General features: G+C 43.9%; 7 protein-coding genes across 14 annotated transcripts; 5 read left to right on the top strand and 2 right to left on the bottom strand.

Moving 5' to 3' along the window:
• Positions 1 to 18233: 18233 nt before the first annotated feature.
• Positions 18234 to 18872, top strand: LOC139367808 (guanine nucleotide exchange factor subunit RIC1-like; the record flags this gene model as incomplete). Its single annotated transcript, XM_071106146.1, has 1 exon — positions 18234 to 18872. A coding segment is annotated over one exon (639 nt), but the record flags the coding sequence as incomplete, so codon positions are not given.
• A 19655-nt stretch (positions 18873 to 38527) lies between these two features.
• LOC139368859 (voltage-gated purine nucleotide uniporter SLC17A9-like) lies at positions 38528 to 59491 on the bottom strand. The gene is made up of 13 exons (XM_071108287.1): positions 58735 to 59491; positions 57640 to 57837; positions 53303 to 53442; positions 52583 to 52682; positions 52058 to 52188; positions 47981 to 48077; positions 46322 to 46418; positions 45803 to 45890; positions 45639 to 45673; positions 45394 to 45509; positions 43580 to 43635; positions 43432 to 43461; positions 38528 to 42994 (listed from the first exon to the last, which is right to left on the bottom strand). The coding sequence occupies exons 1-13, from the start codon at positions 58866 to 58868 to the stop codon at positions 42816 to 42818; spliced, it is 1401 nt and encodes a 466-aa protein (XP_070964388.1). The 5' UTR covers positions 58869 to 59491; the 3' UTR covers positions 38528 to 42815.
• Positions 59492 to 59758: 267 nt separating this feature from the next.
• Positions 59759 to 62503, bottom strand: LOC139368857 (glucose-induced degradation protein 8-B homolog). The gene is made up of 5 exons (XM_071108285.1): positions 62382 to 62503; positions 61728 to 61856; positions 61440 to 61636; positions 61056 to 61253; positions 59759 to 60690 (listed from the first exon to the last, which is right to left on the bottom strand). Exons 2-5 carry the CDS (start codon positions 61846 to 61848, stop codon positions 60517 to 60519), a joined length of 690 nt encoding a protein of 229 aa, XP_070964386.1. The 5' UTR covers positions 61849 to 61856; positions 62382 to 62503; the 3' UTR covers positions 59759 to 60516.
• On the top strand, positions 62498 to 64049 carry LOC139368858 (small ribosomal subunit protein uS12). The gene is made up of 4 exons (XM_071108286.1): positions 62498 to 62556; positions 63262 to 63421; positions 63516 to 63636; positions 63865 to 64049. The coding sequence occupies exons 1-4, from the start codon at positions 62553 to 62555 to the stop codon at positions 64009 to 64011; spliced, it is 432 nt and encodes a 143-aa protein (XP_070964387.1). The 5' UTR covers positions 62498 to 62552; the 3' UTR covers positions 64012 to 64049.
• A 900-nt stretch (positions 64050 to 64949) lies between these two features.
• LOC139367734 (dynein, axonemal, heavy chain 12) lies at positions 64950 to 100776 on the top strand. Its single transcript, XM_071106046.1, has 71 exons — positions 64950 to 65134; positions 65319 to 65406; positions 65561 to 65587; positions 65759 to 65948; positions 66997 to 67066; positions 67219 to 67377; positions 67490 to 67685; positions 67777 to 67965; positions 68118 to 68271; positions 68394 to 68485; positions 68588 to 68766; positions 68856 to 68991; positions 69390 to 69515; positions 69644 to 69778; positions 69863 to 70056; positions 70162 to 70396; positions 70930 to 71115; positions 71254 to 71454; positions 71639 to 71833; positions 71939 to 72060; positions 72316 to 72451; positions 72559 to 72705; positions 72884 to 73003; positions 74177 to 74333; positions 76818 to 76990; positions 77088 to 77240; positions 77361 to 77600; positions 77700 to 77945; positions 78588 to 78707; positions 78816 to 78925; positions 82449 to 82632; positions 82821 to 82961; positions 83075 to 83158; positions 83273 to 83461; positions 83685 to 83804; positions 83904 to 84092; positions 84183 to 84334; positions 84474 to 84612; positions 88233 to 88399; positions 88512 to 88767; positions 88960 to 89262; positions 89350 to 89528; positions 89638 to 89830; positions 89998 to 90159; positions 90346 to 90540; positions 90659 to 90792; positions 90984 to 91146; positions 91362 to 91619; positions 92733 to 92864; positions 92953 to 93042; positions 93145 to 93527; positions 93646 to 93793; positions 93878 to 94238; positions 94345 to 94537; positions 94761 to 94953; positions 95044 to 95216; positions 95344 to 95484; positions 95661 to 95819; positions 95945 to 96089; positions 96269 to 96419; positions 96521 to 96774; positions 96870 to 97010; positions 97228 to 97365; positions 97521 to 97754; positions 97973 to 98161; positions 98657 to 98760; positions 98871 to 99075; positions 99182 to 99319; positions 99457 to 99548; positions 99634 to 99701; positions 100519 to 100776. Exons 1-71 carry the CDS (start codon positions 64950 to 64952, stop codon positions 100710 to 100712), a joined length of 11895 nt encoding a protein of 3964 aa, XP_070962147.1. The 3' UTR covers positions 100713 to 100776.
• A 368-nt stretch (positions 100777 to 101144) lies between these two features.
• LOC139368856 (ankyrin repeat and SOCS box containing 14b) lies at positions 101145 to 105415 on the top strand. 2 transcript variants are annotated; one of them, XM_071108284.1, is made up of 11 exons: positions 101145 to 101289; positions 101943 to 102108; positions 102218 to 102273; positions 102689 to 102820; positions 102897 to 103055; positions 103160 to 103405; positions 103512 to 103677; positions 103783 to 104115; positions 104289 to 104487; positions 104600 to 104753; positions 104875 to 105415. In XM_071108284.1, the coding sequence occupies exons 2-11, from the start codon at positions 101990 to 101992 to the stop codon at positions 105042 to 105044; spliced, it is 1734 nt and encodes a 577-aa protein (XP_070964385.1). In that variant the 5' UTR covers positions 101145 to 101289; positions 101943 to 101989; the 3' UTR covers positions 105045 to 105415. The 2 variants fall into 2 exon arrangements, with proteins under 2 accessions (XP_070964385.1, XP_070964384.1); XM_071108283.1 differs by having other exon boundaries at positions 101184 to 101289; positions 104289 to 104490; positions 104875 to 105412.
• Positions 105416 to 106039: 624 nt separating this feature from the next.
• On the top strand, positions 106040 to 131774 carry LOC139368854 (transcription activation suppressor b). 7 transcript variants are annotated; one of them, XM_071108280.1, is made up of 20 exons: positions 106040 to 106458; positions 107938 to 108083; positions 108558 to 108650; positions 108866 to 108938; positions 109625 to 109716; positions 109890 to 110184; positions 110413 to 110518; positions 111490 to 111593; positions 122107 to 122216; positions 122621 to 122693; positions 122801 to 122875; positions 122998 to 123792; positions 124144 to 124430; positions 124510 to 125745; positions 126196 to 126318; positions 127830 to 127989; positions 128347 to 128455; positions 129230 to 129408; positions 129489 to 129590; positions 129848 to 131774. In XM_071108280.1, the coding sequence occupies exons 1-20, from the start codon at positions 106149 to 106151 to the stop codon at positions 131308 to 131310; spliced, it is 5931 nt and encodes a 1976-aa protein (XP_070964381.1). In that variant the 5' UTR covers positions 106040 to 106148; the 3' UTR covers positions 131311 to 131774. The 7 variants fall into 7 exon arrangements, with proteins under 7 accessions (XP_070964381.1, XP_070964376.1, XP_070964379.1 ...); XM_071108275.1 differs by having other exon boundaries at positions 129489 to 129623; positions 129848 to 131772; XM_071108278.1 differs by having other exon boundaries at positions 124141 to 124430; positions 129848 to 131772.
• Positions 131775 to 137992: the final 6218 nt, after the last annotated feature.

Below are 137992 nucleotides of genomic sequence, written 5' to 3'. Positions count from 1 at the left end.
TAAATAATTTTCACTCAGGCAACAGAGAGAGAGAGAGCGAAAGAGAGAGAGAGCGAGAAAGAAATAATTTTCACTCAGGCAACACGTGTGTTTAGTTGTCTTGGAGACACAGATACAGGTGAGCACAAATAGGACACAAAGTCATGAATCCCCCATCTCAAGGTGTTGCTATCCAGGCATACAGAGCCTGGGGCTGCAGTGTCCAACTACACACAGAAGACCTGGAGGATAAAACACCCCCGACACTCTCACAGGGAAATCAAATGAGGGCACAAGCAAGAGAAACACTTCCTTTGTACAGTATTGAACACTACGATGACTATGATGATGATGAGGATGACTATGATGATGATGAGGATAATTATGAGGTTGATAACGATGATGGTGATGGAAGTCTCAAACATCAGGCCAGACACAATAGCATCGCAAAGATTTGTTTTAAATAAATGAATTTGCTCTGTTAGAGTAGGGGCAATTCAAATCCACCCCCACTATTACTAGACACCCCAATACCCTGTTCACTGACAGTATTTAGAGGTTAAAGTAGTTAACACAGGAACAATATCACCCCCCAAACACACACACACGCACGCACGCACGCACACACGCACACACACACACACACACACACACACACACACACACACACATACTCATTAACCGCTTCACTCACTGGCATGTGGGTTTATTGCCATGTTTATTCACATATGTGTAAACTGGACGTGCCCCATTATGCTCTTGGGTAACAGTAAGAGATGGGGAAAAGATCAGAAGGGCAGACAAATGATTATGATACAAATGAGAGCACTTGGTGGATACAGACTACATCCATAATCCTGATGTTGCTATGGCTTCTGTATTATGCAGATGAGACACACACATGCACAGCAACCAGGTTGTGATTAAATTTGCCGGGGCGTATGATCCGTCGCTAAATCTTTGCAATTTTCATTTTATGCAGCTTTAATATGGATCATGGTTTCTCTCAGGGTGCCCCCGTCGCTTAATCTGGAGCAATCTGAACTGAACCCGGCTGGGTATGGCAGGAAGGCTAGCAGCTGACAGGCTACACCAGGAATACACAGCCCAGCCACTGGGATAACTGTGTATTTACACATCTGACCACCTGGAAGCCAATGAAAATACACTAACATCCAAACATACTCAGGGTGAAAATATAATTTTTTGTTTCAATAAAACAAATAAAAGTGTAAACACTTCATATTAACTGAAAGTGCCATGCGTTCATCCCTGGATAGAGAGGGCAAGGCCATCCTTAAACCACGTAAAATGTCTAACAGCAAGTCTGAAGACAAAACCACAAGTTGCTTTGATGTGAATACAGTAGCAGTCACATATATCTTATCAAATGAAGGTCTATATGTAATTGTATGATAGCAGGTGTAAGATTAGTCAGGTAAGTGTGTGGTGGACAGACGTTGTCACTGCCACAGCCACTGTAGCACCAGGAGAACATACACATACACATCTGCTATTTCTAACATCTGTTCCTGCTACTGCTGATAATCTGACACTCTAATTTACTGATTACTAATAATCAACATATATATACAGTACCAGTCAAAGGTTTGGACACACTCATTCCAGGGTTTTCCTGTATGTTTACTATTTTCTACATTGTACTATGAAAAAACACATATGGGATCATGTAGTAACCAAAAAATAGTTAATTAAATCAAAATATATCTTAGATTTTAGATTCTTCAAAGTAGCCACCCTATGCCTTGATGACTGCTTTGCACACTCTTGGCATTCTCTCAACCAGCATCACCTGGAATGCTTTTCCAACAGTCTTGAGGGAGTTCCCACATATTCTGAGCACTTTCCTTCACTCTGCGGCCCAACTCATCCCAAAACATCTAATTTGGGTTGAGTTCGGGTAATTGTGGAGGCCAGGTCATCTGATGCAGCGCTCCATCTTCTTGGTCAAATAGCCCTTACACAGCCTGGAGGTGTGTTGGGTCATTGTCCTGTTGAAATACAAATTATAGTCCCACTAAGCACAAACCAGATGGGATAGCGTATTGCTGCAGAATGCTGTGATAGCCATGTTGGTTAAGTGCGCCTTGAATTCTAAATAAATCACAGACAGTGTCACCAGCAAAGCACCCCCACACCATCACACCTCCTCCATGTTTCACAGTGGGAACCATACATGTGGAGATCATCCGTTCACCTACGCTGCGCCTCACAAAGACAAGGCGGTTTTTTGACCCAACCAATTCTCTTCTTTATTGGTGTCCTTTAGTAGGAGTTTCTTTGCAGCAATTCAACCATGAAGGCCTGATTCGCGCAGTCTTCTCTGAACAGTTGATGTTGAGATGTGTCTGTCACGAAAACTCTGTGAAGCATGAATTTGGGCTGCAATTTCTTAGGCTGGTAACTCTAATTAACTTATCCTCTGCAGCAGAGGTAACTCTGGGTCTTACTTTCCTGTGGCAGTCCTCATGAGAGCCAGTTTCATCCTAGCACTTGATGGTTTTTGTGACTGCACTTGAAGAAACTTTCAAAGTTCTTGAAATGTTCTGCATTGACTGACCTTCAGTCCTTCATCAAGTAATTATGGACTGTCCTTTCTATTTGATTATTTGAGCTGTTCTTGACATAATATGGACTTGGTCTTTTACCAAATAGGGTTATCTTCTGTATACCAACCCTACCTTGTCACAACACAACTGATTGGCTCAAAAACTTTGATCAAGAATATATTCCACAAATTAACTTTTAACAAGGCACACCTGTTAATTGAAAAGCATTCCAGGTGACTACCTCATGAAACTGGTTGAGAGAATGCCAAGAGTGTGCAAAGCTGTCATCAAGGCAAAGGCTGACTATTTGAAGAATCTAAAATATATTTGGATTTGTTTAACACTTTTTTGGTTACTACATGATTCCATATGTGTTATTTCATAGTTTAGATGTCTTCACTATTATTCTACAATGTATAAAATAGTAAAAATAAAGAAAAATCCTTGAATGAGTAGGTGTGTCCAAACTCTTGCTGGTACTGTATATATTTAAAACTATTTTAATAACAATACAAAACATGCACATACTGTACAAACGACAACATCATACAAACATCAACTACATCACACCTGCCCAGACCCACTAGCACACACCCCCATCTCCAGCGCCAGCTACACTTTCCGCCACATGCCTTCAAACTGCATCATTTTGTTTCTCTCCGGAGCCCACGCACTTTACATTTTTAGATAATGAAGCATTTGACCCGTACGTTGCGTTAACAACGGAGGATTGGTTGATTTCCAGTTTTTAAGTTTTTCATTAAGATGATTGACAAGAAAAGTATTGTCCAACCCATCAGGTATCTCACTGCACACTCATATGAAAAATGCAGACAAACGGATGAAAAGTACATTTACATTGTAATATTTCTGACAGTCAACTTTCTAACTCCACCCGAAACCTTTGGACTTCATAAGATTCCCAGAAGGCATGGATTATTGAGTCATTATTAGTTTTACACTTCAGACATGACTCTGACGTGATGTAGAATTTGTGAATTTTGTCTCTTGTACAATAAATTTCATACATGAATTTATACGGTTACCCATAATCTTACACGCATGAAATATGAGACCTATGATACCCTGGGTGTGTATGTCTGGGAGGGGGGAGGTGTGAGGGTGGAGGAATGGGGTTTGTGGGCATACTGCATGTAAGAGTGTATAGGGTCATGGTTAGCTTGGGTATTGTATCTAGTATCTACCCCCCCATCCCCCACCACCCCCCCACACACACACACACACACACACACACACACACACACACACACACACACCAGCACTTTCTAACCCAATAAGTGAAGGTAGAGGGGGGTTTGTTTGCTGGCCCCATTTTTCATTAAGAGTAAGCTGTTGAAATAAAAATTATATGAATGTCTAATGCACACATCGTTGAGGAATACCAAACATGCTTAATCTTTATCACTATCTCTCACTCTCTTTTTTACTCTTATCCCCCTCTCATCTTACCCCCCCCCCAACCTCCCTCTCTCTAACCCACCTCCCCTTCCCTTTCTCTCATTGTCTTTGTCATTGGCTGGACACACATTACATTGAGCAGATGGTGACCATATTCATTTTTTCCGACATTAACCATTCGTTATAGACTGCAGACTAAGCCAATACCCCCCCCCCCCCCCATCACCCACTAACCCCCAGTACACACACACACACACACACACACACACACACACACACACACACACACACACACACACACACACACACACACACACACACACACACACACACATGACCAACACCACCATTGTGTGTCATTCCTCCACTTTGCACAATAGAATGTAGTATCCTTTCCCTTTCTCTCTCTCTGTCTCTCTCTCTTTCTGTCTCTCTCTCTCTGTCTCTCTGTCTCTCTCTCTGTCTCGCTCTCTTTCTCTCTGTCTCTCTCTCTTTCTGTCTCTCTCTCTCTCTCTCTCTCTCTCTCTCCCTCTCTCTCTCTCTCTCTCTCTCTCTCTCTCTCTCTCTCTCTCTCTCTCTCTCTCTCTCTCCCTCCCTCCCTCTGTCTCTCTCTCCATCTTTATCACTCTGTCTCTCCACTCCCTCCCCCAATCCCTCCCTCTGTCTGTCTCTCTCTCCATCTCTATCTCTCTGTCTCTTCACTCCACCCACCACTCACTCCCTCCCTCCCTCCCTCTGTCTGTCTGTCTGTCTGTCTCTCTCTCTCTCCATCTCTATCTCTCTGTAATCAAAATGGTAAAAAAAACTAAAACCTGTTAGGCAGTAAATCACGTTTAATCTCTGGCTTGAAGAAAAGATGAACATTAATCCACATCTGTCCATACAAATGTTTACCGCTCATATTTCCGACCTCATCCAGCCCTGCTGGCTAAGCCGTGTGTGTGCGTGTGCGTGTGGTGTGTGTGTGAGCCTATGCACATGTGTGCTTGTGTGTGTTTTTGATCTGCGTGCTTGTGTGTTTCTATATTTGTGCATTTGGTGTATGTACATTATGTACAGTACCAGTCAAAAGTTTGGGCACACCTACTTATTCCAAGGTTTTCCTTTATTTTTACTATTTTCTACATTTGTAGAATAGTAGTGAAGACATCAAAACCATGAAATAACGATACACCATCACATCTGGTTTGCACTTAGTGGGACTATCATTTGTTGTTCAACTGGACAAGGACCCAACACACCTCCAGGCTGTGTAAGGGCTATTTGACCAAGAAGGAGAGTGATGGAGTGCTGCATCAGATGACCTGGCCTCCACAATCACCCGACCTCAACCCAATTGACATTGTTTGGGATGAGTTGGACCGCAGAGTGAAGTAAAAGCAGCCTATGTGGGAACTCCCTCAAGACTGTTGGAAAAGCATTCAAGGTGAAGCTGGTTGAGAGAATGCAAAGAGTGTGCAAAGCTGTCATCAAGGCAAAGGGTGGCTATGTTGAATAATCTCAAATATGAAATATATATTTATTTGTTTAATACTTTTTTGGTTACTACATGATTCCATATGTGTTATTTCATAGTTTTGATGTCTTCACTATTATTGTACAATGTAGAAAATAGTACAAATTAAGAAAAACCCTTTAATGAGTAGGTGTGTCCAAACTTTTGCCTGGTACTGTATGAAACGTTCTCTCATTGTCAACTGCGTTTATTTTCAGCTAACTTAATTAACATGTGTAAATATTTGTATGAACATAACAAGATTCAACAACTAAACTGAACAAGTTCCACAGACATGTGACTAACAGAAATTGAATAATGTGTCCCTGAACAAAGAGGGGGGTCAAAATCAAAAGCATTAGGTACTGCAGTGCATCTCCTCCTCATTGACTGCACCTTATTTGTCCGTTCTTGCTGTGAGATGGTACCCCATTTTCCACCAAGGCACCTGCAAGTTCCCGGACATTTCTGTGGGGAATGGCCCTAGCCCTCACCCTTCAATCCAACAGGTCCCAGACGTGCTCAATGGGATTGAGATCCGTCTCTTCGCTAGCCATGGCAGAACACTGACATTCCTGTCTTGCAGAAAATCACGCACAGAACGAGCAGTATGTCTGGTGGCATTGTCATGCTGGAGGGTCATGTCAGGATGAGCCTGCAGGAAGGGTACCACATGAGGGAGGAGGATTTCTTCCCTGTAACGCACAGCATTGAGATTGCCTACAATGACAACAAGCTCAGTCCGATGATGCTGTGACACCGCCCCAGACCATGACGGACCCTCCACCTCCAAATCGATCCCGCTCCAGAGTACAGGCATAGGTGTAATGCTCATTTCTTCGACGATAAATGCGAATCCGACCATGCCCCCGGTGAGACAAAACCGTGACTCGTCAGTGAAGAGCACTTTTTGCCAGTCCTGTCTGGACCAGCAACGATGGGTTTGTGCCCATAGCCGATGTTGTTTCCGGTGATGTCTGGTGAGGACCTGCCTTACAACAGGCCTGCGAGGACGATCAGCTGTCTGTCCTGTCTCCCTGTAGTGCTGTCTTAGTAGTCTCACAGTACGGACATTGCAATTTATTGCCCTGGCCACATCGGTAGTCCTCATGGCTCCTTGCAGCATGCCCAAGGAACGTTCACACAGATGAGCAGGGACCCTGGGCATCTTTCTTTTGGTGTTTTGCAGAGTCAGTAGAAAGGCCTCTTTAGTGTCCTAGGTTTCCATAACTGTGACCTTACTTGCCTACTGTAAGCTGTTAGTGTCTTAGCGACCGTTGCACAGGTGCATGATCATTCATTGTTTATGGTTCATTGAACAAGCATGGGAAACAGTGTTTAAACCCTTTACAATGAAGATCTGTGAAGTTATTTGGATTTTTACAAATTATCTTTGAAAGACAGGGTCCTGAAAAAGGGACGTTTCTTTTTTTGCTGAGTTGATGTATATATCAGTGGAGGCTCCTCAGAGGAGGAGAGGGAGACCATCCTCCTCAGTGAATTTCATTTTTAGATAAAACTTACCTAAATATTTTCATGTTACCAAATAATTGAAAAAAAACACACTGTTTTGCAATGGTCTACCGTAGCCTCAACAGGACTCTGTAGGGTAGCACCATGGTGTAGCCGGAGGTCAGCTAGTTTCCGTCCTCCCTTGGGTACATTGAATTTAATACAAAATCTAGGAGGCTCATGGTTCTCACCCCTTTCATAGACTTACACAGTAATTATGACAACTTTCGGAGGACGTCCTCCAACCTATCAGAGCTCTTGCAGCATGAACTAACATGTTGTATCAGAGAATGAATCCAGTACTGAAAGCATAAGCTACAACTAGCTAGCACTCTAGTGCATAACATGTGGTGAGTAGTTGACTCAAATCGAGAGAAAGACAATAATTAAACAGTTTTGCACAATTTAATTTCTCACAAAAATTAAGGAGAAGCAAGTGAGAAAGATAGTGAGAGAGAAAGAGAGAGATACTGTAGCTATATTTTGTTGTATCTTTTTTTCACATTCACTTACTTAGCTAGCCAATGCAGCTAGCTAGTTTAGCCTACTCAAACAGCCTGCTCAAATAGAGAGGGATGCTATGTTAGCTAGCTGGCTAAGGCTATGCAACACTGGAACTCTTCCAAGTCAAGGTAAGCTTTTGGTTTTATATATTTATTTACACCGGGGCCTGCCGGTGTAACTGCTAAACTGCTATCTGTCTGTACACCGTACTGCATGATTGTAGTGGGTTTACTAACGTGTTGGTTGTGGTAGCTATGTTGACAGTGACATTAATATGGTGACAACAATGTAGGCTGTGTGTAGCAGTTAGTGGAACTGAAGTCCACAACTGAAGGAAAACAGTGTTTGCATGTAATCAGGGGTTCTGATTCTGTTAGAAAACTGTTCTTAAACGGAAGTAAACGGAACAAAACGGGTATAAACGTATCTGAATATGTCCAATCGAAACTCTCGTTTGCAACTGTTGGACTTACAGTGGGGCAAAAAAGTATTTAGTCAGCCACCAATTGTGCATGTTCTCCCACTTAAAAAGATGAGAGAGGCCTGTAATTTTCATCATAGGTACACTTCAACTATGACAGACAAAATGAGAAGAAAAGAAATCCAGAAAATCACATTGTAGGATTTTTTATGAATTTATTTGCAAATTATTGTGGAAAATAAGTATTTGGTCAATAACAAAAGTTTATCTCAATTCTTTGTTATATACCCTTTGTTGGCAATGACTGAGGTCAAACGTTTTCTGTAAGTCTTCACAAGGTTTTCACACACTGTTGCTGGTATTTTGGCCCATTACTCCATGCAGATCTCCTCTAGAGCAGTGATGTTTTGGGGCTGTTGCTGGGCAACACGGACTTTCAACTCCCTCCAAAGACTTTCTATGGGGTTGAGATCTGGAGACTGGCTAGGCCACTCCAGGACCTTTAAATGCTTCTTACGAAGCCACTCCTTCGTTGCCCGGGCGGTGTGTTTAGGATCATTGTCATGCTGAAAGACCCAGCCACGTTTCATCTTCAATGACCTTGCTGATGGAAGCTGCTGAGGTTTTCACTCAAAATCTCACGATACATGGCCCCATTCATTCTTTCCTTTACACGGATCAGTCGCCCTGGTCCCTTTGCAGAAAAACAGCCCCAAAGCATGATGTTTCCACCCCCATGCTTCACAGTAGGTATGGTGTTCTTTGGATGCAACTCAGCATTCTTTGTCCTCCAAACACGACGAGTTGAGTTTTTACCAAAAAGTTATATTTTGGTTTCATCTGACCATATGACATTCTCCCAATCTTCTTCTGGATCATCCAAATGCTCTCGGGCCTGGACATGTACTGGCTTAAGCAGGGGGACACGTCTGGCACTGCAGGATTTGAGTCCCTGGCGGCGTAGTGTGTTACTGATGGTAGGCTTTGTTACTTTGGTCCCAGCTCTCTGCAGGTCATTCACTAGGTCTGGGTTCTGGGATTTTTGCTCACCGTTCTTGTGATCATTTTGACCCCATGGGCTGAGATCTTGCGTGGAGCCCCAGATCGAGGGAGATTATCAGTGGTCTTGTATGTCTTCCATTTCATAATAATTGCTCCCACAGTTGATTTCTTCAAACCAAGCTGCTTACCTATTGCAGATTCAGTCTTCCCAGCCTGGTGCAGGTCTACAATTTTGTTTCTGGTGTCCTTTGACAGCTCTTTGGTCTTGGCCATAGTGGAGTTTGGAGTGTGACTGTTTGAGGTTGTGGACAGGTGTCTTTTATACTGATAACAAGTTCAAACAGGTGTCAATACAAGTAACGAGTGGAGGACAGAGGAGCCTCTTAAAGAAGAAGTTACAGGTCTGTGAGAGCCAGAAATTGTGCTTGTTTGTAGGTGACCAAATACTTATTTTACACCATAATTTGCAAATAAATTCATTAAAAATCCTACAATGTGATTTTCTGGATTTTTTTTCTTCTAATTTTGTCTGTCATAGTTGAAGTGTACCTATGATGAAAATTACAGGCCTCTCTCATATTTTTAAGTGGGAGAACTTGCACAATTGGTGGCTGAATAAATACTTTTTTGCCCCACTGTATGATTACACCCTAGATCAGCTAGATGCAGGCAATATTGTGCAAGGAGGTATTGAATGTGTAAATGTCTGTCACCTTGATTACTCACATTTCTCTCGACCTGTGCACCGACGTTGTAAACTATATAGGCTAGATTGTAGCAGCCTCATGGGTAGAGTGGAAATTCCTCCCACCTGCATCAAGAGTCTCCTGTTTCTATAAGATCAGAGCAAGATGTGAAGGATGCTGATGTAGTTACCGTGGTTATTGAATGAACCCTCCGCCATTCTAGATCTAAAGTTAAGTCTGGGGCAAAGAGTGGAAAACATTTGAATAATATTTGGGACTCAGACACTGTGTAGTCTGGAGGTCAGACAGGCTGAGAACTCTCACACACTTAAACTAATGAACATTTTAGATGCAGTCTCAGAGTGGGAGTTACAGTCCCTTAGCCACACGGTAGACATCGATCGGCCTGTATGTGTGTATGTGTGTGGGTGTTTGCATGCGTGTGTGTGTGTGTATGTATGTGTGTGTGTGTGTGTACATGCACGGCTTGACGTCTTTACTTAGTTCCCCTTAGTGATATGAACCTTTTGGCCAAATTAATAATTAAAACTCAGTGGTGTTGCTTTCTTTCTAAATCTGTCCCAATCCAGAACCATCTCTTCTTCTACATCTCTCTATCTGTCTATCTCTCTCTCAACACACCTACAGAATGTCTGTCTCTCTATCCCTCTCTCCACACACCCCCACCCTCACACAAACCTACACACAGAGTGGTCAGCCACCTGGCTCCTATGGACAGGATATTTTTTTATTTTATTTAACAAGACAAGTCAGTTAAGAACAAATTCTTATTTTCAATGACGGCCTAGGAACAGTGGGTTAACTGGCCTAGGACCAGTGGGTTAACTGGTCTAGGAACAGTGGGTTAACTGGCCTAGGAACAGTGGGTTAACTGCCTTGTTCAGGGGTAGAACAACAGATGTTTTACCTTGTCAGCTCAGGGATTCGATCTTGCAACCTTTCAGTTACTAGTCCAACGCTCCAACCACTAGGCTACCTGCCGCCCCTGAACAGCAAGGATATGGTCGGTATGTGCAGCCAGGGGTGTCTGTCAGTAGTGGGCCGTCTCAGATGTTGCCAATCATAAACACATGTAAGTGTGTGTGTGTGTCTGCACTTACTGTATGTCCCCTCTGTCTCCTTCTCTTCTCATCTCCCTGATCCCTTCTCTCCCCCTCTCCCCTTCTCATACACACCCTGCAGTGCCCTCAAACTGTCCTAAATAACTGAATCTGTAAGGCGACCTCGCTTAGCGGACGACTGACTGAGAGTGCAGCCCGACTAGGGACGCTGCTGCCTGACTGCTGTGTGCTGTAAGGGGATTGCTGTAATTACTGGGATCTGTGCACCGTATGTATCTTTTCAGCCGACCAGTGATCCTGCCGTAAAAAGCCTAACATTTGGCTCTTAACTAATGCACACCATTAGATTGATTATGTTGGATTTGTGTCTCTCTGTCTCTCTCTCTCTCTCTGTATGTACTGTGTGTGTGCTTGTGTGTGTGTGTGTGTGTGTGTGTGTGTGTGTGTGTGTGTGTGTGTGTGTGTGTGTGTGCGCGTGTGTGTGTGTGTGTGTGTGTGTGTGTGTGTGTGTGTGTGTGTGTGTGTGTGCGTGCGTGCGTGCTTGTGTGTGTCCCATGTCCTCCCCTCCTCATCCTGGCATGCTGGTGTGTGATGCCTCTTAAATAATGGCTGTGTGCTGAGTGTAATCCTGATTAAATGGAGGTTAATGTCTGTTAGACTGTTTCACTGGAGCATCTCCATCACTGACCTTCTATGGCAACAGAGCTTACATAAATGAACCTGCCCATGAGACATGGAGTGACACAGAGACACAGGAGGGGTGGGAGGGTGGATGATGTTGGGTAGTGTATGTCCATCCTGAATGGCCGATGTGAGTATATGATGTGAGTATATGATGTGAATATATGATGTGAGTATCAGGTGTTAAAGTAACGAATTACAACTTCTCACATTCCTGTTATTGAGTAGCTTTTCTGTGCACTTGTACTTTTATGAGTACTTTTTAAAGGCTGTACTTTTACTTTTACATAAGTACATTTTGAATGAAATAAAGTACTTAAGTACATTTTCAAAACCATTCGTTTCAGAGTACAATCTAGAAAAGGGATACACATCATCATGGCAAGCACATAAAGTTTGCGCCTTTAGTAGCAGCTAGAACAGTTCAATTGTTTGTCAATGACAAGTAACGTGACCAGATGGACCAATACAATTCAATTTCACGCATCGCGCCAAAAAGGCCCAATCACAGCTGTGTATGCAAACCAAATGATGATCGGTAGCAGGATCTTCTAACAATTAAAAAAAGGTAGCTAACGTAAACTCACTCACTTTTGTACATCGCCTTGGTCCGTACAATTGACCTTATTTTAGCGCCCCAAAAACATAATACTTCCAGATCAACTGTAATGTCAATACCATTGTAAAGCACAATTTCTCCCCTTTCCAACAAAATCAATGACATGACCCCCACGTGGCCCGTTTCTGCATAATTCAAGAAGACAATGAGCCCCGTCGGGTCTTTTTAAAAATGGCGGGTGGGGAAGCGAAACTAAAGCGTGATAGTGAGAAGGAGAGATGTTGTGTGGGAAAATTGCTTTTTTCACTCGATCTGTCCAACTTATCACCTATCGCCTCTAAAATGTAAATAAAACACTATAAAGAGTTTATATAATGTGTCATTACATACCTATTTGAAGGTGAAATTAATAAACAATAATCATGTTTGGTAAAACTATAGTTCTTATAACTGGGGAAAGAAAGAACAATATTCCCCAACATCCGTATGTATTTGGACAGTGACATTATTCAAAATATGCTGTAATTTCAAAAATGTATGAATAAAAAACCTTCTTATAGCTGACAGTCTGCACTTTAACCCCATTGTCATTGTATATTTTAAAATCCAATGTGCTGGACTACAGAGCCAAAACAAAATGGTTGTCATTGCCCAAATACTTACAGATTGCACCTTGTGCTGGTTTAAGTTAATTTGTATAAAACCAAACTGGTCAGGCTATATACATTTTGCCCAGATTGATGCAGTCATTTTGTCCACAGAGGAAACATCCATTAGAGATGACAAACTACAATATGCTCACCTTTGCAACCACAAATCAATCAAGGAACTATCAAACACCTCTTCAACTTGTCTGAAATGATGGCAGTGGGAGGAGCCAGGTGCGTCTCACAGGCAACCGTTGACAAGCTTGTCATTAATCTGATCTGTGAGGGCCATCAGCCATTCTCTGGTCGAACAACCAGCTTTTAAAGAGTTGGTAACCACCCTGCATCCTCAATGCAGTCATCTCCAGACCTACTGTTCGTTCAAGAATACATGAAGCTGCCAATCACATGAAGACAGTTATGACACATCTTGGCAGGGTAAATGATGTTGCCACCACCACTGATTGTTGGACAGCTCATCAAATGAGTTACATAGGGGTCACAGGTCACTGGATAGTTGAAGAATCTCTGGTGAGACGTTCTGTTGCACTCGCTTGCAAGAGATTGAGAGGTTCCCACACATTTTATGTGCTTGCAGGTGCCCTCGATGACATCCATTGTGCATACAGGGCCAGGGGGAAAGTGGTAAGATCCACAACAGACTGTGGATCAAACTTCATCAAAGAATTCAGTGTTTTTGGTGAGCAGAGCCAGGCAGTCGAGTCAGCAGACCCGAGACTCAGATGCTGAAGAGCCAGCAGAGCAGGTTGAATACCAAGACATCTATTCCATCCTGGGAAATGACAGTGGCCTAGAATATCAACTCTCTCAGCATCAACGGTGTGCATGTCACCTGCTGAACCTCATTGCAACAACAGATTCTGTGTTGGTAGAAACAAATAGTGATAGCTACAAAAGGCTGTCCAGGTGGAATAAAACGGGACTGTCAACCTTAGCTGCTGAAGTTGTAGAGAATGAGTGCAAACAGTCCAAATCAAACATATTGGAACTGAACTTACCTGGCTGCGGAGAGGATCACACGTATCATACAAGAGAAGGGGGAGGATGCCATTAGAAATGTGTGTAAAGAATTCAAAGTGAGAATGTGAATAACAATTCTTTGAATCAATGTAATATTTTCATATTACAGTAATATTTATTGTCCATGAAATGTTAGTATTCTAAGAGGTATTACACTTACCTTGTCTTTCAGGCTGAGCCCAGCAGAAATGTCCTTCTTGAATGAGTACTGCAAAGTGATGAAGCCTTTGGTTTCTACAGTCTGAGACCAACACTGGCTGCTGCCAGTGATCTTACTAAAAGCAAAACTTCAAAGGCTGGAAGCATCTTGCCAAATGTGCCTACAACTATCAGAGCCATTCATAACAGTCTCCAAAAGCACTGGATAAATGATGGAGGAGCCACAGCCTATTGCTGCTGCAATCCTTCTGCCAAAGTTCAAGACGTCTTGGACTGACAAAACTGATGTCATCACAGCCGGTATGATTTCTTTACTCCAAAAGGTTTGAACCTCGTTGTCCATATGATGATATTTTTTAGTCTTTGAGTCTTGTCTTTAATTGTTTCATTTAAATATATATATATTTTTAATGGTTCTTTTTTTTTTTATTATTTCATTTGCATTACAGGTGCTGGACAATAACCTTTGCATATAACTATGTTTGAGTACAGCCAGACATGGACACAACTCAACATTAAAGAATTGATTAGGTCTGAATGTATTTGAACAACTCAAATCAATCTCAGTATCTGAGAATAACACGTGTGGAAGTATGTGTTAGAGCTATTGCAATGCCAGTAATATGATTGTGTTGCCAGCCAGAGTTTGCTGAAACGTGTGAATGTTCTGTTGTTTCCAATGTACAGGTTTGGCGTACCTGAAGAATCATCTTGACACAATCACACTGGATGAGACTGAGCATCTAAGGCAACATTCATCTGATGAAGAGGATTTATTTTCATCACTGACAACCAATCGGTCAGAAGGTACAGGAGAGCTGGATGGGTATCTTGCTAGTCCATCGGACAAAATAGATTTACTTCATTTGTTTCCGTACATAAAGAAATTGTCCCTCAAGCTCAACACAGGCCTGCATCTTCTGCCTGTGAGCGTCTTCTTAGCTGTGCTGGACTCTTCACTGCAAAGCGAGCCAGCATAGACTCAATTAACTTAGAAAATCAACTCCTACTGAAACTGTGGCAAATTCAACGAGAAGTGAAGTGAGTTAAGTGTTCGATAGGTCGTTTCATAAAAGATATGCCTTTTGAACATTCCTTTGAACATTTGTAGATGTGAAGTTGAAGATTTAATATTAAAATCAGCCGTGCTGGATCTTGTTGGTTATTTTCTGGTGTTTTATGGAACATTTGGCCTGTCAAGCGTTACATGTAAACAATATTACATATACAGTAGTATATAGAAAAGTACTTTTTTAAATATTAATTTGTTTGTGAAGCTGCATTCAATTGCTACACCCTTTTCACATGAACTTCCGTTATTGTAAAAGGAGAATAAAAATAACCATCAAAATTGAAATAGCTAATAATTTTAGCTTTTACTCTGAGTACTTTTTAAATGTGCTACCAGTACTTTTACTTCTACTTGATTACAATTTCATTAAATGAATTGTACTTCTACTTGAGTAGGATTTTACAGTACTCTTTCCACCCCTGGTGAGTATATGCTGGGAATATATGATGGGAGTATATGATGTCTATAGATGTGAATGAGTGCACATGTGTGTACATATTCAATGTATCAATATTTTTGAACAATAAGTCAGTTTGTTCATGCTCAAAATCCTTTTATTGAGCATCAATTTAAACTTCTGAAAGCCACTTGAAGCAAAAATGTGCAAATAATGAAATAAAAGGAGAAATATCACTTTCCTCTTGGATGTGGCAGAGGAACAAACAGATTGACCATACTCTCAATTCCAAAATCCTCCCCCGTCTAGCCAACACATTCGTCACGTCCATCTTGGCTGTGTGTGTGTGTGTGTGTGTGTGTGTGTGTGTGTGTGTGTGTGTGTGTGTGTGTGTGTGTGTGTGTGTGTGTGTGTGTGTGTGTGTGTGTGTGTGTGTGTGTGTGTGTGTGTGTGTGTGCGTGCGTGCGTGTGTGTGTGTGTGTGTGTGGGGTGTTGCAGGATGGAGGCTGTGCCAGGCTATTCGGCCCATACACAAACCGACCCATGGCCAACCTACGTTAAGACGTGTGTCTGTGTTACCCCAACCTACACACAGCTCATCTGGTAAGACATCCCACCAGTTAGAAATTGGACACCTGTCCTTCTGTCTGTCATTTCCCTGCATGCATTTCACTCTCTGCTTTTTCTCTTTTTCACACAACCCATCTTTCCACCACCCTCCTTCCCTCCCTCTCATTCCTTATTAAGTTTAATGTCTCTGACCCAGGGAGTCAGGATATACACAGATATATTACTGTAATTATCTAATTTTACTGTGCCTTTAAACGTCCCATAGAAGCAGAGTTATGGTATTAATACTATAAAGAGGGTTGGGGCAGAGGAGTGATGACTTAATACTGGCGTGTGTGAGAAGACCATTGATGAAACACTGCAACTTAATATCTGCAGTGAAGCTCTTCCTTGTCGTAGCGTATTATGAACTTGACAGTCATTGTAGAATAAAGTCAAATATTTAAGTTGGTTGTGGGCCTTTGCAAAAATGCAGGAAGTCACTAATTATATTTTGTCTATACTATGAAGATAGAGTAATGCAATTATACTTGCTTGCTGTTCGATTCATTCAGTTTTCCCACCTGAAAAGCAGACACGAGAACGAGAGAAGTCTTCCACAGTGTCAACGAGTTAGTAATTCTGCATGCCAATGGTAACCATGGAGGGAGTACGTAATCTGAACATTTTACATGTCTTCTCTCTTTTCATCTCATATCCTCAGTTTGTACCAGCAGAAATGTGAATAACCATATTTAGTTTCTCCACGTTGTGCAGAAACCAGGCTGCTGAATGTGTTATTTACTGAAGGACTGAATCACATTTGGGATCAGTTCAAATTCACAACTGTGCCAATCCACTTTTTCTTTCTCTCTCTCTCGCTCTCTCCATCCATTTATCTGTATCACTCCCTCCATCTATCTGTATCTCTCCCTCCATCTATCTGTATCTCTCCCTCCATCAATCTGTATCTCTCCCTCCATCTATCTGTATCTCTCCCTCCATCAATCTGTATCTCTCCCTCCATCTATCTGTATCTCTCCCTCCATCTATCTGTATCTCTCCTTCCATCTATCTGTATCTCTCCCTCCATTTATCTGTATCTCTCCCTCCATCTATCTGTATCTCTCCCTCCATCAATCTGTATCTCTCCCTCCATCTATCTGTATCTCTCCCTCCATCTATCTGTATCTCTCCCTCCATCAATCTGTATCTCTCCCTCCATCTATCTGTATCTCTCCCTCCATCTATCTGTATCTCTCCTTCCATCTATCTGTATCTCTCCCTCCATTTATCTGTATCAATCCCTCCATCTATCTGTATCTCTCCCTCAATCTATCTGTATCCCTCCCTCCATCTATCTGTATCTCTCCCTCCATCTATCTGTATCTCTCCCTCCATTTATCTGTATCTCTCCCTCCATTTATCTGTATCTCTCCCTCCATCTATCTGTATCTCTCCATCCATCAATCTGTATCTCTCCCTCCATCTATCTGTATCACTCCCTCCATCTATCTGTATCTCTCCCTCCATCTATCTGTATCTCTCCCTACATCAATCTGTATCTCTCCCTCCATCTATCTGTATCTCTCCCTACATCTATCTGTATCTCTCCCTCCATCTATCTGTATCTCTCCCTACATCTATCTGTATCTCTCCCTCCATCTATCTGTATCTCTCCCTCCATCTATCTGTATCTCACCCTCCATCTATCTGTATCTCACCCTCCATATATCTGTATCTCTCCCTCCATCTCTATGTATCTCTCCCTCCATCTATCTGTATCTCTCCATCCATCTCTCTCCCTCCATCTATCTGTATCTCTCCCTCCATCTCTCTCCCTCCATCTATCTGTATCTCTCCCTCCATCTATCTGTATCTCTCCCTCCATCTCTCTCCCTCCATCTTTCTGTATCTCTCCCTCCATCTATCTGTATCTCTCCATCCATCTATCTGTATCTCTCCCTCATCACTCTCCCTCCATCTATCTGTATCTCTCCCTCCATCGCTCTCCCTCAATCTTTCTGTATCTCTCCCTCCATCTCTCTCCCTCCATCTTTCTGCATCTCTCCCTCAATCTATCTGTATATCTCCCTCCATTTATCTGTATATCTCCCTCCATCGCTCTCCCTCCATCTTTCTGTATCTCTCCCTCCATCTATCTGTATCTCTCCCTCATCTCTCTCCCTCCATCTATCTGTATCTCTCCCTCATCTCTCTCCTTCCATCTATCTGTATCTCTCCCTCCATCTCTCTCCCTCCATCTATCTGTATCTCTCCCTCCATCTCTCTCCCTCCATCTATCTGTATCTCTCCTTCCATCTATCTGTATCTCTCCTTCCATCTATCTGTATCTCTCCCTCCATCTATCTGTATCTCTCCTTCCATCTCTCTCCCTCCATCTATCTGTATCTCTCCCTCCATCTCTCTCCTTCCATCTATCTGTTTCTCTCCCTCCATATATCTGTATCTCTCCCTCCATCTCTCTCCTTCCATCTATCTGTATCTCTCCCTCCATCTCTCTCCCTCCATCTATCTGTATCTCTCCCTCCATCTCTCTCCTTCCATCTATCTGTATCTCTCGCTCCATCTTTCTGTATCTCTCCCTCCATCTCTCTCCCTACATCTATCTGTATCTCTCCCTCCATCTATCTGTATCTCTCCCTCCATCTATCTGTATCTCTCCCTCCATTTATCTGTATCTCTCCCTCCATTTATCTGTATCTCTCCCTCCATCTATCTGTATCTCTCCATCCATCTATCTGTATCTCTCCCTCCATCTATCTGTATCACTCCCTCCATCTATCTGTATCTCTCCCTCCATCTATCTGTATCTCTCCCTACATCAATCTGTATCTCTCCCTCCATCTATCTGTATCTCTCCCTACATCTATCTGTATCTCTCCCTCCATCTATCTGTATCTCTCCCTCCATCTATCTGTATCTCACCCTCCATCTATCTGTATCTCACCCTCCATATATCTGTATCTCTCCCTCCATCTCTATGTATCTCTCCCTCCATCTATCTGTATCTCTCCATCCATCTCTCTCCCTCCATCTATCTGTATCTCTCCCTCCATCTCTCTCCCTCCATCTATCTGTATCTCTCCCTCCATCAATCTGTATCTCTCCCTCCATCTCTCTCCCTCCATCTTTCTGTATCTCTCCCTCCATCTATCTGTATCCATCGCTCTCCCTCAATCTTTCTGTATCTCTCCCTCCATCTCTCTCCCTCCATCTTTCTTCATCTCTCCCTCCATCTATCTGTATCTCTCCCTCCATCGCTCTCCCTCAATCTTTCTGTATCTCTCCCTCCATCTCTCTCCCTCCATCTTTCTGCATCTCTCCCTCAATCTATCTGTATATCTCCCTCCATTTATCTGTATATCTCCCTCCATCGCTCTCCCTCCATCTTTCTGTATCTCTCCCTCCATCTATCTGTATCTCTCCCTCATCTCTCTCCCTCCATCTATCTGTATCTCTCCCTCATCTCTCTCCTTCCATCTATCTGTATCTCTCCCTCCATCTCTCTCCCTCCATCTATCTGTATCTCTCCCTCCATCTCTCTCCCTCCATCTATCTGTATCTCTCCCTCCATCTATCTGTATCTCTCCCTCCATCTCTCTCCCTCCATCTATCTGTATCTCTCCCTCCATCTCTCTCCCTCCATCTATCTGTATCTCTCCTTCCATCTCTCTCCCTCCATCTATCTGTATCTCTCCCTCCATCTCTCTCCTTCCATCTATCTGTATCTCTCCCTCCATATATCTGTATCTCTCCCTCCATCTCTCTCCTTCCATCTATCTGTATCTCTCCCTCCATCTCTCTCCCTCCATCTATCTGTATCTCTTCCTCCATCTCTCTCCTTCCATCTATCTGTATCTCTCGCTCCATCTTTCTGTATCTCTCCCTCCATCTCTCTCCCTACATCTATCTGTATCTCTCCCTCCATCTCTCTCCCTCCATCTATCTGTATCTCTCCCTCCATCTATCTGTATCTCTCCCTCCATCCCTCCCAATAGACGGAGATGTGAAATATTTAGACACACTTTGTTGTTTGGGGACAATGCACTCCAACAGATGGGTAGGCCCCGCACAGACCCAATGTATGCAAATCTCCATCCAAAGCAGCCCAGGATGTTTTCAATATAACACGAGCGCCTCAGGCCCTGTTTTAATCCCTCTTTACCCACAGCCAGCAACGCCTTTCATCCAGTCAAACGCCTTAAGCGCTATGTCAACTTGGACATCTGGCCTCACGACTGAACCCCAAAAAGTGTTCTGGTCTGTGACTGTGTGTGTTGGTGTATGTGTGGGTGGGTGGGTGGGTGGGTGGGGAGGCTACATTACAAAATGTTTATATTCGGAGGATGACATCACACTATCTATCCTCTCTCTATATTTTGTCTCTTTCAATGTGTGTTGTGATTCCTGAAGTTCTTATTCCCACCCTCCAAGAACATATAGCAGACACACACACACACACACACACACACACACACACACACACACACACACACACACACACACATACACACACACACACACACACACACACACACACACACACACACACACACACACACACACACACACACATACACAGTCTACAGCCTACTCTGCCTGTTCAGATGCTTGATTTCCTTCGTTGTGACATCTGAAGGGTGCTACTGCCCAGCCAGACACCTGGATACTCATGCCACCTCAACACACGTGTGTATATGTGAGCTAGGTGTGAAGGAATGTGCCATCTCTCCTGACTGAGGCTATAGATCATCAGGTTTTCCAGGAACACAGGTTCAGTTGCTCTTGGCGACACTACATGTTCTCATTGGCAGTGGTTCCCAAACTTTTTATAGTCCCGTACCACTTCATACATTCAACTTCCAGCTGCGTACCCCTTCTAGCACCAGGGTCAGCGCATTCTCAAATGTTGTCATTGTAAGTCTGCCACACACACACTATACGACTGGCGCGTGGGAAGTGACAAGAGGACCAGGGCACAAATAATATAATAATTATCACAAATTTTGCTCTTTATTTAGCCATCTTACATATAAAACTTTATTTGTTCATTAAAAATTGTGAATAACTCACCACAAATTAATGAGAAGGGTGTGCTTGAAAGGATGCTCATAACTCTACAATGTTGAGTTGTATTGGAGAGAATCTCAGTCTTAAATAATTTTCCACACACAGTCTGTGCCTGTATTTAGTTTTCATGCTAGTGAGGGCCGATAATCCACTCTCACATAGGTACATGTTTGCAAAGGGCATCAGTGTCTTAACATCACGATTTGCCAAGGCAGGATACTCTGAGCGCAGCCTAATCCAGAAATGATGCAGTGGCTTTTGATTAAATTACATTTTCACAGAACCGCTTACTGCAATTTCGAAGAGGCTCTCGTTCAGATATCGGTAAGTGGACTGGAGGCAGGGCCAGTTGTTGGTGTCATCCGTTTTGGGAAAGTACCTGCATAATTGCGCACCCAACTCACTCAGATGCTTTGCCATATCACATTTGACATTGTCTGTGGCTTGAGTTCATTGGCACACAAAAAATCATACAATGATGGAAAGACCCGTGTCTTCTCCTTGTTAATGCAAACAGAGAAGCGCTCCAACTTCTTAATCATAGCCTCAATTTTGTCCTGCACAATGAATATAGTTGGAAGAAAAAACAATACTCAGATAGGCCAGTTGTGTGAGAAACTCGTCATCATGCAAGTGGTCAGAGAAGTGAAAATTATGGTCTGTAAAGAAAACTTTAAGCTCGTCTCTCAATTTTAAAAAACATGTCAATACTTTGCCCCTTGATAACCAGTGCACTTCTTTCTGTATGTTGTAAAAGCTTTACATGGTTGCTGCCAGTATCGTTGCATAGTGTAGAAAATACACAAGAGTTCAGAGGCCTTGCTTTAACAAAGTTAACCATTTTCACTGAAGTGTCCAAAATGTCTTTCAAGCTGTCAGGCATTCCTTTGGCAGCAAGAGCCTCTCAGTGGATGCTGCAGTGTACCCAAGTGGCGTCGGGAGCAACTGCTTGCACTCGCGTTACCACTCCACTATCTCTCCCTGTCATGGCTTTTCAGTACATCAGTACAGATACCAACACATCTTGACCACCAAAGTCCATTTGATGTCACAAAGCTGTCCAGTACTTTACAAATATCCTCTCCTGTTGTCCTGGTTTCCAGTGGTTTGCAGAAGAGGATGTCTTCCTTAATTGACTCCCCCATAAACGTAATGGACATATACCAGGTGCTGTGCCAGGCCCGCCATGTCTGTTGACTCATCCAGCTTTTATGCATATAATTCACTGGCAAAGCAGTAATTGTTTCATCTCCTGCCATGGCACTGCTGCGTCGTGAAACAGTGTTGTTTGATGAAGGCATTGTCTGTATAGTTTTTTTGGCCTTTTCCCCAGCATTGTCCCAGCCATATCCGCGGCAGCAGGAAGAATTAAGTCCTCTACAATAGTATGGGGCTTGCCTGTCCCAGCCACTCGGTAGCTCACCATATAAGACACTTCTAGCCCCTTCTTATTAATGGTATCTGTTGCTTTTATACATGTCTCACTACTCGAAAGTAGTCTTAATTCTCGCTCCAAAAACTCCCGTAGCTTATTTTTCAAATTGGCATGTTTTGTTTCTAAATGTCTACGCAAGAGTGGAGGTTTCATCGAGTTGTGAGATAGTATTTTTTCACATATAACACACAGTCGCTGAGGAAGGGCATTACTCCCAATATAAGTGAACCCCAAATCAAAGTAGTTCTCATCATATTTGCGCCTCTTCGATGGTCCAACGACCCTGTCTGTTGTTCGGTTCTTTCCCGGGTAAGGGGGCAGTATCTCTTCAGCTGCATCAGATTCACAACTGGCATTGTCCATGCTAGCTGGGCTAACAACAAATGTAAAATTACTGATACTAGCATTGGATGTGCTCGTGGAAGAACAACAACTTGTGTCGTCGACATGTGCAGGTGTAGTACTGCTGATAGTAGTAGTACAATCAGTAGAGCTGGTATGTGTTTCTATGGACATGGGCCTTACTTTTTATATCCATTTATCCATTTTGGAGCAAACTGAATGAGCAGCAGCTACGTTTGGCTACATACGTAGTGGAATACGTAGTGGAATTCCTGCGAGAGAGATTGGATGTTAATTATTTGACTAGGCTACCTGTATTTGACATGTATTTGAACACTAGATGGTTTAATTTTATTTTTAGCAGTAAAACGAGGCTACTCAGGCAAGAAAAAAACCTCACCCAAATGTATAGCCCCGTTGGAAAATATAAATGGACTGTTTGAAAATATGCTGATATTTTTTGGTGTGTACCCCTCTTACCCCAGTTTGGGAATACCTGGCCTAGATGATATGGGAACAGACATGGAAACATGGGCAAATGTGATCATGTATGTCATACTGATACTCTACACTCCTGCCATGATCATTACCTTGTTTAATAATTATTTATCAAATATCTCAATGTATCTACAAATATCTACAATGTGGAAAATAGTAAAAATAAAGAAAAACCCTTGAATGAGAAGTTCTAAAACTTTTCACCGGTAGTGTATACATATAAATATATGGATGAGCAATGACAGAGCGGCATAGGCAAGATGCAATAGATGGTATAAAATACAGTATATACATATGAGATGAGTCATGGAAGATATGTAAACATTATTAAAGTGATTAGTGATCCATTTATTAAAGTGGCCAGCAGCCTCTCTGTGTTAGTGATGGCTATTTAACAGTCCGATGGCCTTGAGATAGAAGCAGTTTTTTATTCTCTCGGTCCCAGCTTTGATGCACCTGTGCTGACCTCCGCTTCTGGATGGTAGCAGGGTGAACAGGCATTGGCTTTGGTGGTTGTTGTCCTTGATGATTTTTTTGGCCTTCCAGTGACATCGGATGCTGTAGGTGTCCTAGAGGGCAGGTAGTTTGCCCCCGGTGATGCGTTGTGCAGACCGCATCACCCTCTGGAGAGCCTTGTGGTTGTGTGCGGTGCAGTTGCTGTACCACGCGGTGATACAGCCCGACAGGATGCTCTCAATCTGTAAAAGTTTGTGAGTGTTTTAGGTGACAAGCCAAATTTATTCAGCATCCTGAGGTTGAAGAGGCACTGTGTGGGTGGACCATTTCAGTTTGTCCGTGATGTGTACACCAATGAACTTAAAACTTTCCACCTTCTCCACTGCTGTCCCGTCGATGTGGATAGGGGGGTGCTCCCTATGCTGTTTCCTGAAGTCCACGATCATCTCCTTTGTTTTGTTGACGTTGGGTGAGAGGTTGTTTTCCCGACACCACACTCCGAGTGCCCTCACCTTCTTCCTGTAGGCTGTCTTGTCGTTGTTGGTAATCAATCCCACTACTGTCGTAACCGGCCACGACCGGGAGGTCCGTGGGGCGACGCACAATTGGCCTAGCGTCGCCCGGGTTAGGGAGGGCTTGGTCGGTAGGGGAGTCCTTGTCTCATCGCGCACCAGCGACTCCTGTGGCGGGCTGGGTGCAGTGTGCGCTAACCAAGGTGGCCAGGTGCACGGTGTTTCCTCCGGCGCATTGGTGCGGCTGGCTTCCGGGTTGGATGCACGCTGTGTTAAGAAGCAGTGCGGCTTGGTTGGGTTGTGTATCGGAGGACGCATTACTTTCAACCTTCGTCTCTCCCGAGCCCGTACGGGAGTTGTAGCGATGAGACAAGATAGTAGCTACTACAACTATTGGAAAATTGGGGTAAAATAAAAAATATATACTTTTTTTAAATAGCTTACTATAAGGATTTTTTCCACAGTTCCTCTCCTGATTTTCTATGAACAAGGTGGGATTACGTTGTGACCAGCCACTCACCAGCACCTCTCAGAAAAACATCCCTCTCACTTTGTGTTTGTTGTTGGCCGGAGAGAGAGAGACTGCCTGCAGGTTAGTGTGTGTGTGTGTGTGTGTGTGTGTGTGTGTGAGAGAGAGAGAGAGAGAGAGAGAGAGAGAGAGAGTGAGTGTGGCAGACATACCTGTCAGTGTCACAGCTGGTTCTCTCTGTGGCTGCAGGGCTCTGGCTGGAGCAGTGTGACACCCAGAGTCACAGCATCACACCACAGGGCCTGGGGTCCCAACACACACAGACATACACACAGATGTATGCAAAAATAGAGCGCATTGGCCTGAGGTCCAAAGACACCTTCTCCTGGCCCTATCCCTGTCCACCTATCACAGTGAGGCACCACTACGTCCCCTCCCTTCTCCACACTGACCCCCCACTCTCCCCACAAAATGAAGACATAACACACCCATGACAACATTGGTAGCTAAGGCCCTTCCCTTTCTCTTTACACACACCTGGATCGTCCCCCTTCCCTAGGCATTGTCACATCCTGATCTGTTTCACCTGTCCTTGTGCTTGTCTCCGCCCCCTCCAGGTGTCACCCATCTTCCCAATTATTCCATGGGTATTTAAACCTGTGTTTTCTGTCTGTCTGTGCCAGTTCGTCTTGTATGTTCCAAGTCAACCAGCTTGTTTTTCCCGTGCGCCTTCCTTTTCTATTCTCTTTTGCTAGTCCTCCCGGTTTTGACCCTCGTCTGTTTTCTGGACTTTGTACCCGCCTGCCTGACCATTCTGTCTGCCCTGACCTCGAGGCTGCCTGCCACACTGTACCTCCTAGACTCTGAACTGGTTTTGACCTTTTGCCTTCCATGACCATTATCTTGCCTACCCCTTTAGGATTATTAATAAATATCTCAGACTCAAACCATCTGCCTCCCGTGTCTGCATCTGGGTCTCGCCTTGTAGGCTGAAACCCAGCCTCCATAACCCCCTGCCATCCTTGTGACTGTCACCTCTCCTCTATGGATGCTACATGGCCCCTGTCACCGCCCACTCACTCTGCTGGCACGGACAGCTTATGTGCACACACACACACACCAACACACACATACTTTACATAAAACCCATTGCACCTACTAGAGAGGTAGTAGACATGGAGGTCTGGATTACCATGGTTCTTGTCAGAAAACCAAAAACATCCACCAAGATATGTGGGTAAACACACATGTGAACAGGACAGAACAGATGGCATGGCAATGGAAGGACTATCATCTTGAAGAAGAGAGTGAGAAACACAAGAAGAGTGAGAAACACAAGAAGAGTGAGAAACACAAGAGTGAGCAAAGGAGAAATATGAAACATAAATAAAGGTTATATTATTATACAGTGCATTTAGAATGTATACATTACATCCTTATTCTAAAATTGATCAAATTAAATGTTTTCTTCCTCAATCTACACACAATACCCCATAATGAAAAAGCGAAACAGGTTTTTAGACATTTTTGCAAATAAAAAACAGAAACCTTATTTACATAAGTATTCAGACCCTTTGCTATGAGACACGAAATTCAGCTCAGGTGCATCCTGTTTCCATTGATCATCCTTGAGATGTTTCTACAATTTGATTGGAGTCCACCTGCGGTAAATTCAATTGATTGGACATGATTTGGAAATGCACACAGGTTTATAGAAGATCCCACAGTTGACAGTGCATGTCAGTGCAAAAACCAAGCCATGAGGTTGAAGGAATTGTCCGTAGAGCTCCAAGACAGGATTGTGTTGAAGAAACAGATCCAAAACATTTCTGCATCATTGAAGGTCCCCAAGAACACAGTTGCCTCCATCATTCTTAAAAGGAAGATGTTTGGAACCACCGAGACTCCCAGAGAACTGTCCGCCTGGCCAAACTGAGCAATCGGGGGAGAAGGACATTGGTCAGGGAGGTGACCAAGAACCCGATGGTCACTCTGACAGAGCTCCAGAGTTCCTTTGTGGAGATGGGAGAAACTTCCAGAAGAACAACCATCTCCACAGCACCCTACCAATCAGGCCTTAATGGTAGAGTGGCCAGACGGAAGCCATTCCTCAGTAAAAGGCACATGACAGGCACTTAAAGACTCTCGGACCATGAGAAACAAGATTCTCTGCTCTGATGTAACCAAGTTTGAACTCTTTGGCCTGAATGCCAAGCGTCACGTATGGAGGAAACCTGGCACTATCACTATGGTGAAGCATGGTGGTGGCAGCATCATGCCGTGGGGGTGTTCAGCGGCAGGGACTGGGAGACTAGTCAGGATCGAGGGAAAGATGAGCATAGCAAAGTACAGAAAGATCCTTGATGAAAACCTGTTCCAGAGCGACCTCAAACTGGGGTGAAGGTTTGCCTTCCAACAGGACAACGACCCTAAGCACACAGCTAAGACAACACAGGAGTGGCTTCGGGACAAGTCTCTGAATGTCCTTGAGTGGCCCAGCCAGAGCCCGGACTTGAACCCGATCTAACATCTCTGGAGAAACCTGAAATAGCTGTGCAGTGATGCTCCTCCATCCAACCTGACAGAGCATGAGAGGATCTGCAGAGAAGAATGGGAGAAACTCCCCAAATACAGGGCTGCCAAGCTTGTAGTGTCATACCCAAAAAGACTTGAGGCTGTAATCACTGCCAATGGTGCTTAAACAAAGTACTGAGTAAAGGGTCTGAATACTTGTAAATGTGATATTTCAGTTTTGCTGCACAAATTTGCAACAATTTCTAAAAACTTCTAAATTTAAAAAAAAAAATCCTCACGAAACTACACACAATATCCCATAATGACAAAGCATTATGGGATATTGTGTGTAGTTTCGTGAGGAATAAAAAATAAAAAATAATTAGAAGAAGGCGTAACAAAATGTGAAATGTCAAGGCGTCTGAATACTTTCTGAATGCACTGTGTATGTTGACTTTTATTGCATTCATTTTGGGTATTCAGAAGAAAAGAGCATTGATACACACACACACCGACTATGAATGTGAGGACTGATCGGTACTATTAAATGGATTCTCGCTGTCTCTATAGTCTGTACCTTCATCTCGTCAAGGGAGATCCTCAGTGTTTGTGCCCAAGCAGGGTGAACTCTCTGTGGAGAGAATGCCTCAGGCAGTGCCGCTCCCCATCCCCACGCGCTTCCCTTCCTTTGAGATGGCAGAGCCAGGGAATAAAGGTGATGTGGGCCTATTGGAGAAAGAGACATTCACTGCTGTAATGATGATCGCTACAGAGTGATTCATTTGTATCTCAGATGCAAAGCAGCATCCACTGACAGTTAGTTCAGTCATAGTTCTCCCAGTCCCATTTATTTAAGCTTGAAAGATTCACATTGTTCTTACTTTCATTAATTTCTGTCATATTAACATATATTTACAACCTTTTCTTTTAAGACTAATAAGAGAGTATTGTGTCTATAATAAGAGTATTATTTAGACGTCTGTACTTATTATCTCCAAGTGCAAAGGGTCAGCTAATAGATAAGTATTTCATTAATAATGTGCTATATTGATAGTCTAGTTTTTTATGAGCTAGATAACTAAGTGTTGGTGAAAATGGAACAACACTATCATGTATTATGCTGACATTTCCACAAACATTAGAAACTGGAGTCAATTAAAAAAATGAAGTAAACAGGAGAAATGAAACTGTGTTTTGACTGTGGCTGTCAGGGGAGGTTGACTTCTCCATCTCTTTAACGTTTTAAGAGTAAGTAACTGGTTGCCCTGTTGGCCCTGCCTAGTATGTGTGTGCGTGTGTATGTGTACGTGTGTGCGTTTACTGGAGTGATCAACTTCTGCTAAATATTAATTACTAGTGCGGATGCCCTTTCTATTGAGTCCCTTTAGTATAAACATTCATTATGGCTCGTTTCCTCCTTTGTAGCTTCATCATCATTATTCCACCACATCCCCTTGAGGAGAGGGGGAGCTGAGGCCGGGACTGGGGCTGCACCGGGATGGAAAACACACACACACACACACACTTGGAAGCGGAGCACCCAGACATGGGAATACACACACAAGTAATATTTGTGCGCAGAGATCAAAAAGCATTTACCTTTAGATGTTTCCTGATATAAATATTCAATGTCCTTATTTAAATCTAATTTGGGTCTCCTTGTCTCAGGGGTCTTTTCAACAGTACCTGTTGCCTGAGGCCACTGCTGGTTGACAGCCAAACGTTAGTAAAGAGAGAGTAGGGAAAAGAGGGGAGTCTGGGGCTGCTGGAGATGTGAGCTGAGTGGGTTGCTGTGTGAAGCCAGGGAGGGCTGAAAAAGACATGAGTGGAGGGGTGGAAGAGAGGAATGGAGGGGTGGAACAGGGATGGAGTGGGCTGTTTAACCTCCTCGTGTGCATATGCAAACAGAATCAGTGAGTTCATTAGTAACTCTGGAAACAATAAACAAATGGAAGCAAGAGTTAATAAACTATTCATAATAAGTGTACATACTATTGATAAATGATTGTTTCAGCATTTATAAACCTTCATGAGCTTTATAAGCAAACATGTCTAATCAGTAGTGGCAGTATGAACACATGAACAATCACTTGAGTGTGACTGACAGTGGTCTAATACTTTCACTATTTAAACATTGTTCCGTGAGTTTCTGATTTTCTGTCATTGCTAAACTGAGCATATGACAACCCACTGCACAAGGCAACACACCATATTGTTTTATAAAATTAGATTTCATCAACATTTGTTATGATGCTTTTCACTCCGTTACAGAACAAAGACTTTGACCATTCACTTGGCAAAAATGAGAAAAGCTGCTCTCTCTATCACCCCCTTCTCTCTCTAGCTCTATCTCTCTACCTCTCCATCTCCCCATCCCCCCTCTCCCCCCCTTTCTCTTCCCCTCTCTTGCTCCCCCCCATCTCTCTCTCTCTCTCTTTCTGCAGGGAATGTGGTGATGATAGGGTGTGTTTCTGTCTTTGTTGTTCCATCTCAGACAAAGCCCATTGAATAGTGAGTGAACAATAACCTGAAGTCTTGTAGCCTCTGGCTGGTTGGATGACCAAACAGACAGATACAGTGAAAGAGACATATATATATATATATATATATATATATATATATATATATATATATATATGAACAATACACATTGCATATACAGTATCATCATTAATATTAAAATACATTTATCCATTTTCATTCACCTATATTTCAGCCCCATTTACATCCTGGCATTTGAACAGTTGAGTCGGGGCCATAAACTCTAGCCACTAGGCAGGTGGGTAGATGATAATAGGTGATGATAATGATGGTAGCAAGAAACCAACCCCTGGGTGGGAAGGCTTTCACTGAAATGTAAAGAGTTAGAGCAGGGTAGATTATCTCACACACGCACACACACAGGCACGCACACACACACACACTGTCCTCATCTGGCCACAGAGCTGACAGTGGTGTATGTTATTAATGGGCAGGTGTGGGACCTGTCCCGAAGGGCTCCATTAAAATGGTGCCCCTCTCAATGCCAGTACCATTTGCTCTTTATATTTAACAGAGGCCATATGTCTAGCAGGATGCAAACAGCTGACAGGGTTTAATTGAAAGAAATATACATATCTGGCGGCGTGTGTGTAAGAGAGAAAGAGAAGGGATGAGGGAGAGAGAAGGGATGAGGGAGAGAGAAGGGATGAGGGAGAGAGAAGGGATGAGGGAGAGAGAGGGGCAAAGGGATTTTGTTTGGGCATCAGGGAATCACTCTGAGGGGTCAAGTATGAATTAGAGAGGGAGAGAGAGAAAGACAAAGAGAGACAGAGTTGGACAAAGGGACAGGGACAGGGACACTGTGTTCAGAGCAGTGGAGGCTCCTCAGAGGAGGAAGGGGAGGACCATCCTCCTCAGTGAATTTCAGAAAAATGTAAATCGTGAAACATAAAAAAAGGTATCCTTTTTAAATAAAACTGTAATAAATATATTCACGTCCCCAAATAATTGATTAAAACACACTGTTTTGCAATGAAGGTCTGCAGTAGCCTCAACAGCACTCTTGGGTAGCAAGCACCATTGTGTAGCCAGAGGTCAGCTAGTTTCCGTCCTCCTCTGGGTACATTGACGTCAATACAGAACCTAGGAGGCTCATGGTTGTCACCCCCTTTCATAGACTTACACAGTAATTATGATGACTTTCAGAGGACACCCTCCAACCTATCAGAGCTCTTGCAGCATGAACTGAGATGTTGTTCACCCAATCAAAGCATCAGAGAAGGAATCTAGTTCTGAAAGCATAAGCTACAGCTAGCTAGCACTGCAGTGCATAACATGTGGTGAGTAGTTGACTCAAAGAGAGAGAAAGACAACAATTGAATAAAAAATGAAGGAGAAGCAAGAGAGAGAGAAAGCTATATTTTGTTGCATTTTCTTCACTTTTACTTAGCTAGCTAATGCAGCTAGCTTAGCTAGCTAGTTTAGCCTACTCAAACAGAGAGGGATGCTATGTTAGCTAGCTGGCTAAGGCTATCCAACACTGGAACTCTTCCAAGTCAAGCTTTTGGTTTTATTACTTTATTGCCACCCTGGCCCGCCGGTGTAACAGTTAAGATGCTTGCTGTATACTGTACTGCATGAATGTAGCGGATTTACTAATTAGTTAGTTCTAGTAGCTATGTTGACTATGACGTTAGCTAATATGGTGACAACGATGTAGGCTGTGTGTAGCGGTTAGCGGTTAGCGGTTATGATTGTAGCTGTTGTAGGGAAAAGGGAAAAGGTGAGAAGAAGAGTGCACGTAGATACGAGAGGGAATTATACAACGAGCAAAGTGATCATGCTGTTTCGTATGTAGCTGCTTTGAAAGTGAACTGTGTGTGCGCGTGATCAGGGGTGTATTCATTTAGCCGATTCTGTTAAAAACATTTCTCAAGCGGAACGAAATGGGGCTAAACATACATTAATTTGTCAAATAGAAACTCTCGTTTGCAACTGTTTGAACTAATGATTAGATCCTAAATCAGGGAAAAGTGTGCAAGGCGGTATTGAATGTGTCACTGTCTGTCACCGTGATTACATCAATTTGTCTCTCGAACCTGTGTACATACGTTGTAGCAACCTTATGATGGGTATAGGGAAAATGTGAATATCATGTAGTAGCCTAAACCTATCAATGTTACATTGAGCTGGATGAATGGCATTTGAATGACAGTCATCCAATATGCTGTTATAGAATAAGGCAATGCTCATACAAATTAATTGTCCTCCCTAATCTTAAACAACATCGACCACCACTGAGAGGGAGAGAGAGAGAGAGAGGGGGGGAGAGAGAGAGAGAGAGAGAGAGAGAGAGAGAGAGAGAGAGAGAGAGAGGGGGAGAGAAAGGGACAGGGACACCCCTGTGTTCAGAGAGCGAGAGCGTTTGAGAGAGAGAGAGAGCGAGAGAGAGGGACACCACTGTGTTCAGAGCGAGAGAGAGGGACACAACTGTGTTCAGAGAGAGAGCGAGAGAGCGAGAGAGCGAGAGAGATGGACACCACTGTGTTCAGAGCGAGAGAGAGAGAGGGACACAACTGTGTTCAGAGAGAGAGCGAGAGAAAGAGAGAGCGAGAGAGAGAGAGGGACACCACTGTGTTCAGAGAGCGAGAGATAGAGAGCGAGCGAGAGAGAGAGAGGGACACAACTGTGTTCAGAGAGAGAGCGAGAGAAAGAGAGAGAGCAAGAGAGAGAGGGACACCACTGTGTTCAGAGAGCGAGCGAGAGAGAGAGAGGGACACAACTGTGTTCAGAGAGAGAGCGAGAGAAAGAGAGAGAGCAAGAGAGCGGGAGAGAGGGACACCACTGTGTTCAGAGCGAAAGAGAGAGAGGGACACAACTGTGTTCAGAGAGCGAGAGATAGAGAGCGAGCGAGAGAGAGAGAGGGACACCACTGTGTTCAGAGTAAGAGAGAGAGAGGGACACAACTGTGTTCAGAGAGCGAGAGATAGAGAGCGAGCGAGAGAGAGGGAGACCACTGTGTTCAGAGCGAGAGAGAGAGAGGGACACCACTGTGTTTAGAGAGCGAGCAATAGAGAGCAAGCGAGAGAGAGAGAGGGACACCACTGTGTTTAGAGTGTGAACTTCATGTTTCATCTCCCTTCACAGGGACAGTAGAGACGCTGTCATCCACATTGCCAAATTACAACAAATCACAAGCGGCAGTGGGCTGATTTAGACAGGAGGCGACTAAGATCAACTGAGAGAGAGCATGGGGCAGGCTAGGCACATAAATTAAAGGCCTTATTCAATCAAATAACCCAGTAACGAGATCAAGAGGATACGTAAAACATCTTGCTGTGCATCTTTGTAGCCTATTCATGTACTCACCAACACAATGCATAGCCTACTGTGCCAACCAAGAAGACATTTGACTAGGTATCATTTCATAAACCCTTTCTCGCTGTGCTGAAACCATATTATTTCTGACATAGGCTATCCCGGTAGTGTTTTCATTCTATCAGGCTGCAAAGTCTAAAATGATGGAAATCCCTAACTCCAGGCTAACAGGCGCAACGCAATTAGTGTTTAAACCATGTCAATGGCCTTCCAATACAAAGAGTCTCAGAGGACTTCTGGACGTCGAAGACCTTCTGCTCTATTACCAGTGAATGATTAATCCTCCACAACACAGTGCTCGGTCGTTAACTAGGTCTTTATGTCATTAGTTAGTGCTAATATACTCCCTATTCCTTTCAAAGATGCTAACTGGCGTTCTGCTAATTAGCATTCCAAACAGGGGATCAAGAGAGGGAGTGAGAGACTGAGAGAGATTGGTAGAGATAGAGGGGGATACAGTAGAATAGGCTCTCCGCACGAAGGCAGGACATCCGATGAAACGGCGACACGGGGACATTGTCATTAATTTGATGTTACTTACGAATTAATGGGGCTATTTCATTTACAAGTATCTCTGGCTCTGTGATGAGGCCTTCTTATAGTAGGTTACTCTAGTGAGGCCCTCCTATAATAGGTTACTCTAGCGAGACCCTCCTATAATTGGTTACTCTAGCGAGACCCTCCTATAATAGGTTACTCTAGCGAGACCCTCCTATAATAGGTTACTCTAGCGAGACCCTCCTATAGTAGGTTACTCTAGCGAGGCCCTCCTATAATAGGTTACTCTAGCGAGACCCTCCAATAATAGGTTACACTAGCGAGACCCTCCTATAATACTGTAGGTTACTCTAGCGAGACCCTCCAATAATAGGTTACTCTAGCGAGACCCTCCTATTATAGGTTACTCTAGCGAGACCCTCCTATAATAGGTTACTCTAGCGAGACCCTCCTATAATAGGTTACTCTAGCGAAGCCCTCCAATAATAGGTTACTCTAGCGAGACCCTCCTATAATAGGTTACTCTAGCGAGACCCTCCTATAATAGGTTACTCTAGCGAGACCCTCCCATAATATGTTACTCTAGAGAGAACCTCCTATAATAGGTTACTCAAGCGAGGCCCTCCTATTTTAGGTTACTCTAGCGAGACCCTCCTATAATAGGTTACTATAGCGAGGCCCTCCTATAGTAGCTTACTCTAGCGAGGCCCTCCTATAATGGGTTACTCTAGCGAGACCCTCCTATAATAGGTTACTCTAGCGAGACCCTCCTATAATAGGTTACTCTAGCGAGACCCTCCCAAAATAGGTTACTATAGCGAGGTCCTCCTATAGTAGGTTACTCTAGCGAGGCCCTCCTATAATGGGTTACTCTAGCGAGACCCTCCTATAATAGGTTACTATAGCGAGGCCCTCCTATAGTAGGTTACTCTAGCGAGATCCTCCTATAATAGGATACTCTAGCGAGACCCTCCTATAATAGGTTACTATAGCGAGACCCTCCTATAATAGGTTACTCTAGCGAGACCCTCCAATAATAGGTTACACTAGCGAGACCCTCCTATAATACTGTAGGTTACTCTAGCAAGACCCTCCAATAATAGGTTACTCTAGCGAGACCCTCCTATAATGGGTTACTCTAGCGAGACCCTCCAATAATAGGTTACTCTAGCGAAGCCCTCCAATAATAGGTTACTCTAGCGAGACCCTCCTATAATAGGTTACTCTAGCGAGACCCTCCTAAAAAAAGGTTACTCAGCGAGGCCCTCCCATAATATGTTACTCTAGAGAGAACCTCCTATAATAGGTTACTCTAGCGAGACCCTCCTATAATAGGTTACTCTAGCGAGACCCTCCAATAATAGGTTACACTAGCGAGACCCTCCTATAATACTGTAGGTTACTCTAGCAAGACCCTCCTATATTAGGTTACTCTAGCGAGACCCTCCTATAATGGGTTACTCTAGCGAGACCCTCCTATAATAGGTTACTCTAGCGAGACCCTCCTATAATAGGTTACTCTAGCGAGACCCTCCAATAATAGGTTACACTAGCGAGACCCTCCTATAATACTGTAGGTTACTCTAGCAAGACCCTCCAATAATAGGTTACTCTAGCGAGACCCTCCTATAATAGGTTACTCTAGCGAGACCCTCCTATAATGGGTTACTCTAGCGAGACCCTCCAATAATAGGTTACTCTAGCGAAGCCCTCCAATAATAGGTTACTCTAGCGAGACCCTCCTATAATAGGTTACTCTAGCGAGACCCTCCTAAAAAAAGGTTACTCAGCGAGGCCCTCCCATAATATGTTACTCTAGAGAGAACCTCCTATAATAGGTTACTCTAGCGAGACCCTTCTATAATAGGTTACTATAGCGAGGTCCTCCTATAGTAGGTTACTCTGGCGAGACCCTCCTATAATAGGTTACTCAGCGAGGCCCTCCTATATTAGGTTACTCTAGCGAGACCCTCATATAATGGGTTACTCTAGCGAGACCCTCCTATAATAGGTTACTATGGCGAGGCCCTCCTATAGTAGGTTACTCTAGCGAGACCCTCCTATAATAGGTTACTATAGCGAGGCCCTCCAATAGCAGGTTACTCTAGCAAGACCCTCCTATAATAGGTTACTATAGCGAGGCCCTCCTATAATAGGTTACTCTAGCGAGACCCTCCTATAATGGGTTACTCTAGCGAGACCCTCCTATAATAGGTTACTCTAGCGAGACCCTCCTATAATGGGTTACTCTAGCGAGACCCTCCTATAATAGGTTACTCTAGCGAGACCCTCCTATAATGGGTTACTCTAGCGAGACCCTCCTATAATAGGTTACTCTAGCGAGACCCTCCTATAATGGGTTACTCTAGCGAGACCCTCCTATAATAGGTTACTATAGCGAGGCCCTCCTATAGTAGGTTACTCTAGCGAGAACCTCCTATAATAGGTTACTCTAGCGAGGCCCTCCTATAATAGGTTACTCTAGCGAGACCCTCCTATAATGGGTTACTCTAGCGAGACCCTCCTATAATGGGTTACTATAGCGAGGCCCTCCTATAGTAGGTTACTCTAGCGAGACCCTCCTATAATAGGTTACTATAGCGAGGCCCTCCAATAGCAGGTTACCCTAGCAAGACCCTCCTATAATAGGTTACTATAGCGAGGCCCTCCTATAGTAGGTTACTCTAGCGAGACCCTCCTATAATATGTTACTCTAGCGAGACCCTCCTATAATAGGTTACTATAGCGAGACCCTCCTATAATAGGTTACTCTAGCGAGACCCTCCTTTAGTAGGTTACTCTAGCGAGACCCTCCTATAATAGGTTACTATAGCGAGACCCTCCTACAATAGGTTACTATAGCAAGGCCCTCCTATAGTAGGTTACTCTAGCAAGACCCTCCTATAATAGGTTACTATAGCGAGGCCCTCCTATAATAGGTTACTCTAGCGAGACCCTCCTATAATAGGTTACTCTAGCGAGACCCTCCTATAATAGGTTACTCTAGCGAGACCCTCCTATAATAGGTTACTATAGCGAGGCCCTCCTATAGTAGGTTACTCTAGCGAGACCCTCCTATAATAGGTTACTCTAGAGAGAACCTCCCATAATATGTTACTCTAGCGAGACCCTCCTATAATAGGTTACTATAGCGAGACCCTCCCATAATATGTTACTCTAGCGAGACCCTCCCATAATATATTCCTCTAGTGAGACCCTCCTTTGATAGGTTACTCTAGCGAGACTCTCCTATAATAGGTTACACTAGCGAGACCCTCCTATAATAGGTGACTAGCGAGACCCTCCTATAATAGGTTACTCTAGAGACAACCTCATATAATACGTTACTCTAGCGAGGCCCTCCTAAAAAAAGGTTACTCAGCGAGGCCCTCCTATAGTAGGTTCTTCTAGCGAGACCCTCCCACAATATGTTACTCTAGAGAGAACCTCCTATAATAGGTTACTCTAGCGAGACCCTCCTATATTAGGTTACTCAAGCGAGGCCCTCCTATAATAGGTTACTCTAGCGAGACCCTCCTATAATGGGTTACTCTAGCGAGACCCTCTTATAATAGGTTACTCTAGCGAGACCCTCGTATAATGGGTTACTCTAGCGAGACCCTCCTATAATAGGTTACACTAGCGAGACCCTCCTATAATAGGTTACTCTAGCGAGACCCTCCTATAATAGGTTACTCTAGCGAGGTCCTCCTATAATAGGTTACTCTAGCGAGGCCCTCCTATAATAGGTTACTCTAGCGAGACCCTCCTATAATATGTTACTCTAGCGAGACCCTCCTATATTAAGTTACTCTAGCGAGGCCTTCCTATATGCTAGTAAGTACTCTAACAGGGCCCACTGAAGGCCAGAAGATGTGGGGGAGGTTCCTCTTGTGGACCACTCATCATGATTATGAGTAAGCTGCTTGACCTCTGCCATTTCGAGACAATTTGATTCTACCCATCTTAAAATGACGACTTTGTTCCGCCCTTCCCTGTCCCCACCCTTCATAACTACAGACTGTCAAGTCCAGTTAGATCAGAGGTCTCAGAGGAAAGGAGATAAGAAAAGGTATCTGTGTTCAGACTACTTGAGGCATCATGGTGTAAAGTGCATTTCCTGTTTGCTTTCCGTATGGGACCTGTAGTCTACAGTCTTCAGATTGTGTTGTAGGTGTAAAAGAAAAGAAAATCATCAACAGTGTCAGACTTTTATACATTTATAACAACTACATTGCTTAAAAACCCGCAACTCCCTGCTCCAACCATCATAATATTTTGAATTCTATGTTGCCTATCGACTAACTACAGAACTCAATGGCTTCAACCACAACCATCCAATCCTTGGTCTCTGACTCCTCCCCCCCACACCACCTCACCATCCATTGCCCCTGTGACGGCCACAAGCCACCGGTCTCCATAGTAACCTGAGCCTTTGGTCCCTTGAGAGTGGTGTTGGGTTGGGTTGACTGGCGTCTGGCCGTTCACACGTGGGGCTGTGCCAGCTAACCAACATGGCACACAGCGTCCTGCCATATGGTGCCACCCCATACATACCGCCAGCCTGGCTGAGGCTGGGCCTGAAGAGAGGGAAGGGGAGTGTGAATGGGAGAGACCTGCCTGCACCAGTTGCCACTCCACAGCTGAGACATGGAAAGATCTGGTGATGGTTGTTTGAGAGCACATGGTGCCCACTATAAGGTGCATGTTGCTTTTCTGTTGTTTTACTATTGCTCATCAGTTATCACAACGTTGTGTGTATGTACAGTTTCTATAACACGTATGGTAAGTAAGAAAGTACAAAAAACAGAAAAGAAGTGGCCATGATACAACAAAAAGGAAAGAAAAATCTGATTGCACAGACTTGTTCCTCCCCAATCTTAAAGAAATACATAAACACACACTGGTATTTCTTTTTTCTAAAGTAAAGCAAAACAATAACTGTGCTGCCTTTTTCCAATGAGCTACTTTGTGTCTGATTAAAAGCACAGTGCTGCCCCTTTGTGGTAGGAGGTGAAAGTACATGTCAAACAAACCACATCACTCAACTTAAAGAATGGTCAAACAACTCACTACAGATGACAAAATAGTTATTTATTTCAAGTTCAATAAAATAAGCTTACAAATACAACAGATTTTTGAAGCAATAGAATACTGCATTTCTTTTGCATAAACGTGTTGCAATCTTTTATTTTATATATAATTAAAATACATATCTCACATTATCTTATCAAAAATAATCATTAGTAAGCTTTAGCAGGAAGCCATACAGCTTGGTGACATGGTGGGCGGAAGCATAAAGTCAGAAATCTATGGTTCTAAGTCTCTGGGCAGAACTACACAGCTGCGTTGTGTTACTGTGTTTTAGAAAATGACACAGAAGCAAAACAAAGGACGGCATATGAGAGTGGGTTGGGATCAATTCACTATCTAAAATCCATTTCAAGAAAATAAAAAATCCTGATTGAGATGCCATTTTTCTATTAGAATTTCAATTCACACACTGATTTTACTGAATTCCTACTGGATGGACATCAATGCTGATTTTTACAAAAATCAGACAAGCAATGAAGGCATTTCAAAACAATCAGCTAAGGCAAGTTAAATGAAAAGAGCTTTAGAATAAAGTTATCTCAGTCAGCTTATGTACTCTAAAATGTTGGGTATTTAGTTTACAAAAAAGTAAACAAACAGACCACAAATTGGTCAGAGAAAGAATGTCAGCGCTTTTGTACAGTAACCTGTCACTAATATGTGCGTTACCTCTTGTATGCTAGGCCCTAAGGTATAAAGCAGTTATATATGTGAGTTTACTTCATATATGCATCTACAGGTAAACACTGATTATGCTTTCAGTAACAAGAACATTTCTATCAAAAGTTCAAAAACAGAACTCTGATTCGACGCCATCCTGTTTGACCTTATCGTGACCGGACCGTAATCAAGGCCGTAGTTTCCCAGAATTCAGCTGCCCAGGAGCCTTTATTCTAGCATCAGTGGACTTTACTGATCGGTTCTCCAAGTATACCCCAAACTCCAAATCCCACAATACCACTGAGGTCAATGCCAACATCATCCAGGCGTTGTTTGTACACATGACTTTTTAAAGACATTCTGCCTTCAGACAACTTTCTATGGGTTTAGCTTAAGAGCCTATGTGCCCACTCGTAATCAACTAGAATAATAAGAAAGCAGATGATTCAAATGATTATACTGGATAGGGTAAGAAAAGAGTACATGAACTTAAGACTCTTTCTTATTCAGCGAGCGATCAGCAATTGGTAAAGCATTTGGTGACATGAAACAATATCAGTGAAATAATTGCCTTCACTTACATTACAACAACTGATAAATAGTGACTTTGAAACAAATGTGAAGGTGAATAAAGATGGTCCCCATGTACTAACAACAAATTCCACCATCTTGAATCATAAATACAGTTGAAGTCAGAAGTTTACATACAATTAGGTTGGAGTCATTAAAACTTGTTTTTCAACCACTCCACAAATGTCTTGTTAACAAACTATAGTTTTGGCAAGTCGGTTAGGACATCTACTTTGTGAATGACACAAGTAATTTTTCCAACAATTGTTTACAGACAGATTATTTCACTTATAATTCACTGTACCACAATTCCAGTGGGTCAAAAGTTTACATACACTAAGTTGACTGTGCCTTTAAACAGCTTGGAAAATTCCAGAAAATGTCATAGCTTTAGAAGCTTCTGATTCTGAGTCAATTGGAGGTGTAGCTGTGGGTGTATTTCAAGACCTACATTCAAACTCAGTGCCTCTTTGCTTGACATCATCGGAAAATCAAAAGAAATCAGCCAAGACCTCAGAATATAAATTGTAGACCTCCACAAGTCTGGTTCAAGCAATTTCCAAACGCCTGAAGGTACCACATTCATCTGTACAAACAATAGTACACAAGTATAAACACCATGGGACCACGCAGCCATCATTCCGCTCAGGAAGTAGACGCGTTCGGTCTCCTACAGATGAACGTACTTTGGCGTGAAAAGTGCAAATCAATCCCAGAACAACAGCAAAGGACCTTGTGGAGATGCTGGTTTGAAACAGTTACAAAAGTATCTATATCCACAGTAAAACAAGTCCTATATCGACATAACCTGAAAGGCCACTCAGCAAGGAAGAAGCCACTGCTCCAAAACCACCATAAAAAAGCCAGACTACGGTTTGCAACTGCACATGGGGGGCAAAGATCGTACTTTTTGGAGAAATGTCCTCTGGTCTGATGAAACAAAAATAGAACTGTTTGGCCATAATGACCATCATTATGTTTGGAGGAAAAGGGGGAGGCTTGCAAGCCGAGGAACACCATCCCAACCGTGAAGCACGGGGGTGGCAGCATCATGTTGTGGGGGTGCTTTGCTGCAGGAGGGACTGGTGCACTTCACAAAATAGATGGCATCATGAGGAAAGGAAAATTATGTGGATATATTGAAGCAACATCAAGACATCAGTTAAAGCCAAGTTAAGGCTTGGTCACAAATAGGTCTTCCAAATGGACAATGACCCCAAGCATACTTCCAAAGTTGTGGCAAAATGGCTTAAGGTCAAAGAAGTCAAAGTTTTGGAGTGGCCATACAAAGCCCTGACCTCAATCATATAGAACATTTGTGGGCATAACTGAAAAAGTGTGTGTGAGCAAGGAGGCCTACAAACCTGACTCCGTTACACCAGCTCTGTCAGGAGGAATGGGACAAAATTCACCCAAACTATTGTGGGAAGCTTGGGGAAGGCTACCCAAAACATTTGACCCAAATTAAACAATTAAAAGGCAATGCTACCAAATACTAATTGAGTGTATGTAAACTTCTGACCCACTGGGAATGTGATGAAATAAATAATAGCTGAAATAAATCATTCTCTCTACTATTATTCTGACATTTCACATTCTTAAAATAAAGTGGTGATCCTAACTGACCTAAGAAGGGACATTTTTACTCAGATTAAATGTCAGGAATTGTGAAAAACTGAGTTTAAATGTATTTGGCTAAGTGTATGTAGACTTCCGACTTCAACTGCACATGTATTTTGATTCAGACGGAGTAGCTACTAGAAGCCTACTGTGTCAGTATCCCACTGTGGCTGATAAAGCTATACACCGTAATACATTCACTTCTTGTCACAGTTGGATTTCCTCACCAATGACGTCACATCCTGCCCAGACTGTGAATTAACCATAACAAACAGGGAACCGTCTACTACATGACAGTTGGTTGCCTCATCAGCTGTGGGGAACTGCAACAACCAAGTCTCCTTTAAGTGCCCAAACTCACAGCAAATATGACAGAATCTCAACTGAGTCTCTTTCTACATACATTCTGGATTGACAACATAATTGATATATACTGTAAGTCATAATATAAATTAAAGAAATGTAAAAAATCTATATGATTGAGGTATCCGTATTTGAATATGTCATGCAATTATGTTCATAAAAATAAGAATAATAACCTTAGGTCTTCTTAATTTAATACAAAACAAATCCTTCTAGCTAAGTGTATGTTGAGGCTACAGTCTCTCCGTAAAAGCTTGAGATTAAACACAATGCAGTGAGGCACACTGACAAGATGATGAGCATGTAACCATGGATATGAAGACGATGGCAGATCAATTGTATAGAACATCAGAGTGGGTTTATGGGTGATTAGTCCCCTTCTAATTAGAAGTCACTCACTGTCATGTCTGAGGCTGGAGGAGGGACTGAGTCTCACCTACTAGTGCCCCCCCCCCCCCCCCCCCTCCCCAAACAACCCTTTCTTGTTCAGTCTACATTCCCCATAGTCTCACCAGAGAAACGCCTCTCTCCTCAACCACAAACACACATCCTGCTCCGTCTACAACTGTCAAACTGACTAAATCAACTCAAACATCTGTCATTCTCCTTGTGTTCCTCCAACTTAGACACAGACCTGGGTGTGAAACCAGTTTCCATGACTACCTCTCCACAATCCCAGCCCAACGACGGCTGACGATCAAACATTCAAACACTTGACTAGAAAGATGAATTAAACAATATAAATAATATGTTGTAGCACGATGACCTGACATGCTGCCTTTCAAACAGCTCTGGGGCTGACTCATTCACTTCTGTTATCGCTTCCTCAAATTCTGATGTGGATGTTTTGATACGTTTAACAGGCCAAGGTTCTCTCTCTTCTCATCCCATAGTTAAGACTCCGGTGTGCATTCTGTGGTAGACAGATGTGGTTTCTGGTCCTATTTTAGGGACTCAGATATGGATAGTGCTGACCCTGGTCCCGTTTTGGCCCCTCAGTTTCATAGGTGGATGTTGTGGTAGCAAGCTGTGGTTCCCATATCCCAACGTGTGAACTTAGATGTGGATGTTGTGGTAGCGGCCCTTGGAAGAGTCGATGTCGACCCGGCGAGCCTCGGCGAAGGCCAGGAAGGTGACTAGGCCCACCAGGTTCACCACAGTGATGAGGGCAAAGACAGATGCCCACGACCCTGTAGCCTCGATCAGATACCCCGAGAAATAAACCATCAGCACACCTGGAGAAACAGATACGCAGGGAAAATACAACAAACACAATACACACAGACACACTGAACAATTTCTGACAAAGGCATACCAATTTAGCACATGAAACAAACGCAGTCAGGCACAAAGAGTTCAGCCTCCCATTCCCAGCTGTGTGAGGTATAAGTAAATCGATTGAAATGTCAAAAACCTAACTGAAGCCATAACTGTCATGCTCTATTCCCTCAATGAGTTCTGACAAACTCTTTTCATTCCAGTATGAAATATGCATAGAGGCAATGCGACTGGTTAGAGACACAACCCAAAGTTTTGCCTTCAGAACATCCAGATGAATTATTTGTATCAGAAGTTAATGAAAGGGTAAACCAACTAGTTCTGTAACTGCTGGGGAAAGATTCATCACAGAGGCTTCAGCTTTAGTTTATAGTCCCTCGGTACAGATGCTTACCTGAAAAAGCTCCGCAGGTATTCATAACACCTGCAATAAAAAATAGACACATTTGTAATATCTGACAGGACTGTAATATTCATTAGAAGGAATACACAAATGTGAAATCTGTTGAGAGGTTGATGAAGTAGTTATTGGTGTATCATACCAAACAGAGCCCCAGCACAGGACGGAGCCAGGTCCTGAACGTTCACAGACACACCACTGGAGTACAGACACAACAGTATATAAGGGGCTATACAGACTCCCAATCTGAATGTTACATGAATTGCTTCAGGTATTGCTTCATATTGAGTCATAACTTATAAATGGGACAGGCCAGAGTCATAAAAAGATAAGTGGACCTACATAGCGGCTGTTTATGTTCACATGATCTATTCCATGTTATTATCTACATCCTACATTTATCAGTCACATCCTTAAAACTGCATTGTGTCACTTTTTGGGCAACCTGACCAAATTCACATAGAAATGTGAGTTATAGATCTGTCATTCGCATTGAATGCAAGTATAAGAAGCAGTAGATATGTTCTATGCGCGCTATTTCTATGCTGCCCTTTCTGAAGTATCATTTTTGTGTCTTTTACATTTGGTTTTGTACACCAGCTTCAAACAGCTGAAAATACCATATTTTACGTTAGTATTCAGACCCTTTGCTGTGAGACTCGAAAATGAGCTCAGGTGCATCCTGTTTCCATTCATTATCCTTGAGATATTTCTACAACTTGAATGGAGTCCACCTGTGGTAAATTCAATTGAATGGACATGATTTGGAAAGACACATCTGTCTATATAAGGTTTCACAGTCGACAGTGCATGCCAGAGCAAAAACCAAGCCATGAGGTCGAATGAATTGTCCATAGAGCTCTGAGACAGGATTGTGTCGAGGCACTGATCTAGGAAAGTGTAGCAACACATTTCTGCAACATTGAAGATCCCCAAAAACACAGTCATTCTTAAATGGAAGATGTTCGGAACCATCAAGACTCTTCCTAGAGCTGGGGTCCCGGCCAAACTGAGCAATCAGGGGAGAAAGGTCTTTGTCAGGGAGGTGACCAAGAACCTGATGGTCACTCTGACAGACCTCCAGAGTTGCTGATGGGAGAACCTTCCAGAAGGACAACCATCTCTGCAGCACTCCACCAATCAGGGCTTTATGGTAGAGTGGCCAGACAGAAGCCACTCCTTAGTAAAAGGCACATGACAGCCCACTTGAAGTTAGCAAAAAAGGCACCTAAAGACTGTCTGAAACTGTCTGGAACTGTCTGGAGGAAACCTGGCACCATCCCTGTTTTTCAGCGGCAGGGACCGGGAGACTAGTCAGGCTCGAGGGAAAGATGAACAGAGCAAAGTACAGAAAGATCTTTGATGAAAACCTGCTCCAGAACGCTCAGGACCTCAGACTGGGGCGAAGGTTCACCTTCCAACAGGACAACGACCCTAAGCACACAGCGAAGACAACACAGGAGTGGCTTCGGGGCAAGTCTTTGAAAGTCCTTGAGTGGACAAGCCAGAGCCCAGACTTGAAACCGATCACACATCTCTGGAGAGACCTGAAAATAGCTGTGCAGCGACACTCCCCATCCAACCTGCCAGAGCTTGAGAGGATCTGCAGAGAAGAATGGGAGAAACTCCCCAAATACAGCTGTGCCAAGCTTGTAGCATCATACCCAAGAAAACTTGAGGCTGTAATCGCTGCCAAAGGTGCTTCAACAAAGTACTGAGTAAAGGGTCTGAATACATATGTAAATGGGATATTTCCATTTTTTATTTTTAACTTAAAATGTCTCTAAATCTGTTTTTGCTTTATCATTATGGGTTATTGTGTGTAGATTGATGAATATAAGGCTGTGGAAAAAGTCAAGGGGTCTTAACACTTTTCAAATTCACTGTGGTCAGAACCTAGGCCTAGGGGATAGTGGTCTAGAGGCTAGGGGTGTAATTGGGGACCTGCATTAGTACCTGTGGCTGAAGGTGGTGAGACCCATTGTGACAGAGACAAAGGCCACAGCCAAGGGGAAGGTGGTGGTGCCACACAGTAGGAGGGTAAAAACACTGGACACACCCATTGAGAAGAACTGAAGAGGACACACAGAGGAACAGACACACACAAACACCAATTTCATTAAATGGGTCCTTCAGGCAAATCCAAAGTTAACTTGCAATGGTAATTTGTGGACTGAATCTGGAACAAACTACTACAGTACCTGCATAAGCTTCCTCACAGCAGCTGTGTCATGACCTAGAGAGAGACAGAATCAATGACGTGGGACAAAGATCGAGATAAAACCCTTGACCATCATATAGGGGTACCAAAACAATGAAGCTTTTACTTAGTTTCCTGATGTCAGACCAGCATTCCGATCTGTACCTTTGCTGATGAGGTGGTCAGAGAGACAGCCACTGAAGAGTGAAGAGGGGATGGACACAAACCACGGGATAACGTTAAACACCCAACCCTGAGGGGAGAACACCATCACATTTAACACCAAGAACATTGATAACAGCTCAGAGAATGACATTAATACAATTGGTTTAAGTGATTATAGGAATATCATTAATATGTAGAGACAAAAGGCCCAACTTGATTTACATATTTTTTTTCTACAACTTCTTTTGAAATGTTTTTTTTGTAATTACTTTATGTCGTTGATGACATGAGGGAATATCTCAGTTCCTTAGCTAGCAGGGTTTCACATCTGCACCATGTCTACAGCACCCTCTATTGGTGTTACACAGGTCTGTCAGATGCAGGGTCTGACTAGCTTTGAGTCCATTTCTATGAACACTTGAACTGAAATACGGAATTTCACGTTTTGTTTTGTCTTCTGAGGGGTTGGATTGGGAGAGGAGTGAGAGGGGTAGGATAGTGGGGGGGTTGTTAAGTTACCTTGGCGTCAGGGAAGGTGTCCTTGAAGTACGTTGGTAGCCATGATAACAATGTGAAGAAGGTGCTTGCCGTGCAAAGGTGCGTAATAATCACAGCACTGAAGGGAGGATAATCACAAAAGAGAGAGAGAACAAAAATATATAAATAAGTTAGTGTACTACTTCTATGACTCATAGGCTACACCATTTTAAAGCCCCAAAATACAAGGTGCTACATTGAGTGTACAAACTTTCCATGACATAAACTGACTTGGTGAATCCAGGTGAAAGATATGATCCCTTATTGATGTCTCTTGTTAAATACACTTCAATCAGTGTAGATGAAGGGGAGGAGACAGGTTAAAGAATGATTTTTAAGCCTTGAGACAATTGAGACATGGATTGTGTATGTGTGCCATTCAGAGGGTGAATGGGCAAGACAAAATATTGAAGTGCCTTTGAACGGGGTATGGTAGTAGGTACCAGGTGCATCCGGTTTGTGTCAAGAACTGCAATGCTGCTGGATTTTTCACACTGAACAGTTTCCTGTGTGTATCAAGAATGGTCAACCACCCAAAGGACATCCAGCCAACTTGATACAATTGCAGGAAGCATTGGAGTCAACATGGGCTAGCATCCCTGTGGAACACCTTGTAGAGTCCATACCCCGACGAATTGAGGCTGTTCTGAGGGCAAAAGGGGCTGTAACTCATTAGGAAGGTGTTCCTAATGTTTTGTAAACTCAGTGTATACACGAGTCATTACTGGCTATAATGACTCATGTATAGGCCCCCACCACAGTTTAATTAATGTGTCTGTTCAACATAAAATCAAGCAATATCAGACTGTTGATTTGATATTATATATTTTATCAGACTGTTTAAATGGGATCCTGAGTGGCGCAGCGGTATAAGGCACTGCATTGTAGTGATAGAGGCATCACTACAGACCCGGGTTCGATCCCAGGCTGTATCACAACCGGCCGTGATCGGAAGTCCCATAGGGCGGCGCACAATTGGCAGAGCGTTGTCTGGGTTAAAGGAGGGTTTGGCCGGGGAAGGCAGTCATTGTAAATAAGAATTTGTTCTTAACTGACTTGCCTAGCTAAATAAAGGTTAAATAAAATAAAAAAATAAATTAAATGGCTCTCTCCACTGACCTTTACTCATTCATGAACTTAACAGTGTCGGTCCGTGATATTAATCCACGCTCACACCAACCCTCACCCACATAATTGGCGACATTTGCTCTTCTGTTTAGTTGTTAGTTTAACTATGAGCCATTACAGGAAATGAAACCAATGAGCCTGACAAGTCCTGTCATTGTACACAGGGCGGATCAGTTGCATGGTCTGCTATATGGTTCTATAAATAACAGCCAATAGAGAGGCACAGAGGATATGAATGAAGCCTTTGAGACGGGAATCATCTGCAGGGAACTGAGCTGATCAGAAAGGAGAGAGACTACAGAACTGAATCAATGTACTAGACCTCTATTTCAGTCAGTTAGGTACAGGCTAGGATGTTATTATATCTCCACCTCATTCAAGACTGCAGGCAGTCAGCTGTTTAGACTGTCCATTCACTCACACACACACACACACACACACACACACACACACACACACACACACACACACACACACACACACACACACAATTGAGTGTGGGCCATATCTCACCAGACAGCAGGTTGTTTGAAGAGGCGCAGCCAGTGTCTCCTGGACAGTTTGGACTGGGGCCCTCCACTACCCAGTGACTCCAATGTGATGATAGGACCTGGAACAAACAAACAGACAGACAGACAGACAGAGCAAGAGAGAAAGAAAGAGAGAGCGAGAGAGAGAGACGCAAAGAGAGAGCGAGGAAGAGGCAATTCTGAGCTCAATGTGGTGCTTAGAGGTAGTTCATAACAGCGATAAGGTCAGATGGCTAACCCTGTACATAGCATCTTTATTCATTGTGTATTTATTCCATGTGTTATGATTTTTTTCTATATTTTTCTCAGGCATTGTTGGGAAGGGCCCATATGCATTTCAGTGTTGTTCTACATATGTTGTTTACAAAGCATGTGACAAATATAATTAGATTTGAGTGACATCAAATATCACCACTTGCAGAAAATAGTCTAGCTGTGAAATTGAACATTTGTTAACTTTCAGTTAGATATGCATATTCTCATCACCACACAGATTCATAAACACACACCCAGAACACACGCCATCCTGGTTAATCCAAGATGGCGTAAATCCAAGATGGCGTAGCAAAGCAGAAGTGTTTTGTCATTGTCCCGTGTAAATTATTATTTTTCGGTCTTTTTTGTATATATTTCAATATTTTTCTCTCTCTTTTTCCATTTTAAAATGTAACATACCTTCCGGCAACCCACCTCACCCAACTGTGATACGGATCTGCTATTTTTAGACCTCATAGCTAGAACCTCCATCAGAAGCTAGCCATCAGATGCTAACCAGCTAATTAGCTACTAGCTATTTAGTCATTGTTAGCCACTGCTAGCGGCCTTTACCTTTAGCTCAGACACCAGCCTTCTGAGCTGGTCACGGGTGCACCTCAGCCACGCTCAAGGTACTAAACGATATCATAACCGCCATCGATAAAAGACAGTACTGTGCAGCAGTCTTCATCAACCTTGCCAAGGCTTTCGACTCCGTCAATCACCACATTCTTATCAGAAGACTCAACAGCCTCAAATGACTGCCTCGCCTGGTTCAACAACTACTTCTCAGACAGAGTTCAGTATGTCAAATCGGAGGGCCTGTTGTCCGGACCTCTGGCAGTCTCTATGGGGGTACCACAGGGTTCAATTCTCGGGCCGACTCTTTTCTCTGTATATATCAATGTCGCTCTTGCTGCGGGTGATTACTTGATCCACCTCTACTCAGACGACACCATTCTGTATACATCTGGCCCTTCTTTGGACACTGGGTTTACAAACCTCCAAACGAGCTTCAATCCCATACAACTCTCCTTCTGTGGCCTCCAAATGCTCTTAAAACGCTAGTAAAACTAAATGCAACCAATTGCTGCCCACACCTGCATCACTACTCTTGTCGGTTCTGACTTAGAATATGTGGAAAACTACAAATACATGTGTCTGGCTAGACTGTAACCTTTCCTTCCAGACTCATATTAAGCATCTCCAATCCAAAATTAAATCTAGAATCGGCTTCCTATTTCGCAACAAAGCCTCCTTCACTCACTCTGCCAAACATACCCTCATAAAACTGACTATCCTACCGATCCTTGACTTCGGCGATGTCATTTACAAAATAGCCTCCAACACTCTACTCAGCAAACTGGATGCAGTCTATGCCATCCGTTTTGTCACCAAAGTCCCATATACCACCCATCACTGCGACCTGCATGCTCTCGTCGGCTGGCCCTCGCTACATGTTAGTCGCCAGGCCCACTGGCTCCAGGTCATCTACAGCCTTGGCCAAAAGTTTTGAGAATGACAAATATGAATTTTCACAGTCTGCTGCCTTAGTGTCTTTAGATATTTTTGTCAGATGTTACTATGAAATACTGAAGTATAATTACAAGCATTTCATAAGTGTCAAAGGCTTTTATTGACAATTACATGAAGTTGATGCAAAGAGTCAGTGTTGACCCTTCTTTTTCAAGACCTCTGCAATCCACCTTGGCATGCTGTCCATTAACTTCTGGGCCACATCCTGACTGATGGCAGTCCATTCTTGCATAATCAATGCTTGGAGTTTGTCAGAATTTGTCTGACAAATTTTTGTTTGTCCACCCGCCTCTTGAGGATTGACCACAAGTTCTCACTGGGATTAAGGTCTGGGGAGTTTCCTTGCCATGGACCCAAAATATCAACGTTTTGTTCCCCGAGCCACTTAGTTATCACTTTTGCCTTATGGCAAGGTGCTCCATCATGCTGGAAAAGGTTGGTTCCTGGATCGTTGGGAGAAGTTGCTCTCAGAGGATGTGTTGGTGCCATTCTTTATTCATGGCTGTGTTCTTAGGCAAAATTGTGAGTGAGCCCAATCCCTTGGCTGAGAAGCAACCCCACACATGAATGGTCTCAGGATGCTTTACTGTTGGCATGACACAGGACTGATGGTAGCGCTCACCTTGTCTTCTCCGGACATGCTTTTATCCGGATGCCACAAACAATCAGAAAGGTGATTCAAAGAAATTACTTTACCCCAGTCCTCAGCAGTCCAATCCCTGTATCTTTTGCAGAATATCAGTCTGTCCCTGGTGTTTTTCCTGGAGAGATATGGCTTCTTTGCTGCCCTTCTTGACACCAGGCCATTCTCCAAAAGTCTCACTGTGCGTGCAGATGCACTCACACCTGCTTGCTGCCATTCCTGAGCAAGCTCTGTACTGGTGGTGCCACGATCCCGCAGCCGAATCAACTTTAGGAGACGGTCCTGGCGCTTGCTGGACTTTCTTGGGCGCCCTGAAGCCTTCTTCATAACAATTTAACCACTCTCCTTGAAGTCCTTGATGATCCGATAAATGGTTGGTGCAATATTACTGGCAGCAATATCCTTGCCTGTGAAGCCCTTTTTGTGCAAAGCAATGATGACTGCACGTGTTTCCTTGCAGGTAACCATGGTTGACAGAGGAAGAACAATGATTCAAGCACCACCCTCCTTCCAGTCTTATTTTATTTTATTTATTTTACCTTGGCAAGTCAGTTAACAGTGAACAAATTCTTATTTTCAATGACGGCCTAGGAACAGTGGGTTAACTGCCTGTTCAGGGGCATAACGACAGATTTGTACCTTGTCAGCTCGGGGTTTGAACCTTCCGGTTACTAGTCCAACGCTCTAACCACTAGGCTACCCTGCCGCCCCAGTTATTCGAACTCAATCAGCATGACAGAGTGATCTCCAGCCTTGTCCTCGTCAACACTCTGTGTTAACGAGAGAATCACTGACATGATGTCAGCTGGTCCTTTTGTCGCAGGGCTGAAATGCAGTGGCAATGTTTTTGGGGGAATTAAGTTCATTTGAATGGCAAAGAGGGACTTTGCAATTAATTGCAATTCATCTGATCACTCTTCATAATATTCTGGATTATATGCAAATTGCCATCATACAAACTGAGGCAGCAGACTTTGTGAAAATGAATGTGTCATTCTCAAAACTTTTGGCCACGACTGTATAAGTCTCTGCCTTATCTCAGCTCACTGGTCACCATAACAACACCCACCCGTAGCACGCGCTCCAGCAGGTATATCTCACTGGTCATCCCCAAAGCCAACACCTTCTTTGGCTGCCTTTTCTTACAGTTCTCTGCTGCCAATGACTGGAACGAATTGCAAAAATTGCTGAAGTTGGAGATTTATATCTCCCTCACTAACTTTAACTATCTGAGCAGCTTAACGATCGCTGCAGCTGTACACAGCCCATCTGTAGATAGCCCATCCAACTACCTACCTCATCCCCATATTGTTTTTATTTACTTTTTTGCACACCAGTATTTTTACCCGCACATCATCATCTGCACATCTATCACTCCAGTGTTAATTTGCTAAATTGTAATTACTTCACTACAATTGACCTATTTATTGCTTTACCTCCTTACTCCATTTGCACACACTGTACATAGATTTTTCTATTGTGTTATTGACTGTACGTTTGTTTATGTGCAAGTCTGTGTTGTTGTTTTTTGTCGCACTGCTTTGCTTTATCTTAGCCAGGTCGCAGTTGTAAATGAGAACTTGTTCTCAACTGGCTTACCTGGTCAAACAAACACAAACACCTTACCTTCCCCTTTGAGCAGGTATTTCCACATGCAGTACGCCCAGAGGACAGAGAGCATGCCTGAAACATAGAACACGCTCTCCCAACCATACAGGTCCAGCATGAGGGAACCAGCCCCCCCAATCACCAGTGTTCTGCAGGAGACAACAGCATGGTCACACACACACAGACGGTAGTTCAAAGAGCTTTAGCTGCGCACCTCATTGCGTATTTATGGTTTACTACTAAAATGGCAAAACAAGAACATCTGTGGAGAGCTCCTGACTGGAGACGTCTGTGGCCCCCTGATGAGCTGTTTATGACCAGCCCAAAATGACATGTTGTCATCCCTCCCCAACTCCATTGATAAATGTCTGACCCTGGCTTCCATAGCACATGACCTTAACAACAGCAGTAGAATCTGCCCAAAGGCACAGATCTAGGACTAGTTTACCTTCACCCAAACCTATCCTAAACCCTTAGTGGGGGAAATGCAAAACAGACCTTAGATCAGCGTCTAAACAGGAAGTGCTGCAGAGCTAGACTCACCCCAGGTAGGAGCCACTGCCCACAGTGCTCATGAGGAATCCTCTCTCACTCTCCACCACCTTCTGAGAACACAGGCTGGCCAGAGACGGGTAGTGGACACCTAGAGGTACACATACACACATTCAATGCCTCTGTTCACCAGTTACAATCCCAGTTTCCCTATGTGTTCCTAGTCATAATCCCAGTTTCCCTAGTCATAATCCCAGTTTCCCCAGTCATAATCCCAGTTTCCCTATGTGTTCCTAGTCATAATCCCAGTTTCCCTATGTGTCCCTAGTCATAATGCCAGTTTCAAATCAAATCAAAGTTTATTTGTCATGTGCGCCGAATACAACAGGTGTAGATGCTTACTTACAGTGAAATGCTTACTCACAGGCTCTAACCAATAGTGCAAAAAAGGTGTTAGGTGAACAATAGGTAAGTAAAGAAATAAAACAACAGTAAAAACACAGGCTATATACAGTAGCGAGGCTATAAAAGTAGTGAGGCTACATACAGACACCGGTTAGTCAGGCTTTCCCTATGTGTCTCTAGTCATAATCTCAGTTTACCTATGTGTCTCTAGTCATAATCCCAGTTTCCCTATGCATCTCTGGTCATAATCCCAGTTTCCCTATGTGTCTCTAGTCATAATTAGTGCGCTATTTAGGAATACATAAAGGAGTGATTTGAGATGCAGCCAAGCTTTTCATTAGCCCCCAGTGCCCAGTGACCCCTGACCTTGCAGCAGCCCCATAAGGAAGCGGGCCAGCGTCATGGAGAAGATGGGCTGAGAGCAGAAGTGGGCCAGGACGGGCGTGAAGGCTGTCATCGCCCCCCAGGCCGCCGCAGAGAGGAGGAGCACCTTCTCACCTCCAACCCTGAGGGACACAGATGGAAATAATACTGTTACTATAACTACAGACACTCTCCAGTAAAATAACACTATTGTTACTGTTACAATTATACAGTCTCACCTCTAGCCCTGAAAGAAAGTCATAACATGGTTATTACTACAGTATTACAATACACGTCCAACCTTGAGGGGAAGAGATGGAGTTATATAACATTATCATTACTACTGCACTACTAACCCCCTCCTTCAACCCTGAGGGGAAGTGATGGAGTTATATAACATTATCATTACTACTGCACTACTAACCCCTTCCTTCAACCCTGAGGGGAAGAGATGGAGTTATATAACATTATCATTACTACTACACTACTAACCCCCTCCCCTCCAAGAGAGTGATGAAACAAAGATAATGTTGACAGTTACTCTTGATATACAACCTAAGGGACAGTACTATAGTACTATAACAGTACTATAACCCCATGATAACAATTCAACCTTGAGGGAAGATATGTTTAGGCCTATGCATCTCAACAGTGCAACATGTATTTCCTCATCTACCTTTCTTCATTTGAACTATTCTTAAAAACATGGACATACACTAAACAAAAATATAAAACACAACATGCAAAAATGTCATTTATTTGATTGAGTTACAGTTCATTAAAGGAAATCAGTCAATTGAAATAAATGAATTAGGCCCTAATCTATGGATTTCACATGACTGGGAATACAGATATGCATCTGTTGGTCACAGATACCTGAAAAAAAAATGGGCCTCAGGATCTCTTTACGGTATTTTTGAGCATTCAAATTGCCATAGATAAAATTTAATTGTGTTCCTTGTCCGTAGCTTATGCCTGCCCATAACATAACCTCACTGCCACCATAGGGCACTCTTTTCAAAACGTTGACATCAACGAACCGCTCACCCATACGGCACCATACACGTGGTCTGCGGTTGTGAGGCCAGTTGGACGTACTGCCAAATTCTCTAAAACGACGTTGGAGGTGGCTTATGGTAGAGAAATGTACTTCCCTTGCAACAGCTCTGGTGAACCTTCCTGCAGTCAGCATGCCAATTGCACACTCCCTCAAAACTTGAGACATCTGTGGCATCTGTGGTATGTTAAAACGGCACGTTTTAGAGTAGCCTTTTATTGTCACCAGCACAATTGTTTTATTGTCACCAGCACAAGGTGCACCTGTGTAATGATCATGCTGTTTAAATCAGCTTCTTGATATGCCACACCTGTCAGATGGATGGATTATCTTGGCAACGGAGAAATGCTCACTGACAGGGATATAAACAAATTTGTGCACAAAATATGAGAGAAATAAGCTTTTTGTGCGTATTGAAAATTTCTGGAATGTTTTATTTCAGCTCATGAAACATGGGAACAACACTTTACATGTTGCATTTATATTTTGGTTTAGTGTATATGAAACCAGGTTATCCAGTTGTTTCCAACAAGAGGCTTTCACCTCTCCTGTGTTGTCAGAACAATGCAATTGAAGAAAAGAAGACAAGAAAAAGGAGGCTACTTTTAAGCAACAAGGCAAAGGGGAGTGGTATATGACCAATATACCACAAACCCCTGAGAGGCTTTACTGCTATTACAAACTGGTTACCAACGTAATTAGAGCAGTAAAAATAAACATTTTGTCATACCCGGTCTGATATACCATGGCTTTCAGCCAATCAGAATTCAGGCCTCAAACCACCCAGTTCATAATTCCAATGAATAGCTCCATATTTCCTGGTTCCTTCCTCTAACATCTGAAAGGACTGAACAGATATCAGTAGTGATATGATAATAGCTTCAGGTTTCTGCCAAAGGTGTTTAGACCAAATATGCACTGCTCTAGTAGAGTTTAGTCAAAATACTGTTTCACTTCATTGATTTTGGGGGGTGGAGTTGAAAGCAGAGGCTTCTGAACTTGGAACTCTCCGATTACTTATTTCTGTTGACATGTGACATGACCCTGAGCTTCTCCTGCCATGTGAAGAGATGGAGAGAATGATTTTCCGAACACGTTTTACACTATTTCACTCTATAGGCCATTTACATGTCTTGGTACTAATATTTCTAACCAGGAAACAACTGTTAGGCAGGGTAATTAAGAAAGTACTGGCTGGATGATTTGATCCGCTTTGAATGGGAGCAGCATACAAAGAAAACACAACTAACCAGTAACGTCATTCCTGTAACCAAGAGAACCGCAACCTTTTCAACACCTAGACACCGGCACAAGTGCTGGGTCCTCCTCAAACAACAGAGACATTATCATACAAACAGTCACATACTGCCCTTCAAATTCCACTCATGACTCTTAGCCTCTCAACCTCAAATATCCCCAAACGACATTCCATTCATACTCTACAGCAGGGGTATTCAACTCTTACCCTACGAGGTCAGGAGCCTGCTGGTTCTGTTCTACCTGATAATGAATTGCACATACCTGGTGTCTCGGGTCTAAATCAGTCCCTTATTAGGAGAGGAACAATGAAAATGAAGAGTTTGAGGGCCTTACAGCTTGTGCAGTAGAATCTCTCTACCATGACATTATCACCATCCCTCGGTTCTTTTGCTTTTAGGGCCAATGGGTAATAGCATTGTAATAGGATGTTTTTAAAGTGAATATGATTCATATAAAATGCCTTGTTTTATAGGCTGTATTGTCCTGATGGAGCAGCTGTAAGATGTAAATTGTAATAGGAATATTTAAAGGAGCTACATCACACACACACACACAGAAAGTATTCAGACTCCTTCCCTTTTTCCACTTTACGTTACAGCCTTATTCTAAAATGAATTAAATAAAAATTCTCAATCTACACACAATACCACATAATGAAATCAAAAAAGGTTTTGAAATTTTTGCAAATGTATTTTTAAAAACAAAAATACCTTATTTACATAAGTATTCAGACCCTGTGTTATGAGGTGCATCCTGTTTGCATTGATCATCCTTGAGATGTTTCTACAACTTGAATGGAGTCCACCTGCGGTAAATTCAATTGATTGGACATGATTTGGAAAGGTGTCAATATAAAAGGTCCCACAGCTGAAAATGCATGTTAGAGAAAACACCAAGCCATGAGGTCGAAGGAATTGTCCTTAGAGCTCTAAGACAGGATTGTGTTGAGGCACAGATATGGGGAAGTGTACCAAAAAATGTCTGCAGCATTGAAGGTCCCCAAGAACACAGTGGCCTCCTTCCATTTAAGAATGATGCTCTTTCTACTCTTTCTTGAACTGGCCGCCCGGCCAAACTGAGCAATCGGGGGAGAGGGGCCTAGGTCAGGGATGTGACCAAGCACCAGATGGTCACAGACAGAGCTCCAGAGCTCCTCTGTGGAGATGGGAGAACATTCCAGAAGGACAACCATCTCTGCAGCACTCCACCAATCAGGCCTTTATGGTAGAATAGCCAGACGGAAGCCATTCCTCAGTAAAAGGCACATGACAGCCCAATTGAAGTTTGCCAAAAGGTACAAAAAGAATCTCATAACCATGAAAAACAAGATTTGTCTGGTCTGATGAAACCAAGATTGAACTCATTGGTCTGAATGCCAAGCATCACGTGTGGATGAAGCATGGTGGTGGCAGCATCATGCTGTGGGGATGTTTTTCAGCGGCAGGGACTGGGAGACTAGTCAGGTTCGAGAGAAAGATGAACTGAGCAAAGTACAGAGATCCTTGATGAAAACCTGCTCCAGAGCACTCAGTACCTCAGACTACTAGGAGCCAGGACACACTGATTATTATTGTATTGATGACATTATGAACACTGTGACTATGTAGCAGATGGCAAAGTCACTGTATATTGCTTTCACTTTGTACCAGCCTCTTAGCTTGATGTTTAGCGAACATTTGGTACCGTCTGATTAGAATATAAAGGGCCTGTCTCCAAGAGGCCCGCTACATTATTTTTGGGTTGCTTCTGCTCTGGAGGGGTTCTCCCTGAATTATTGTAATGAAGCAGATAGATTTTTAATTGATATTACCAACAACTGCTCTTATTTTTGTTCACTTAAATCCCAAACAGACGTGTAAAACAGACAAAGTTTTAGGCTATTTAATTCTCAGATTTCAGGGCCCCATTGTCCATCTGTGTTTAAAAGTGAATAAATGTAATGCAATGGATACTTTTTATTCTAGATATTGTATGTAATGAGAGCAGCTGCAGGTTGTGCAAATCATCTCCTCTTGTTGCCCACCTGTCGCTGACGTAGCCTCCGAGGACCTGTGTGAAGCAGTAACCCCAGAAGAAGCTACCCAGCACCATGCCCTGATCCCTCTTGGTCCAGTTGAACTTCTCCGCCATGCTAACGGCACAGATGGGCATGGCCACGCGGGCACAGTACAGCAGACAGGTCCCCAGCAGTAGCACCACCGTCCATACCCGCGCCAGGGGTCTGCATAGCGGGGACAGAGGACATAAGTGTGACCAGCAGAAAACAGGAATGTGTGTGAGAGGTACATTAATGTGTTCGGTGTGTGTAATTGACAATATGTGTGGGTGTGAGTAAGAGTAGGTGTGATATTCTCAGTAAAACCAACATCTGTGCATGTATTCTGATTGTTTCTTGTAAATGGCAAATTGGAACTTAAACTAAACCAACTACGCATATTCACAGAACTTGAAACGTCTAAATTTGACTATGCTAAATTGTGTTAAATAGGTTAGGCCCAAATCTCATTATATGATAATTATTTGAGTGAATCTGACTAAATTCTTAGTTGGCAAGTCAAAGCAAAGATTAGGCTATCATGCCTTTAATAAAATTCTATGAATGCCTGACTATCAGACTTCCTAGACCTAGAAGCTTTTAAATTCCCCAAAGCTATGTGTGTGCAGCTTAGTAAAGTTAGCTTTAAAATAATATTGAGACCACCAGTTGACAGGCATCTGATTAATAAGAAAGTCGAGTATTTATTTGGGAATGTCCCTCGTAGCAGTGTTACATTTGGACTCAAAAGTAGCAACAAAGTATCAAAAACAAAGCTACATGTGTATGAGTGGTAGATTTTATGTTTGCTGAAATCAAGGAAGAGAAACATTTTCTGAAAATATAATTTGCTAATGCCAACACATTACAGTAAACTATAGAGGAGCCGGAATCATTGCAAACCTGTATGGCATTTGCTAAATAAGGAACTAACAATCTCTCATATATTATTATATTATGTGTGGTTAAAAACATATAACGAAAGGGTGTGTCATTTCATTATGGTAGTTTTACGTTGAAATGAACACTTCTAGACTGTGGGAAAAACGTGAGATTGGCTAGTGAAAATCGTCGTAAATGTACCTTGGCCAATACGTATTCGGTTCACTCCACTTCTTCTGATGACCTCCAGCGACCCCGGTTTTGTCTGTGGTTTTTTCTTTGAGGCAGACCAAATCTGGACTAGAGTTCTTTCCATGTTTTTGCAGAATTGCCATTCAACGAAAGAGGTATACGATTTGATTCGCTGTCTCCTGCACTTTACAATTCAGCGCAGTAGGCTATGAAATGAGTGAAGAAAGTCGACAAAAATAAACGCTTGTTCGATGTTCGCGATGATACCGATGTATCATTTCCTTTCGATTATCGTGTAGGCCAATCCATAATGTTACTGCCGTGTGATAAAAAGTGCACGGGTGATTAGAGACTTGAGTTTGACGATAAATCCACGTGTCAGTATTTTTTTCAGCCACGCAGTTCTTCCTGCCAACAGTAGGTTACATCGGAAGCAGCATTAAAGAAGCGACTCAGTCCTTTTCAAAAAACAGCATGAATTTGGTCAGAGTGAAAATTCCCAGTCTTCTTTACCCGCGGCATGGCTATCCGGTTCTAGCGCTTCACCATGACTGTGCAATATTCTAGACATTATATTCTTCCCTGAATGATACCCGATCGGATTGCACAGCAAAAAGAGAGAAAAAACAACTAATGTCCCAGGCATAGGATACCACAGAATGTTAGTCTATAATGGCCAAATCATCCTGAATGTCTCAACTCATGTTTGACGTTGCCCTGCTGCGACGTGATTGGCGTTGTCATCCTTGCTCACAGGACGGCCAGTGATGCTGCATAGCGTATTCACAGAGTTGGTTCATCTGCCCTAGGCTGGATGAGGTATCAACTACCAATAATCGGCAGTCGGCACCGTTATATAATAACCTGCAATCAGATTAAAAAAGTAAGATTCCTGCACACGTTGGTGTCTAAACTACATTTTCCACCCTCCGAGAAAGTAAGCTATCGGTTAAATGGCATACTGACGAGACTGAAAAACACAATATCATCACGTATTTTTTGGTGCAAATATAATGAACAACCTAAGCATATCAAGTGTTCCAAAATAGTATTTTATTCCATAATGTAAATAATCCAGTTGCAAAACTGTCAACATGAACTAAATGTATGTCTCTGTATGTATTCACATTATTATCTTGTTGGTTCAAGATAACACAGGATGAAAGCTAAGGTTGCAACAAAACCCTGACAACATTACAGGGTACTGGCAGCTTAGAAGCATTCCGTCAGTACCCAGCTTTGGCCCCTACACTAGAATTTATGAGAAACTGAAATGTGCATGTTTTTTGTTGTTGAGAAAAACAAAATGTACTGTAATTGAGACAGAGGACCACAGCAATGGGAACCAATTGTTCTACCCCAACCTCATTAATTTCTGTTTATTGGTTAACACGTTATAGTCCCAAGAGCCTAATTTAGGCTTTAACACACCATCCATATGCAAAGATGGCTAACTTTCCCTGCCAGTAGACAGAAAAAAAATAGTGTAACTGTGAAATCTGCAAAAAGGAAATGTTCATATACAACTATCTATTGCAGACATGAAACAAAAGTCTTATAATTTTACTTCATTAAAATACAAGGGTTTATATTTCAGATATTGAAGTTTCAGGCAGCAAGTCACTAAAATACAAACTGGATAGTTTGTACAGTCCATGTTATCAAAGTCTCCCAAAAAGCAACCCACACAAAGAAAGAAAACATATTGTTTCAGTCAGTCTCTGTCAGAGTATAAATAGGTAGGAGGGGAGTCCAATTAGTTTCCACCAGCATACACAGCCTGGTGTCCTCTCACTTTGGGTCTTCGATCGTGCCCTTGCTGAGGTCTGTCATTTTGGGGTACTTGACTTTCTTTTGGTCAAGTTCGTTCTGAGCCCACAGGAGCAGTTTGAGGAGCTTGGCCAGTTTGGGCGTTGACTCTCTGTTTTCATAGTCCAGCACTGACTGGTTCACTTCACTCCACACCTTCAGGAAGCACACAGTGGACAGGAGGTATATTAAATCAGCATCAGTTATTAGGTCAAAAGTTATGGCTAGAAGGGATACAGCTTTTGTCAAAGTAATGTCAAATGTTGAATTTTTGTGCATTTTAGCTAACCCTAACTCTTTTCCTAACCTTAACTTAATTCTCCTAACCTGCTACATTAATTATCCTAACCTGCAGAATAAATTCTCCTAAACTACTACGAAAAGTCAAATCTGCCAAACCCCTATCCCATCTAGTCAAAACCAAAGTTTGTGTACTGACAAAATACTGAAATAGTAGTAGAAACTTGCAATATGCACGTTATTATCTATTTCTGGATTATGATAAGTGAGAATAAACACACCTTCTGCCTCTGCATTGTGTTGAGGAGGTCTCCGAAGGGTGACTCCTCAGGGTTGTCGAAGGCCAGCAGGGCCAAGGTTCTCTCCATCTCTGTCAGACACTCTCTACTCTCCTCCCCTTGCTCTGCCAGCTGGGACTGAGCAAACTCTAGTGCTGCCTCAGTCTCCCTCAGACGGATCAACTCAATCAGGTGCTGCTGCTGCAGAGGGTAAGAGCAGTATACAGGGACGGTCAGGGGAGGAAAAGGAATATGGACAAAAAACAGTGGAGGGAATAAGGAGACAAAAAGGATAGAGAGAGGAACAGATGGCAATGAATGAAGAAAACGGCAAACAAAATAAGACTGACAGAAGAATTATAACGGGAGAGGCAATCTGCTTTTTACCTGTAGGTGAAAGTACAGGTAGCGGTTAGTGTCAAGCAGTTCTGGGTGCATGCTGTTGATGAGTGCGATGGCCTCCTGTATCTGTCCCTTCAGGATCATCTCCCGGATCTTTATCCTCTCGTCCAGAGAATCCAGGTCCACACTGGGCTCAATCCCAGACTCCATACGGAACTTCTCAGCTGCCTCCTTAAACCCCTCTGTTCAAACCAAAGATATACAATTCTCTGTTTAGATCAGGAAAACTAACATCTACCTGTTACCAGGTTTTTCATTGTATGGTTACTATACCTGTCACCAAGTAGTTCATGATGAGCCTGTTCATGTCGGCCCTCTGAATGTGGACATTGTTGAGCTTCTCCATCCACTCTTCTCTTGTTATGTCCTCCGGCTTTTCACTATAACTCATCATGAATTGTTCTACAAAAAACATGCCCCCCCCATCATTGCCATGTTCATTGTAATTTGGCTAAAACTAAGGCTGAATGTTCAACACTGCAGTTAACTACTATGGATTGAAATAGTGGATGTGTCAGCTGTACAGTACACTTAATTATTATAGGTTTAACATGCCTTATCATATAGCACATGAAAGCATTGTTAGAAAATGTAGAATAACGACCATGCTGTAAAATTGTTGTATGAGATTGCCATGGACGTCATCTTAACGCCAATAAAGTATTCGTAAATAACGTAGGGGAAAGCTAAGTGAGTGTCATTTGGTATAAGCCGGAAGCTCAATAACGTTACTGCGGCCTTCAATGAAAACCACAACATTGAAGCCTTAAACTCAGCCGCTATCAAGCAAAACAACGCCATCTATTTGCCCTCACAGAATTTGTACAAGGCATAAATATGTACAGGGTCAGTTTAGTAACGTGAATATCTATTCGTATGAGTCAACTGTATTTTGGAAAAGCAAATATATTATTTTAAATACTGTACCTGATATTTTGCTGCTACTATTCAGCGGTAGCAATCAAGAGCGTCACACAGGAAAACTCACGGGATTTCATTGATTCCCCCAAAATGATTGGTTAGAGACTGCGATGACGCCTGGGTCATGTGGTAAGAATCGTGCGTGTGGCTTTTTTTCAGTACCCGGACACTGAAGCAATGGGTGAGTCCCCAATATTCACATTGAAATAATACGTTTATTTGATTGATCTAACACACAAAAACTGTCTTGACAGTAGTCACAATATGATATTATGTCATCACACCATGTAGAAATGATTGTCGTGTATTATACGTACGAAAAGTCGGCAGCACCAGCCACATGTGAGAAAGACATTTCTGATATGAACATGGATATCTAGTGGGTTAGAGATGTCAACTAGCTAGCTACCTTAACAAAACTCACCTTCAATGTCCATGTAGGATACATCATGTTGTAGGGTGTTCGTTGGCTTATCTGGCTTCTTCTTGGCAGCTGCTTTCCCTCCTCGTCTCTGCGATGCTGTGCGCACGCCAGATAATGATGCAGTCCTTACATTCACAGACCACTAGATATTCCCGTCCTTACTTATTGTACATGACGGAGGAAATATGGTTCAAATGTTTACTTGTGGTGTATTATATTGATACAAGCACCTGCTATCTTTAAACTCAATCCGATTGTTTTCTTCTAGCCACATAGCCATGAAATCCATAACCATTCTAGTCACTACCTACCACTGCTGTTCAACATAACCAATTTCCACATTGGCGCTGACATGACCTGTAGAAGAAGCATGCATTGATCATTGTATTAGCTGTCAGTCAGTCTAGGGCAGTCATTTGGCCTAATCCTTCATACTGTCCATTTTGCCTCTCCTTTCTCCAGGCAAGTGCCGGGGTTTGCGTACAGCCAGGAAGCTGCGTAATCATCGCAGGGAGCAGAGATGGCATGACAAGCAGTATAAGAAGGCTCACCTGGGCACTGCCCTGAAGGCCAACCCATTCGGAGGGGCATCTCATGCCAAAGGCATTGTACTTGAGAAAGTGTAAGACAACACTGTAATTTAGCCTATTACTTCATACTGTATGTTTTGGCCTCCACAATTTAGCTAGCTCAAAAACATCTCTCCTTCTGTCTAGGGGTGTTGAAGCTAAGCAGCCCAACTCTGCCATCAGGAAGTGTGTCAGGGTGCAACTCATCAAAAATGGCAAGAAGATCACAGCTTTCGTCCCCAATGATGGCTGTTTGAACTTCATTGAGGTAAGAAGTTATTTTCTATTTCTCATCACAGCTCTCTATTTCACATTACTCATCAAAGGTACATTTTATTTACTCAAGATCATCCATATATGCTTTTGATTTTGTTTTATTATAAATTGGCCATCTGATCTTTGGATTCTGTCATCTTTGGACAACCTGCACATAATTGTTAATTGTCAGGCATTTCATCACAACCACTGTTTTCAAATCCTCTTCCTCTCCCATCAGGAAAACGATGAGGTGTTGGTGGCAGGATTTGGTCGGAAGGGGCACGCCGTTGGTGATATTCCTGGTGTCCGCTTCAAGGTGGTCAAAGTAGCTAATGTCTCACTACTAGCCCTTTACAAAGGCAAGAAAGAAAGACCTCGATCATAGAATGTATACACTCAAACAATAAAAAGTGGAAAATAATTTTTGATTTGTCTGTCCATTTTTCTAGGTGTTTATGGGGATATCTTTTATTTTTTTTAAATGATATGCCTTAGACTTGAATATTTTCTTTAGGCTTTGTAGTTTTGCATTAAATTGAGTAGACACACGTATAAAGGAAGCTGAACTGGATAGACACTTTTTTTATTGAACCTTTATTTTATCGGAGTCATAATGAGACCAAGGTATTTTACACGTGAGCCCAGAATTACAGAAATGCACACATCAAAAAGAAAATAGTCATACCAAACAAACACATGGTGGGATAATGGTATTGTTGCAAAGTATTCATTATGCACCTAAATGTCTCCACATGCATAAATTGAAATGCATGATAGATAATGCCACACATTGAGAAAATGTGCATTCTGCAATAAGCAGCAGTGTGCTGTGCCTCCAGCAGGGGTATCCATATGGTTGTTTACAGTTTCTATAGCAACAGACTTGTTTTTCCTCCACTTTCAAGCAACTGAATTCTGCATAGACAGGAGTTACAAACAAGTATTAACAAAAGAGAGCAGGGGTAAGTTATACACATTGCATGCAAACCTTGCAACTTTTTTTTACATTTTACTTGAATAAACTCGACTATAGTTATGAATGTACATTTAATGAATAACTCATAGATACTTCAAACTAGCATGGCTAGCTAGCCACACCAACGATTTTAACTGCGAAGGCACACTGTTAACATTAGCATAAGCAAGCAAGGCAAGTGCTTATTGATTTAATAAATTACTTTAGACTTTTTTTTAAAATATAAAACAATTATGGCAGAGGAAATGCATTGGCTGTGTTTGCAACTAAAATGCAATATTAACTGATGGTTCAACAGGCTAAGGATTTTGCAATGTTGTTAGTGTCTTCCTTCAGTAGTCCCTGAGATGCCTTCCTCCGCAGGGGTGTTCAAGCCACCCATGGGAGATGGCCTGAACCAGTACTCTGTCCTGCCACCCATCCCAAGCACACATTTGCAGGAGGGGGCTGCAGAGGACGAGATGACTGTGCAGAGGAAGCTGCTGAGGCACAGGAGAAGTAAACAGCAGCAACAGCAGTTACATAAGATCCTGTATGTCCCTTGAACTTTTTGTTATTAAATGTCAAGCCATACATTCACTTAACTGGTATAGTACGGAGATATTTAGGATGACAATACACATGATGATTGTCATCCCCTGTTTCAATTACATTGAGTCAAATGCAAGTCGTTTTTGGTTGCTGTAGTATTCACATTGTGCTCTTTACTCTTGTAGGGTTGCTAGTGCAATGCAGGCATACAAGAACGCTAAGGATTTAAGACCAGTGGCTCCCACGTCCCCTGAGCCAGAGTTCCCCCCTTCTGTGAGATATAATGCTTTCTTATTGTGTTTCTCAGGCGGATCTCTGTTATCTCTGTTATGCTAATGCATGTCAATTTACTGCATACATTTTGAGTTTCGCTGCAGGTAATTCTCGTGTCAGAATTTCTCAAAGTTGTCACCTTTTTATTTCACAGATGAGCAGTGAAGACCGAAGGCGTAGAGTAAGTTGGCTGCTTTTTGTTTTGTTAAGTCCCTTCTGGTCTCTGACAATTGTGTCTTTTTTGTTTGTTTGTGAGATGCCAACAAAACACTATGTTCCTAGTTATTTGTGTTCAAAATGATAAGTATCAACCTATTTCCGCACTGTCGCTCCATTGTGGCCACACCTGCAGTTAAACTACATGTTCCTGAAGGAGTGTGTGGAGGGCAGTCCTGTGGTGCCCATCCAGCAGCAGTGGCTAGATGCCATGCTGACCCGCATTCCTCCCCAGCTGCGTGTGGGCCCTGGGAGAGACGAGCTGCTGCAGGAGCTATGTAGGGAGGTCAGCGAAAACTTCCTCAGCGGGATGGTCAAACACACAGGTGCGTGTATTCATGTCTACCTCTATCTCCACAATTATATACTAATTCCAAATACAGATTTTTTTAAACCACATTGTGGATCACTAATTGAGTTTTGAGACACTAAAAGACAATCATTGTCAAACATGGTACAGGCGTAATCTATGTTACATTACATCATCTATACATACACATGTATGCATAAACAAAACAAACAAAAACAGTATAATAAAGGGACAGGTAGACACTTATAAAGAAACATCTCAGTTGAAAGATAAGGTTGCAGGCTTTGCCGCAGGCATTTACATTGTTACCTGATAAAAGTTGACACAATTTATTATTTTCATCCAGACTGTTAAAATGATAATTTTGTCTGGAAAGCTGACATAACATATCATTCCTAATGTCACTGTATAGCCCACAGTAAAGCAAGACATGAACTTCTGTTTCAATGGAACCATGGTTACAAAAAGTACATACTATACACATTTATCTAAGGGAGTGTTTGTGTCTCAATATTGAGAGGGGCCACACTCCACATCTACATCTACATTTTGCAAAAGAGCTTTGATATTGGAATTGCAGGCAATTAGCTTTATAACTGCAAAAATGTATTTCCACTCAATGGCAAAATGTGTAGAATTGCAGGAAATTTGCTTTAAAATAGCAAAGAATTCTAGGTACGCAGTTTGTTCCTTTCGGGTTTGTTTATCAGTTGGTACCATTTTAGTTCATTGCTCTCTAAAAGTGTTGATTTAAAAGCATTTTGGTCATTTCTAGAATACACTCTGTCTGTATCAGTGAGCTGAGTCATATGGATGAAGATGAAAGAAGGCTTTGACATGAAAAACATTTCTTTGCAATTGCAAGATCGCTAGCCCTCAAAAAATATGTTTACATTCATTTGGTGTGATCTCTGCCATTGTTTTACAAACACATAGCCACTGGTGAAGCCATAGAGTTTTGTAGACCGTATCGCCTTGAATAGCAGCATTATATTATTTTGTTTTTAGCCATATAATGTCGTAGATTGTGTCTCACATTAGTATTTACAATCTGTCCCCTTTAGTGAGTACTGTGCTCCAGAAACCACAGATGAAAGGGACAGTTCTGGCAAGACAGAGAACTCCATCAGCAAAGTGAGTGTCTCAACAATACACACCCAGCATGTTCATAACTAATCAATACACCACAGAGACGGATTGGCATATTGTGGCAAATAATGTGCCATTTATTGATTGAATTTTTGATGAATCATATTTTGTCAATTATACTTCATATTTATTTGCAGGGCTCTCGATTTCTCCAGACCATGGCATGACAGCTTTGTGAGAAGTCGCAAGGAGATAAAGGAGAAATTACACATTCTTCATCCAGTGATGAGGATAATCCTGGACATCGGCTATGGTGCATTTTCACATCTGCTATTGGTTGATCTTACTGACTGCAGGTAAAATTGTTCTATCACAGCACCACAAGTATAAGAATAAACACCTGATTATCTTCAATTTCTGTCTTCACATATGTTTTTATTATGTATTATTATTTTGTGTTGTGGTAAGGTCCACGGGACCTGTAGCCTGCGAGAGCCTGAAGCACAAATTGGCAGTGGAGTGTGAGAGGATCGAGGAGCGCATCATGAACACCTGGTTTCCCAAGGTCATCCACCTGCTGACCAGCAAGGACATGCTGCAGGGGGTCAGAGCCGAGAAACTGGACTCTTTCTACAACTGTGTCTCCACACTTATCTCCAACCAGGTGAGAAGGTGAGGTTTTGATCAGTACTGGTGTTTTTAGGAGCAAGTCCAGCTTATCTTGATGTTCTGTTTTTGGTTGCGATTTTCCACAGTTAAGATCCTTAGTGGAGAGAAGCGTGGAAGACTTTGTCAGCTTATTCGATCCGCTCAATGTCTACCAGTTGCCTCTCTTCCGCATGGATTTGACTTTTGATGATGAGAAGATGGAATTCTATCCCAGCTTCCAGGACCTTGAGGAATCTGTTTTAGAAATTCTGAACCTGATCACCAACACCATGCAGGTATGAATCTCACGAGTGTGTCAGGATATTCTTTGTCACACAAATTAATATGCTTCATAATCAGTGTGAATAAATACATATTTGATCATAGTCCATATTTGGCTTTTCATCTTGTTGGTGACAAATCACTCCTATCTGATGTGGCTTCACAGAAAGTCCAGACGGTCCAGTCTTGGCTGGCTGAGGCCAACAGCTCTGTAATTGATGCCAGACTGGCGGACCATGTCCTGCTATGGGCTCAGACCACCATAAGGTCTGCCGTACGTAAGAACCTGGAGGAGCCTTATAAACACTTCCAGAACTATGGTGAGAAACTAACATTCTAATGTATATCAATTCAAGAGAATCGAATAGCCCAGCTATTTGGTTGAATGAAAGTGAATATTGTAAAGGTTTATCTGTCCTAAACCCTCGTTGCTTCTTTACAGTTGACAACTATGATTGGCTGGTCAATGGGACAGCACAGGGTATAGTGGACAGGTTCGTTGAGGAGGAACACTCTTTTGATGATTATACTGAGGTAAGGGAGAGCAAGACAGGTCAGGTTTGATAGCTACACATTTTGTATCTGGAGTAGTATATGGTAGGAATGTAATATGTGTGTCTGTGTCTTGTTCCACAGAAAGTGGAAGAGTTCTGTGTCCTGTCTAAGGAGATTGTCAGTCTGCCGGCGATAGCCCACTTTGCCATGGTGCGTCTGGACTGTGAAGAGCTGAAACAAGGGCTGGCCAAGACGGCTAAGACCTTTGCTCAGATACTCCTGGAGAAACTAATCACCAATCACAGAGAGCACAGTCTGCAGTAAGATCACAGATTGATCCACCATTTATAAATACAGTAAATAATTGTCATATTCAGTGCAAATCTTCCTCCTCTGTGCCTCTGCCAAGGATCTGCCAGGAGTTTGAGAACATCAAGGAGAAAGCCCTGAAGGTTCCTGAGACCACGGACGACATGTCTGACATGATAGCTTACATTGGTCATGCCAAGACAAAGGGCATTGAGGAGCTCAATGCCAAAATAATGGTAAGTAGCTGATGAACAAGGGCCTAATCCTGTCTTAATACTCATGTAGTGCATAATTGGGAAAGGGAAATTTGCCCAACTGAATGCATTCAACTGAAATGTGTCTTCTGCATTTAACCCAACCCCTCTGAATCAGAGAAGTGTGCGGGGCTGCCTTAATCGACATCCATGTCTTCGTCGCCTGGGGAACAGTGGGTTAACTGCCTTGCTCGGGCAGAACAAAAGATTTTTACCTTGTCAGCTCTGGGATTCGATCCAGCAACCTTCCGGTTACTAGGTCCAACGCTCTAACCACTAGGCTAATTGACTTGCAGTAACTACTGTGTAACTACTGTGCAACTACTGTGTAACAGTGTGAGACTCATCATGAGCCTTTGTACCCTTTTATCGTCCGGCAGGAGACCCACCACAGACTGAACTACCTGTTGGACGTCCACATCTTTGACCCAGAAGACCTTGAGTTGAACTCTACAGTCCTCATCTGGCCACAAAATATATACCCTGTGTTCGATCTCAATGATGAGGTAACATACTCCTTCATTCTGGATAAAGTAAAAACATTTTGCATGTCAGTGAAGGGGGTAATTAAGCCCTTCCACTACCATTATTGCTTTATGAAGAAAAAACAATCTTGTGCTGCATCCTTCCCCAGGTGATGTTGAAGGCCAAGCAGAAAGGAGAGCAGGAGCTGCTGTGCCGTAGAGAGAGGCTGATGCTGGAGCTAGAGAAGCTAGGACGCAGAATGGAGGAGTTTGCAGAGTGCTCCGAGCTGGACATGATGCAGCAGGTAACAGCACAAGCGCTCTGGAATGTGTCTGTTAAGTTGATTAACATATCAGCCCATTTAGACTGATGTTTACCTTTTGATCAGTATGTGACTGATGTAAGGACAGTCCAGAAAAGGCTTCAGGATGCCGAGGAGGCCATCGACTTCATCAACAAAGAAGAGACTCTGTACAAATGGGACCTGTCGTCCTATCCCGTGGTGGAAGTCATCAAGGAGAGCATCGAGCCCTACCAGAAGCTCTTTGGCCTGGTGCTGAAGTGGCAGCGCACTGAGAAGAGGTCTGTGGGCTGTTTAGGTTGTTGTCATTCGCTCCATGTCATATCATATGCCGTAGGTCCGAAAACAATGTATAGTTGCTTCATGTCCCTGTCTGAAATGTTCAGGTGGATGGACGGCTCCTTCTTGGACCTGAATGGAGAGAGCATGGAGGTGGAGGTGGACGAGTTCTTCAGGGAGATATACAAGATGCTCAAGTTCTTCCAGCAGAAGCAGAAGAAGGCAGAGCAGATGGCGGGAGGAGGGGTGAAGAGGAGGCCCGGGGAGGAGGACCCGGGGAAGCAGGAGCGCCCCACTGCACTCATCTGTTCCACAGTCATGGAGCAGGTCAAGGACTTCAAGGTAACTACGTGGAAACAATTACAGTGTGGAAACTTTTGTTTAGTGTTGGTTGGTTGTTTGTGGGGTTATAATGGATGTTTAAACTATAGACCAGTGGTATTCAAAGTCGACATCACTGCAGTGGGGTCGCCAAAATTAAAACAACATTTTCTAGGAACAAAAATTAAGAGTATAGATTATTGTATGAGACAATGTACAAATGTTGTTGAGAATGATCATTTGAAGAAGGAAAAAAAATGTTGAGTAAATGTATTTATTGGTTTCTTTTCATTTTGATGAGATATAAGTGCAATGAATTTAAGGTTATTTATTGATGTAAAATAGACATTTACAGATTTTTAAGGTTGTGTCATTAGATTTGGGGTGGTGTCGCAAGAAATTATTTGGCAAAAAATGAGGTCTCCAGAAATTCTGCCGGAAAAAATTGGGTCCCTGCTGAAAAAGTTTGAATACCACTGTTATAGACCATAGATATACCATATATGTAGATGTATGACCTAATGACTTGACTTCTACTGCGTTTTTGTTCCCAGGAGCACATCCCCATGGTGTCCATTCTGTGTAACCCAGGTATCAGGGCTCGCCACTGGGTTCAGATATCTGACATTGTGGACTATGACCTCACGCCTGACTCTGGCACCACCCTGCGGAAAGTGCTCAAGCAGAACCTCACCCCGTACCTCGAGCAGTTTGAGACCATAAGTGCTGCTGCCAGCAAGGTGGGAAAATGGGGATTATTTAATGAGAGAGACTTGTGTGACATGGGATAGCCCACAGCTAAGGATGCTCTGAACTGAAAAGCTCTAGTGTGAAAAGCCAACTTAAAGGGCTGATGAATATCTTCATTTCTCCGACAGGAATTCTCTCTGGAGAAGGCCATGCAGACCATGGTGGAGGTTTGGGATGGAGTCTCCTTCCACCACCACCCCTACAGGGAGTCTGGGGTGTCCATCCTCACCGCCGTGGATGAGATCCAGACCATGCTGGACGACCAGATTGTGAAGACCCAGACCATGAGGGGCTCACCCTTCATCAAGCCCTTCGAGAGTGAGATCAAGGTGGGCTTTATGTCAATGCAACATTTCTTGTCCTCGCTCTCTCTTTCTCACCCTGGATAAATGCTTCCTGTAGGTGCTCTTCCCCAAAGCCTAACCTTAACCGTTATTGGAGAAAACGCTAAGCTGACCCTAGAACAGCATCCAGGGGCGATTTGATCCTACTCTGATCCTCTTTGTGTGTCAGGTGTGGGAGGAGCGTCTGATTCGTATCCAGGAGACCATAGACGAGTGGCTGAAGGTGCAGGCCCAGTGGCTCTATCTGGAGCCCATCTTCTCCTCCGAGGACATCATGCAACAGATGCCTGAGGAGGGGCGGCTCTTCCAGACCGTCGACAAGCACTGGAAGGAGGTCATGAGGCACTGCGTCAAGGACCCCAAGGTAGGACAGCTTTTAGGTGGCCTCACAGGTGCCAGTATGGGGAGGATAAAGGGGTCTTTAGAAGGGATGTCTTTGCGTGTACATAGCTATTTTGAATTTGTGCAGATATTGTCAGCGACCTCATTGGCTGGCCTGCTTGAACGACTTCAAGATTCCAACAACCTTCTGGATAAAATCATGAAGGGACTGAATGCCTACCTGGAGAAGAAACGACTCTTCTTCCCTCGGTAATGAAATGTACAGTGTTTTGAAATATTTGTCTCTAGTTGTGCAAGAATTCAGATTTAATTCCTATCCCTCTCTCCCATTCCTTCACCTCCCTCCCATTCCTCCACCTCTCTCCCATTCCTCCACCTCTCTCCCATTCCTCCACCTCCCTCCCATTCCTCCACCTCCCTCCCATTCCTCCCATTCCTCCACCTCTCTCCCATTCGTCCACCTCTCTCCATTCCTCCATCTCCCTCCCATTCCTCCACCTCCAGCTTTTTCTTCCTGTCCAATGATGAGATGCTGGAGATTCTGTCAGAGACCAAGGACCCGTTGCGCGTCCAGCCCCATCTGAAGAAGTGCTTTGAGGGCATCGCCAAGCTGGACTTCCTCCCTAACCTGGACATCCAGGCAAGTAGATCAATCAGTGGTAGCAGATCATGTTAACTTAATTTACTAGAAAATCAAGTGAAGTTTTTCCTCCATCCATTTATCTATCCATCCACCCATCCCTCCAGGCCATGTACAGCAGTGAGGCGGAGCGTGTGCAGCTCATCCAACTGATCTCCACTTCAGAGGCACGGGGAGCCGTGGAGAAGTGGCTGGTGCAGGTGGAGGACATCATGCTGCGCTCCGTCAGGGACGTGGTTGCCCGCTCCAGAGTGGTGAGATTACTCCACCACTACCATATGAATATAAAGTATGGTATGATGGGACACAGTACAAAAGCATATAGTGTTATCGGACATTCTACTATTACCGTATATATGCTAGAAAACAATATGATGCCAAACTAAGATGTTCTTACCAAGAGAGATTACATCCTCCCTCCTGTGTGTGTAGGCTTACGGTGAGACCCCTAGGAGTCAGTGGGTCAGGGAGTGGCCTGGCCAGGTGGTGCTCTGCACCTCTCAGATCTTCTGGACCCTGGAGGTCCATGAGGCCATCGGAGGAGGAGCTCAGGTAGGGGGACCAGAACACACATCACTGTCATCTCTACCATGATGACCATTACCAAATATACAGTTGAAGTCGGAATTTTACATATACTTAGGTTGGAGTCATTGAAACTCGTTTCTAGTTAACAAACTATAGTTTTGGTAAGTCGGTTAGGACACCTACTTTGTGCATGACACAAGTAATTTTTCCAACAATTGCTTACAGACAGATTATTTCACTTATAATTCACTGTATCACAATTCCAAGTTGACTGTGCCTTTAAACAGCTTGGAAAATTCCAGAAAATGATGTCATGGCTTTAGAAGCTTCTAATAGGCCAATTGACATAATTTGAGTCAATTGGAGGTGTACCTGTGGATGTATTTCAAGGCCTACCTTCAAACTCAGTGCCTCTTTGCTTTACATCATGGGTAAATCAAAAGGAGTCAGCCAAGACCTCAGAAAAAAAATTGTAGACCTCCACAAGTCTGGTTCATCCTTGGGAGCAATTTCCAAATGCCTGAAGGTACCACATTCATCTGTACAAACAATAGTACGCAAGTATAAACACCATGGGACAACATAGCCATCATACCGCTCAGGAACGAGACGCGTTCTGTCTCCCAGAGATGAACGTACTTTGGTGCGAAAAGTACATATCAATCCCAGAACAACAGCAAAGGACCTTGTGAAGATGCTAGAGGAAACAGGTACAAAAGTATCTATATCCACAGTAAAACAAGTCCTATATTGACATAACCTGAAACGCCGCTCAGCAAGGACGAAGCAACTGCTCCAAAACCACCATAAAAAGCCAGACTACGGTTTGCAACTGCACATGAGGACAAACATTTTACTTTTTGGAGAAATGTCCTCTGGTCTAATGAAACAAAAATAGAACTGTTTGGCCATAATGACCACTTATGTTTAGAGGAAAAATAGGGAGGCTTGCAAGCCGAAGAACATCATCCCAACCGTGAAGCAACCGTGAAGCACGGGGGTGGCAGCATCATGTTGTGGGGTTGCTTTGCTGCAGGAGTGATGACTGGAAGTGACTTGAAATCTATGGAATGCAACCTAACGCCTACCCCCCCGCTACCCTTGCCTTCACTGCTGAAAAAAATCCTAGGGAAACACTGCCACTTAGTTGAGGAGATTTGTATTAGTCAACACACTAAGAAATGCATTTCTCTTTAGGGTCTGAATAAATACTACCAGCAGTTACAGAGCCAGCTGAAGGACATAGTGGAGCTGGTGAGAGGCAAGCTGCCCAAGCAGACTCGCACCACGCTAGGGGCTCTGGTCACCATCGATGTCCACGCCAGGGATGTGGTGATGGACCTGATAGACAAAGGTAATGTTCAGTAGGCTTTAGTAAATTGTTATATGGTACAATGCTGTTCTAATATACACCAAGAAAGAAAATGGAATTGATATCAGAAATGTACAGTGCGGTGTCCCTCAGAGCAGTTGCCTTAGGTCGTTACTTTTATCATTGTTTTTACACAAAGCTAGAATGACTATGTATGCGTGTGATTCCACACTCTACATGTCAGCACACAAAGCCAGAGAGCTCACTGGAATTCTAAATAAGGTGTTACAGTCAGTGTCAGAATGGGTGATTATTAATAAACGGGTCTTAAATACATCTAAAACTAAAATCATTGTATTTGGTTCAAAACATTCTCTAAAACCTGAACCTCTACTGGTTGTTTCATGAAAGGTGTGACCATTGAGCATGTTGAGGAAGCGAAGTTGTTGTGAAGATTTTGTTCTGCGTTTTTGTCACAAAAATCAACTGTACTAGCTGTTCAGGCTCTGGTCTTTCCGATCTTGATTACTGTCCGGTAATAAGGTGCAGCAAATCCCCTATTCGGACGGGATTAGTTTTACTTTTACTTGGGGAGGTCGGGTAATGTAATTATGTGCAAGAGCACAAACCACCAAAACATTTTAGTCCCATCTGAATCTGCCGTGTCAGTCATTTTTACATGGCAGGAGAGTAACAATTCCAGCCAGAATAACCTACTGTTTTTTGCAAACTCCTCTGATAATACTAGTCCTGTGCTAATTGAAATCCCTGTGTTTTGAGAGAAATGTCTTGAGTTTGACAGGTGCTGCTCGCGGTTTGAGCAAGAAAAAGTGATTCGATAAATTTAACGAAGTGCCATGCATAGCCTATGTATGAAGGGCCTCCATGTATCAACTTTCACAGTGAATGCTTTTGTTTATACGCTTTGTGTGAATTACTTGAACATCACCAAATGCATAATTAAAAAATATTGCGACTATTTAATGTAACCCTTGCTGTTAATAGATCGCAAAGCAGCATATAACTGAGCTAATTGATTGGAAATGACAAATTAACTTTCTCATCCATAGCCTAAAAACGCAAATCAAGTGCAGGTGAGCTGTTTAGTTCGCATCGGAAGGCTGGGGGGCATTTAGGATTTATTCTACTGCAGATCGCTAAAATATCCTAATTATTATGATCACACTTCTTCAATTCAAATATTATGACAACACTACAGTATACCAAAGATCGTTTGGGATGGTTTAGAAACTTGGGAACCAAGCTCGAGTTATCAGCGTAGTCTCTAATCGCCTGAATTTGTTGAAGTACAGTATCTTCACGCAATTTATAGAAAATTTCAAAACGCCAAGCCCAAGTCCAAAACGAATTCACGGCAACACACAGTTTTATACAGAGTCATGATCGTATGAAACTCCCTTCCATCTCCAATTACTCAAGCAAACAGCTAAATTACCTTTACAAAATTAATTAAACAACAACTCATGAAACGTCGGGGACTGTGAGAGGGCACACACAGACACTCTAACACATATATATTTTTGTTGTATTGTTCGTTTCATTGTATTTTAAATGTGTGACTGTCTATCAGTGTTTTGTGTTTTTTGTTGACCCCAGGAAGAGTAGCTGCTTCTTCTGCTAAAGCTAATGGGGATCCAAATAAATAAACAAATATGTCATATTTTCCTTAGGGCTGTGAAGACAGATACCAATATCTTTGGTCCTTCAAAAACCTGCTGTATGTAAACATTTGTGTGATATAGCTTGGTAAATAAACACATGTGACTAGATGACAATGTTTGTTTCCTACATTAGGGCTGTTTCCAACATTAGGTCTGTTTCCAACATTAGGTCTGTTTCCAACATTAGGTCTGTTTCCAACATTAGGTCTGTTTCCAACATTAGGGCTGTTTCCAACATTAGGGCTGTTTCCGAAATTAGGGATGTTTCCAACATTAGGGCTGTTTCCAACATTAGGGCTATTTTCAACATTAGGGCTGTTTCCAACATTATGTCTGTTTCCAACATTAGGTCTGTTTCCAACATTAGGGCTGTTTCCAACATTAGGTCTGTTTCCAACATTAGGGCTGTTTTCAACATTAGGGCTGTTTCCAACATTAGGTCTGTTTCCAACATTAGGGCTGTTTCCAACATTAGGGCTGTTTCCAACATTAGGGCTGTTTCCAACATTAGGGCTGTTTTCAACATTAGGTCTGTTTCCAACATTAGGGCTGTTTCCAACATTAGGGCTGTTTCCAACATTAGGGCTGTTTCCAACATTAGGGCTGTTTTCAACATTAGGGCTGTTTCCAACATTAGGGCTGTTTCCAACATTAGGGCTGTTTCCAACATTAGGGCTGTTTCCAACATTAGGGCTGTTTCCAACATTAGCGCTGTTTCCAACATTAGGGCTGTTTTCCTAAAGAAATGAAATCGGCTAATATGTTTTGTTTCCTTGCCACGATACTAACGAGTGTTGCGATACTGGTGTTGTCCCGGCCCTAATTTCCTGTTATTCTATGACAGGTGTATCCCATGAAACAGACTTCCAGTGGTTGGCTCAACTGCGCTACTACTGGATGAACGAGAATGTGCGTGTACGCATCATCAACTGTGACGTCAAGTACGCCTACGAGTACCTGGGAAACTCCCCTCGACTGGTCATCACGCCACTGACAGACAGATGCTACCGCACACTGGTAAACCACCCCGAGAAACATGTAGTCTGAAAGATATCTCACTCAGGTCACTCCCAAACTTTAAACTAACATTTCATATTTTTACTTTATGTCTTAGATTGGGGCGTTCTACCTGAGTCTTGGGGGGGCACCCGAGGGGCCGGCAGGGACGGGGAAGACAGAGACCACCAAGGACTTGGCCAAAGCCCTGGCCGTGCAGTGTGTGGTCTTCAACTGCTCTGACGGCCTGGACTACCTGGCTATGGGGAAGGTAACTGAAACTGGGAATAACAGCGAATGTCAATCAATGTCCAATCCCTGTTTACTACACGTGTGGTCTTTATTATAGCTGGCGATAGTGCACCTTTATTTCTGTCTTCCTGTCTCTCAGTTCTTCAAAGGTCTTGCGTCGTCAGGTGCCTGGGCCTGTTTTGATGAATTTAACCGCATTGAGCTAGAGGTACTGTCTGTGGTGGCCCAGCAAGTCCTGTGCATCCAGAGGGCCATCGAGTTGAAGCTGGAGTACTTTGACTTTGAGGGCACCATGCTCAAACTCAACCCCAACTGTTTCGTGGCCATCACCATGAACCCGGGCTATGCTGGACGCTCAGAGCTCCCAGACAACCTCAAGGTACAGAGGAGGATACACTCTTTATCCTATGCAATAGATTGATTTAAAAAAAAATCCATGTTGATTCAACAGTACTTCACCCCTACTCATCCACAACAGGTGTTGTTCAGAACTGTGGCCATGATGGTGCCTAACTACGCCCTGATAGCAGAGATCTCACTGTACTCCTATGGCTTCCTGAATGCCAAGCCCCTGTCAGTAAAGATTGTGATGACCTACAGACTCTGCTCAGAGCAGCTTTCCTCCCAGTTCCACTACGACTACGGCATGAGGGCCGTCAAAGCTGTACTGGTGGCCGCAGGGAACCTCAAACTCAAGTTCCCAGACGAGAATGAGGACATACTGGTGTGTCTACAAAAGTTGGCTTACATTGATATGTTATTATGTATAAATGGTATATATATATATATATTTATAAACTGGGTGGTTGGAGCCCTGAATGCTGATTGGCTGACAGCCGTGGTTTATCAGACTATACCACGGGTATGACAAACATTTATTTTTACTGCTCTAATTACATTGCTAACCAGTTTATAATAGCAATAAGGCACCTCGGGGGTTTGTGGTATATGGCCTATATACTACGGCTAAGGGCTGTGTCCAGGCACTCCGCAATGCGTTGTGCCTAAGAACAGCCCTTAGCCGTGGTATATTGGCCATATACAACACCCTCTCGTGCCTTATTGCTTAAATATATATATATTTTAACGGAGTAGATCAGCTTTAATATTGCAAATAGATTGTAGATTCCATCAATGTAATTGTCTGCATCACTTCCAATCCCCCATTATATTATTTTGGCAAATATATTTATATATATACATACATACACATACCCACATATATATAAACATACACATACATATGCATACATAAACATACACATATATATATATATATATATATATACATGGTATAGTTAAAAAAATAAGGGCTATGTAAGGGTAGTCGCTTACGTTGAATGTTCTATGTTTTCGGCACTACCAGCTCCTGAGGTCCATCAAGGATGTGAATGAGCCCAAGTTTCTCTCTCATGACATCCCCCTTTTCAATGGAATCACCAGTGACCTGTTCCCCGGTATCTCTCTCCCTGTGGCAGACTATCAGGTTGGAATTTTCCTTGCTTGTTTTTATGTACTCTGTGTTGATAGAAGATGTTGATACTGTATGTGCATTGCATATTTAAATGTCTTTCATCTGTCATGTGTTTCCCAGCTGTTTCTGGCTTGTGCTGAGGAGTGCTGTAAGAACCACAATGTTCAGCCAGCTGAGGTCTTCAAGGAGAAGATCATACAGACCTATGAGATGATGATAGTCCGTCATGGGTACACTTTTTCAAGCAGCATCCTTTTATTTATTTTCTTTCTTTCTGAACTGAAACTCAATCTAAGTTGTATCTCATAGGTATTTGTATTTATTATGGATCCCCATTAGCTGCTGCCAAGGCAGCATGTGTTATCATGTGTGTGTCTTTGCCTATGTGTTGTTTCACAGTCCTAGCTATTCCATAAGGTGTATTTTTATCTCTTTTTTAAAATAAAATTGTACTGCTTGCATGAGTTACATGATGTGGAATAGAGTTCCATGTAGTCATGGCTCTATGTAGTACTGTGCACCTCCCATAGTCTGTTCTGGACTTGGAGACTGTGAAGAGACCTCTGGTGACATGTCTTGTGGGGTATGTATGGGTGTCTGAGCTGTGTACCAGTAGTTCATACAGACAGCTCTGTTCATTTAACATGTCAATGCCTCTCACAAATACAAGTAGTGATGAAGTCAATATCTCCTCAACTTTGAGCCAGGAAAGATTAACATGCATATTATTAATGTTAGCTCTCTGCGACAAAACTAGGGCTTGTAAGACCTGCCTTGTTGATAGTGTTGTTAAGAAGGCAGAGCAGCGCTTTATTATGGACAGACTCCCCATCTTAGCTACTGTCAAAACAATATGTTTTGTCTATGACGGTTTACAATCCAGGGTTACTCCAAGCTGTTTAGTCACCTCAACTTGCTCGATTGCCACATTATTCATTACAACATTTTGTTGAGGTTTAGGGTTTAGTGAATGATTTGTCCCAAATACAATGCATTTAGTTTTTGAAATATTTAGGACTAACTTATTCCTTGCCACCCATTCTGAAACTAACTGCAGCTCATCGTTATGTGTTGCAGTCATTTCAGTCGCTATAGTAACTGACATGTATAGTGTGGAGTCATCCGCATACGTAGACACTGGCTTTACTCACGCCAGCCAGTGGCATGTCGTTAGTAAAGATTTTAAAAAGTAAGGGCCTTGAAAGCTGTCTCTCCAGACCTGAGGGCACACACTTTCTAGTAGGCTTAAATTGAAGATATGGCAATATCGTCTGCTATTATACTCAGTAAGTTGTCAGACCCTGGTGGCTTGTCAGTTTTCAGCTCTTCCACCCTCACTTTATGTAATTCTACATCATAATGCTTGTCTTTCATAATTTGGTCAGATATACTTTTTCTTTTTATTTAACCTTATTTAACTAGGCAAGTCAGTTAAGAACAAATTCTTATTTACAATGGCGGCCTAACCCGGCCAAACCCCTAACCTGGACGACACTGGGACAATTGTGTGCCGCCCTATGGGACTCCCAATCACGGCTGGTTGTGATACAGCCTGGAATCGAACCAGGGTCTGTAGTGATGCCTCTAGCCCTGAGATGCATTGCCTTAGACCGCTGCGCCACTCGGGATGTGTAGTGTTAGCGTTTGTTGCTGGCATGCCTACGTTTGATCATCTTGCCAATGAAAAAATCATTAAAGCAGTTGGTAATATCAGTGGGTTTTGTGATGAATGAGCCATCTGATTCAATGATTCAATTAATTTAAGGTGCTCTAAAGCTATAATACTTTGTAATTCATCTTTGTTTCATAGTGTTGTTTCTTCAATTTTTTTCAGTATAGTCACATTTTTCAGTATAGTCACATGCCATTTTGCTATTCCTTTTGTGTCATCCCTCTCAACCATACCATTTTTCAATTCCTCATCAATCCACAGGGATTTAACCATTTTTACAGTGATTTTCTTAATGAGTGCATACTTATTAGTAACTGGAAGAAGCAATTTCATAAATGTGTCTGGTTGCTCCTCATTACATCCCACGGAAAATATTATTTACATCAACAACATAGGAATCACTGCAAAACTTATTGTGTGACCTCTTATACACTATATTAGGCCCAGCCTTTGGAACTTTGGTTTTCCTAGATATGGCTACTATATTGTGATCACTACATCCTATAGATTTGGATACTGCTTTAAAGCAAGTTTCTGCAGCATTAGTAAAGATGTGATCAATACATGTTGATGATTTCATTCCTGTGCTGTTTGTAAATACCCTGGTAGGTTGACTGATAACATGAACTAGGTTGCAGGCACTGGTTACAGTTTAAAGTTTTCTCTTGAGTGGGCAGCCTGATGAAACCCAGTCAATATTTAAATCCCCCAGAAAATATACCTCTCTGTTAATATCACATACATTATCAAGCATTTCACACATTATCCAGATACTGGCTGTTAGCACTTGGTGGTCTATAGCAGCATCCCACCAGAATGGGCTTTAGGTGCGGCAGATGAAACTGTAGCCATATTACATGAACAGTTTTTAACATGAGATCCTATCTAAGCTTTACAGGAATGCGGTTCTGAATATAAACAGCCACACTTCCACCTTTGGCATTTCTGTATTTTCTGTAGATCTTATAACCATGTATGGCTACCACTATCAAATGTATTATCTAAGTGAGTTTCAGAGATTGTCTGAATATAAATGTAATCGGTTACTAGCAAATTATTGATTTCATGAACCTTGTTTCTTAAGCTACATATGTTAATGTGGGATATTTTTAGCACTTTTCTGTAATACTTTATTGTTTTTATTGCTTTACTGGGAAGCTTAGCAGAGGTTGACATGCTTAGGTTATTTATGTTAGTGCAGGGTGAGCTGCACACAGTGGACTTCCTCCTAGGGAACACCGCCTCAGTGCTAACAGTATCACTGGTTCATAGGCACATGATTACTGCATACACTATCTGTGTGATCAGCAGAGGCATTCAGGGCAGTTAGAGGGACATAAATTAGGTTACTTACAGTATGTCTACCAACGGCCCTTGTATAATGTACATTTGCTGAAGCATTATGACAACTCTGTGTCACAATGGTAGGGATTAACCTTTTGTGACTAGGGGGCAGTATTTTCATTTTTTTTTTAAATAACGTTTCCGTAATAAACGGGATATTTTGTCAGGACAAGCGTCACAATGGTAGGGATTAACTGAGCTGGGCTTGCGTCATTGAGAAGTCATTGTCTCAACGCAGAATTATAATGCTGTGAAAGGATCCAAATGATTTGGGTGGATCCCATCGTCCTTTTAAAACAAGCTTTGTTTCCAGAAGGTATCAAAATTGTCAATAATTGTTACACCCACAGAGCTACGATAGTCTCGTAGCCAGTTATGTAGGGATAAAAGTCTGCTGAACTGTTCAATGCCACGATTTAGGAAGGGCAGGGGGCCAGATATTATGGGGTGTTTGTTGGTGTCAAGTAGTGACATCCTCCTGATTCACTGTCATTTTAAAGAACTGACACGGCTTCACCGGTACCTACATGTTCATATCAAATCCCATTTTATTTGTCGCATGCTTCGTAAACAGCAGGTGTAGACTAACAGTGAAATGCTTCCTTTTCCAACAGTGCAGAGTTTAAGATATATAAATAATAAATACATGTTAAATGATAGATGATGATAGAAGATAATGTTAAGTGGAATATTGTTTTGAATAATTTTTGCATTGCCCCTACTGGTGTGTATTTCAGATTTATGCTGGTAGGAGAGCCATTTGCTGGTAAGACCAAAGTCCTCCACGTCCTGGCCGACACCCTGACCCTGATGAACGACAGGGGTTACAATGAGGAGGAGAGGGTCCTCTACCGTACGGTCAACCCTAAGGCCATCACCATGGGACAGCTTTTTGGAGAGTTTGACCCAGTCTCTCACGAGGTGGGTCTCAACCCTGGAATATTCACATTCCTCTCACATCATTACAATCATATATTCAGAGTATCTTTCAATATCAATAGTGTTATTTTTATTTCTTTACACCAATGGTTTTGCTGTTTTGGATTGTGTTTTACGTTGTGTTTGAGTTTTTTATTTTCTCTCTCCCTGTCTCTGTTGGTGTTGCTCAGTGGGCAGATGGGATTGTGGCCAACACGTTTCGTGAGTTTGCGTCGTCCGAGACCCCGGACCGTAAGTGGGTGGTGTTCGACGGGCCTATAGACACACTGTGGATTGAGAGCATGAACACTGTGCTCGACGACAACAAGAAGGCAAGAATATAAGTCCACAACAAATATAATCCAATATAATGACTTAATGACATACCAGGAGGATGCGTAAAACAACTGTAACTACTTGCTGTATGCTTCCTTCTCTCCCACAGCTGTGCTTGATGAGTGGAGAGATCATCCAGATGTCCAATCAGATGAGTCTAATCTTTGAAGCCATGGACCTGTCTCAGGCCTCTGTAAGTCAACAAGCCATCAACACACTTGCAGGTACAGGTAGACTTCTTCTTTTGTCCCAACAACAGTATCTTTCACGAATCGGTAATCTGTATATCTATCTCTCCCCTCCCCAGCCGGCGACAGTGAGCAGGTGTGGTATGATCTACATGGAGCCCTCTCAGCTGGGCTGGGAACCCCTGGTGACCTCCTGGATCAACACCCTGCCAGAGCCCCTGCAGGCTCCAGACAACACAGGCCTGCTCATGGAGCTCTTCCACTGGCTCCTGCCCCCCTCCCTCAGGATGCTACGCAAACAATGCAGGGTGGGTGGACCACAAGCTTTAAGTCCAGAAGCATCAATTGGAGTTTGATCCTGTATATTGGCTATTGCCCTGCACCACAGTATATATATATATATATATATATATATATATATATATATATATATATATATATATACTGTGGTGCAGGGCAATAGCCGATATATATATATATATATTAGTTTACAAGCTCTATAACATGTCTGATTACTTTCATATATTCTAGGAGGTTGTCCCCACCAGCAACAGCAACACAGTGGTGTCCCTGACTCGGCTCTTTGAAATGCTGCTCACCAAACCTTTGAAGGAGGACACGGGGAACAAAAACATACGGACTTGGGTCATGGTAAGAGATTTAACAGAGTGCTGCTGTGCGTGGCTATGCTGAATTGAAATGACAGAAATCAACATACTCAGCTCAACTCCATCTCTCTTTCTGTGGCAGGCAGCCTTTGCCTTCTCCCTGGTGTGGTCGGTGGGGGGCAGCTGTGATACGGACAGCAGGAAGAGGTTTGATGAGTACCTCAGAGACATCATCTTAGGGAAGGCAGACAACCACCCCATCCCCGCTTCCGTGTCCAAATGGGAATGTCCCCACGATGAGAAGGGTCTGGTCTACGACTATTACTACGAGGTCTGTAACATTCCACTGGTCAATAAGGCTTCTGCAGTGTAAAACAGTATTTTTCAGTTTCTATGAAAATACATATATTTGGTTTCACAGTTTAAAGGGAAAGGTCGCTGGGTGCACTGGACTGACTCGATCAAGAACATCAATCTGGGGGACAAGAACACCAAAGTGCAGGATATCATCGTCCCCACCATAGACACGGTCCGATACACCTACCTCATGGACCTCTGCATCGACTATGGAGTGTAAGCATGCGTCAACACACCCAGACTAATGGGGATGTAATTTGTGTTTACGCACTTGCATTGTGGTCAAACATCATAATATTCAGTTGATACGTTATATTTTAAAACAGCCACTGATCATATGTCTGTCTCTGTGAAGGCCGTTGCTGTTTGTGGGGCCCACTGGGACAGGGAAGTCTGTGTACGTGAAGGAGAAACTCATGAACAACCTGGACAAGGACCGCTACCTGCCTTTCTTCATCAACTTCTCAGCACGCACCAGCGCTAACCAGAGCCAGGTGAACAATGAAGAGCTACAGATGCGCTATCTTATTTTGACCCTGTTTCTCGCAGCAGGAAAATAATCCTGCAGCAACAGGCAATGTGAATGATTTTGTAATTAATGGAGTTTATTTTTTTTGTAGGGTTTGATACATTTTTTGTTAGGGCAAATCAAGACTGACATTTTTTAAAGTGGAAATTACAAACTTTAAAAGCTTTTTTGAACATTGAATAAACTACAATTTGCATTTCCTGCTATGCAGGAACATTGTCTGCGACAACAGAGTGATCAAATTAAGATAGCAGATAAGATAGCAGATCTGTATGTATCATACAGTATGTTGATCACGTCTGATCACTGGATACTCAATTCATTTCACAGAAAAGCAATTTTTTTTGTCCATTAAAATAACATCAAATTGATCAGAAATACAGTGTAGACATTGTTAATGTTGTAAATGACTATTGTAGCTGGAAACAACAGATTTTTTATGGAATATCTACATAGACATACAGAGGCCCATTATCAGCAACCATCATTCCTGTGTTCCAATGGCACATTGTGTCAGCTAATCCAAGTTTATCATTTTAAAAGGCTAATTGATCATTAGAAAACCCTTTTGCAATTATGTTAGCACAGCTGAAAACTGTTGTGCTAATTAAAGATGCAATAAAACTGGCCTTCTTGAGAATAGCTGAGTATCTGGAGCATCAGCATTTCTGGGTTCGATTACAGGCTCAAAATGGCAAGAAACAAATAACTTTCTTTTGAAACTCGTCAGTCTATTCTTGTTCTGAGAAATTTAGGCTATTCCATGCAAGAAATTGCCAAGAAACTGAAGATCTCATACAACGCTGTGTACTACTCCCTTCACAGAACAGCGCAAAACTGGCTCTAACCAGAATAGAAAGAGGAGTGGGAGGCCCTGGTGCACAACTGAGCAAGAGGACAAGCACATTAGAGTGTCTAGTTTGAGAAACAGACGCCTCACGAGTCCTCAACTGGCAGCTTCATTAAATAGTACCCGCAAAACACCAGTCTCAACGTCAACAGTGTAGAGGTGACTCCGGGATGCTGGCCTTCTTTAGACCGGTGGAAATGTGTCCTTTGGTCTGGAGTCCAAATTTGAGATTTTTGGTTCTAACCACCTTTGTGAGACGCGGTGTGGGTGAACGGATGTATTTTCCACCGTAAAGCATGGAGGAGGAGGTGTGTGGGTGCTTTGCTGGTGATACTGTCTGTGATGTATTTAGAATTCAAGGCACACTTAACCAGCATGGGTGCTTTGCTGGTGATACTGTCTGTGATGTATTTAGAATTCAAGGCACACTTAACCAGCATGGCTACCACAGCATTCTGCATTCTAAAACTTTTGACCGGTAGTGTGTGAATATACAGTGCCAGGAGACACCTACTCACTCAAGTTTTTATCTTTATTTTTACTATTTTCTACATTGTATAATAATGGTGAAGACATTACAACTATGAAATAACACTAATGGAATCATGTAGTAACAAAAAAAAGTGTTAAACAAATGAAAAAATATTTTATATTTGAGATTCTTCAAATAGCCACCCTTTACCTTGATGATAGTTTTGTACACTCTTGGCATTTTGTCAACCAGCTTCATGAAGAATGCTTTTCCAACAGTCTTGAAGGAGTTCCCACATATGCTGAGCACTTGTTGGCTGCTTTTCCTTTACTCTGTCGTCCAATTCATCCCAAACCATCTCATTTGGGTTGAGGTTGGGTGATTGTGGAGGTCAGGTCATCTGATGTAGCACTCCATCACTCTCCTTCTTTGTCAAAGCCATTACACCACCTGGAGGTGTGTTGCATCATTGTCCTGTTGAAAAACAAATGATAGTCCCACTAAGCCCAACTAAATGGGATGGCGTATCACTGCAGAATGCTGTGGTAGCCATGCTGGTTAAGTGTGTCTTGAATTCTAAATAAATCACAGACAGTGTCACCAGCAAAGCACCCCCACACCATAGCACATCCTCCTCCATGCTTCACGGTGGGATATACACATGCAGAGATCATCCGTTCACGAACACCGCGTCTCTCAAAGACATGGCGGTTGGAATCAAACATTTCCAGTTTGGACTCGAGGCCAAAGGACAGATTTATACCGGTCTAATGTCCATTGCTCGTATTTCTTGGCCCAAGCAAGTCTCTTCTTAGTAGTGGTTTCTTTGCAGAAATTTGACCATGAAGGCCTGATTCACAACGTCTCCTCTGTACAATTGTCGTTGAGATGTGTCTGTTACTTGAACTAATTTTTTTGGGGCTGCAATTTCTGACACTGGTAACGCTAATGAACTTATCCTCTGCAGCAAAGGTAACTCTGGGTCTTCCATTCCTGTGGCGATCCTCATGAGAGCCAGTTTCATCATAGTGCTTGATGGTTTTTGCGACTGCACTTTAAAATTCTAGAAATGTTCCGCATTGACTGACCTTAATGTCTTAAAGTAATGATGGACTGCCATTTCTTTTCGCTTATTTGAGCTGTTCTTGACATAATATGGACTTGGTCTTTTACCAAATAGGGCTATCTTCTGTATACCACCCCTACCTTGTCACAACACAACTGATTGGCTCAAACACATTAAGAAGGAAAGAAATTCCACAAATGAACTTTTAAGAAGGCACACCTTTAATTGAAATGCATTCCAGGTGACTACCTCATGAAGCTGGTTGACAGAATGCCAAGAGTGTGCAAAGCTGTCATCAAGGCAAAGGGTGGCTATTTGAAGAATCACAATTATAAAATATATTTTCATTTGATTAACACTTTTTTGGTTACTAAATGATCCCTTATGTATTATTTCATAGTTTTGATGTCTTTCACTATTACTCTACAATGTAGAAAATAGTAAAAATAAAGAAATACCCTGATTAGGTGTTCTAAAACTTTTGACCGGTAGTGTGTGTGTGTGTGTGTGTGTATATGCACTTTAGATTTGAATTTACACAGTGACTATGAGGTTAAAGTGCAGACTGTCAGCTTTAATTTGAGGGTATTTTAATCCATATCAGGTGAACCGTTTAGAAAGTACCACACTTTTTGTGTATAGGGACCCCAAATTATTGGGACAAATTATGTGTAATAAAACACTTATGTGTATAAAAGTAGTAAAAGTTAAGTATTTAGCCCTACATTAATGTGGATGCTATCCTGATTACAGATCATCCTGAATGAATAGTGAATAATGATAAGTGAACTTTACAGGCGCACATATCATACCCCCAGGACATGCTAACCTCTCACCATTACAATAATGGGAAGTTAGCATTTTGGAGGGGGTATGATATTTGTGCATCTAACTTTATCACTCATTATTATTCACAATTTATTGAAGATTATCTGTAATCATGGTCGCATCCACATTAATGTAGAAGCATTTACAAACATATTCTTCTCGTATTTACAGTAAAAGTGACTCCAAAATAACACAATACATTATTTAACATTCATTTCTACTGGACAAAAAATGATCTGAACCACAACCAAAACAAACAGCAAATGCATCCAACACATTTGTAGAGTCACAAGCTTGATGTAGTCACTGTGTGCTATGAATACTTTTGTAGCTTACTGTTTATACAGTATATTCTTCCACTGTTTGTAGAACATCATCATGTCCAGGCTGGACAAGAGGAGGAAGGGGGTGTTTGGCCCCCCCATGGGGAAGAAGTGTGTCATATTTGTGGATGACATGAACATGCCTGCCCTGGAGCAGTTTGGGGCACAGCCTCCCGTGGAACTCCTACGCCAATACTTTGACCATGGCAACTGGTTAGAGACTACTACATTACAATGCCATCATATCTTGCTTCTAGGCTAGAATGATCAGTGACATACCTGGAACTTATCATGTCTCTAAAGTTTACTTCCACTGTCTTCCCAGGTATGACCTGAAGGACACCACTAAGATAACCCTGGTGGACCTGCAGCTGATCTCAGCTATGGGGCCTCCTGGTGGCGGGAGGAACGCGGTGACGCCTCGCTTCCTGCGGCACTTCAACATCACCAGCATCAACGCCTTCAGTGACGACACCATGGTGCGCATCTTCTCCAACGTGGTGGCCTTCTACCTCCGCAACAACGAGTTCCCCCCAGACTACTTCACCGTGGGCAACCAGATAGTGGCCGCCACTATGGAGGTGAGAAGGTTCAGGAGATTACATTGGTAGTTATTTTATTTCCACAAGCATAAAACCCACTAGATTTAATCATATACAAGAGTAAAAAGTTGTGATTGTTGCTCTTCACACTTCATTCTGACTCTTTTTAAACCATGTAAAATCAAGTTATTTCACTTTCTGTTTGTCTTCTTCGCCCACATCTCTCAAAAGGTCTACAAGAAGGCCATGGACAACCTGCTCCCCACGCCAGCCAAGTCCCACTACACATTCAACCTGCGCGATTTTAGCCGCGTGGTGCAGGGTTGCCTTCTCCTCAAGAAGGAGTCCCTGGAGAACAAACGCACCATGATCCGCCTCTTTGTCCACGAGGTGTTCCGCGTCTACTACGACCGTCTGGTGGATGACCAGGACCGTGCCTGGCTCTACCTCCTAATGAACGACATCGTCAGGGACCACTTCAAGGAGAACTTTGAGCAGGTGTTTGACCACCTGAAGGCTCCAAGCAACAAGGCAGTAAGTACAGAAGATGTTGTTTTTGATGGTGGTTTGTTTACTGTTGTTTAGTTGTGGTGATGAGGTTTCTGTGTTCCCTGTCACTAGCCGCGTGAGGAGGACATGTGTAACCTGCTGTTTGGGGACTACATGAACCCTGACCTGGAGGACAGTGATCGTCTGTACGCTGAGGTGCCCTCCATGGAGAGCTTCGGCCAGGTGGTGGAGCTCTGTCTGGATGAGTACAACCAGACACACAAGAACCGCATGAACCTTGTCATCTTTCGGTAAAGGCCTTTAACGTCAAGGTTTGGGTTTTTATAAGCACAGCATGAGAGGTTAGCTACACTCACTGGAAAACTGAGTATGACTCTGTTTTTGTCCATTTGCGTTTAGCTACGTGCTGGAGCACCTGTCTCGTATCAGCCGTGTGCTGAAGCAACCAGGGGGCAATGCCCTGCTGGTGGGGGTGGGGGGCAGCGGGCGCCAATCCATCACCCGCCTTGCCACCTCCATGGCCAAGATGACCCTGTTCCAGCCAGAGATCTCCAAGAGCTACGGCCTGAACGAGTGGAGGGATGACCTCAAGGTGAGACTTTAGACTATTAACATAGAGATTATTCCAGGAAAGGTTGGACAGGAATGGCAACAGTATACAGACAGTTGAAGAGTTGTCACTAGAGGACTTGGGCTGGTATATTTGTTGTGGCTGTTCCATATCATTTTTCTGATTGTTTGCTTTTTCCTGTGCTGCAGCTCCTGCTGAAAAGTGCAGGGGTGAAGGGTCAGAAAACGGTATTCCTGCTAACTGACTCTCAGATCAAGGAGGAAGCCTTCCTGGAGGATGTGGACAGTGTCCTGAACACAGGAGAGGTGCCCAACCTGTTCGCCACGGACGAGAAGGCGGAAATCATGGAGGTAGGTTTTCATAGACCAGTCAGATGGATAATAGGCTTTGGCTTATTAGAGTAAGGCTATGGTTGAGGTTGGAGTTGCTGGGGTTACTGCCCTTTTTTCATCACATCATCTAAGCAGAAGCATTCACAGTGAGTGTTGTGAATGAGAGGACTAATCATCCTCTGCCTGCTCCCTCTCTCTCCCCAGGCGGTGCGGCCTATCGCCCAGGCTGGCAATAAGAGTGTGGAGTTCAGCCCCCTGGCCCTGTTTGCCTACTTTGTGTCGCGCTGCAGGGAAAACTTGCACATCATAGTGGCCTTCAGTCCTATAGGAGAGGCCTTCCGCAACCGACTACGCCAGTTCCCCTCCCTCATCAACTGCTGCACCATCGACTGGTTCCAGGTACAGAGGCAGTACAAAACCTATCTGATGGCTTACACTGTATACTAACCATGAAGTAATAGCAACAATATTTTGCTTATCAACTTCCCTAACCTCCTCTCTGAACTGCATCTCCCAGCCCTGGCCAGAGGAGGCGCTGGAGCGCGTGGCCAACAAGTTCCTGGAGTCGTTGGAGATGAGTGAGCATGAGAGACAGGAGGTCATGCCCATCTGCAAGACCTTCCACACTTCTGCCATCCAGCTCTCTCACAAGTACATACAACTCTTCCTTTCCATCTAATTTAACACAGATATCATATATTCTCTTCTCATGCTACAGAAGTTATTGATGACAAAATAAACACAGCAATTCCATTTGAATGACTTTATCAAAACAGACTAAAATCAAGGACAGATTTATTACATATTTATCGCACGATAGCTGAGGATGTTGTTGTTCCCAGGTTCCTTTCGGAGCTGGGTCGCCATAACTACGTGACACCCACCTCCTACCTGGAGTTGATCGCTGCGTTCCGTCAGCTGCTCACCCAGAAGAGAGACATGGTCATGAAGGCCAAGAAGAGGTACACCAACGGCCTGGACAAACTGGCCTTCGCTGAGTCTCAGGTACATCAAACCGATTGTTTTTATCTTGCATGAATGTAGGGATCTATGTGGATTGTGTGTGTCATGGTTTGTTGCCTCATGATGTACTGTGACTTGAGACCTAAGGCAATTTTAATCAAGTGTTCTTGAACCTTTGATGAGTCTGCGTTCACCCCTTTCTATTACACTGTGCTCAGCCTTAGCTCTGTCCCTCATGAGTATGATCTGTTGTGTAGGTGAGTGAGATGAAGAAGGAGCTGGTGGACTTGCAGCCTAAACTGGAGCAGGCCAAGATAGACAACACCAAGATGATGAAGGTGTTAGAGGTAGAGTCAGTGCAAGTGGAGGCCAAGAGTAAGGTGGTGCGTGTGGACGAGGAGGCTGCCACTCTGAAGGCCAACGAGGCCCAGGCCCTGAAGAACGAGTGTGAGAGCGACCTGGCAGAGGCCATACCTGCCCTGGAGATGGCCCTCTCAGCCCTGGACACCCTGAAGGTAGGAAAGGGGGATCAAATGTATTTATATAGCCCTTCGTACGTCAGCTGATATCTCAAAGTGCTGTACAGAAACCCAGCCTAAAACCCCAAACAGCAAGCAATGCAGGTGTAGAAGCACGATGGCTAGGAAAAACTCCCTAGAAAGGCCAAAACCTAGGAAGAAACCTAGAGAGGAAGCAGGCTATGAGGGGTGGCCAGTCCTCTTCTGGCTGTGCATAGTGGCGATTATAACAGAACATGGCCAAGATGTTCAAATGTTCATAAATGACCAGCATGATCAAATAATAATAATCACAGTAGTTGTCGAGGGTGCAGCAAGTCAGCACCTCAGGAGTAAATGTCAGTTGGCTTTTCATAGCCGATCATTAAGAGTATCTCTACCACTCCTGCTGTCTCTAGAGAGTTGAAAACAGCAGGTCTGGGACAGGTAGCACATCCGGTGAACAGGTCAGGATTCCATAGCCGCAGGCAGAACAGTTGAAACTGGAGCAGCAGCACGGCCAGGTGGACTGCGGACAGCAAGGAGTCATCATGCCAGGTGGTCCTGAGGCATGGTCCTAGGGCTCAGGTCCTCCGAGAGATAGAGAGAGCATACTTAAATTCACACAGGACACCGGATAAGACAGGAGAAGTACTCAAGATATAACAAACTGACCCTAGCCCCCGACACATAAACTACTGCATCGTAAATACTGGAGGCTGAGACAGGAGGGGTCAGGAGACACTTTAGGAGACCTTGTCAGTTGCACAATTGATTGCATTCATCCAAAATGTGTCTTCTGCATTTAACCCCCCCCCCCCCCCCCCGCACCCAGAGAGGGGCGGGTGGGGGTGGGGGGGCTGTCTTAATCGACATCAGCTTCATCGGCGTCCGGGGAGCAGTTGTTGTTGGGGGTTAAGTGCCTTGCTCAAGGGCAGAACGGCAGATTTTTTTCCACCTTGCCTGCTCAGGATTCGAACCTGTGACCTTTCAGTTACTGGTCCAACGCTCTTGGGATTCTGATCAAGCAGAGATCAGCCTGCCCTGCACAGTCTTACCAAAGGGGATTGCAAGACTTGCACAAAGCAAACAGACAAGGTATGATCTTATCTGATCTCTCTTCCCTCTCAGCCCTCTGACGTGACCATCGTGAAGTCAATGAAGAGCCCTCCGTCGGGGGTAAAGCTGGTGATGGCGGCTGTGTGTGTGATGAAGGAGCTGAAACCTGATAAAATTGTTGATCCTGCTGGGACTGGACAGAAGGTCAGGAACTGCTCTACCTATTTTTTTATTTATTAAATAAAATGTGTTTGTTTACATGTTTAATTATGTTTTCTTACCATTTGAATAGATTCTTGACTACTGGGGTCCGAGCAAAAAGCTTCTTGGAGACATGAATTTCCTACGAGACCTGAAAGAGTATGACAAGGACAACATCCCTGTGAGTCCCTGTGAAAAAACAAATGTGTTGAATTGCATTTAAACTGAAGTATCAATGTAAATCTATACTTTTTAATTGACTCTCTTCTCTTTTCCCGGGTAGGTCCCTGTGATGCAAAAGATCCGCAGTGAGTACATGACTAATCCTGACTTTGATCCCACCAAAGTGGCCAAGGCCTCCTCAGCCGCCGAGGGCCTGTGCAAGTGGGTCACTGCCATGGAGATCTACGACAGAGTGGCCAAGGTAGTGGCCCCTAAGAAGGCCGGCCTAGCCGAGGCTCAGCTGTCTCTGGCCACCACCATGTCCCTTCTGAACCAGAAGAGAGCTGAGCTGAAGGAGGTGGAGGACCGTCTGGCCCTGCTTCAGAAGACCTTTGAGGAGAAGACTGAGGAGAAGGGCCAGCTGGAGTTCCAGGTGGACCTGTGTGCCCGCAAACTGGAGAGAGCCGAGAAACTCATCGGAGGCCTAGGAGGAGAGAAGACCAGGTGCTCTGGATGATGGAGATTATTAAATATATTGATTGTTTCAAATGGCTTGTGTAGGCCATTAGTACCTGAGGTCTTTGCTATGTCCTGAGGGACTTTGTGTTCTTTCCCTCTACAGGTGGTCCAAAGCAGCAGATGACCTTCAGAACACCTATGATAACCTGACCGGTGACGTGCTCATCTCAGCTGGCGTCATCGCCTACCTTGGAGCCTTCACTGCTGCCTTCAGACAGAACTGTGCCAAGATATGGACCAAGCTCTGCAAGGTACAGGCACATACAGCAGCACCACAGCTGAACGCCAATTAATTGTCACCAATCTTAATCTTGTTATTTATTCCTACCCTCCAGTCTAAGAACATTCCGTCATCAGATGATTTCTCCCTGAGTAAGACCCTGGGAGACCCTATAAAGATCCGGGCGTGGAACATCTCAGGCCTGCCCACCGACAGCTTCTCCATAGACAACGGGGTCATCGTCAGCAACTCCCGCCGGTGGCCCCTGATGATCGACCCCCAGGGCCAGGCCAACAAGTGGGTGAAGAACTCTGAGAAGGACAACAACCTGAGCGTGATCAAGCTAACGGACGGAGACTACATGAGAACCCTGGAGAACTGCATCCAGTTCGGGACCCCTCTGCTGCTGGAGAACGTAGGGGAGGAGCTGGACCCGTCGCTGGAGCCCCTGCTGCTCAAACAGACCTTTAAACAAGGTACGAAACAGGACGGCACGCTCTGGTGAACATCATATCATGTGCAAGGATTTATCATTACATACTGGTGTCATTTGATCACAGACTATTTGTTTGTGTCATCCAGGGGGCATGGACTGTATCCGGCTGGGGGAGAGTGTAATCGAATACTCATGTGACTTCCGGTTCTACATCACAACTAAGCTTCGGAACCCCCACTACCTTCCAGAGCTGGCAACCAAGGTGTCTCTGCTCAACTTCATGATCACCCCTGAGGGCCTTGAGGACCAGCTGCTGGGCATTGTGGTCGCCAAGGAGAGGTGTGTTGCAACACACGCTACACTACTTGCTATGCTGTTTATTTATAGTGGATCATTTTCCAGTAATGAAGTTATAATATAAACTCTTAACCTGTCTACCAGATACAGCACAGACTGCACAAAAAGCATTGATCTGTTTATGACCAATCGTACTGTGACTGTATATGATGAAGATATAAATCTAGACGACTAACCCCTGACCTCATCATGTCTCTCTCTGCAGGCCGGAGTTGGAGGAGGAGCGGAACGCCCTGATTCTGCAGTCTGCATCCAATAAGAAGGTCCTGAAGGAGATCGAGGACAAGATCCTGGAGACACTTTCGTCGTCCGAGGGGAACATCCTGGAGGATGAGAGCGCCATCCAGGTCCTCGACTCGGCCAAGATCATGTCCAACGAGATCTCCAAGAAACAGCAGGTCTGGACCACACTGGAAAAACAGTCAAAATGTGTTGAAAGCCAATTAGAATGAGATGGTCTAACTTCAACCCCATCTCCCAACCCACAGATTGCTGAGAAGACAGAGGTCAAGATAGCAGAGTCTAGGGAGGGCTACAGAGCCATCGCCAAGCACTCCTCCATCCTGTTCTTCAGCATTGCTGACCTGGCCAACATAGACCCCATGTACCAGTACTCCCTCAGCTGGTTTGTCAACCTCTACATCAACTCCATACAGGACAGGTGAGAAACATGCTCCTACACAGATAACAAGGGTTTAGACCTCGTAAGTCACTGGTTAATGAATATGATGTACAGTTAGAGCGAAGCTCCTTTGTGTCCTAGGTAACACATGGCATCTGTGTTTCAGTAACAAGTCCAAGATCCTGGAGAAAAGGCTGAGGTACCTCATCGACCACTTCACCTTCAACCTGTACTGTAACGTGTGTCGCTCCCTGTTTGAGAAGGACAAACTGCTCTTCTCATTCCTCCTCTGCTCCAACCTCCTCCTGTAAGTCCATACCACACACTGAGGTCAAACATTTAAGATGGATTTTTGTGAAATGAGTGAAGTCGTTTATTTATTCAAATAAAATTATCTTTAAGCATGCTATTTAAGATAAGGTGGGATAAACGTGATTGTTTGTGTCTGACAAGTGGCTGTTTTTTGGGAGGGGGGTTTCTCAGAGCGAAGAAGGAAATAGAATATGGTGACGTTATGTTCCTGCTGACTGGAGGGGTGGGTCTGCAGAACAACGTCCCCAACCCAGACCCCCACTGGCTGCAGGACAAAAGCTGGGACGAGATCTGCCGGGCCAGCCACCTGCCCAACCTCCAGGGACTCAAGTATGACATAGACAAACTGCTGAGCTTGCCTCTTTTTGTTTTGGGGGATTAGAGATTTATTCAGTGTTTTGTTTCTGCTAATACTCAAATATGGAATATGTCGTCCTTCTCTGTGATTCTCATAGGGAGAGCTTCATCAAGATCCCAGATAAATTCTTGGTAATCTATGATAGCAAAGAGCCCTATAACACCAATCTGCCTAAGCCCTGGTGTGACTGCCTCAATGACCTGCAGAAGATGATAATTTACCGCTGTCTCAGGCCAGACAAGGTTAGAGAGAGAAATGAGCCAATCCCTATTTACTTTTGCTGTCCACCTAAAGTCAATGCAAAGAGGACACTCGAAAATCAATACAGAGGTTGCTGAATGTAGATATAGGTGTGTGTGTGCGGACATATCATATGTTTGCATGTATGCTTACTGTTGTATGCTACTCCTTATGTTTCCAGATTGTGCCGGCCATCACAAACTATGTGACTGACAAACTTGGGAAGAAGTTTGTGGAGCCGCCTCCCTTTGACCTGAGTAAGAGCTACACAGACTCCAACTCCACCATCCCTCTGGTGTTTGTGCTGTCTCCTGGAGCCGACCCCATGGCCAGTAAGTAGTACCCGACTGATCTCATACACAGACCTCAAACCTGCTACTGCTTTTGTTTGATATGGAAAATGGCTCTGCCCCGCCCCACCCCTCTCTTCCAGGCTTGCTGAAGTTTGCCAACGACAAGAACATGGGCGGCACCAAGTTCCAATCCATCTCCCTGGGCCAGGGCCAGGGCCCCATCGCTGCCAAGATGATCCGCTCTGCCATGAAGGAGGGTACCTGGGTGTGCCTGCAGAACTGCCACTTGGCTGTCTCCTGGATGTCCACCCTGGAGAAGATCTGTGAGGACTTTAGCCCAGAGACCTGCCACCCAGACTTCCGACTGTGGCTCACCAGCTACCCCTCGCCCAAGGTAGGGTACAACACTGCATCCAGCCTGGTCAACCAGTATACAATAGGGTGACCGGCATCCATGATGTGGATTCATAACCCTCTTCCCTGTGTCAGTTCCCAGTGACCATCCTGCAGAATGGGGTGAAGATGACCAACGAGCCGCCCACAGGTCTCAGGCTCAACCTGCTGCAGTCTTACCTGTCAGACCCCGTCTCAGACCAGGACTTCTTCAACGCCTGCACGGACAAAGAGCTGGTGAGTGGTGACATGGTTCACACACACACAGACACACACACACATAGTCCTCTGTAGCTCGGTTGGTAGACTAATGCCAGGAATGTGTTCTTGCAATGCCAGGATAGTGTTTTTGATTCCCGGGGCCACCTATACATAACAAATATTATTATTATTATTATTTATTTTATTACACACACCCACACTCTGCGCTGATTGTTCCTCTGGTTGTTTCTAGGTGTGGGAGAAGCTTCTGTATGGCGTTTGCTTCTTCCATGCTCTGGTACAGGAGAGGAAGAAGTTTGGTCCTCTGGGCTGGAACATCCCCTATGGGTTCAACGAGTCTGATCTGCGCATCAGTATCAGACAACTACAGGTAGTAATACACATCAACTCAGGGCTGGAGTATTTGAGAGAGATTGTCATTTTTAAAAGACTGTGGACTTAATGTGGTTGTTGAATATAAATATATGTGATTGCAGATTGTGTGGTTCCCCTCTCTCACCCTGTTGTGTGTTCCTCCTCCTCCAGCTGTTTGTGAGGGAGTACGATCAGGTGCCGATGGAGGCCATCACTTACCTGACAGGGGAGTGTAACTATGGGGGCCGTGTGACTGACGATTGGGACAGGAGGCTCCTGATGACCATCCTGGCTGACTTCTACAACAAGGACATCATCGAGAACCCCCGCTACACCTTCTCCCCCAGCGGAAAGTATTACGCCCCGCCAAAGTCCAACTACGAGGACTACATCGAGTTCATACGGGTAAGCAGGAGTTAGACAGGGAAGGAATGAGACATTAATTCATCAGGTGTACAGCTGTGTGTTGTCAGCATAACTATCAGAATCAATACCATTCTGTCTGATAACATTACCATGTTCAAAGTGAAGAGAATTGGACCCAGAATGGAACCTTGCAGGATGCCGCATGGCTCACATTAATGCGCTCCATCATGTTTTCCATCTTGTGTTGATGTCTTCAGAACCTTCCGTTCCTCCAGCACCCGGAAGTGTTTGGGATGCATGAGAACGTGGACATCTCCAAGGACCTGCAGCAGACCAAGCAGCTGTTTGACTCCCTGCTCCTCACCCAGGGAGGAGGGGCCAAAGGAGGAGCCAGCTCCGGGGGAGACAACACCCTCTTCGACATAGCCAATGACATCCTCACCAAGGTAAAGCCAAACCAGTCCTTGTACTGCTGAAATGTACTGCCTTTTCCCCCGATATATGTCTCATACGAATCAATGATGTTAAGTTTGTTTCAAGTTTTATTAGTCGTATGAACGGGATACGCATGGTATACATCGTCCAACCAAAGGCTTATTTGCAGGTTCCTTCTTGACAATGCAACAACAATAAAAAATAATAAAATAAAAGAATACAAACATAAAGTAAATGGCTCAGTAGAATAGAATAAACATTATAGCAAAAGTATAATACTGGAAGACACAATTTATAGTCCAATATGTACATATGTATTGGTGAAGGGGAGGGGGCAGTGTATATATTGAGCAGTATAACAAGAGTCTTGTAGCAGCAGTTGGTGTGTGTGTGTGCGTGCGTGCGTGCGTGCGTCATGAATGCACTGTATATGTGTGTATGTGTGCTAAAGTACTGAGAATCAGAGCAGGTGGTCAGTTAGGTCACTTGTTGTCTGTGTTTTGTAGCTTCCAGCGAACTTTGACATCGAGGCTGCTCTGCTGAAGTACCCTGTTCTGTATGAAGAGAGCATGAACACTGTACTGGTGCAGGAGATGGAGCGCTACAACACGTATGACATCTCATCACACACCTCAAAAAATAAAACTCAGAAAAACAGATAGATCTTAATGTAAATGACCAAAACCCACAATAGGATCATATCACTGTCTTGTCTTCCAGGTTGGCAGTTACGATCCGTGTGAGCCTGCAGAACCTGCTGAAGGCCATCAAGGGCCTGGTGGTGATGGATGCTGAGCTGGAGGCCCTGTCAGGCAGCCTGATGGTGGGCAAGCTGCCAGAGAAGTGGGCTAAACGCTCCTACCCCAGCCTCAAACCCCTGGGCAGCTACATCACAGACTTCCTTGCCAAGCTCAAGTTCCTGCAGGTCAGTCCATTAGCCTCAGTATTGTTTTTAAATCCATCATCCGTTTTCTCATGAAGAGGAAACACTTTGGTTTTGTTTACTAATGTGTTCTCTTTGCCTCCTGCAGGACTGGTATGAGAGCAACAAGCCCCATGTCTTCTGGCTGTCTGGGTTCTTCTTCACCCAGGCCTTCCTGACCGGGGCCATGCAGAACTACGCCAGGAAATACTCCATCCCCATCGACCTGCTCTGCTTCCACTTCCAGGTCACACAAACAGCTGAATTAGAAGAGACTTTGGTTTTTTGAGGCATTGTTATAAACAAGTTATTACTTAAAAATGCCCCTCTTCCTCTTGTTTGTCTGTTTTGATTAGCCTTTTCCTTCCCTCTCATTGGTAACAGGTTCTTCCCATCGACACCTCAAACTCCTCTCCTGAGGACGGGGTCTACATCCACGGTCTGTTTCTGGACGGCGCTCGCTGGGACAAGAATAGGTAGAAGACTCTTTCAAACAAGGCTATTCTTTAAAAATGATACCAGAGAGTGCAGTGAACTGAGACTGATCTCTCCCACTCACAGTGGAGTCCTGGCTGAGCAGCATCCCAAGGTTCTTTTTGATACGGTCCCCATCATCTGGATCAAACCAAGTACGTTTGTCTCTCATTCTCTATGCACTTCTCTTCCTCTTTGACTCCCCTCTGTTATTCTCTCTCTTTCTCTCTTTCTCTCTCTCTCTCTCTGACTTCCCTCTCTCTCTCTCTCTCTCTGACTTCCCTCTGTTATTCTCTTTCTCTCTCTCTCTCTCTCTCTCTCTCTCTCTGACTTCCCTCTGTTATTCTCTCTCTCTCTGACTCCCCTCTGTTATTCTCTCTCTTTCTCTCTTTCTTTCTCTCTCTCTCTCTCTCTCTCTCTCTCTCTCTCTCTCTCTCTCTCTCTCTGACTTCCCTCTCTCTCTCTCTCTCTCTCTCTCTGACTTCCCTCTGTTATTCCCTTTCTCTCTCTCTCTCTCTCTCTCTCTCTCTGACTTCCCTCTGTTATTCTCTCTCTCTCTGACTTCCCTCTGTTATTCTCTCTCTCTGACTTCCCTCTGTTATTCTCTCTCTCTCTCTCTGACATCCCTCTGTTATTCTCTCTCCCTCTCTCTCTCCCTCTCTCTCTCTCTGACATCCCTCTGTTATTCTCTCTTTCTCTCTCTCTGACATCCCTCTGTTATTCTCTCTCTCTCTGACATCCCTCTGTTATTCTCTCTCTCTCTCTCTCTCTGACATCCCTCTGTTATTCTCTCTCTCTATCTCTCTCTCTGACATCCCTCTGTTATTCTCTCTCTCTCTCTGACATCCCTCTGTTATTCTCTCTCTCTCTCTCTGACATCCCTCTGTTATTCTCCCTCACTCTCTCTCTCTCTCTCTCTCTCTGACATCCCTCTGTTATTCTCTCTCTCTCTCTCTCTCTCTCTCTCTCCAGTGGAGAAGAAAGGCAGTGACCTTCCCCAGACCCTGTATGTGTGTCCGCTGTATAAGACCAGCGAGAGGAAGGGCACCCTGTCCACCACAGGCCACTCTACCAACTTTGTCATCACCATGATGCTGCCCACCAGCAAGCGCCCCCAGCACTGGATCAAGAGAGGCGTGGCCATGCTCTGTCAGTTGGATGACTGAGGACACTGAGGAGTAGGGAAGGACACGCTATTTAACTTTGTCATTACACCGAGACTTCGCTCCCTGGTGGATTCTCTATTCACTTTAATCATATAAAAAATACTTTGATGTAACTTGTGTGGCTGTTGGTTTTGTTTAGGTCTTTTGAGTGGGAATACATACATACAACACCTGATTAGGACCATAGCAGACCTACAGTATGTGATACCTGCCTATGGCCACTGGGAGGTGCGTGTGTGCGTGTGTGCGTGTGTGCGTGTGTGTGTGTGTGTGTGTGTGTGTGTGTGTGTGTGTGTGTGTGTGTGTGTGTGTGTGTGTGTGTGTGTGTGTGTGTGTGTGTGTGTGTGTGTGTGTGTGTGTGTGTGGACGTGCGTGCGTGCGTGTGTTTGTGTCAATCAGTTGAGCTGTGGGTAGAGTTGCAGTGTGCTCAGTGGGTCAGAGCCAGGTGCAGGGTGGGAAGGTCCCGTGATCAGATATAAATAGCTGGGGAGATATACATAGACATGCTTTGGAAGCTTAGTGTGATTGACCCACTGAAGATTGTAGGGCCATCGGAGAAACAGCCTGTTGACTGAAGGTAAACAGAAAACAAAAGACATAATCCTCTGGGAGGTTTAAGGATGGAATGGTGTGGTGCCTGAATGCCATTGTTCATCTGAAATGGTGTGATATGGTGCCATGTAATTGTTGAACTTGGAGTGGCCATTGCATGCTCAACTTACAGTAAGTGGCTTGATGACTTGAATAATAGCTTTTTTAATCCTGAATGTTTTATCCACAGTTCCCTATAAAGGCTGATGTAGTTTTCAATGTGCAATACCCAACACTACAGCCACACATATAATGCACCAACCCATGCCTGTTTAGCCTTTATTGCACTATACTGTCATCATCAAAGTCACCCCACAGCAGAGAACTGGGGCAGCTATTTCAAGCAGAGCACAACCATTAAGCATGTAAATATACTGTAATGTATCAATGTATTATCTTGTTTTCTATGTATGTGAAATGATAGTCAGCACAAACTCACAAAAATTACAGTGTGCAACATGGCTGCAATGCTCTCCAGTTTTACTGTTGTCTATGAAATGTCTGCCGAGGTCCTGTTGGTATTTGAGGCTGCTGGCTGGTCATGTGTATGGTCCCTGCCCTGGTAGGTAACATGTTGCCCCTTTTAAAATACCATTAGTTGAACAGAGAATGAAGGTTCTTAACATAATGCCTCCCCAGCTCAAGTTAGTAGTTTCCTGGTGAGTTGACCCTTCCTGGAGTGACAGATGAACTCCGAGACAGAGGCAGGATATGTTTTTGACCAACCAGAAGAGGACGTGGTCACACAGTATATGATTGAACAGAGCCTTCTGAAATACAACAAGCACAAAGGCTCACTCCCTAAGTAAGACCTCTCAAATGGCAAAATACCTGCTGCTTTATTCTGTGTATACCACATGGGTTAGCTGTGGAATATCCAAGTGATTCCGTGTTTATACAAATATTTCACCCAGTGATCCTGCAGGCCCTGAAGGTGATCCTGATGAGGTCTTCACAGTGATAAAGGAAGGTGAGCATGGCTTTTTCCTTATCTTAACTCCTTAATGACTTCTGCTATGTGCGATCATCTCTTTTCCGGTCTCATAGATTGTCTGGCCCCTATATGGTGTGTGTGGAGTTGAGTCAGAGGTGGAATAAGATGGAGGGATATGACAGCACTGCCATAGAGGTTACAGTCGGTCTATTGACTTTGGCGCTGTTCCAGTGCAGGATACTGGAGGGCCCAGCGATGAATAACAGTTCTGGTCTTCAGATGCATCTCAATAAATATAATTCCTTTACTTGCCTCATCTCATTTCAGAAAGTGAAAATGTCTTTCACCTGTCCAGTTCTCACACATCAGTTCAACTGAATGAAAAGGACAGGAGAGGTAGGCATGTCAGACTATTGAGATTTACCCCGTACCTGTCTTCCTGTTCTGTTAGGTAATGAGGAGGCCCTAATAAGGCTAGCTGAGCAACCAGGAGCCATGTCCAGAGTAGACGACAGAGGATGGATCCCGTTACATGAGGCCGCAGTGCAGGAGAAGAAAAGTATACTGGAGATCGTCTTCTCAGGTACTGGTTTTGAGACATATCTCAAGGGACTTTCCTGGTCAAATCTAGGTAGTAATATACAGGTCCATGTGTCCAGCTTCCCCCCAGGGCGCAGAGCAGTGCCGGACTCTGAAAGGAGAGACACCTCTCTTCCTGGCTGTAGTGTGCGGCCTGAGGGAAAACGCTACGTTCCTGCTTCAGAACGGATGTTGTCCAGACCTCCAGAACGATGACGAGGAATCTCCACTTGTGGCAGGTATTCAAAATATATCTTAGATGTTCGTAGATTTCGATTTTTGTTTATGGAGCACAACTTTAACCTTCTGCCATTCTTCCTGCTTTGTCACCTATTTCCTACAGCTATAGTAAATGACCAATATGATTGTGCCTCGCTCCTGCTTCGTTGCAATGCCAAGGTGGACCAAACAGGAGATCTGGAGCGGACTGCCCTCCATGAGGCATCCCTCCTGGGTCTGGACAATTTTGTTAACCTGCTACTGCATTCCGGAGCCGACCCAAACGCAAGGGATGTTGACAAGCTGACCCCACTGGCACTGGCTGCAGAGACAGGGCACCTTAACGTAGTGGAGGTCCTGCTACAGAAAGGTGTGTGTGTCTGTGTGCGTGTGTGTGTCTGGACCATATGGAGTGATTCACTTTCTGTCTCTCCTCTCTCTCTATCCTTTTCTCTCGCTCTCTCTGTCACTGTCAGGAGCCAGCGTGCAGTCTCAGACAGAGGGCTCTGTGCTGTTTGAGGCGGTTGCATCAGGTAATCCTGACATCATCTCTCTGCTGCTGGACTATGGGGCAGAGCCCGACATGCCCAACCACAGTGGGCACCTACCCATCCACCGTGCTGCATACCATGGGCATCTGTTGTGAGTGGAGAAAGATCTTTACTTTATATACCCCTTTTATATTTATTTATTTTTCTGCTGTTAGGAGGTACAGATATTGAAAGCTCTTCTCCTCTCTCTCCTCAGGGTGTTGGAACGGTTGATCTCAGCAACAAAGATGGAGGCAGTGAAGAAGAGTGGTATGAGTCCCCTCCACTCTGCTGCTGCTGGGGGACACACCCAGTGCCTGGAGGTCCTTCTCAATGCAGGCTACGACCCCAACTTCATGCTGCACCCACGCGTGCGCAATAAATACGATGACGAACGCAGGTCGGCTCTCTACTTTGCTGTATCGAACAACGATGTCCAGTCCACCCGTCTGCTGCTGGAGGCTGAGGCCATGGTCAACCAGGACCCTGTCAACTGTCTACAGGTGGCTCTGCGGCTGGGCAACTATGAGCTTATAAACACTCTGCTGAGGTAGGAATCAAACTCAAGTCAAATCAAACTTGACCAAATAAAGTGCATTTCAAAGTCTCAATATACTTTACAGTAAAATATGTTATGTGAGTGAGAGGAATTAGCCTGTAGTATGTATTTTTGATTAGTGTGTACTGTTAGGCCTAATTAATTTTGTTGTTCTTATCAATCAGGTACGGTGCTAACGCCAGCTACTATTCTCGTGTCAACACAACACACTTCCCATCAGCACTGCAGTATGCGTTGAAAGATGAGGTCATGCTGAGGATGCTTCTCAACCATGGATACGATGTACAGCGCTGCTTTGACTGTCCCTATGGAGACAGTTCCCATGACTACGCACCCTGGACGACCTCGTTCACCAAAGACATGGTGGTTAGACAACTAGTGCTAAGGAAGAAAACAAACATTATGTGGTCATTGTAAATGTGGTTATTACAAACTCTATCTCTTGTCTCTTTTTTTTCTGTCTGTCTGTCTGTAGTTCTGTGAGGTGATAACAGTCAAGTGGCTGAAACACATCTCGGCACAGGTAGTGCGCATCATGCTAGACTACACAGACCATGTCACCCTCTGTGTCAAACTCAAGGAATGCCTGAAGACACAGAAACAGTGGCCTGAGATATGCTATATCCAAGGTACTATAATGGAACTGCACTGCACAGATGCCCTTTCACAATAATTATTATGTAATTACCATTTGACCAAATTTGTAAGTAAATTCCAGGTAAATAAAGCATGACCCTAATGCCCCCTCAGAGAATGTGCGCAGCCTGAAGCACCTGTGTCGGCTGCGTATCCGGGACTGCCTGAGCCGTCTGCATCTGCGATCCCCAGCCTTCATCAGCTTCATGCCTCTCCCCACCAGGCTTAAGGACTACCTCCGATACAGAGAGTACGACATCTACAGCAGGGGCAGCCCTGATTGATCGTAACATAATGGCACTCTCTAAGAAAGTTCCAGTTCCTTATCAGTTTGTCTGGACCTTGTTTACTTTTGTAAGTGTGTGCCTCTTTAGTTCCTACTCGAGGATCAACAAACAAGCAATATTCTCTCCCTTTTTTCCTACTCTGAATGCATGTCATGTCATAGGCAGCACAATGTGTGTTGCTCCTAGGTTGAGCATTTTGGGTCACTGAACCAACTGGGATAAGCTTGTTTGGTTAAAATTATATTTTTGTATAATTATTGAATTTGTAAGGAATGACACACTTAGGGATTATGTGTAATGTCCTATTTTTATCTGTGATCTATAATAATTGTATTTTGTCATTAAACATTTGAACAGAAGTCTTAGAACTGGGTTCAGAAACCTTATTCTATTTTAATCTACTGACATTGAAATCCATGTCACCTGTTGTGCACACATCATATGCCATCATTGGAGAAGGCATAAAAATCTGAGGAAATAAGATTTTTTTCTTATAGCAGACTTTCATTTGTCAGATGTCATTCAAATAGACCAGCCAAAACGCAATAAGCATTTCCCAGTCATACCATCAGTCTGTATATCAAATGTCCGACTGAAAGTGGATAGGTCATGGTGTTATTGGGCCTATACTAGTTATGGATATTACTTTGATTCAAACAAATGCCTTTTTATGTCAATACGTTTTCACGTGTCAGTCACAGACGGTATAAAATCATAACTTTAGAGACAGAAACGGTTTAATTTGACCCCAAAAATTGTCAAAATTTCTGTAGTGGCCAGACCTTAGTGGAACCCCGACCCCCCCCCCCCCCCCCCCCCCGAGGTAGACAGACAGACAGACAGACACTAGTTCAGCCAGCTGCTGTCTCAAACACTGAGGTATAATAACGGTCTCAAAGGAAGTTATTCGACTCAAGGGCCTGTAGGAGGCGCGGCTTTGCTTGAATGTAAACAGATTGACGCCAGCGCTTTGCTGTGGTGGAGAAGAAGGCATACGTCATATTCACAATGGCGGAGGCAGGGTGAGGAGTAGAGTGTGTCAGTTAAGTGGCGCAGTAACCAACTACATTGCCCGCGAAAGACGCTAACGGTGCCCGAAAAATGGCCCTGAACCCTGAAGTGGAGAGAAAAACTGACATAGAGTGTCTGAAGACCGGTGAGCTCGACTTGGAGAGCTGCGATAGCAAGACAAATTCGTTGTCAGCCGCCATCTCGGCTACATCCAACCAAAATGGCGATCAGACTGGATGTGAAGACGGTGTAATGCCCGAACAAGAAGCCTCTGAGCGGCGGAGGAGCGGGCAGACTGCCGCGAGAAGCTCCGATAATTCACCTTTACCCGGCCAGAGACAGGCTGAAGAGTTGCCAAGGAGAAATTTTCAGATCCCGAGGAAGATCAAGGAACGGAAAGGTTGTGCCCTTTCTCTAGTACTAGCTAGCTATTTCCAACAGAGGCTGCCCTGTGTTTCATAATTCAAGTGCTGCATGTTGCAGACCCGCGTTCCCTACCGTCAGAATTTATATTAGCTATTGACATGGATTAATGTGATCCATCTTCAGAGGATAGTTATCCTTAGTTTATTGCGCACAAATAAACTATTGCCGTGGTAAAGGTAAAATCACTTCCCGTACTCATCTCGGTCAGCATTGCAGGTAAGTTTCGGCCCAGGCGCGACGAAGAGAAGCACGTGAAGAGATGCTGTTCATCAAGCCTCCATATTACATGGGTCTACATGGAGGCTTGTGGCGAGTGAAATTAGTTTTGATGGTGCTGAGGATTTTGAAAGCTTGTGGAAAATGCTACATAGTAGTAAAGTCCCTTGGGTTGTACACACCACACCCATCTATGGTCTAGGCCTAGACTGGTTACCATGGCCCTTCCATGAAGCTCCTGAAGATAGTCATCATCCTATATCTTCATTGATTTGATACAGATTATAGTAAACAAGTCCAGACCCCATTTGAAGTATTCTGGGGTAGAATACATGTAACTAGCTATACGGTGAGACCATTGGTCAGTCATCCAGGAATAGCCAGACTGGGAGAAGCTGCCAAGAACTGTTTTAGTATTAGCTAGGCTAGTTCATTCTTTAGAATGTTTGCTGTGCTGGTCTTGGCTCTTACATAAGATTTGCTTGGGTTGTCATCAGAAAGAGCATCCAATCTATACCAATGGTGCCCACTATATTCACAGGTTGGTGTGTTTGGTTTTCATAATTGGGGAGATGCCGAATTATGATGCACAGCCTGCATGCAAAATATAATCCATCATACAAGTTTCTATCATGGGTATAGCTACATCAAGTTTAGTTTGGTAATATTGTCTCTAGATTCTGGCCTTTGCCATGACGGATATGTGTCATGCATTCTGACTAAATAGTATATCTACCCATTTTCAGACTGCATGTGCTAGTTTTTTAGATGTTCCCATTCCTTAGTGTGATGTCACTGCATTTGGAAAATAGACTGGTGGGTAAGACTTGGTTGGACATATTGCATCATCATAATTTGGCACAAAGTACACAGAGAACTTGAAATATCTTTATCTTGAAATAAACTGACCAGATACCCATCATGTAGCCTATTGAGTTCTTTAAATTAACAGTGCATACAAATTAACAATGTAATCCAGTCCCTGTTCTATGGCTGTGTTTACACAGGCAGACAATTATGATAATTTTTCCTTCAATTGTTATTTTGACCAGTCGTGCGAAATCTTTTCACATCAGATATTTTTTTAGAGCTGATCTGACTGGTCAAAAGACCAATTAGTGAGCGGGGAATTGGGCTTCCTATGTGAACGCAGTCCAATTTGTGCCAATCACATCCCTGAATGATACTAATCCTCTGCTTCTCTCCTCCCTCTCTTGTCATCCCTGCTCCTCGGTAGGCCTGTACCAGTTTCTGGCCCCTGACTCCCGGGAATTTGAGGGCCTTGTGAAGATCCTCTCCTCCTTCTACCTGGATGCATCGTCCAGAGGGACATTCTCCTACTGCAAGGCCAGGCTCATTCACAATGAGCTGCTGGAGAAAGAGGTAGCATCACCAAGCTCAACCACATTATTTTCATACTCCCAGCTTTTAAAGATTTTTATTTTTTTAGAGACCGTTCCCCCCCCCCATCATATTTAACACAAACCAACCACATGATACACCAAACTATACAGAAGCCCAGTGGGCCACAACAAATAAGATTTAAAAAAACAATAAGACAGGCCATCAGCTGATCAGTCCGCCTCAGGCTGTTGTCAACAGCATGGCCCAGAGGTCTGTTATAAGAATTCCCATTTGCAATCACTTTAGTCAAATCCTCACTTCCTAATGTTCAAAGAAAATAAAATGCATACCCACAGCTGATATTTTCCCCCAACTGGCACAAAACACTAGTTGATAGTTTTGCACGACCAATAACAAATACACACTTCATGCCTCACTGAAATTGACCCACCCTTTATATTGTTGTGTTTGCATTGTTTCTCATGATGCCATATTTTCTCCTGTGTGTGCCAGTTCATTGAGAAGAGGAGGGAGCTGAAGCAGGAGGGCCGTACAGACCCAGAGCTGGTGGAGTCCTACTGCTTCCTGTTCCCAGACAAGTCCAAGGTGAGCCTAAGGGCCTGCCTGCCTCACCAGGCGGTGTGGTATAGTGCCGTGATCTAGTACTCTGATCTAATGTTTCTGCTACAGTCTGGATCTTTACAATTGGATTATGCATTCGGCCTACAATTTGAGTTTGGCTGCTGGGCTCCTGGTTGTTATTTGAAAACCACAGTTTTCTATTTCTTTGTTGGTATGATGAAGTGATGTTCTTTTTCCAGCTCCCGTGGATATGTGAGAAGGGTCTGTCTGTGGGACACTCCAGGATCACTACACTAGGAAATCCTGCTATGGGTGAGTGTGTGTGTACTTACTATTGAATGTCATGTATGATATTGTTTTTAGGGAGAGTTTGCAAATGTCAAGAAGGAAGGCTTTTCTCTAATGCACTTGTCTAACTGTTCTAGATGTTGGGGGTATGTCAGTTAGACATGGGGTAGTCCCCATACCTTATTTTTCCAATGCAAAAAGGAAAACGCAAAGCAGACCACTCGTTTGTCCTTTAAAAACCTTCTGTATGTAACATTGTGTGCTAAACGTTATTCTGGATGTCAACATGCAGCTGTGGAAATGTAGTCCACTTAATGTTTTGTTTCCTTTCCATGATACCTCTGAGTTTCGTCTTACTGGTATTGTGACAACCCTGTTAGAAATGGATCTGCGTTTGAACGTTAAGGTTTAATTGACTCTCTGTAATAGAGGATAATCTGTATGCCTCATTACTGTAAGAGTAGCTTTATCCACTGCCAGACAGCTTAGAATGTCTACCAGATACCATTACATAAGAAGATACCTAATACATGGCCTAGCAACAGCTGAGTATGGTGGAAATGTTTATCACAATCCCTCAAACCTCAGTCATAAACTATAAACCCACACATAGCTATTTCCATTTGTTAGTCAAAAGTTAAAGTTGTCTATGCATGGTTTTTTGCCTCCTTAGTATGTTCTTGACTTGCCTTGACTTTTTGTCGTTTCAGGTGTTTATCTGTCTAAATTCTCTGATTTGCTTCAAATGAACCCGTTTGAAGCAGGCAGTTGTGGAGACATTGTCCTATTTAAAGTCATGAGGGTAAATGCATCTATCACACTCATTATGGACCCAATTTAAACTAATATATATATATATATATTACGAACACCTAGAATGTAGTTGCTTACTTTTCAACAGCCTAGCATTATCATTGTTGAGTGCAACACCAGTTTCTATAATGTTTGACCCAGTGAGTGTGTTTGTCCCTTCAGGGCCGGCTGAAGAGCATCTTTGAGAACATGCCTAAGAGTGTCCTGGACCCCACACCCAAGTTTGACTGTCACATCTCCAAGAACGCCACGCGGGTCACCTCGTTGCTGTCCTACAGAGCCTTTGAACTCACGCAGCAGTACTTCTATGAGTTTGCTTTTGATGAGATCAAGCCACGGCCCAGACATGTGTGTCCCTACGCCGTGGTGTCTTTCCAGTACAAAGGCAAGGAGTCTGCTGCTGCACCTATGGCTGCACACAGGTTCAACAGTGCTGTCTGTGAAGGAGGAAGCAAAGGTACACTCCTGTTTCTGCTTCTTTACCTTATCTCTCTGCTTTAGTCTATTTGTACGGACATTTGTATTAAAAATAGAGGCACATTTATTTGTATAATGTAGTTTGATAGCTACCTTGGAAGTTTGGCATACCTTTTTTGGCCTGTGACTGTTGACTGGGGCCATTGTTCCTATTGCAATTGTGAAGTGTTTTGAATGCACTTTAAATAATGATTGATTTGCCTGTCAGGTAGGAGTAGCTACACTGTGTGGAGTGGGCCACTGGTGAACAAGGGACAGGAGTTGTGCCAGGTGTCTCTACGCTCCTCTACACGCCACTTCCTCCCTTTCAAACTGTGAGTACCTCTTTATTGTCCGTACCTGAAACACATGTATTTGTTATCAAATCAAGTATTATTGGTCACATGTTATTGCAGATGTAGCGAAGTGCTTGTGTTTCTAGCTCCAACAGTGTAGTAATATCTAACAATACACACAAACTTAAAAGAATGGAATTAAGTAATATATAAATATTAGGATGAGCCATGTCGGAGTGGCATAGCCGAAAATACAGTATATACAAATGAGATGAGTAAAGCAAAAATATGTAAACATTATAAAAGTGATCAGTTTTCCATTATTAAAGTGGCCGGTGATTTCAAGTCTATGTATATAGGGCAGCACCCTCTAAGGTGCAGGGTTACGTAACAGGGTGGAAGCCGCCTAGTGATGGCTATTTTGATGAGCTTGTGATAGTAACTGTTTTTCAGGCTTGGTCCCAGTGTGATGCACCTGTACTGATCTGGTCTTCTGGATGATAGCGGGGGGAACAGGCTGTGGCTTGGGTGGTTGTTGTCCTTGATGAGCTTTTGGGCTATCCTGTGACATTGGGTGCTATAGGTGTCCTAGAGGGCAGGTAGTTTGTCCCCGGTGATGCGTTGGGCAGACCGCACCACCCTCTGGAGAGCCCTGCAGTTGCGGGTGGTGCTGTTGCTGTACCGGGCGGTGATACAACCCCGACTAGATGCTCTACGTTGTTTGAGGGTTTTAGGTGCCAAGTCAAATTTTTTTCAGTCTCCTGAGGTTGAAGAGGCGCTGTTTGCGCCGCCTTCACCACAGTGTCTGTGTGGGTGGACCATTTCAGTTTGTCAGGGATATGTACGCCAAGGAATTAAAACTTACCTAAAACACGTATTTGTTGTCCATGCCTAAAATGCATCTATTTGTTGTCCGTACCTAAAACATGGATATGAGTAGTGATTCATAGTTAATAAGCATGTTATGAGTACTGTAATAAGTTGATTGTGTGTGTGTGTGCCCTCTGCAGAACGGAGAAGTTGGAGATGAGTATGGGGATGCAGCTGGACCAGGTGAAGAGGAAGATCCCCTCTGTTCTGTTCTCCTGGGACACCTACAGCAGAACCCGGGAAGGTCCGAACCGCTCTACTCCTCTATTCTACTCTACTTCTGCTCTCCTCCTTCTAATCCTCTACTCTCCTTCTAATCCCCTACTCTCCTTCTAATCCTCTACTCTCCTTCTAATCCTCTACTCCTCCTCTACTCTCCTTCTAATCCTCTAATCCTCTACTCTCCTTCTAATCCTCTACTCTCCTTCTAATCCTCTACTCTCCTTCTAATCCTCTACTCTCCTTCTAATCCTCTACTCCTCCTCTACTCTCCTTCTAATCCTCTACTCCTCTACTCTCCTTCTAATCCCCTACTCTCCTTCTAATCCTCTACTCCTCCTCTACTCTCCTTCTAATCCTCTACTCTCCTTCTAATCCTCTACTCCTCCTCTAATCCTCTACTCTCCTTCTAATCCCCTACTCTCCTTCTAATCCTGTACTCCTCTACTCTCCTTTTAATCCTCTACTCTCCTTTTAATCCTCTACTCTCCTTCTAATCCTCTACTCTCCTTCTAATCCTCTACTCTCCTTCTAATCCCCTACTCTCCTTTTAATCCTCTACTCCTCCTCTACTCTCCTTCTAATCCTCTACTCCTCCTCTACTCTTCTACTCTCCTTCTAATCCTCTACTCTCCTTCTAATCCTCTACTCCTCCTCTACTCTTCTACTCTCCTTCTAATCCTCTACTCTCCTTCTAATCCTCTACTCTCCTTCTAATCCTCTACTCTCCTTCTAATCCTCTACTCCCCTACTCTCCTTCTAATCCACTACTCTCCTTCTAATCCCCTACTCTCCTTCTAATCCTCTACTCTCCTTCTAATCCTCTACTCTCCTTATAATCCTCTACTCCTCCTCTACTCTCCTTCTAATCCCCTACTCTCCTTCTAATCCCCTACTCTCCTTCTAATCCTCTACTCCTCTACTCTCCTTCTAATCCTCTACTCTCCTTCTAATCCTCTACTCCTCCTCTACTCTCCTTCTAATCCTCTACTCTCCTTCTAATCCTCTACTCCTCTTCTACTCTCCTTCTAATCCTCTACTCTCCTTCTAATCCTCTACTCCTCCTCTACTCTTCTACTCTCCTTCTAATCCTCTACTCTCCTTCTAATCCTCTACTCTCCTTCTAATCCTCTACTCTCCTTATAATCCTCTACTCCTCCTCTACTCTCCTTCTAATCCCCTACTCTCCTTCTAATCCCCTACTCTCCTTCTAATCCTCTACTCCTCTACTCTCCTTCTAATCCTCTACTCTCCTTCTAATCCTCTACTCCTCCTCTACTCTCCTTCTAATCCTCTACTCTCCTTCTAATCCTCTACTCCTCTTCTACTCTCCTTCTAATCCTCTACTCTCCTTCTAATCCTCTACTCCTCCTCTACTCCTCTACTCTCCTTCTAATCCTCTACTCTCCTTCTAATCCTCTACTCCTCTACTCTCCTTCTAATCCCCTACTCTCCTTCTAATCCCCTACTCTCCTTCTACTCCCCTACTCTCCTTCTACTCCCCTACTCTCCTTCTACTCCCCTACTCTCCTTCTACTCCCCTACTCTCCTTCTACTCCCCTACTCTCCTTCTAATCCCCTACTCTCCTTCTAATCCCCTACTCTCCTTCTAATCCCCTACTCTCCTTCTAATCCCCTACTCTCCTTCTAATCCCCTACTCTCCTTCTAATCCTCTACTCTCCTTCTAATCCCCTACTCTCCTTCTAATCCCCTACTCTCCTTCTAATCCTCTACTCTCCTTCTAATCCTCTACTCTCCTTCTAATCCTCTACTCCTAATCCCCTACTCTCCTTCTAATCCCCTACTCTCATTCTAATCCCCTACTCTCATTTTAATCCCCTACTCTCATTCTAATCCCCTACTCTCATTCTAATCCTCTACTCTCCTTCTAATCCTCTACTCTCCTTCTAATCCTCTACTCTCCTTCTAATCCCCTACTCTCCTTCTAATCCCCTACTCTCCTTCTAATCCCCTACTCTCCTTCTACTCCCCTACTCTCCTTCTACTCCCCTACTCTCCTTCTAATCCCCTACTCTCCTTCTAATCCCCTACTCTCCTTCTAATCCCCTACTCTCCTTCTAATCCCCTACTCTCCTTCTAATCCCCTACTCTCCTTCTAATCCTCTACTCTCCTTCTAATCCCCTACTCTCCTTCTAATCCCCTACTCTCCTTCTAATCCTCTACTCTCCTTCTAATCCTCTACTCTCCTTCTAATCCTCTACTCCTAATCCCCTACTCTCCTTCTAATCCCCTACTCTCATTCTAATCCCCTACTCTCATTTTAATCCCCTACTCTCATTCTAATCCCCTACTCTCATTCTAATCCTCTACTCTCCTTCTAATCCTCTACTCTCCTTCTAATCCTCTACTCTCCTTCTAATCCTCTACTCTCCTTCTAATCCTCTACTCCTCCTCTACTCTCCTTCTAATCCTCTACTCTCCTTCTAATCCTCTACTCCTCTTCTACTCTCCTTCTAATCCTCTACTCTCCTTCTAATCCTCTACTCCTCCTCTACTCCTCTACTCTCCTTCTAATCCTCTACTCTCCTTCTAATCCTCTACTCCTCTACTCTCCTTCTAATCCCCTACTCTCCTTCTAATCCCCTACTCTCCTTCTAATCCCCTACTCTCCTTCTAATCCCCTACTCTCCTTCTACTCCCCTACTCTCCTTCTACTCCCCTACTCTCCTTCTAATCCCCTACTCTCCTTCTAATCCCCTACTCTCCTTCTAATCCCCTACTCTCCTTCTAATCCCCTACTCTCCTTCTAATCCTCTACTCTCCTTCTAATCCCCTACTCTCCTTCTAATCCCCTACTCTCCTTCTAATCCCCTACTCTCCTTCTAATCCCCTAGTCCTCCTCTACTCTCCTTCTAATCCCCTACTCTCCTTCTAATCCCCTACTCTCCTTCTAATCCCCTACTCTCATTCTAATCCCCTACTCTCATTCTAATCCCCTACTCTCATTCTAATCCTCTACTCTCCTTCTAATCCTCTACTCTCCTTCTAATCCCCTACTCTCCTTCTAATCCCCTACTCTCCTTCTAATCCCCTACTCTCCTTCTAATCCCCTACTCTCCTTCTAATCCCCTACTCTCCTTCTAATCCCCTACTCTCCTTCTAATCCCCTACTCTCCTTCTAATCCCCTACTCTCCTTCTAATCCCCTACTCTCATTCTAATCCCCTACTCTCATTCTAATCCTCTACTCTCCTTCTAATCCTCTACTCTCTCTCCTTCTAATCCTCTACTCCTCCTCTACTCTCCTTCTAATCCTCTAATCCTCTACTCTCCTTCTAATCCTCTACTCTCCTTCTAATCCTCTACTCTCCTTCTAATCCTCTACTCTCCTTCTAATCCTCTACTCTCCTTCTAATCCTCTACTCCTCCTCTACTCTCCTTCTAATCCTCTACTCCTCTACTCTCCTTCTAATCCTCTACTCCTCTACTCTCCTTCTAATCCTCTACTCCTCCTCTACTCTCCTTCTAATCCTCTAATCCTCTACTCTCCTTCTAATCCTCTACTCTCCTTCTAATCCTCTACTCTCCTTCTAATCCTCTACTCCTCCTCTACTCTCCTTCTAATCCTCTACTCTCCTTCTAATCCTCTACTCCTCTTCTACTCTCCTTCTAATCCTCTACTCTCCTTCTAATCCTCTACTCCTCCTCTAATCCTCTACTCTCCTTCTAATCCTCTACTCTCCTTCTAATCCTCTACTCCTCTACTCTCCTTCTAATCCCCTACTCTCCTTCTAATCCCCTACTCTCCTTCTAATCCCCTACTCTCCTTCTACTCCCCTACTCTCCTTCTACTCCCCTACTCTCCTTCTAATCCCCTACTCTCCTTCTAATCCCCTACTCTCCTTCTAATCCCCTACTCTCCTTCTAATCCCCTACTCTCCTTCTAATCCCCTACTCTCCTTCTAATCCCCTACTCTCCTTCTAATCCCCTACTCTCCTTCTAATCCCCTACTCTCCTTCTAATCCCCTACTCTCCTTCTAATCCCCTACTCTCCTTCTAATCCCCTACTCTCCTTCTAATCCCCTAGTCCTCCTCTACTCTCCTTCTAATCCCCTACTCTCCTTCTAATCCCCTACTCTCATTCTAATCCCCTACTCTCCTTCTAATCCCCTACTCTCCTTCTAATCCTCTACTCTCCTTCTAATCCCCTACTCTCCTTCTAATCCCCTACTCTCCTTCTAATCCCCTACTCTCCTTCTAATCCCCTAGTCCTCCTCTACTCTCATTCTAATCCCCTACTCTCATTCTAATCCCCTACTCTCATTCTAATCCCCTACTCTCATTCTAATCCCCTACTCTCATTCTAATCCTCTACTCTCCTTCTAATCCCCTACTCTCCTTCTAATCCCCTACTCTCATTCTAATCCCCTACTCTCATTCTAATCCTCTACTCTCCTTCTAATCCTCTACTCTCCTTCTAATCCTCTACTCCTCCTCTACTCTCCTTCTAATCCTCTAATCCTCTACTCTCCTTCTAATCCTCTACTCTCCTTCTAATCCTCTACTCTCCTTCTAATCCTCTACTCTCCGTCTAATCCTCTACTCCTCCTCTACTCTCCTTCTAATCCTCTACTCTCCTTCTAATCCCCTACTCTCCTTCTAATCCTCTACTCCTCCTCTACTCTCCTTCTAATCCTCTACTCCTCCTCTAATCCTCTACTCTCCTTCTAATCCCCTACTCTCCTTCTAATCCTGTACTCCTCTACTCTCCTTTTAATCCTCTACTCTCCTTTTAATCCTCTACTCTCCTTCTAATCCTCTACTCTCCTTCTAATCCTCTACTCTCCTTCTAATCCCCTACTCTCCTTTTAATCCTCTACTCCTCCTCTACTCTCCTTCTAATCCTCTACTCCTCCTCTACTCTTCTACTCTCCTTCTAATCCTCTACTCTCCTTCTAATCCTCTACTCCTCCTCTACTCTTCTACTCTCCTTCTAATCCTCTACTCTCCTTCTAATCCTCTACTCTCCTTCTAATCCTCTACTCCCCTACTCTCCTTCTAATCCACTACTCTCCTTCTAATCCCCTACTCTCCTTCTAATCCTCTACTCTCCTTCTAATCCTCTACTCTCCTTATAATCCTCTACTCCTCCTCTACTCTCCTTCTAATCCCCTACTCTCCTTCTAATCCCCTACTCTCCTTCTAATCCTCTACTCCTCTACTCTCCTTCTAATCCTCTACTCTCCTTCTAATCCTCTACTCCTCCTCTACTCTCCTTCTAATCCTCTACTCTCCTTCTAATCCTCTACTCCTCTTCTACTCTCCTTCTAATCCTCTACTCTCCTTCTAATCCTCTACTCCTCCTCTACTCTTCTACTCTCCTTCTAATCCTCTACTCTCCTTCTAATCCTCTACTCTCCTTCTAATCCTCTACTCTCCTTCTAATCCCCTACTCTCCTTCTAATCCCCTACTCTCCTTCTAATCCCCTACTCTCCTTCTAATCCTCTACTCTCCTTCTAATCCTCTACTCTCCTTATAATCCTCTACTCCTCCTCTACTCTCCTTCTAATCCCCTACTCTCCTTCTAATCCCCTACTCTCCTTCTAATCCTCTACTCCTCTACTCTCCTTCTAATCCTCTACTCTCCTTCTAATCCTCTACTCCTCCTCTACTCTCCTTCTAATCCTCTACTCTCCTTCTAATCCTCTACTCCTCTTCTACTCTCCTTCTAATCCTTTACTCTCCTTCTAATCCTCTACTCCTCCTCTACTCCTCTACTCTCCTTCTAATCCTCTACTCTCCTTCTAATCCTCTACTCCTCTACTCTCCTTCTAATCCCCTACTCTCCTTCTAATCCCCTACTCTCCTTCTAATCCCCTACTCTCCTTCTAATCCCCTACTCTCCTTCTAATCCCCTACTCTCCTTCTAATCCCCTACTCTCCTTCTAATCCCCTACTCTCCTTCTAATCCCCTACTCTCCTTCTAATCCCCTACTCTCCTTCTAATCCCCTACTCTCCTTCTAATCCCCTACTCTCCTTCTAATCCCCTACTCTCCTTCTAATCCCCTAGTCCTCCTCTACTCCCCTTCTAATCCCCTACTCTCCTTCTAATCCCCTACTCTCCTTCTAATCCTCTACTCTCTTTCTAATCCTCTACTCTCTTTCTAATCCTCTACTCTCTTTCTAATCCTCTACTCTCCTTCTAATCCTCTACTCTCCTTCTAATCCCCTACTCTCCTTCTAATCCTCTACTCTCCTTCTAATCCCCTACTCTCCTTCTAATCCTCTACTCCTCCTCTACTCTCATTCTAATCCCCTACTCTCATTCTAATCCCCTACTCTCATTCTAATCCTCTACTCTCCTTCTAATCCCCCACTCTCCTTCTAATCCCCCACTCTCCTTCTAATCCTCTACTCCTCCTCTACTCTTCTACTCTCCTTCTAATCCTCTACTCTCCTTCTAATCCTCTACTCTCCTTCTAATCCTCTACTCTCCTTCTAATCCCCTACTCTCCTTCTAATCCCCTACTCTCCTTCTAATCCCCTACTCTCCTTCTAATCCTCTACTCTCCTTCTAATCCTCTACTCTCCTTATAATCCTCTACTCCTCCTCTACTCTCCTTCTAATCCCCTACTCTCCTTCTAATCCCCTACTCTCCTTCTAATCCTCTACTCCTCTACTCTCCTTCTAATCCTCTACTCTCCTTCTAATCCTCTACTCCTCCTCTACTCTCCTTCTAATCCTCTACTCTCCTTCTAATCCTCTACTCCTCTTCTACTCTCCTTCTAATCCTTTACTCTCCTTCTAATCCTCTACTCCTCCTCTACTCCTCTACTCTCCTTCTAATCCTCTACTCTCCTTCTAATCCTCTACTCCTCTACTCTCCTTCTAATCCCCTACTCTCCTTCTAATCCCCTACTCTCCTTCTAATCCCCTACTCTCCTTCTAATCCCCTACTCTCCTTCTAATCCCCTACTCTCCTTCTAATCCCCTACTCTCCTTCTAATCCCCTACTCTCCTTCTAATCCCCTACTCTCCTTCTAATCCCCTACTCTCCTTCTAATCCCCTACTCTCCTTCTAATCCCCTACTCTCCTTCTAATCCCCTACTCTCCTTCTAATCCCCTAGTCCTCCTCTACTCCCCTTCTAATCCCCTACTCTCCTTCTAATCCCCTACTCTCCTTCTAATCCTCTACTCTCTTTCTAATCCTCTACTCTCTTTCTAATCCTCTACTCTCTTTCTAATCCTCTACTCTCCTTCTAATCCTCTACTCTCCTTCTAATCCCCTACTCTCCTTCTAATCCTCTACTCTCCTTCTAATCCCCTACTCTCCTTCTAATCCTCTACTCCTCCTCTACTCTCATTCTAATCCCCTACTCTCATTCTAATCCCCTACTCTCATTCTAATCCTCTACTCTCCTTCTAATCCCCCACTCTCCTTCTAATCCCCCACTCTCCTTCTAATCCCCCACTCTCCTTCTAATCCCCCACTCTCCTTCTAATCCCCCACTCTCCTTCTAATCCCCTACTCTCCTTCTAATCCCCTACTCTCCTTCTAATCCCCTACTCTCCTTCTAATCCCCTACTCTCCTTCTAATCCCCTACTCCTCCTCTACTCTCCTTCTAATCCTCTACTCTCCTTCTAATCCCCTACTCTCCTTCTAATCCTCTACTCTCCTTCTAATCCCCTACACTCCTTCTAATCCTCTACTCCTCCTCTACTCTCCTTCTAATCCCCTACTCTCATTCTAATCCCCTACTCTCATTCTAATCCTCTACTCTCCTTCTAATCCCCTACTCTCCTTCTAATCCCCTACTCTCCTTCTAATCCCCTACTCTCCTTCTAATCCCCTACTCTCCTTCTAATCCCCTACTCTCCTTCTAATCCCCTACTCTTCTTCTAATCCCCTACTCTCCTTCTAATCCCATACTCTCCTTCTAATCCTCTCCTCTCCTTCTAATCCTCTACTCCTCATCTACTCTCATTCTAATCCTCTACTCCTCTACTCTCCTTCTAATCCTCTACTCTCCTTCTAATCCTCTACTCTCCTTCTACTCCTCCACTCCTCCTCTACTCTCCTTCTTATCCTCTACTCCTCTACTCTCCTTCTAATCCTCTACTCCTCTACTCTCCTTCTAATCCTCTACTCCTCTACTCTCCTTCTAATCCTCTACTCTCCTTCTAATCCTCTACTCTCCTTCTAATCCCCTACTCTCCTTCTAATCCTCTACTCTCCTTCTAATCCCTACTCTCCTTCTACTCCTCTATTCTCCTTCTAATCCCCTACTCTCCTTCTAATCCTCTACTCTCCTTCTAATCCCCTACTCTCCTTCTAATCCCCTACTCTCCTTCTAATCCCCTACTCTCCTTCTAATCCCCTACTCTCCTTCTAATCCCCTACTCTTCTTCTAATCCCCTACTCTTCTTCTAATCCCCTACTCTCCTTCTAATCCCATACTCTCCTTCTAATCCTCTCCTCTCCTTCTAATCCTCTACTCCTCATCTACTCTCATTCTAATCCTCTACTCCTCTACTCTCCTTCTAATCCTCTACTCTCCTTCTAATCCTCTACTCTCCTTCTACTCCTCCACTCCTCCTCTACTCTCCTTCTTATCCTCTACTCCTCTACTCTCCTTCTAATCCTCTACTCCTCTACTCTCCTTCTAATCCTCTACTCCTCTACTCTCCTTCTAATCCTCTACTCTCCTTCTAATCCTCTACTCTCCTTCTAATCCCCTACTCTCCTTCTAATCCTCTACTCTCCTTCTAATCCCTACTCTCCTTCTACTCCTCTATTCTCCTTCTAATCCCCTACTCTCCTTCTAATCCTCTACTCTCCTTCTAATCCTCTACTCTCCTTCTAATCCTCTACTCCTCTACTCTCCTTCTACTCCTCTACTCTCCTTCTAATCCTCTACTCTCCTTCTAATCCTCTACTCTCCTTCTAATCCTCTACTCCTCCTCTACTCTCCTTCTAATCCTCTACTCTCCTTCTAATCCTCTACTCTCCTTCTAATCCTCTACTCTCTTTCTAACTCTCTACTCTCTTTCTAAACCTCTACTCTCTTTCTAATCCTCTACTCTCCTTCTACTCCCCTACTCTCCTTCTAATCCTCTACTCTCTTTCTAATCCCCTACTCTCCTTCTAATCCTCTACTCTCCTTCTAATCCCCTACTCTCCTTCTAATCCCCTACTCTCCTTCTAATCCCCTACTCTCCTACTAATCCTCTACTCTCATTCTAATCCCCTACTCCTCCTCTACTCTCCTTCTAATCCTCTACTCCTCCTCTACTCTCCTTCTAATCCCCTACTCTCCTTCTAATCCTCTACTCTCCTTCTAATCCTCTACTCTCCTTCTAATCCTCTACTCCTCTACTCTCCTTCTAATCCCCTACTCTCATTCTAATCCCCTACTCTCCTTCTAATCCCCTACTCTCCTTCTAATCCCCTACTCTCCTTCTAATCCTCTTCTCTCCTTCTAATCCCCTACTCTCCTTCTAATCCCCTACTCTCCTTCTAATCCCCTACTCTCCTTCTAATCCTCTACTCTCCTTCTAATCCTCTACTCTCCTTCTAATCCTCTACTCTCCTTCTAATCCTCTACTCTCCTTCTAATCCCCTACTCTCCTTCTAATCCCCTACTCTCCTTCTAATCCCCTACTCTCCTTCTAATCCTCTTCTCTCCTTCTAATCCCCTACTCTCCTTCTAATCCCCTACTCTCATTCTAATCCCCTACTCTCATTCTAATCCTCTACTCTCCTTCTAATCCTCTACTCTCCTTCTAATCCCCTACTCTCCTTCTAATCCTCTTCTCTCCTTCTAATCCCCTACTCTCCTTCTAATCCCCTACTCTCATTCTAATCCCCTACTCTCATTCTAATCCTCTACTCTCCTTCTAATCCTCTACTCTCCTTCTAATCCTCTACTCTCCTTCTAATCCTCTACTCTCCTTCTAATCCTCTACTCTCCCTCTAATCCCCTACTCCTCTACTCTCCTTCTAATCCTCTACTCTCCTTCTAATCCTCTACTCTCCTTCTAATCCTCTACTCCTCTCCAGCTGTAGATCTAGTCTGGTTAATCTATACTCTGACCAAGACAACAGTCCATAGATGCTATAGAAAAACATGACAACACTTAACAGTCCCTCCAAGATTTCGCAGTGTTTATGTGTGATGCTTGCTTTTACTGTCAATTCTGACATTCTAAATGGCAATTTGCAATAATTTTGTCCAATTTGTCACATATGCTGCTGAGGAAAAAAGCTTGTTGACTGACCTGTTCTTTGAGCCATTTTATGTGCTAAAAGTACAGTGATTGCTTAAAATTGCGAACCCTCTTTTTCTAGTGAGGCGAATGGACAGTTGTATGCGGTACTGTTTCGACGATTTGAGTTTTATGCGGTGATTGGTCAGATTTGCAAGCCCTCGCATAATATTGTGCTTGCTAAATCTTGGAGGGACTGACCTACTCTGACTAACAACAATGTAAGACCTATCACCCGGAATCACTGTGTGGTTGTTTTAACTTTGGAGTGGAACTTGTTCTGACCGATCTGTGTGTGTTTCAGTGCTGAAGTGTGGGATCTACTGCAGCCTGTTTGAGGTGGTGGATGGGAAGGGTAAAGCGACCAGCAGCACTCTCTCAGGACTCATACATAAACTGGAGAGAGAGCGGATGGTGAGTCACTCCCTGACCGTCCCTCTGCAGGATGTTTTAATGGACCGTGTTTAATGATTACACAGCAACACTAGACGGGGCAGGGAGGGGATGTATCGTGGATCATTATATTACACACCCAGGCTTTCACATGGGTTGTCATTACTTTGGTCCCCCATAATGTTTGATATGTAGGTCAGCTAACTGGTCAGTTCCCTAGAAATGGGCATGTCTTGAAGACTGGTTGTCATTTGGTTTCCATATTTGTTTAAAGGTAGAGTTAATGCCAATCAGGGAATTCCCATGCCATATTTGAAATGGATTGTCCCTGTTTTACGTGTGAATGTCTGTTGTTGCACAGCTGCACTGTATGAAAAGAGTTTGTTTAGATGTATTGAATGTTAACGTCTCCTCCTCCTGTGTAGGTGCTGGTGAAGCCTTTAGTTGATAAAGGCTTTCTCTTCCTCTTGTCATCTACTCAGATGTTCAATCCCAACGGTACGTCCTCTCTCTCCTTATCTCAGGTGTCTCCGACTCTTTCCATTGATCGGACATGTTGTTATTCGTGTGGGTTAATACTGAGGGAGTTGTTTTGTGTATTCTAGAACGTCGGGGGAGGGTTGAGAAGAGCCTGCAGGCACTGTTTGTCTTTCAGGAGTCCAGGGGAGTCACCAAGTTCAGTAAGTATTCTAAAATGTCCTTCCTCAACCACAGTTACATATTGAATGTTAGGAACAGCCTTTATGAGCAGTATGTTACTTATGTCTGCCTCCCCCGTTGACCATGTCCCTGCCTCCCCCAGCGCCCAGACTGTCAGAGCAGGAGCCCCTGTCAGCTGAGCCCCTGCCCCCCCTCCTGGCCTCCATGGACCCCTTCATTCCAGCCCTGCACTACGCCTTGCTCAAGATGCGCTCCACCCCCGATAACAAGCACCTCAGCACCGTGGTGGAGCGCCAGGCCCTAGACTATCTGACCAGGAGGGACAGTGGCCGGGCCTTCCTCCTCCCAGAGTACCAACAGAACCTGGACGAGAGGGGCAATGTGCACCCCGCGCCCCGCCCCAAATCCAACATGGAGGGCCTGCTGCGTTCCTACTTACATGGCCTCTCCTCGGCCTACGTCCTTCCCATTGTCAAGGCCAGGGACATGATGGACAGGATCAACCAGCCCCCGCCTGCCCCAGCTCCAACTGTCCCGGACTACAGCCCTGTGTCAGACTGGGGGGGGTCAGGAGGGTCAGACAGACCAGAGAGGGTGGAGAGGCAACCTCTAGAGAGACCAGAGAGCAGCAGGAGGAGAGGGGGGCCGTCCCAGACCCATTCTAACGGGGCCGCAGCAGGGACAGGGGCCCCGCCCCAGAGGTCCAGGTTGGCCCAGAGTGAGTACGATAAGGACAAGATGAAAGAGTTGCTGAAGCTGATCCAGCTGCATAAGGCCCTGGTGAAGGAGCCAGGAGGGAAAGAGAGGGCAGAGGGGGGTGACGAGGGGGCCTGGGAGGGCCCCCACGGCCTGAAGAGGAAACTAGAGGAGGACGAATCAGGGGCCATGTCTAAATACCTACGAGGAGCCCACTTCAGCAATGGAGAGCCCAGTAGAGGTGAGGCGTGAGTCTGTGTGGGCGAGGCGTGAGTCTGTGTGGGCGAGGCGTGCGTCTGTGTGGGCGAGGCGTGCGTCTGTGTGGGCGAGGCGTGAGTCTGTGGGCGAGACTGGAAGAATAAGGGAAAGAAAAGTGGGAGGGAGACAGTTTGGTAGGGAGTAGTATGGACTGAGCAAGTTAACTTTAATGTTTCAACATTTGTACACCAACCACAGAGAATATTGCCATTTTAAAACTCTGCCTTTTTCATAAATAATATCCTTACGGTGTGTTTTTTAAAAGCCTACCTTTATAAGCCTGATAAGCAAGGCTTCATCCCTCTTAGCCCCACTGTCTCTGTCCTCCCAGTAGCCCAGGGGGAGGAGGTAGAGAACTACAACCTGGCAGCAGTAATGGAGAGCATGGGGATCTATGACACTGACCTGAGGGACAGGGGAAACACTTCCCAGGCCTCCTCAGCCAACGAGACACAGCGCCTGCTCAAGATCCTGCTCTCCACTCTCAACAAGGCCATGGTTCAAGGTGCTGCCGCAGCCCCCACCGACCTGCCTGACCAAGTGGAGCCCTCCACGGAGAACCCCCTGACTGGAGCTCCGATTGAAGGGCGAGTGGAGCAGGCCCGACAGGACTTCTTTGAGGTGAGATGCGTTTGTGGGAGGAAAGAAATGAAGTATGGACTTGTTTGTGATGTGACTGACCATGTTGTTGTGTGTTTAGGAGCAGACTGTGTGCAGTCTGACCAGCCCCTTTAGCGCTGACTCTCCAGGACAACAGCCACACACCTCAGACAACCCATCACTCACCTGGGAACTGGCCTCTCACACAGACAAACCTATTCCCTTCTTTGAATCTCAGAACGACGGCAACTTTGAGCAGAGGGGAGGTCTGGAGGGGGGTGAGAGAGGTCTGAGAGGTGCCTCTGTGGAGCAGGAGAGGGTAACCAAGGAAGCCTCAATAGAGAGGGGTGCCAAGGGGGCTTCCTTGGAGAGGGAGATGGCTCTGAGGGGAGCTTTTCTGGAAGCCAGGGACACCTCCCTAGAGGGGGAAAGCAAGGTGGAGAAGCCAGCCAGGGGTGTTTCCCTGGAGAGGGTAGCCAGGTCGTCCAGCAGTCTGGACACTATCGTAAGCCAGGAGCTCCACTGCCTCTCCAACTCCATCCAGGGCCTCATGGACAACCAGAAGATCTACTACAACTCCCAGCTCCCCCCACGGCTGTCTCCAAGCCACGCCTGGCAGCCCAACAGCTCATTCTCAGACTTTGTGGCTCCCTATGTTGTGTCTGTCCCAGTTCAGGGCCACGTCAACACCCTGTGTGAGAGAATGGGCCGACTAGTACCCAAACCTCGCCACACAGACTCTAAAACACCTGGGGCTCGTTCTACCCTCCATGTTCCCTCCGCCACTACCCATCCTATTCCTTCTTTCCCTCCCCTGCCCCATTCCCTCTCCTCCATCCCTCCCCTTCCTTCTATGCATCACCTTCCACCCCCGCCTGCCCTCGTCCACTCTCCTGCCCCTGTCCTCATCACATCCCCCACCGCCAAGCCTGTCCCAAAAACCAAAGCACAGCCCCCTCAGGCTAAGAGCTCCTCTTCTTCCCAGAACCGGCCCAAACATGTCCCATTCAAACAGACCCACAAGAACCCCTCTGCAGCACAGAAGCCCTCCACAGAGAGGAAGTTAGAACCATGTGCCTCAAAGAGAGAGGTCTACTCTCCCTCCCAGGCCTCAATGGACTCCTCAGACTCCACCCCAAAACGGCCTAAACAAGATGCCATCACAGCCCCCTCTCCCCTGACCCCGGCGTCAGCTGCTGGACTACTGATGGGCCAGCTGAAGCCTGAGGTGTTCAGCAGCCTGGTGGAGATCTTCAAGGACGTGCAGAGGAACACGGTCAGATTCTACATCCACTCTGGAGAGGAGGAGGAGAGTGACATCTGTGTGGAGATCAAGGTACTGTAGGCTTCAGTTTTGATCAACACTCATGTCCATGATGTAAGAAGAGACTCGTTCTCACTGATTGAGCAAACACTTCACCAATACCTCTATTCAAGCTTTCTCTGACGCAGGCAGCTGTAATTATCTGCTGTAATTATCTGCACTGTGATGGGACAATCAGTGTTCCCTCGTGTTGTTGATCTGAAAACATGTTAAACTGACGTTGTCCTCTGGAGGACGAGGAAAGACACTTCACACTTTTTTTTACTGCAACAAGAACACTTTATGGCTGTCTGCATTCTCTGCCATAATAAATTGTAGTACATTACTGAGATAACATTGCACCACTATTCTCTCTTCCTCACCCCCTCATCTGTCTGCTCCTTGTTAATTTGGTTTTGTGGTGTGCTGCTGACTTCTGCTCCTGTTTTTAAACTCCCTCTTTCTGTCTCATCCCTGTGACAGGAGTACTTGCTGAGCCTGGGCAACACGGAGTGTAACCCCCAGATGTTCCTGGAGAATAACAGCAGTCTGGATAAGTTGCTCATCGTCATTCAGAACGAGGACATCTCAGCCCACGTCAACAAGGTAACATTACCATCCTGGCTGGCTGCTAGGATGAGTCAATATCGCCACGGCACCATGTTGTCTGCACGGGGAGAATTCTCCTCAGCCCCCAGAAAATAGTGGAATTCTAATTGGACCTGTTGAATTGATTTTAAATCCACCAAAAACCACAGATACTTTCGGTCATGTAGTGTATGTGGACAGCTGCTCATCAAACATCTCGTCCCAAAATCATGGGCATTAATATGGAGTTTGTCCCCCCCTTTGCTGCTATAACAGCCTCTACTCTTCTGGGAAGTCTTTCAACTAGATGTTGGAAAATTACTGTGGCGACCTGCTTCCATTCAGCCACGAGCATTAGTGAGTTCGGGCACTGACGTTGGGCAATTAGGCCTGGCTCGCAGTCGGCGTTGTTTTCGATGGGGTTGAGGTCAGGGCTCTGTGCAGGCCAGTCAAGTTCTTCCACATCGATCTCAGCAAACCATTTCAATATGGACCTCGCTTTGTGCACGGGGGTATTGTCATGCTGAAACAGGAAAGGGCCTTCCCCAAACTGCTGATACAAAGTTGGAAACATATAATTGTCTAGAATGTCATTGTATGCTGTAGCATTAAGATTTCCCTTCACTGGAACTAAGCGGCCTAGCCTGAACCATGGAAAAACAGCCTCAGACCATTATTCCTACTCTACCAAACTTTACAGTGGCACTACGCATTCGGGCACGTAGCATTCTCAGATTAGTCCGTTGGACTGCCAGATGGTGAAGCGTGATTCGTCACTCCAGAGAATGCATTTCTACTGCTCCACAGTCCAATGACGGCGAGCTTCACGCCACTCCAGCCGATGCTTGACATTGAGCTTGGTGATCTGAGGCTTGTGTGCGGCTGCTCGGCCATTGAAACCCATTTAATGAAGCTCCCAACGAACAGTTATTGTTCTGACATTGCTTCCAAAGGCAGTTTGGAACTTGGTGGTGAGTGTTGCAACCGAGGGCCGGGTTTTTTACGCACTTCAGCAGTTGGCGGCCCCGTTCTGCGAGCTTCTGTGACCTACCAAATCGTGGGTGAGTTGTTGTTGCTCCGAAACGTTTCCAGTTCACAATAACAGCACTTACAGTTGAGCAGGGCAGAAATTTGATGGACTGACTTGTTTTTAAAGGTGGCATCCTATGACGGTTCCACGTTGAAAGTCACTGAGCTCTTCAGTAAGGCCATTCTACTGCCGAAGCTGGTCTATGGAGATTACATGGCTGTGTGCTCAGTTTTATACACCTGTCAGCAACGTGTGTGGCTGAAATAGCCGATTCAACATATTTGTAGGGGTGTCCACCTACTTTTGTAATTATATAGTGTAAACAGTGTCGTTTTAATTGAATATATACACCAAGCTGGATGACATGATCTTCATGGCAACTAGTCTAGACAGTCATCACCTCTGTCTCACACAAATGTTCATTTCGATGTTAAGGATGAATTTAAAGCTGTATGTGTCTTATTTAAAGGTTGATTCTGAACCATGTTCCCCCTGTCAGATCCCAGCTCTGGTGTCATTGAAGAAGCTGTCCACGGTGAGCTTTGCAGGAGTTGACAGTCTGGACGATGTGAAGAACCACACCTACAACGAGCTCTTCGTCTCTGGAGGATTCATAGTGTCTGACGAGTTTGTCCTCAACCCAGACTTCATAACACACGGTGAGTCAGCTGAAGCAGTCTCACCTGTCATCAGTCATTGTGATGTGTGGGATCCACACGTGAAGATTACGAGTTATACCCTTTTTTCTTTCTATACAGTTGGATAAATTCCACAGTGACTGGGGACTGTGTTTGTTAATGAGATCCATCTATATTCTAATTGAAAACAGTATTTGGCCAGTTGTTTTTTCCCCCTTACAATTCAATCATTGTTTTATGTACCATGTAGCTGTGTCATTCCATTCTGGTTAAGGAATATATATGGTTATATATTGACTACAGATGGAAAGGGAAAAGACAACTCATGACTGGTCATTGATTTGATGGGATCAGTGTGTTATTGTGTTCCCTGTGCAGACCGGTTGCAGGCGTTCCTGCGGTTCCTAGAGGAGCAGAGCTCTCCAGAGAACCCCTGGCAGTGGAAGATTCACAATAAGTCCCAGAAGAAACTCAAAGAGCTGGGCAGGTCAGTAACTATCTCTACTACTACCATTCAGCATGACCCGAGACATTGACCTCTCTCAATCCATTCAGTAACTACCTCCATCCTATAGGACTGCCAAGTCAACCAATTAGGAACATCTCTGAGAAGTCCAAAGTAGTAGTAGTGACTGTTTTACATTTGATATTTTATTAGGATCTCCATTAGCTGTTGCAGAAGCTATTCTTCCTGGAGTCTACACACAACATGAAACATAATACAGAATGACGTAATACCAGAACATCAATAGACAAGAACAGTTCAAGGACAGAACTATATACATTTTATTAAAGGCACACGTAGCCTACATATTAATACATACACACAAACTATCTAGGTCAAATAGGGGAGAGGTGTTGCTTTATCTGTTTTTTGAAACCAGGTTTGCTGTTTATTTCAGCAATATGAGATGGGAGTTCCATACAATAAGAGCTCTATATAATACTGTACGGTTTCTTGAATTTGTTCTGGATTTGGGGACTGTGAAAAGACCCCTGGTGGGATAAGTGTGGGCCAGCTGCAGCTTAACTAGGTCTTTCCTTGCAGCACTGGACCACTCGACTGGACAATAATCAAGATTAGACAAGACTAGAGCCTGCAGAACTTTCTTTTTTGAGTGTGGTGTCCAAGGCTGAAAAACAAAACACACATAATCATATTATCATGCTTTTATCCAATACTTTTTTTTGTGTGCTTTTTGTCTTACCTATTCAGACTGTTTTAGTAACAGACAGCCCCACCTCCCCTCTCCTCTTATAGGTTGAACAGTGATGCCATGGCTCTCCTCAACCTGCTGACAGCCTATCAGAAGAAGCACCTGGTGGAGTTCTTGCCTTACCACGAGTGTGACGCCCAATCACGTCAGGCCCCTGATCTGGACTGCCTGGTCAAGCTCCAGGCTAACCACACCCAGCACCGCCACTTTATCTTCCTCACAGGTACCACAGCACCGTTTCCTAACCCTCGGTGGTACAGTATGTGTATTAACTGAACAGCCCTGTCTTGTTTGTCCCTCCAGAGAGGCGCTTTGAGATGTTCATGCAGTACTCCAGGAACGGCATAGTGATCGCCAGCATTGATGACATCATGACCAGTTTCCACAGCCTGATTGGCTCCAGAGGTCAGAAACAACTTCCCACACCGCCCTCCACTGGTGGGTGATGTCAACAACTTCACAATTACATTGCTCTTTGGCTCTGTTCAAGTACTATCATTTGCATCTCTTTCCTTGAAGTGAAGTCCAAGTGTTTTATGGTCAAATTGTCAGTATTGAATACATCAATCTTTTCCCCTGTCCCTTTATCTACTCCCCTCTCCTCTTCCTCGCTTCCCCTCTACTCCCTCTCTTCCTCGTCTCTTCATCTCTTCCTCTCTCAGTAGTGCATGATGAGTGTATAGAAGAGGAGGATATGTCGCTGGACTCTGATGACGACAGCCACAACCAGGTGATCGTAGAGCATCCTGCCCAATCCCAGGAGGGGGTAGCAGCAGCGGGCATGGGGGACTCAACCCAGCAGCCCCCCTTACCAGAGTCAGATGAGTTCCGCCCCCCTCTCCCCGACCAGCTCAACACCCCTGGCCGACACACCCCCTCCTCCATCTCCTACTCCAGCAGAACCCCCAACCTGTCCAACTTCGCTGCTCTCAAATCTGCCATCTCCCAGTTCAAAGCCTCCAACCAGATTGGTAGGGCGGACATAGGCAGCACTTCGCCAGGAGGGTTTTCTGTCAACCCCCACCAGAGCTTCCTGTGTCCGTCTACCCAGTGGGTGTCCTACTCTGGCTCCTCCGGCTACACAGCCTCCCCAGCCTACCCCGCCTCGCCCTGTAGCACCACCCAAGAACAGGACTACAGAAACCCAGCCGCAGTACCTACTACAGCCCCAGGTTCCACTCTGACCAGCCAGGCTCCCCTCACCCTACCGGACATCCCCCAGCCTCCCCCACTTCCTCCACATCTCAAGATGGGTGGGACTCTGTCCCAGTCGTTTAGCCTACCTGGCTCTGTTAGTGGAGCGGCCGGGGTTGGTGTTGGAGCATCTATCTCCACAGTCAGCAGCACTAGCACTCTGCCCATCACAGCCATAGTGGCCTCTTCCTCTTCTCTCTCCACTGCACTAACATACTCCGACCCTACTGTTGCCACCACAGCCTCCTTAGGCCTGGACTACTCTCAGAGCGACATGGTCCAGCTTGGCTACCCGGCAGCGGTCAGCTCCAGCGCTAACGGGACCCCCACCCAGCAGGGGGACAGGAGACTCAGTGGGCCCGGGGAGAGCCCATGGGGGTTAGGAGGAGGAACCCCTAACAGCCAGGGAGGGGCCAGGCCTGGCTCTGTCTCCCATAGCGGTCTCACCCAAGGTGGGGAGAGGGAGAGGACAGGCACTCCTGGTGGCAGTACCCCTGGAAGTCAGGGGGGCAGGACTCCAGTGAACAGTGTAGAAAGCCTTGGAGCGGGTATGGCTGTTCCCATTGTGGCCACCAGGGGGGGCTCAATAGCTAGGCCCATGCTGCCCATCCATGGGACTGGAGGCAGTCGAGGTGGAGATGCCAGTGTCCAGCCACTCAGCGGTGGTGGCTACGGCTGTTTAGGTGCCATGCCTGGACAGATGGGTATGGGACGTGGCGGCATGGGACGCGGGGGTATGGGTCCCGGGTCGTTAGGGGGGTACAGAGGGAGAGGAGCCCCACAGAGAGGCCCCTGGCCCAGGCCGGGAGTGGGACCCGAACGGCCGGATGGAGGTGGACCCTGCGGACCCTCCTGGGGTTACCCGAAGGGGAGGGGAGGGGGACAAGATTACTACTCAGATTACACATACTCACACAACTACTCCCCCTGAACAGACAATCATGATTACAGAGGGGGGAATGGACATGCCACACTCAGAGACTGGTAGAGCTGTCTGAATGTACATATTGACTTGTCATAAACACTTTGAATTGATAATGGTCAGAAGGATCCTGTTTTTTTTACAAATAAACTTGATACAGGCAGTGCCGAGTGTCGATACTGTCGTAACCGTACGCTCTTTACATGTAAGCTGTTTCAAACCCCTGTTCCGACCACTATATTTATAATTGTCAAGAAATGTAATGGCCTTCCAAGCGTCTCGGTTTTGTTTTATTTTTTTATTCTTTTATTTTTATTTTTTCGGTTTGTGAACAAGGGGAGAAAGGCAGACTATTTTTTTAAAGAAAGAAAAAAGATCAGTGAAAGGCACCACTTTCGCTGTTGGTTTTCTTTTTTACATCCTTGGTTGTTCCCCCAAAAATATCTATTAAAATAAACATGTTTCAAATCATATGTTGCTTTTATGACTTAACAGGATCATGATGACTAGCAATCAAAAAGTGTGCTCCACAGCTGTCAACACCTGTTATTGGGCTTTCTTTTAATACTTCTAGTATACCCCCTTCAGGTCTATCCCTCAGTTTTAATGATGAATGAATAGTCCTGACAGCCTATTGGACAGATGAGGCTTAGCCTATCATGGAGGTATCCAGCTTAACTCTAAAGGGATGGATTGTTGTAGAAAAAAAATTGTACTAACATTTTGGTATGGAGTGCTAAGAACTTCCATGAATCTATAACTGACATCTCTCGTTGGCTTAGCAACCACAAGGTTCAGAACTATGACGGTAGCTCGTCAGAGCTTTTTTTAGAGTAATCTGATTGGTCAAAATACCATTCATTGAAAGAACAGAATTGGGTTGCCTGTGTAAACCCAGCCTACTACTCCATCACAATAAATGGGACTTTGGTACAGAAGAAATGAAACATTCTGATATTTATTTACACAAATTGACCAATCACAGAGCTTTTTAAGAGTTGATGTGATTGGTCAAAAGACCAATTGGTGCAAAAAAGATCAGAATAGGGCTGCCTGTCTAAGTGCAGTCATAGTGTCTAAGGAGAGGATAAAATAAAGCCTGGATTTTTGCTCCAGTCCACTACTATCAGCTGATTCATCAAGACCTTGATATTGTGTCAGTTGTGTTAATGCCTGGCTTGACCCAAAAGGCTGCATACAAACATAGCTAAGGTCAGAACTCGGGGTTGTCTTGGAGAAAGTGAAATAGCCTATAAATATTTTTTTTCCTCTCTGTATCAGAGGGTTTCACCACCAGAGGGCACTCCTTCTATTGGATAATATATAGCTGTGGGTTTCACCACTAGAGGGCACACATTGGATAAGCTGTGGGTTTCACCACCAGAGGGCACTCCTATTGGATAATATGTAGCTGTGTCATACCAACCAACACACACTTTTTTTTTTTTTATGTTACCTTATTTTAACTAGGCAAATCAGTTAAGAACAAATTCTTATTTACAATGACAGCCTACGCCGGCCAAACCCATAGGGCAAATTGTGCACCGCCCTATGGGACTCCCAATCACTGGAATTGAACCAGGGTCTGTAGTGACACCTCTAGCACTGAGATGCAGTGCCTTAGCTCGCTGCACCACTCGGGAGCACAGTCCTCCTTTTCCACCTCCAAGGCATATGCCTTTTGCATTTGACTTTTTGTACATTATTTGGTCACAAATATGGATCATATGGAGCTCTGACATACCAACATCTGCATAGGACACTGACAACATAAAATGTGCTATTCAGTTACCTGTCTCATGCCATTCAGATGAAATGGTACAATGTGAAATGATTTGTTTTGGTTTATTGTGTTAGAATATGTATATTTAGGTCACAATTATAAAGTCCATGTTCCATTACCATACCCCCATCCCTAGGTGGCAGCAGTGAGGCCTGATAAGAAAGTGATTGCTCTCAGATGCAAGTGATTAGTGACTGCAGGTGATTGCAGAGGAGGCTGGTGGGAGGAGCTGTAGGAGGGCGGGCACAGTCCTATAGCACCTCCAACCAGCCTCATCTAGATTGTAGATTCATGTAGCCTCTCAGCATTTGTTTGTGTATGCCTTTTGCATTTAACTTTTTGTACATTATTTGGTCACAAATATGGATGATATGGAGCTCTGACATGCCAACGCTCACATCTGCAGGATGCTGATTTTCAGCCAGGTAAGGTGTTGATAACGAAAAGCATCCAAGGCTGCGTTTACACAGGCAGACTAATTCTGATCTTTTGCCCAATTATTGGCAAAGAATCGGCTCTGATCTGTAAAAAGACAAATTATTGGCAAAAGATCAGAATTGGGCTGCATGTGTGATCTTTTGCCAATAATTTGTCTTTTTACAGATCAGATCCAAGTTTATATTAAATAACCTATTTCTTGCTATAGAGTACCACAGTATGAGTCATAATACCCATAAAATCTAGCTGTCAAGGGAAATTGTTCTCCACCATTCATTTTTCCCATAGGAGGTTTTAGAAACACTTAAATAATGGCTGTGTTTTGTGTAGGCTTGATGTTTTGATAACCGTGTAAGTCCCTATAGACAAGGTGACTTATTATTTACCCCCCAAATAGAAATTCTAATTAGCTGCTAATGTGGCTATCATAAAGAAGTACAAATGCCATCATGATCTGGACGTGACTGTCGAGGCAAAGGAAATAATCTCTGGATTAATGACCTAAGAAATTGGCTACATTTCTTTAAATGGACAATTCTGTGAACTGTCTAGTGCAAGTTTAAAATTGATACAATACCTGTTAGTAAAGGTGTCTGCTAGAGATGATGTGCAGGAGCTTGAAGGGATTTGTAGTCTTGCATGATGTCTATTTTGATGCTAATTAGCATTTTTGAATCTGAGAGCAAATGGAGCTGATTGTATTAATAAAAGTAACCTTTTCTGGGAGAGATTTACATGGTTATTAAAATGTCACACCAGGGTAAGCCTACACGAAACAAAGCCCTTATTTTAAGTGTTTCTAAAATGAATGGTGGAAAAACGACTGGAACCAACTCCCTGTTTGGCCGCTAGGTTTTATGTATATTATGACATCTTCACTGTGGGTCTCCATTCAGATGAATTGGTACAAGGTGATATAACATGGTTTATTTTATCATGTAGACTTTTGGTTTACATCAGTTCAGGAGTAAGATCACAATGGATCATCAGGCATTTTTGCGAGAGTAGGACGTTGTTGCCCGTGCGTCTCAGGTCAGGTTGGTATCATCCGCTGTATAGTAAAGGGTAAGAATCGGAGAGGGTAAACTGAGGCTAGCTAATGCTAGGTTGACTAATGCTAAAGCAACCCATTGAATTCGACAACACTTGGTACCTACTCGCTCCAACCCTATGAGTCGCATTTTCATGGAACGCAATGGGTTGTTTTAGCATTAGCTAGTCTAGCATGCTGACGAAAATGACAGTTTAATAAGAATATTTAAATTGAGGATATTTATCATTTATCTCATTATGGGATAATTAGGGGTACAGAGCCATCTCCCATCACAGGATTGAAGTACGTTTTTCGAGCCATATCTCACGGCGTCTCTGCGGTATCCACATTCTGTCACAGCATCGTTCCGACTAGAGAGCAAAGTAATGAACGTCTAGTCAGTTTTTTGGGGCCTTATCCCAACGAGCTAAAGCTTTGATAGTAACCCCAGGAGTTAACACATCTGTCTTAAAGCTTACTCGAAAGGAATTTATCAATGGCTGCCCCAGGATGTCTGACAAATGAGGTTGGAACACATTATGCCCACTAAGGTAACATTAAGATTGCAGCAATGTTTCCTACGCGCTCTATAGACCAGACTATGTTTGTTCAGTTTGCACAATACACACTGATGTGGACCTTCCTGCACCATAAATCAGCATAATTTCACTTTGACATTGTTTGCTCCATATGGCTCATCTAGAAGTCTTGACCCAGCTTCTTTATTGTTTCCCAGAGAGAAATGTGATGTTGTCTTGCTTCATGTTATGAGGCACAATCTCTGAGACAAAACTTTCAGAAAATCTTCACTTCAGATGCAGAGATGAGAAGACAAACATCAACATGCCTGGCATGGAGCATGATGACTCTTCTTGCTTTTCAATCACTGACCGCTATCAAACAGAAGTTAATGTGGATTGAGAGTTAGGGTGTGGTTAGAGTTGACATTAGGGCTGTGTTTACATGACATCCTGTCATCACTCTGCCTGTGGGTGTCATGTCTGTCTGGGATGTGATAGAGCCTTCTGCAGCTGCATGCCTCCGTCCATCTCTAGACTGATGGCTGTTTTGACAGTTCAGTAATAGACTCATGAGACTGAGAGGGGATAACTCTTCACTCAATACTGAATGTCATTTCAATTTTGCTGTTCAGAATTAACCCCCCACATCCACTGTAATTGGATTACTGATTCAAATCATTTTGAGTCCTTTTGGATTCAATTCAAATCCCTGCAAAACAAATAGGCTGGAAATAGGACCGAGTGCACTAATTGAAGCGTAATGGAGTATTTTACTTTGGGGGAGGGCATCTTTTCACCCATTCAGTGGGCTTCCCTGTACATCCTGGTAATTTGTTACATCTCCATTCAGTCTGGAATGCACAAACCATTAAGCCCAGTTTCACTCAGTTCCAAACCCACCTACTCTCCCATTCTCTTTCTAAAACTCTGCATCTGGGAGCCTGCCTATGTGGGTTAGTGGAAACTAAGTTTGACTTGAGCCTGCTTGAAGCGTTGATCCATAAACTGTCAAATGGATGGTAAGCAAATGGAATGAATTTTTAGGTATTTTTTTCTGTGCTTTTCATCATCGTCCTGTATTGCAGTGTGGTTGCATGATTTTTGAATGTGATTAGATTGAGTTGCATTTGGATGTGTATTATGTTCTTGAACATTACCTCACCTATGTATTTAGTTTAAGGCCATCAGACTGTTAAACAGCCACCACTAAAATTGAGTGGCTGCTGCCAACTTTAATAATGGAAAAAATGATGTAAAAAATGTATCACTAGCCACTTTAAACAATGCCACTTAATATAATGTTTACATACCTTACATTACTCATTTCATATGTATATACTGTACTCTATACCATTTACTGCATCTTGTCATCTTTATGTAATACATATATCACTAGCCCCTTTAAACTATGCCACGTTTATGTTTACATACCCTGCATTACTCATTTCATATGTATATACTGTACTCTATACCATCTACTGCATCTTGCCTATGCCGTTCTGTACCATCACTCATTCATAAATCTTTATGTACATGTTTTTCATCCCTTTACACTTGTGTGTGTGTGTATAAGGTAGTTGTTGTAAAATTGTTAGGTTGGTTATTACTGCATTGTCGGAACTAGAAGCACAAGCATTTCGCTACACTCGCATTAACATCTGCTAACCATGTGTATGTGATTTTATTGTTGATTTTATTTGGACAGTGAAGCTAAAACATTTAATTTGGCTCTATATGTCAGCATTTTGGATTTGAGATTAAATGTTTCGTATGAGGTGACAGTACAAAACGTCATAGAAATGAAAGCATTTATGCATCCAGTCCCCACCCATTCAAGGTGTCATAATCACAAATTCACTTACTGTATTACTTTTTTTTCAAAAGTTTATTATTGTTTGTGACTTTTGAAAAAATGTTGGATGCATTTGCAGTTTTTTTGGTTGTTTCAGATGATATTGTGCCCAAATAGATATGAATGGCAAATAATGTATTGTGTCATATTGGAGTCGCCTTTTAATTATAAATAAGAATATAATGTTTCAGAACACTTCTATATAAATGTGGATGCTTACCATGATTATGAATTAATTGTGAATTATGATGAGTGAGAAAGTTAGAGGCATAAATATCATACCCCCCCCCCCCCCTCCCCAAATGCTAACCTTCCCTGTTATTGTTAATGATGAGAGGTTAGCATGTCTTGGGGGCATGATATTTGTGCCTGTAGGAGACAGGCGACTTGAATACACTGAAGTAGTTTCATATTTTCCAGAGAGTAGGTGATGTCCTCCCATGATTAATCATAAAACCACCACTCAACACCCTGCATGTACTCGTTCACATTGCAGCCATGCTCATGCTTTAACTGCCATTCTCAAACAGCAGAACAACAGGACTCTCAACCCAGCTGTGTCTTTCCTTTAAATGGACAGGGGGAAGAAAAAAAGATTAGCGGGATTTAGCAAAGGAACAATTGACAAATCACCCTGGATCTATCCCTGTGGTAATCTCTGTAAACCTGACCCTAGCTCATGTCATCTCTCATGCAATAGCCCTGTCCTCCCTGACAAAACTGGCCATGAATAACAGAGACTAAACACAACGTTATCTCTAGTGGGTTAGAGGAGTGACGGAGAGATTAGGTAATGCTTACAGGGAGAATGACCTGTATGTACGTACAGCACCAGTCTAAAGTTTGGACACACCTACTAATTCAAGGTTTTTCTTTATTTTGACTGTTTTCTACATTGTAGCATAATAGTGAAGACATCAAAACTATGAAATAACACATGTAATCATGTGGTAACCAAAAAAGTGTTAAACAAATTTTAAAATATCTGAGATTCTTCAAAGTAGCCACCCTTTGCCTTGATGACTGCTTTGCACACGCTTGGCATTCTCTCAACCACCTTCACC

This window comes from Oncorhynchus clarkii, chromosome 16 (genome assembly GCF_045791955.1).
Source record: "Oncorhynchus clarkii lewisi isolate Uvic-CL-2024 chromosome 16, UVic_Ocla_1.0, whole genome shotgun sequence".
Lineage (NCBI taxonomy): Eukaryota > Metazoa > Chordata > Actinopteri > Salmoniformes > Salmonidae > Oncorhynchus > Oncorhynchus clarkii.
This window is presented reverse-complemented; position numbering and strand designations above follow the sequence as displayed.

Excerpts from the sequence above, each read along its gene's own strand:
- LOC139368859 (XM_071108287.1), bottom strand. The coding sequence starts at position 58,868 with ATGGCAATTCTGCAAAAACATGGAAAGAACTCTAGTCCAGATTTGGTC. Across the intron at positions 45,891-46,321 it reads ACACCTTCCCTGACGCCAAG|GGTTGGGTGTTTAACGTTAT; the intron begins GTAACTTAACAA and ends TTCTCCCCTCAG. Across the intron at positions 42,995-43,431 it reads TACCTGCGGAGCTTTTTCAG|GTGTGCTGATGGTTTATTTC; the intron begins GTAAGCATCTGT and ends CTGTTTCTCCAG.
- LOC139368857 (XM_071108285.1), bottom strand. The coding sequence starts at position 61,848 with ATGATGAGTTATAGTGAAAAGCCGGAGGACATAACAAGAGAAGAGTGG. Across the intron at positions 61,637-61,727 it reads CATGAACTACTTGGTGACAG|AGGGGTTTAAGGAGGCAGCT; the intron begins GTATAGTAACCA and ends TGGTTTGAACAG. Across the intron at positions 61,254-61,439 it reads ACCTGTACTTTCACCTACAG|CAGCAGCACCTGATTGAGTT; the intron begins GTAAAAAGCAGA and ends TACCCTCTGCAG.
- LOC139368858 (XM_071108286.1), top strand. Across the intron at positions 63,422-63,515 it reads GGCATTGTACTTGAGAAAGT|GGGTGTTGAAGCTAAGCAGC; the intron begins GTAAGACAACAC and ends CCTTCTGTCTAG. Across the intron at positions 63,637-63,864 it reads GCTGTTTGAACTTCATTGAG|GAAAACGATGAGGTGTTGGT; the intron begins GTAAGAAGTTAT and ends CTCTCCCATCAG.
- LOC139367734 (XM_071106046.1), top strand. The coding sequence starts at position 64,950 with ATGCCTTCCTCCGCAGGGGTGTTCAAGCCACCCATGGGAGATGGCCTG. Across the intron at positions 68,486-68,587 it reads CTTTTGATGATTATACTGAG|AAAGTGGAAGAGTTCTGTGT; the intron begins GTAAGGGAGAGC and ends CTTGTTCCACAG. Across the intron at positions 93,528-93,645 it reads CTAGGAGGAGAGAAGACCAG|GTGGTCCAAAGCAGCAGATG; the intron begins GTGCTCTGGATG and ends TTCCCTCTACAG.
- LOC139368856 (XM_071108283.1), top strand. The coding sequence starts at position 101,990 with ATGAACTCCGAGACAGAGGCAGGATATGTTTTTGACCAACCAGAAGAG. Across the intron at positions 102,109-102,217 it reads CACAAAGGCTCACTCCCTAA|TGATCCTGCAGGCCCTGAAG; the intron begins GTAAGACCTCTC and ends TATTTCACCCAG. Across the intron at positions 103,406-103,511 it reads GGAGGTCCTGCTACAGAAAG|GAGCCAGCGTGCAGTCTCAG; the intron begins GTGTGTGTGTCT and ends TGTCACTGTCAG.
- LOC139368854 (XM_071108274.1), top strand. The coding sequence starts at position 106,149 with ATGGCCCTGAACCCTGAAGTGGAGAGAAAAACTGACATAGAGTGTCTG. Across the intron at positions 109,717-109,889 it reads TCCTATTTAAAGTCATGAGG|GGCCGGCTGAAGAGCATCTT; the intron begins GTAAATGCATCT and ends TTGTCCCTTCAG. Across the intron at positions 126,319-127,829 it reads TCTCAGCCCACGTCAACAAG|ATCCCAGCTCTGGTGTCATT; the intron begins GTAACATTACCA and ends TCCCCCTGTCAG.